We start from the raw sequence: 144179 nt of genomic DNA, 5'->3' as shown, positions 1-144179 counted from the left end.
TGCTCAATGATATGTTTGCAGGGGCGTATGATAAGTTACTCAAGGCATTGGATTCTTCCGATTGACGAATTGAGTAGGGTCGTGCGGGACCTTAAAAACCAGCGCTAATTGGGAAGCAACCCAATTTTCTTTTTGTTTTTTTTTTTTTGCTACTTCCTATGTTTTTCGTTATTTAAATAATAATGCTAATGTGTGTTCTAGTGATGACATCTTTTGCTAGGTACATACATAGCTAAGTTTCTTGGCTACGTCGAGTACCCAATTACAACTACCAATTATGATGGAGGTGTCATACCTTTGACGCTCCATTCGCTTACCCACCCCTTTGTGAGTTGTGTCTCTCCCTTATTTATGTTTAAGTTTCCTCTTTGACCACATTGAGGATAATGTGATGTTTAGCTTGGGGGAGGATGATTGTCATCATTACTTTTTGCATGTTAGTTGTGTTTTAGTTTAGTTTTTATTGTTTTGTAGGTGTTGTATGGTTTGTACCATTCATTAGGAGTGGGAGTTTACATACAACGAAAACAACGTAATGCTTTCTTAGTTTTTTTTAGTTGTTTTGATAGTGCATACTTGTGTTTATTTTTTTCATATTTTTGACTTCGAACCGTGTGCGGATTTGGTTTGACTCTCTTGAGCTTCTTTTGATCTCAGTTATAATTCTAAAATTCAGTCGGTTTCCGCTATACATTGCTAACTGCTTGACATTGGGTGAATCAATTGAATGGTTTGTGGAAAGATTGGTTGTCCCATATCAAGTATAGCTAGCCAATTCTCTTGTTAGGTCACCTTACTCTGTGTTTGTGTGATTGATGCAATTTGTTATTTCAATGACTTTGGCTTGAGATTTATTAGTAATTTGACTATGATTCACGCATGCCGCATATGATAAAGCCATGTTCTTTAGGTAGCCTTCAGATGATATTTAGATACATTTGTTCCCATTTTGCTCACCCATGTTGTTGCCTTGCCCATTCATTGATATATAGCTACATTACAAGCCACTTTAGCCCCATTGGTTACTATTCCCAAGTCTAGCTAGCTTGGGGAGCTTATTGATGTGGTGTCGTTGTTTGTCATTGTCAAGCTTCATTTTATACGGAACATTTATGGGGGAATGATTATTGAAGAAAAAAAAATGTATTTATAGTTGAGAAGTGTTACTTGAAGATTTTAAAAAAAAAAAAAAAAAAAAAAAAAAAAAAAAAAAAAAAAGCTTGTTTATATGTACTTCATTGAAAAAGCCGAAGAATTGAAAGAAAAAGGCTAGGAAAAAGGAAAAAAAAGAAAGAAAAAGATTATCCATGATGATATATAGTTGATTTCAATCTTGGTTCTATATAATGTTTTAGAGAAAGTTGGTGATGTCCATTGGAGAATGAATTTTAGATCATTATTTGTTCGTGTTTATGTTATTGCTCCCCAAGTTGGCTTTTTCGCTCACATTTTCCTAAATGTTATCCTACCCCTTTACCTTAGTCCCATTACAAGCTTATAAAGTCCTTTTGATCGGCATGTGTGTTTTGTGATTGAGTGAACATTAATTATTCCTATCGTCAAGTTACCCTTTGTTGCATCAAATATTTATATACTACAAGGTGTGCGGCGACGACTAGCTTGATTGGGAAATCGTTTGTGGCTAAGTTTGGTTTCAATTGTGGATCATGATGTTGAGTGGTTCTATTTGTATCCGAGCTAAATTTTGGTCTTAATAACTTTGGTTTGATTGTTTGCTCAAGAGTTGGATTGGTCTTATCTGGTTCCCTGGAAGTCCTATTTGTCATGTTTCTCCGTCTTGAGTCTAGTATTGCTTGGGGACAAGCAATGTTTAGCTTGGGGGAATTTGATGAATCACATTTATATAGAGTTTATCGGCACATTTATGCTAGTTTTATAATTGTTTTTTGAGTCTTTTGTCTCTTTTTAGGTCGCAATTGCATAAGTTGTCCATTTATGCTCTATTACGCTTCCTTTGTGTTTTCTTAATGTTTCAGGTTGTTTCTATAACTATTTGGACGCTTTCGGAGTGGTTTTGGAGGAATCGGACAATAAAAGGATAAAAAGTCTCTCAATCGAGGTCGCTCAATGAAAGATATGTGTTTGTGGAATCTTAGTTGAGATTTATATGAATGAGTAATGAATATAACATCCACAAGGGTCGTTATGCACTTTACGGAAATGAATTTGAGTTAGAAACGAAGAAAAACGAAAGTTTGCAAAGTATCAAAAAAGACCTTTGCTCACTATTTTGATCATATCTTGAGTTCTTAAGATCGGATTGAAGCGATTCAAGTTGCGTTGAAAACTAGACTTAAAGATATTTCCAATGATAGGTCACACGTTCCAATAAGCCTTCTAGAACAGAAGTTATGGCTGTTTTAATCCGTACTATGTACCCTGCGATCAAACCCCGAGCCCACACGAACTTCCCACCGCTACTGCCAGGCCGCAGGGCTGACCTGCGCCAACGGGTTCCGACGAGCAGCCCACGAGGCATCATTGATGCTCGTCTTTCACTTGTCCCTCGTTTCCGTCGATCTTATTCGTGCCACGTCACCTTTTATCATCCAATAATAATTCAACTTATGTATTTATTATTTTCTTATTACTTTTCTTTAATTATTTTTTAGATTAGTTTTAGGATGTTATAAATATTCCAAGGGATAATTATTTTCCCTGATGCCTTTTACATCTTTTATTTTTTTTTACGTTCTTTTTAGTTTTCTCTCTTGAACCCTAGTTTCTCATGGCATCTCCATGGATTCTTCCATGGGTGATTCTTGGGTTTAATATTTTGATTCATTGAGGTATTTTATTTCTATTTTCTTGCTTTTTATTATGATTTATTCCTTAGATCTAGTCTTATTTATTTATTTCATGATAGATTAGTTTTATTTCTAGGGTTTGGGAATCCATGTTTATATTATGAATCTTGATTGATAATTTTAATATTTTGATTGTTCATATCTCTAATTGATAGTGTTTTTATTGATAATCTTGCAACCTGATCAATTGTTTGATTAATTCATGTTAATAAGAGTTTGAATCGAAAGATCTTACTTTTAGAGGCTTCCCTACAATTAGCAATTCTGATTATGTTAGCGACCGAACTACATATGTTGAATTGAGAGCGTTAAGACCCGACCGTAGGCTTAGCAATTGCTCTAGATAATTGATTGACTGAATTATTATTGGTATTTGATAGATTCAGAACTATAAACATGGTGAACCATGACCCTAGGTCTTTTTATTAATTGTTTTATTCCCATTTCAATTTAGACTATCTTTCGATCTCGAATTTCGTTACCTAGTTTAGTTTTACCAAATTCTTAGAGGTTAGATTAAATAGCCACCTCTCAGTGGATTCGACCCTACTTACCCTACTATATTGTTAGTTGGTTTATAAGGATTTTATTTTTGACAGGTGTACGACAACCTATCATGCACTGATATCGCGAGAAACCACTGAAACCTTCAAGTGAGTTATAAATTTTTGATTCATTTACCTTTGCAAATATATGTCCTGCTGTTGTTTTCTTTATAAGTCCTGTTGCTGTTATGGTGTTTATATATTTACCTTTGCAAATATATGTCCTGCTGTGATTCATTTTCCATAGTGCAACGGACTAACTAGCGTAGATCACACAAAAATAGGCAAGGTTGAGTATTTGATTAATAAGCTTATAGCTTGCGAATGATAATATGGCTTTAGGCCATAACTCTCCTAGTGTTTGCATACAATTTTCTGAATAATCTCTCCAATGATAGACCAATACTACTTATACTAACAATGCAAGCATCAAAATGGCAATCAAGCCTTAATTACTACTTTAGTCTATTACAAACAAATGGTAAAAGCATCTTGTCCCCTGTGCTTTCAAACGGATTTTGTGCCTCTCAACTGATATCTTAACATAATATTTGTGGTTCAAAAAGTCCAACAAAACAAGGAGATGAAAACAATAATTATAACAATAATAATGATAATAGTAGTGGTAATACTACAAAAAAAAATTTTCTTATATTATCTATATATGTTGTATCAATTTGGCTTAAAATCCAAGCCATTAAATTAGCATGTAGTTGCTTTCATTGTAATTGCCTTTATTTGCTTAATTAATAAGAAGTTTTAGCTGACACCTTTTTGACTTAAAGCTTTTGTACATTCTGCTTTGAAATGTCACTTGATTCTTGATGAGTCTATTTTATATATATTTTATTCCCCGTCCCACGGTCATATTTGTGCTTATTTGAGCTCTACGGAGCTATTTTTATTACTAATATACGTTTTCTAGTGTTTTTGTAGAGTTGGTATTATTTTGTAGGAATTTGGAGAATTATGACGATTCCCGAGCTTATTAAGCCACTACGAAAATATTAGAGTCGGATCGTATTTTATGACCGTATATTTTAAGCCCAAGGCCGAGTTAGAGAAATTTATTTCGGTGATTAAGGGCTCGATACGTCCAAGATTTTACAAGTTATTATTACTATGGACCAACCAAGGAAAGAAATTGGGTCAAATAACTAAATAGCTCAAACGTACAAATCCAAGCTTGCAAGAAAGTTACTGGGCTTCAATCTCTGAGCTTCAACGCGGGTCCAATCAAGCGGATCAAAGCAAACTCGGGCCGCAGATCTTGTTATTTGAGATTTCGTAATTGGGTAGGAAAGCAAAAGTCGGTGGACTTGATTTGCTTCTAGGAGGAGTTTGAGTTGGAGTAGATGTTTGATTCCTCAAAAATTATCCTTTGACTTTTCTTATATACTAGGGAATCCTACGCGCGCGATGCGCGCGATACAGCTAGCCATCGTAGGGGAGTTATAAATTCGAACCTCAAAGTTTACGTACTTTGAGCTATTGTTGAATTATACTTGTCTTAGGTCGATCAATAAGAGATTATATCTTAATTTATTTAATTGTGGAAACATGTTTTGTGTTATGATTATTTATTTTGAAAATGATCATATATATTATAACTCGCCAATGTACGTATTACTATATAAAAAGGCAATCAAAGATATGACATCATTCTATAACTACAATAGGAGTGTTATGGAGAGGACAAAACCCTCATTGAACACCCTGGCACAAAGGCTATATGAATTAGTATATTTCCTTGCAATTAGATAGTCTTTGGACCATATAATGGAGGAGATAGCATTTATGAGCTACGAGTATTTAACTGATGATGTATGAGTACATCTTAATTCTTTCCTATAATCATAAACTATAAGCTTTTCCTAGGATAAAAATCGAGACAATGACACAGTAACTAAAGCAAAATACATCTTCAAACAACCTTTTAATCAAAAGCATAAGACTATAGTACCTCATATGTAAGACATAACTGCTACATTCCGTAGAAGACTCAATAAATGAGTTGCTTTGCTTGACTCCCCTATAAACACAACTAAAAGAGATTACATCAAAAGTATTACTCTTATGTGTTTTGTTTTTGGTTTATCATTTTAACGATATCCAAGCAATTACACTTTACATTCCACCACTACGAAGGTACCATTATTGCATTCATCCGTCAACTCCACCAATCTTGAGCTGTCCCCAACTCTAACCGAATACGAGCGTCTCCAAATAGTATGCTTATTCACCTCTTCGTATAACATAAACAAATAGATTGCACAAACTTTACATTTCCTTTATTACATATATAAAAAAAAAAAAAAAACAACCAGCAAGGTCATCATCCTTATAGAATTATCACGGCGGTGGGTGGTGATCGGGGGAATAAAAACTGACATGTTAGCAGTATTTTCCAGCAACTAGAAAAGGAGTTTGTGAGAAATGGGGATTTTGGCCTTTTCGATGGAATGATAAGAAGGAAGATAAACAAAAGAAATATAGGACAAAAATATGAAAGGTTAAATACTTAAATGCATCATATTAATTTTAGTTGGTGGGTTATATGTCAATTAACTTTTTTAAGGGTATAATAGTCTTGACACTATTCATAAGAGTATTTTCCCACTTTTTATAAGGTAGGGAATAAGGGAGGTAGTAGTACGTGGGGGGGCAAGTTTTAGAGGGGAGATTAATTAGTTTTAGTTTCCTTTTCATTAGTTTAAGATTAGTTTTAGTTAGTTTTCTTTTCTTTTTCTCTCTCTAACTTTTCTCTCTCTCCCTTAATTAAACTCTTAGTATTATTTTCTCTCTTTTTCTCTCTCTACAACTCTTGGTTTAATCTCAGTTATTTATTTTATTTCTTCTATGATGTCTTGTTTAATTGCTTTGTTTAGTTTATATATATTTAATTATGCGTGAGTAGTTTTCTTTCTAGGGTTTATGGGGATCCATAAATAATATGAAGGGGTAATTTATTATTGTTGATTGTCAATGCTAGATTAATTTCCTATTGATTGATTTAATACTATGCAATTAGATTAGCGCTGGTTTAATTGTATGAGTTACGCAATATTGATTCGAGATTCGAGAGATGAGAATTAATATTAAAGCCTAGTTTCAATAGGCAGATTAATTTATAAATGGTTAGGTCGAGATTTGAGAGATGAGATTTAATACCGGTAAATTAACTCTGTGATTGTAATACGTAGCGAAAGCCCTTTATGATCTGATTAATTGATGCATTGATGATTGATTATTATGTTTTATCCTGGAATATTGTTTATTAGTGAACCTATGCCCTAGGCTTTTATTATTATTTGATTTCTTCCTGATTATTTCTTCTTACTCATATTCTTTGTAGCATAGACTTTAAATCACAAAAATATTGGTTACTTAGATAATTTAGATTATAATAATTAATTAGGAGTAGAAAGACTTGTTTCCCTGTGGATTCGACCCTACTTCCCTATCTGCATAAGTTAGAGGACTTAGGTAATTACTTTTGATTAGGTGATACGACTTTAGCCTGTCAATTCTCATATACAAGAAGTGATGGTAGAAAGCTCCACAAATAATTTGTTAACTTGACCATGCCGTTTGATTTATATATTAGTTCAGATCAATAATATATCAAATCTGTTGGGAATATATCGTTTGACATACTCCTTGCTATCTTAGAATAAGTATTTCTAAATTATAAACAAACTACTCATCAATGTGAATATGATAACTTGGTCTATTAAAAACTAGAGAGAATCCAATCTAATTTCAAAAAGGACGATATCTCAAATAAATCCAAACAAGAAAAAAAAAACCTTAAAGTCGCTCGTGAATTTTATATACATACATTATTTTTTTTTTTGAAACCAATATACATACATTATTGTTGTATCCATCTTTATCTTTTTGTTCATATGAGGTTACCAAGTAAGAAGGTTAAGGTATGTCATGCAATAAAAGTCATTGAAGAATCTACCAAAAAAAGGGCAAGGTTAAGTAAATAAAGTCATTGTCTCTTGCATCTGGTGCTGGTAAGTTGTTGTTGTTGGTATGTTGCTGCCTCGCTCTTCTGTCTTCTGCTGTACACCATAGTCACGGGTGATGGCTGAGGAGGCATTGCACATAGTGATTCAATTACCTGGCTATTTACATGTATTTGCTAATATCATTCATAAATCATATTTGGTTTATATGGATTTGCTTTATGTATTACATATGTTTGGTGATATATGTTACTTATGTGTAATGTTTAATTTGATATGTGAGGTGGGTGTTTTCAACCTGGTTAGATGCAGTTGGGGGAACTCCTCCCATGGCTATTCTGACAGATCAAGACCCAGCCATGCGAAAAGCGTTGAAGGTTGTTATGCCGCAAACTAGGCATAGATGGTGTGTTTGGCACATCACTAACAAATTTGGTTCCAAGTTAGGGAAGTTTAAGGGGTATTTAGATTTCAAAGAGGTGCTCAAAAATATCATTCATGATAGTTTGAGTATGGAAGAATTTGAGTTGAGGTGGAAGGAGTTTATTGCCACCTATAACTTGGAGAATAACTTGTGGCTTGCTGTTTTGTATTCAGAGCGGGAAATGTGGATACCAGCGGCCATGAAGCACATGTTTTGGGCTGGCTTACAAGTGAGAAGGACGAAGCTTGTGTCCTACGTGACTTTGCTGAAAAATATGTGAGGGCCATGGAGCATCGGAGGGAGGCAGAGAGGTTGGCAGATGGTAATTCGGCTTTGTATCTTCGGGGACTAATAACATATTTCAAGATTGAAGAGACGTACAGGAATGTGTACACAGATGCAAAATTCATGGAGGTGCAACGAGAGTATAAGAGAATGATGTATTGTAATTCTAGTAGCTTGCAACATCTTGGTGATGGCTGCTACGAGCACCTAATTAAAGACAGAATATATGTTTGGAATGAATTTGAAAAAAAAAAGAAAAGCCTGTGGCAAGGTGGCGAGTTTACCGGGTTTTGTACAATGCTATTAGTGAGGAAGTGGAATGTGAATGCAAGATGTTCGAATGTAGTGGGATTCTTTGCAGGCACTGCATCAATGCTCTAGAAATACAGCAAGTGCCTAACGTCCCCCAGAAGTACATCTTGGATAGGTGGCGTAAAGATATATACCGCAAGCATACTAGAGTCAAAGTTGCATACCATGACATATTTAAGACTGCGGATGTAGTTCGTTTTGACAAGATGAACTTTGTATTTGAGGCCATTTCATATCTTGCAAGTGAGAAGGACGAAGCTTTTGCCGTGGTCATTGCAGGCTTACAAGAATTAGAGCTGAAGATTAAGGAGATTGTGAAACCTGCACTTCCCTTGAGCAGTGTTGGGGAAGCCTTGACAGATAAAACACCCCAGAGCAGAGACATGGCAATTGTATGCCCTACTGCCTTCGCCACTCCTTCTTCTGTTGGTAGGAGCGTCATAGGGGGTTATGGTGGTGCGGGAAATGATGGCCTTGATCTTACGATTGCGGATGAATCACAGCAAACTGGTCTTGGAGGTGGCATTAAGGATCCCCCTTCAAATAGGGGTCCTGGTTGTGTTAGAGCTTCAAGGTTTATGACCACTTTTGAAGAAGTGTGTAGACAAAAGGAGGCCAGGAGGAAATACTATGAAGAAAAGCAACGTCGAAAAGATAGAGCTAAGAAAAAGGAACAAGTTGAAAGTGTACAGTTGACTGTAGAAGTTGTTGCAAGACAGATAGACTTCGATCACAGCTTGGGACAACAACAGGTATGAGTGCTGGACTATTGAATCACTTCAAAACTTCTGTTATGAATAAGTATGACCTTAGATTTGATGCTTTTTTGTATTTTTAGTTTAGTGAAGTCACGGTTGGGAATCAATTGCACCAACAAGCTATAGGAGAAATTGGAGTATCGGGTACGGCTAATGGTGAGTGCCAACAAGATCTGGATGCTATGTATGCGGATGATGAGCTCATCCAGCGTAATGGGGTTCATTGGGGTTGACTGTCCTAGTAAGATGAACTGGGCAATTCGATTGCTGTAGTAGTATTTTAATACTTACATACTTTTGAATTATTATTTGGACTTTGGATTTGTTGTAGTAGTACTGTAGTATGATGAAGAGATTTTAGTTAAATAGTTTGTCTAATTAGTATTTGGGCTTTTGGATTGGGCTGTAGTAGTAGTATTCCCATATGAACTTGTTTTATTAACCTATTGTCTATTTTGAACATTGAATTGTGTCTTAGTTTAGGGTCTATTATATAATGTGGTTAAATCTATATTTTGAGTTTTCATTATATTTTTGGGCCTTCCGGCATTTGGCCCCTTTGATTTAGGTTACTTCTAATTAGTTCTAGTTACTTCTTGTAATTCTTTTTATTATTTATTATTAGCCGACTACAAATAGCGCTCGCGATTTGTCTCTCACATCATAAGTACCACACCCTTAATTTCCGCTTTTACTATATGAATTTGCCATATCACTTGCATTTGAGCTTTTGTGTTTGGGTATATAGTAATTATCAATTCTGATGATGTGGCAAGGGGTGAGGAAATGGCTGAGCCTGCTGGTGTTTGCCTAATGAGAGCACGTGATATCTACTCATCCATTTCAAATTATGTGGAAATGACCGCAATGTTGTTCTTTAAATACTATAATGAGTCCAACAGTAGCTCACTCTATGAAGTCAGACCCTTACTTGGGCCCATGACAACATGGCCCACTTCCCTAATATATGTTCTAAAGCTTAACATCTCTACCCTGCAATCTTCCATCACCCAGCACCTTTATAAACCATTCCCATATTTGAAGCCCATGAGTTTTCACTTCCTAAAATCGGTTCTGGCTAAAAGATTTGGGCTTGAGGTTAACTCTTTTATTGTTAAGCCAAATTCACATGCCATATATTTTAACCCACATTATACCCTCCAACTCCCAATTCCATCTATTCAAACAATTGTTGACCTGATCCCATACACACCAAGCTACACTTTTTTTTTCCCCAACTTGCACACTGATTGTTCCCATGCATACCCCATTCATCTCACCCAAAACTCAATTACTTAGGGGGGCACTATTGTAATCAATCAACCTAAGGAGGGGTAGTATAGGTATTCTAGTAATATTAGCTCACTAGGTTAATAGTCCTTAGTATATCTAGAGAGGGAAGGGAAGGAAATATACATTGTAATTTACAATCTTTTTTATAATCACATTGTAAATCTAATTTGATTTTCGTAAAAATATACATTTAACTTAGGCTAAGATAAATATATTTGTTTGCTTGGTTTAAATCACAATATAACCTTATTATTAGATACTCATCAAACAATGTAATAAATATTAGACTAATGTTGTATATTAGATACACTTTGGTTATTAACTATATTTACTATACAACAATTTTATTTTTTTTAAAAAAAACTAATTCTTTGACCACAATTAGACTCTTTACAAGAACCAAACGACCAATAAGACTCTTTACAAGAGTCAAACTTATTCATATACATACATATGTATTCATAATTTGTTTTAAACATAATTTAACAATATTAAATATAATTCACACAACTTAAAACATAATTTAAATTAAACATAATTATGTCCACAAAATACGGATATTGTTGACATACAAATTGTTCAACAACACATACGAGCCGATTAAAAGATTACAACCCAAATTAATAATTGTTCATAACATTAAAATAAAAACATTGTTCATACGAACTACTAAATTAAACATGACGACATAATCAGCATTTCATAGCTTAGCCCCTCGTAACCCGAGCTCTACTCTGCCTCCTCATCCGTTCCAGCCGAGCCTTTAGCAGCATTTCCCGACGTCGCAGCCCCACCATCATCCTTCACCTGTAGTATTCACATAAGGGTTGGTGTAGGGAATAAATTTCAAGCCTTAATCCCACTAGCTTGAACCCCACTGTGATCATACACTAAAGTACGGTGGCGTCCAAAAGGGAAGAAGATAGAGCAAAAGAGTCGCCAACAAGTTTTTTAGGAACTTGTAAACCGTTCACGAGGTGAAGGTTACACCCCTTAACGATCCAAGAGATCGTCAACTCCATAAGGTCTAGAACCAAATAAGGGTTCGGGGATGAAGGTACAAATCCAACCTAAAAGAGATTGAACCTGCCCTAATAATAGGCCTCTACTTTATTCTGATCGTATTCATGTGCGCTTTCTGATTAACATAAAATCAATAGGATTAACCCTAAACCTGTTTAATCTATGTTGGTTGAATATTAATGCACAAATAAACTATTATTGGCGATCACTTGAATTATAATCACAATTAACCTAACAAGATTATTAATTATCTTATTAAGCATGATTACAAGTACAAATTCCCTTTAAACATGCAATAAAGGTGATCAAGAAACAATAATCATAATCATCATAAAATAATCATAAATCATAATAATCATAAATTATAACAATTATAATCATAATCAAAACAATTATAATCATAATCAAAGATCATGTTAAAGCATAATAATAGCAAGATCCTAGGCATGATACTAACGAGATTAATAACAAACCCTAGCATGTCACTAAGCAATGAAAATCAAATCTTTAACCCTAACATGATACTAACAATCAGGAATATTAGGAAGAATAAAAGACATCATAGCAATCATATTTAATATTAAAAATAACCTAGACATGATACTAGGAATATCATAATAACAATGTAAACATGATTTCTACATCATAATATCAATCAAATCAATTAAAGTACTTACTTTGATGTCTCGTACCTCTTTCTAATAACAAAATACACACGTTAGTAACTTCAAGGAAAATAATAATCAAACAATTAAATTAAATAATTGAAAGAGAGATTTGGGACCAAACCCTCAGAAATTAAAACCTTTCGTCTAGGGCGAAGGCAACTTCGAATATGGCTAGGTGTTTCTAAGTCTTGCGAATGCGGAATTTTGTATGAGAAAAACCAAGTTTTGAAGAAGATGAATGAGAGAGAGATGAATGAGAGAATACTAATGAATGATTGTTGAAGAAAACTTGTGAATGAGGAGAATTGGTGAATGAAAGATGTAGATGATCCCTGAAAATGGGGTTTTTAATATGATATTTATAGAGAAAATCAGCCAAAAAAGATAAAATAACAAAACAGAGTCTGACGCTCAGGAAACAGAGCTGGCGCCAACCCTGGCTAGCTGGCACCAGGCACCAGCCTTAGCACCAGGCCTGGTTCCAGGCGCCAAGGCCTGGGGTTGGACGTCAAGCTCGATTTTAACGCGTTTTAGAAAATCCGATAAGCTTACCGTACTGGAGGATAAAATAATATAATTTCTTCGAAAATGTTATTTGATTTTAATTAAAACTCTGAAAAGTCAACAAAGTCAACTTATCAATGCTAATTGAATTAGGAACGAAAAGAACTTTCTAGAAGAATCTAGAAGACTAAAACCATTCCTAATTGCATTAGGAATGATAAATCATATTAGGCCCTCCCCTAGATCATTGGGCTGCATATAAAGCTCAAACTGGACCCAGTTTAGTAAATTGGCCATAACTTCCTCAATATTCATCGGAATTGGGCTTATAATATATCATTGGAAAGGTCTTTGCAAGCCCCATCCAACTACACCATTATTGGACCCATATCATGTACCAACCAAACTGGATTGGCTGTTTTCTTAAAATAAAGTTTTCAAAAACAGAAAGAAGAGAAAAGAAATAAAAACTTTCCGCAACACTAAACCTTCCACACTTTCGCTTCATTCGATTATGATTCGACGTGAAAGGTACTCATCACTGGGTTTGGTTTTGGGGAGACACAAATGGGTGTCTACAAAAGCCCCCACTTTGACTGAGTTTGGAGAAACGCAAGTTTCAAAAACAAAAGTCAAAGTAGCGATAGGGACGGAGAATGATTCAGAACGTTCTGCGATCCTAAACCACTCTTGTAACGCCGATACCTGCAAAACTATCGTTAGTTAAATAGATAAGAGAGTTAAGAAACGCGTATCTTGCACCGTCGAGCACACGTCTCTGAAAGTAACCGATTGTTTTGATGACCTTCTGCAAGCTAGAGAATGCCGTCTCGCTTGAAAACTGCTACCCCCGTAACTGCTTCCAAATTAGAAGATTGATTCGCCTGAAACTATCATCTCCGTAATGATAATATTCCACATCCTAGGGAACATCATCGAAGATTATTTCTCTCAAAACAATCCCCATCCGTATTGATAATATTCCACATCCTAGGGAATACCATCGAAGATTATTTCTCTTGAAACAATCTCCATCCGCATTGATAATATTCCACATCCTAGGGAATACCATCGAAGATTGCTTCTCTTGAAACAATCCTCAGATGTTTGTGACAACTCTCCATAATCCAGGGAACGCCACCTTGCTGTTTCGATGTTCACTCGTCTTTGAACAAAGATTTTCTTTTTAATATGTTCACACGTCTCTGAAAGAAGAGCTTGATAATAGGATGCCCACGCGTCTCTGAGAAAAAGAGCTTATAGGAAATGTCCACGCGTCTCTGAACAAAAGAGCTTGAAAAGGATTGTCCACGCGTCTCTGAATAAAAGAGCTTGATTGATATGCCCACGCGTCTCTGGACAATAGAGCTTGAATGAAATGTCCACGCGTCTCTGAACAAAAGAGCTTTGATGATATGGTGATATGCCCACGCGTCTCTGGACAATAGAGCTTGACTGAAATGTCCACGCGTCTCTGAACAAAAGAGCTTCGGTACTTGAACGTTTGTTGCGATAATACTCTGAAAAAATTTCCGAAGACCAACGTTTGTCAATCTCTAAAGCTCGCCTGAACTTTATTCCGCTAAAACCAGTATGTCGGTGTCTCCGTGATTAGGCGCTTTAAGCTAAGTGAGACGATCTTTCATCAGGTCGATCACTTATTGCGATTGTAATCAAACTGACTACTTAATCATGTCAAATTGCTTATAGGGGCTAACTGGCGTACCAAGGAACCCAAAATTGTTGTATGAGGTCAAAATCACCTTTCTGAGAGGCTTCGAGCTCTGTCGCTGCTGAAATATCTCTGGCGCCAAGAATTGGAGTAGGGTCCTCCCTATTCTGCTGCACCTGTATTTATTTTTTACTATAGAACTTTGCCAATCTCTTTAGCCATCTTAGGGTTGACCTAAGACTTAAAATTATCTTAGGGTTGACCTAAGGTTTAATGTTGCTTGACTCATCGACTTGACACGACTCAAGGTATAAACTTGATTCGATATGTTTGACTCGAGGTTGACTCGACTCGAAGTGTAATGACACATGTGTTAGACTCAAATCAAAGTGATATGACATGACATGACTCAATGTGTACATGACTCGCGTGTGCATTGTAATGTGATCGTGCGACTCGAAAAATGCAAAAAAGCAAAAAATTTCCGTCAATTTTGTGGAGGGTACCGACTTTCTCCCGAAAAGGAAAGACGCGAAAAAGAAAATCAAAAGTTTGAAGATGCATGTTGAATGAGCTTAGTCAAATGTCATTTGATACTATCTCTCAAGGTTCAAGGATTAATCCATCCTAGGCTATCTCAATGGTTGACTCCATGATGAAAGTATTTGGGTAACTTAGGCACGGAGCACTTCATACTTCATGATGCAATGACAATTATGAGTGATTTTGACGAAGCATGCTTCAGCGTTAAGATTTCATGACAAACAGTTCCTAAGGGAAATATATTTGGTCATGTATGCGTGATGTGTGTGATAGTGACACTAAAGTTAGGCCGCAAGAGCTAAGTGTGTGAAAAGATATTATTTATTAAAAGAGTCAAATGGTGGTGACTCTTAAGCTAGGTAAGCTAATGATGTAGGGATCAAGCCCCAAGTCTAGCTCTAAATGGATAGGTATGAGCATTGGAGATCCCTTGATATGATCATGGTGTAAGTGTGTGAATGTGAATATGAATGCATTTTTATTACGGCCGCACCTCGATGTGAGGTTGCCTACGTATCTGTTAGGAATCAGGCCGAACGTAGCTCTAGCCGAACCTCGCACAAGTGTGTGTATACCTCAAAAAGGTCTTTTAAGGGTTGTAACGTGGTTAGGCTAAAGGTTGAAGAAGAAGGGGATAAAGGCTCAAGACCCTAGATAAGCCCCCAAGGTGTGCAACCTTGATTTTGAATATTTGTATTTTTATGCTTGAGGTTTTCTAATCTTTTTTTAGATCTTTCTTTTGTTTTAGCATTTATTTCATTTTTATAAGTGTGGGCAATCCCGATCATGCGGTCTATCACTCACTTGGCATTCATGTGTTTCAGGCACGGTACCGAGCACTCGATAAGAGACGCAATTTGAGACGTGTTCTTATCGAAGATATTTTCATATCAAAGACATTGGAACACTTGCCCTTTTTACACTTTTATTTATTTTTTGCTATTTTTGCTATTTTAATCTTTTGAATTACTCAAGCTCTTTTTTAGAATTTGCACACCATCCCATCCCAAGGATAGATAGATGTGGGTTGAAAAAAGAAAGGTATATCGTTAGACGAAGCTCAAAGTGGTTTATGAAGAAAGGATTGTAAATTTGAAAGGTGAAAGGAGATATGATGTGGCTACAAGGGGTGCCTCAAATCATTGGTATACCTTGAGCTTAATTCAACATGATTTTTTTTTTTTTTTTTTTTTTTTTGCAATAAAATGAAATGATCATTTGCAAGGAAATAAGTGCTCATTTTATTAAAAGAAAATATATAATGATCCTACAAAAATAAATCTAAAGATAATAAAAAAAGGTGCCTATGCTAAACTTATTGGGGAAGGGATAAAATAAAAAAAAGAAATAGAAAAAAGAGGTCGTGAAATCTTGTCGTTGAAGCTTGTCTCTTGTCTTGTGTTGTTTCCTTTATCATCACTCGTTCTTCTTGTAAACTGGAGGTATGGGAAGCTTGTTATTATCAATCAAATGTTGGATATCCTCCTTTAGCTTCCAACAGCTCTCAGTAGCATGACCCCTACCTTGGTGGTACTTGCAGTGTTCGTTTGGATTCCAACTAGGCAATCTTTTCTTAAGTGGGGGATCTTGAATAGGTCCAATGGGAGTAATGATTCCCTTGGCATGGGGTCGATCGAAAGCATCATCGTAGCTAACTCCAATAGGGGTAAATTCCATTTTTGGTTGCTTTCGATTACCCATGGCTAGGATCTCACTAAGGTCGAAAGTACCAACACTATTACTAGAGTAGGTGTTTTCGGAAGAAGAAGGATAGTTGTTCTTCTTCCCTTTATAGCCACTGTTACCATTGTTATTAATCTTGGTCTTCTTGTCGCGTGGAGGAACATGAAGGAGATTTGAATCAATGAAGTCTTGAACACGATCCTTGAGGACGAGACACTTTTCAGTAGTGTGACCGCGACCTTTATGGTATCGATAAAAAAAGAATTTGGATCCCAATTGGGAAAACGTTTTTCAGATGGAGGGTCTTGACTGGGACCAATGAAGTGAATATGACCTTGATCATGTAGACAGTCAAAAGCTTCATTATAAGTTGTTCCTATTGGTGTGTATTCTTCAATGGTCCGTTTTGCCTGTGGCTTAGGAGCATTGAGTTCTTCATTAAACGCTTGGCGAGAATTTTGTTCAATGGCCATCACCCGATTTGCTAATACTTCTACCACATTCAAGAGCATGGCAATGACATCTTGCAGTTTTCGAATGTCCTCTTTTAGACTTGACGAGTCTTCCTTGGTATTATCTAAGAAAAGACTTTCATCCTCCTCAATTATGGCCACTTCATCGAGAGAGGTCATATAAGCTGTCTCGATCACGGGCTCTCCTACAGGTGTGATAAGAAGTGATGGATAAAAGGATGCTTGGTCATCTTCGATGGCTAGAATCTCGGAAGTTTCATTATCATCGATCAGATCTTAAATGGCTTCTTTGAGTTTCCAACACTCCTCGGTGTCGTGACCCTTTCCTTGGTGATATTTGCAATGCTTATTAGGATCCCACTTAGGTGGCCTGGCTTCTGGAACCGGATCTTTGATGGGCCCTATGGGCATGACTAGTCCTTTGTGATGTAGCTTCTCGAAATCCGTTTCATAACTTATACCAAGTGGAGTGAACACCCTTTTTGATCTTTGGATTCGTGGTTTAGAGGTGTTTGTAGCATGTACCTCATTAGAGGAAGAAGAAGGATGGTCGCTCTTCTTTCCTCTCGCACTATTATCTTTCAGAAGGTCATCTTCAATGTCAATGCCTATATTATAGACAGCTTTGAAAGTATTCAAGTTGTGTTGGTACTTTAAGTACTTTGAATACTTCCCTTGGAGATTCTTGATAAACATCCTCACAGATTCTTTTTCGGTAGGAGCCTTGACCATATTAGCAGAAGTTTCCCTCCATTTATTGAAGAAAGAAGTGAACCCTTCGTTTTCCTTTTGTTTTAACATCTCAAGTTGTCTGTGGTCTGTCTCGTCTTGGATGTTGCACTTATATCTATCTATGAAAGCGTTTGTTATCGACTCCCAAGAAGAGGTTTTTTCTTTCTCGAGAGAAAAGAACCATTGTTGACAAACGGTTTCGAGAGATAGTGGGAACAGAGAGGGGAAAACCTTCTTATCGATACCCTTAATGCTCATTATTGTTTCAAAAGCTCTTAGATGGAAGTAAGGGTTATCTGTTGCCTTGAATTTAGGGATGTCAGTGGCGTTGAACTTGTGCTGAAGAAGTTCTTTGTCCAGCGAGACCCCTTGCGAACTCATGTCCTGAAATTTATAGTCACTAGATAGCTTGCTTAGACTCTCTTGCATGAGGTTCATTTGTTGTTGCTTCACGGGGTCATCGACCCTAAGTGCGAGAAGTTTCAGTGTCTCAGTCACAGTAGCCAGTTGGTTCTTAAGATCATTGACTTCTTCTTGAGTTGCCATTATCTTCTTAGCCTTCCTCTTTTGACGAATCGGTTTATCAAAAAGCGAGACTTGAATAAAGAGGTTGTCCTTGATTAATCGCCCTTCTCTCCTCGACCAAGTACTGTGGGAAAGGAATTTGGGGATACTTATTGTTAATTATTTGACTCAAACTTTATTCAACATGCAATGGATGGAGGAAGTGAAGAAAAATTGGAATAAAATGTGAAAGAAGATTTAGATTGAGGGATATGAAGAATTAGGAATAGAATGAACCCCCCAACTCAAATGACGGAAAAGACCAACTCATGCATGAACCTAAGACATGGCCATGGTGATGTATACTCAAAGTGTGTTCTAAGACTAGTGAGTGTATGTGACATGTTAAGACTCGTGTCATGACCATGTGGCTAGACTATGTGACCAAGACTCGATTAATGACTTGACAAGGTGTTATTGACAGTGCAAATTAACCGAATTAATTAGCAAACTGGTTAATTAGACCCTAGGTGATGACTCGACCAATAATCCGAACTATCGGCCAAGCGACAGAACTAGCGTCACACTGTGGAGCTTGGCGCCAGACAACATAGTTGTCGTCAGGCGCTACACTCCATAGTGTGGCGCTACAGCTCAGACCTTGGCGCCAATATTGGAGCTTCGGTCCGGGACTGTTTTCGGTGTTATTAGTCAAGTGGGGTATGCCTAAAGTCGTACTAGGTCAATTCCGATTAAAATATTAGACTTCATCGATTCAAATTAATTAATTAATTAATTAGGCAAAGTTCTTTAAGCCATTAATTTATTTAGTCTCAACACAAGTCAAAAAACGGTTAAGAGAAACATAGAATATATATGCACAACAAATAATGCACAATTTGTCAAGTAGGCACGATATGATGCAATGCGTTCGCAACCTAACCATGGCTCTAGTTATTTAAAGTTCAGGATATGGTTTAGTCAAAGAGGGTCCATGGTTAATTGTCCAGATGCACCGCGCGAAAGCCTAACCGTGAAGGGTTGGCGCAAGTGGATGGGACACCGCAAACTTTAGATAAAACTCGCTTCCATGGTTTGGTGAATTCAACATCTCGGATGTACCCTTTGTTGCACGGAGCGTTTAATCGGGTAGATGGAGCATGAATTCCCAGAGGGTTATGTCCATATGTAGAACACATATGGGTTTCAGAAAAGTGAGAAAAAATTCAATCAGGAAGTAGGATCAGCAAACAATACGAAAAACTGGTCGAAATTAGAACGCATATTTCTGGCTCGGTATTGGGGGAAATTGGCGCCAGCAAACAGAGACTGGCGCCAACTTTTAACTGTAGCGCCTGGCGCCAATACTGGCGTCTGGCGCTACGGCTAAAAGTGTGGCGCCAAGCTCTGGCCCCTAATGCTACTTCCCACATGCCTCAGCAGCTTTCTGTGCTCGATAAAACCTTCCAGTTTCGCGCGGTGTTATTTCAGTCCTAGTTGTGAAAGACATTCCTCAAATTTCCTACGTGTAAAAATCCTATGTTTTTTACTCATTACGGATGGTCCTTCCAATGAGATCCTTTTTATGCATATGACAATAATGTTAATCAAAATTACGCGCATGAAATACTTAGAACTTTTCGAGTCTCATCCGCTCATTCTAAATCATTGCCGAAACAAATTTAGGAATTAAAATAGAAATCCTCCCCAGTGGAGTCGCCAAAAAACTGTAGGGAATAAATTTCAAGCCTTAATCCCACTAGCTTGAACCCCACTGTGATCATACACTAAAGTACGGTGGCGTCCAAAACGGAAGAAGATAGAGCAAAAGAGTCGCCAACAAGTTTTTTAGGAACTTGTAAACTGTTCACGAGGTAAAGGTTACACCCCTTAACGATCCAAGAGATCGTCAACTCCATAAGGTCTAGAACCAAATAAGGGTTCGGGGATGAAGGTACAAATCCAACCTAAAAGAGATTGAACCTGCCCTAATAATAGGCCTCTACTTTATTCTGATCGTATTCATGTGCGCTTTCTGATTAACATAAAATCAATAGGATTAACCCTAAACCTGTTTAATCTATGTTGGTTGAATATTAATGCACAAATAAACTATTTTTGGCGATCACTTGAATTATAATCACAATTAACCTAACAAGATTATTAATTATCTTATTAAGCATGATTACAAGTACAAATTCCCTTTAAACATGCAATAAAGGTGATCAAGCAATAAAGAATAAATATCAAGCAACAATAATCATAATCATCATAAAATAATCATAAATCATAATAATCATAAATTATAACAATTATAATCATAATCAAAACAATTATAATCATAATCAAAGATCATGTTAAAGCATAATAATAGCAAGATCCTAGGCATGATACTAACGAGATTAATAACAAACCCTAACATGTCACTAAGCAATGAAAATCAAATCTTTAACCCTGACATGATACTAACAATCAGGAATATTAGGAAGAATAAAAGACATCATAGCAATCATATTTAATATTAAAAATAACCTAGACATGATACTAGGAATATCATAATAACAATGTAAACATGATTTCTACATCATAATATCAATCAAATCAATTAAAGTACTTACTTTGATGTCTCGTACCTCTTTCTAATAACAAAATACACACGTTAGTAACTTCAAGGAAAATAATAATCAAACAATTAAATTAAATAATTGAAAGAGAGATTTGGGACCAAACCCTCAGAAATTAAAACCTTTCACGTCTAGGGCGAAGGCAACTTCGATTATGGCTAGGTGTTTCTAAGTCTTGCGAATGCGGAATTTTGTATGAGAAAAACCAAGTTTTGAAGAAGATGAATGAAAGAGAGATGAATGAGAGAATACTAATGAATGATTGTTGAAGAAAACTTGTGAATGAGGAGAATTGGTGAATGAAAGATGTAGATGATCCCTGAAAACGGAGTTTTTAATACGATATTTATAGAGAAAATCAGCCAAAAAAGATAAAATAACAAAATAGAGTATGACGCTCAGGAAACAGAGCTGGCGCCAACCCTGGCTAGCTGGCGCCAGGCACCAGCCTTAGCGTCAGGCCTGGTTCCAGGCGCCAAGGCCTGGGGTTGGACGCCAAGCTCGATTTCAACGTGTTTTCGAAAATCCGATAAGTTTACCGTACTGGAGGATAAAATAATATAATTTCTTCGAAAATGCTATATGATTTTAATTAAAACTCTGAAATGTCAACAAAGTCAACTTATCAATGCTAATTGAATTAGGAAAGAAAAGAACCTTCTAGAAGAATCTAGAAGACTAAAACCATTCTTAATTGCATTAGGAATGATAAATCATATTAGGCCCTCCCCTAGATCATTGGGCCGCATATAAAGCTCAAACTGGACCCAGTTTAGTAAATTGGCCATAACTTCCTCAATATTCATCGGAATTAGGCTTATAATTTATCATTGGAAAGGTCTTTGCAAGCCCCATCCAACTACACCATTATTGGACCCATGTCATGGACCAACCAAACTGGATTGGCTGTTTTCTTAAAATAAAGTTTTCAAAAACAGAAAGAAGAGAAAAGAAATAAAAACTTTCCGCAACACTAAACCTTCCACACTTTCGCTTCATTCGATTATGATTCGACGTGAAAGGTACTCATCACTGGGTTTGGTTTTGGGGAGACACAAATGGGTGTCTACAGTTGGCATTACAATTCATGAATGCAATTGCACCTAATATATAAAATTAATTAACTAAATGAAATGGCTCACACTTACCTTGACCGAACCCACAGCAAGCACCTCACAATTTCCCCCACAATTGAACATTGTCTCACAGTCGACCAAATTTGCATCCCACAGAACAACGATACCCGATGCTAGCCCTCCTCCTGGGAGACACGCCTCTTCAAAATTGCAATTCATGAATTTTTTGAAGAGACGCTTCCAATTCTTCATGGTTGCTCGTGTCTTAAGGAGTATTATCACTCCGGGTTCGTGTTTCTCAACTAATGCTTGGAAATTTTTCATGAAAGATGGTCTAGGCACATCCCTAACATTCCATACGACTATTGGAGTTCCTATGGGCAGAGAGGGACAAGCTTTTTCAATTGTTGGTGTTAACCTCGTACCATAAAATCTAGACGCAGGGGCCTCATCAACAAGGTGGTTAGTGACAATGGCAAAGTCAACAGTGGTAAACATTCCTTGGACATGGTAAACAACAAGTGCATCACTACCAAAACCTATTTTTAACTCAGTGGGATTCGGTTTTCTCAGGCGAAAAATAGGACATTTCAAATTCACAACAGGTAAAGGGTCAACAATCTTTTTCAGTATGGGTGGAACAACCTTAGACACAGTCTCCATTTCAGAATAATCAAAAGACTGAAGCTTTGAATTAAAAGTGGAGGGATCTGAGATAATACCTACATGTCATAATAGTTGGGAAGGTGAGCCGGACGCATGGTTCCATCCTCCTTGATCATCTGGAGGCCATGGTAACAATCAGGTCACGATTTCAAAGGATCCCTTATCAAAGCCCTTACGTCGTCATCATCGAGATAATGGATATCGTACGGCTCCTTCTTAACAATTCCGTACAGAACATTGTTGAAATCCATTTCACTCTTTCTCGTGGTGTTGGGTTCTAGAAAGTATATCTCAGTTTGAGCATCAAGGGGAGTGCATCCCATAGGGTATTTGGGTTTGGAGAGAGAGTAGCGAGAAGCCATTGCCTTGGGATGTTGGTGTTTGTGTGAATTTGCTTTTGATTGATTTCTGTAATTCATTTACCAAAAAGGGATGACATTATTTATAGTAAAGGTAAATAAAATATTAAATAAATAAACCGTGTAATGTTCACAAAATTTTACTAAGATTTCCCTAAGCCACTTCGGAACCAAAAATGACAGTAAAAAACAATATATTGAGAATATAAGTAACCAAAGAAAGTGTATTTATTAAAAATATCCGACTATGACAATTATTTACAACCTTTATCAAATGACAACATAAAGACAAATAATGACAGTATATAAAATGCATACGACCATCTATATTACATCAATTAAATACAACTGATATCTTAACATAATACTTATCCACTATCATATCATAAATTTAATTTATATTGTCATTTAATACAATAATTGTATCAACCAAAATGTCTTATTGAATTTCATCTGCAAAAATACAAATTCACTAAGGGCCTGTTTACAACTGAACTGAACTGAACTGAACTGAACTGATTAGAGCTGAACTAAATTGAGCTGAACTGAACTGAACTGATTAGAGTTGAACTACATTTAATGGTATTTTGAATGAATTATTAATCAAAAAAACATATTTGTTACTCGATCAATGCACAGTTGCGGCTTAAATGGATTGATATACTATGGTTTAAAATAAACTTCATACAACGAATTGGTCCGTTGGTAGGTTATTTAAGTATAACATTAAGGCGACTATAGTGCGACAATTTAACTTACATGTATTAGATTAGTGGTTAAGTTCCAAATTCAGTTATATAACCGAGCTATAAGCAACTAAACATAATTTATTTTTTAATACCTAATATATAACCTATAAGCAACTAAACATACTGCATTTTTATTATCATATCCAATTGTATGCCAATTATTTGATTTATATTGTCATTCCTATGTTACAACTGTCACTTAAACCTAATTAATCATACTTAATATTATATACCTATTAGTGACAATATAGTTATAATAATTGACAATATAATTATAATAATTGACATATATGTTATCTTTATACATACCACTGTTGAACTTATCTATCAATTCAATAATTTATGTTGTCAATTATAGATATGTAATGGTCAACCACAATATGGTAAAAGTGTCAATTTTGTCAAAATCCGTGTGCATGTACTAATCTATATTTAGTGAGCATTTAAATAATGTCTTTTCTTAATTAAAGGTCATATTTTTTGGTTTGTAAAAATTCTAACATGTTTTGACACAAATTGGTGAAGTGTACGAAGTAATTTAAATTACAATTGCTGAAAAGAACAAAGGTATTTAAAATATAAATGAAGTAATTTAAATTGCGATAATTTATTTAGTGTTGTAGAATGTATCTATTGCGAACCCAATTGTTATAATTCAGTTAAAGTCTCATACATACGTCAACACATACATGTTAGTCCCTTAAGATAAAGGACTCTCTCCCTACTTTCTTCCCGGTTACAATTAAAAATACAAGAATTAAGTCTTAGGTACTTAATGATACTACGACACTCCTGTAGCATATTCGAGCCTAAGAACTCCATGGTTATGATTAAACTAATACTTTATTTTAAGATGAGTGTCTCAATAATTTTTTAGGTGAATAGATTCAAAAACATATTTGTTTGATCATTTGTTATTACTTCCGTGGCCTATGTTGCCCTAAAATTAATATCCTTGCAATTTGATGCTAAAATTCCATCAGACGAAATTTAGATAAATTATACAATTTATAAAGCATATGTTGTTGTCATTTGTTTATAGTAAATTGTCAATCAAACAATTTTGTGACTTGTCATGTCAATGAATATTGCAAATCCAATTTAGATTACATTACCGTAACCGAGAATCTTGACCAATTATAATGATAACTTGTTGAATCTAATTTCAGTGGTTGTACCATGCTGTTGAATGACACAAAATGATTCGAAATGGATGCTTTTCAGTTGGTGAAGTGACAAGTCACTGATAACTGTTACGAATTTTTTAATGTATATAATTTTAAAGTCATCTAATAATAAAAATGTTGTCATTTTAAATGTATTTAAAATCACATTATATAGTACAGCATATTGTATGGATATGTAATTGGTCTAAACTAGTGCGCCCAAATACAGTTAATCCTTTCGATATTGAGGCCAACATAAATTAATTTTGATGTGCTTGTGATTTCGTCCTTAAAAATAATTTCATAAATAATTTGTTCGTAATATGTATTTGATTTTCCACCAAAAACACATTACACGGTGCATTTCTTAATTTAAAATTGTAATGTATTTCACAAAGAGTATAATAATCAATGGTCACCCAAATTAATAGTTGTGAAAATTTTGAAATATCTTAAGGCCATTCACATTTAGTTGAAAATTATTCAATAAAATCTTCCGTTGAAGGTTTTTCAAAATTTCGAAATTTTATCAAAATTTTTGGCAAAAAAAAAAAATTGAATTTTGGCTAAAAGTGAATAGTAAAAATCAAATATCTTGCCTACTTCTATCTCTATAGTTAGTCAGAATTGAACATATTAGTCAACGACGGTACAGGAATCTAATATTATAAATATGAGCAATAAGGGTGTAGTTGATGGAAAGTAAAGGTCATGTTTGTACAGCAATATTAAAATGACAATAAAAGAATATAAAAGGACTATTATCAAAGAATCTGTTGAAATTATAAAAAAAAAAAAAAAAAAAAAAAAAAAAAAAAAAAAAAAACCTTATGATCCCATATGTTTGAAGTGATTTATCACTGACGAAATCTTGGCATGGGGTGGAATGACAAAAATAATCTAATAAATGACAAAAATAATCTAATTCCTGAAGTTAATGAACAATTAACAACATATTATAATCTTATACAAATATAATTATTTCTGAAAAACATAGTTTAATATCTGATACAGATATTATTATTTCTGATATAAAATCAGATTTATTACAAACATAATCTGAATATTAAAAAACTTATACATTGGTTCCATTTCCTGCTTCATTAGGAAGCCTTTCAGTACCATCAGCATTAAAAATTCTAATGAAAATGGAATAATGATCATGGTAAACATCAAGTTTGTCTCCAGGAACTATGTTGTTCGTAGCTACAAAGTTTTCCCATTCAAGATCAATCAACATACCACCACGACCTGTATCTTCCGGTACGCTTATGACTCTTACTTCCCAAAACTATCTTCTCTGCCCTTATTCCCAGTAAAGACTCTAACAAAATTCTTGAATTTAAGAAGAAAAAACTTCCATTCTGCAGGAAGTGACTGAAATAAAAAAAAAAAAAAAAAAAAAAAAAAAAAAAAAAAAAACAATATTGATATCATGGTATATTTACTAAAACAAAAAACAAATTTATAAATTTTAAACTTAATGTAATATACTTACCATACTAAGGCGATCAATTGGTTTGAAAACAATTGTACACTTTTCCTTAACTGCGTAGAAATCAGCCATTATCTTCAATATTGATTAGATGAAGAAAATTATAAGTTATTGTTACAATCCTGCACCTTTTATAGAAACAATAGAAGTTTCTATAATATAAATCTTTTTATAGAAAAAACTTGATTTAGAACAGCCTTTAAATAGAAAAGAGTTATGTACGAACAGCAATAATTGATCTGTAATTTTTAAAAAAAAAATTATTAGCTAAGTCAAATTTGAATGACTTTTTAATGATGAAATTTTATGCAATCATCGTGTTACCATATTCATTTGCTTAGGTGAATCATTATACCATATGACGAAATTATAAGCTCACGAAAGTGTTAAAAATGACAGTAAAATAATCATCAAGGACTTTTTTCAGGGAATCTTTTGAAACTATAAACCCTATTGTAGCATCTGTTTGATTTGAGTTGTCACTAGAATTTTATGGATTTGTTTTATGGTTAATTTTTGTCTATAAAATGGGGAATGTAAATCAACCAAGTGCAATCAATTACAAGTCATTATCTGGTTCATTATCTAGTTTGCCTAAAGACTTCCAAAATGGTTGATGTAAGTACATTTTCTAACCACTTATATTTAATATATTTGTGATACATTTATTTGCTAATGATTATGAAATGAACCAAGTAACATCATTGTGCTTTTTTCTTTTACTAATTATTAAGGTGTATGAAAGCTTGCCAAATTTCAGCATTTTGTGTGAAGAAGACACTGACCGAGTGGTAATTACAATCCTATTGACATATAGACTTATTCATTTCTTGTAAAAAATTGTTTTAGTAATATGCATTATTATTAATTTTATTAATTTGTAATATTACTTATCATATTTAGTAATATGCATTATTATTAATTTTATCAATTTGTATTATTACTTATGATGCATATGATTCCGTCTATATTTAGAGGAGTAATGTCTGACATTAATGGCAATGCTCGTGTGTATAGAGGCCTAGACACTTCGCAACATTGTGATGTGTTTGTAACTGAAGTGGAAGAAAATGACAATATGGTAACCTACATTGAAAATGGATGGAATGCATTCGTAACTGACAACGATATCCACTTCGATGATGAATTAGTCATTTACTATGGTTTTTTTGGTAAGTTTTATTGCCGTGTTATAAGGGGTGGAGTCGATATCACAGTCGTTGAGGAGAACATGAACAATGAGAATGACCACGGAGATAACGTTGTTGTTGTTGATGCTAATTATTTAATTGAATTGGAGACTCGCAAACAACGAACCAAGCAAAGACTTGCTAGGATGATCTTTCATTCTAGGAAGGTTGCCTTTGGTGTAACATTAACATCTACCTACATTCAGCAAGGCAATCTGGTAAATACTTGTCATTTATTAACTTGTTACAATTTACTTGCTAATATTTGAAAATTAAATCATTGTTCACTTATTACATTGATTTTTTTTTAAGAATGTGCCGGTATAATTTGCTCGAGAAAATTTTGTCGGCCTAGCCGAAACCAACCGCGTTACTTTGACTTACAAAAGTAAGCGTTGGGACGCCGAGCTACATATTGTGAAAGGAGATACAAGAGGAGAACTGAAGATCGTGCTAGCCACTATTAAAAGGATTCGTCCTATGATGAGGCAAATGAAATTAAAACCATGGCATGGAATTTTTTGGCTTATGATCTCAACACCCCTGACTTGTTCGAAGTTCAATTTGTTAAGGATGGTTGATGTTGCTATCATAACGTTAAATTATTGTGTCATTTACTAAATTTATTATGTCAGTTATTTAAGTCTTAATGTCGTTATTTGGTTATGTACCGCAGCAACCTAATTGAGTATGTTCTCAATCACAACCACAATAACTTATTATGTCAGTTATGTTAACATTTATGTCAGAGTGTGAATTAATTACTGTAGGTGGGTTTTCGTTATGTACTGTGTCGACCCAATTCTAGTAGGATATCGAATTTGGGTCTTTTAATGACTTATTATTGTCATTTCGAAATGTATTTTGTGTCATCAATGAACATGTTTGCTATTAATCGCAGCGTTGTGTAAATTTTATCCTCATCCTCGTATACACAATCTTGTTTTTTGCTATTGAAATAAATATAACTTCACTTTGAAGTAATCATATTTTGCTTTGTTTATTGTTAAAAAAGGCCATTACACCATAATTTTTATTTGTCAAATAAAATATAATTGCCTGACAACTTATTACTTTTATCTAGAAACGCGTCATATTTTTGTAAAGGAGAAGCTTTTGAAAATACTTAACTCGGCTATGTAAATATTCCCGCTTGTTTAGTAATTGCAAAAAGTATGTATGTCATTTAGTAGAAAATAATTGTCAATTCCAGAAGTTTGTATGTCATATTTGAAAATGTCGTTGGCGGGAGTAAATTGAATGAAAATTTTGAATATTAAATTGAAGCAATTCGGATTATAAATCAAATTTTGTTAGCGCGCAATTTTGGATTCCTTTCCCGCTGTTTTAGTTGACTAGTATATAACTTCAATCTTCAATCTCTTCATTCTCTAACTTGCAACTGTAATACCACAATCACTCACAATGGCCAACCCACTCAACGAATGCACTTATCAATTTTTCTCCCCACCTTCTACAAAGCCTATTTCCGAAATCGATGTCTCCGTACTTTGTGATAGCATCAAAGAAGTAGCACCGGTGCATCTACAAGCTGATTTGGGAGTCCGTACGTTAAGGGCTAGGAACAGAATGAGAATGTTCAACCATCAACTAGCCATATCTAGGGCTGGTAACAACGTCGCATATATCCAATTTCACCTGGAGTACCCATTTCTTAGACCCTTTACTAAAAGAAATCCCCTTAAATTTCGGAAAGAGGCATATTGCATGTTATATTATATGCTTGATCTTTATAATGTTTGCTTTTCTTTTCAATTATCCACGTTGCTGAACTATGTTTACAAATGCACTTACTACGAGCACACTTTTAGGCATATATCGGCGTTCATGAATATGTTCATGGAACTAGATGAGTGGGAGGTGGTTTTAAATGAGCTGCAGCGGGAACATGGTGATGATGCGTGGGCTTTGGTGTCACTCAGAAGGGAGTTCTCTACCCTTCACTTAGAAGATTTAAAAGATTTAAAACAAGGGGAAGGAGAAGAGGTTAATGTGAATTCAGATGAGAAAAGAAAGCCGAAGGGGATTATTAAATGGCTAGAATTCGGAGATGTTGATTTTTGTAATTTGTTCAGTGTTAATGAGGTGAAATATAAGCAATTCGTGGTCATGATGTGCAACTTGAACGGGGTTGAACCCACGGTGGCTAGTGGAATAGTGAGCAACCTCCCGTAAGATAGGAGCCAAGCCCCCTCTGCCTACATTGAGAACATCGAAGATGCCTACGAAAACTATGGCTTTAAGCTTGATTCCCGCGTCCGGGGTAGTTCCGACTCGGGTCGTGAATCGGATGAGTACCACAATTCTGAAACAGATGATGAATGGTAGATAGTAGATGGGGAACATGACATGGGGAACAACTTCTACAACAATCAAATCATATCAAAGTCACATTAACCTTTAATAACCTTTAGATATTAAAAGCATGTGTGTAAGAGAGTATTATTATCTTCTATAGTAAATGTTTTGGAATTTAGATTACAAGACGTATTAAATATTGGAATTGCGTAATTTATAATCCGTATTATAAAATCAAATTATATAGTAAGATATGAGTTAGTATAATAGGTCAAAGTTTAGTTTTTTTCTCTACACCCTATGTCTCTCGAATTTGCAACCTTTAATAAAATTTTACGTTGTTGAATTTAAGCCAATTATTGGTTTGGACGGTGTTAAGTTGTTTTTTTTTTAAATGTACTCATTTTTTTTTATAAGTACTGATTCGACAAGACTTATAACCATACATTTGTAGTAATTAAAACATTGTAAATAAAAAACAAGAGGCAAGTGTCTGAGCAATAAATATACTACCTACAATGTGTACAATGCATTTATATTAAAAAAAAATTAACTACATCAACTCCAATTTAGCACTTACCCAATTAATAGTAGTATAAATAGGAATAGATGATCCCACAAAACCCACCAAACCGTGCTAACTCCTGCACGTAGTACCATAATTCTACACTTAGTGCTCCCAAATTTTTCATAAAGCCCACCCACCTTCATCACAAGTAATCACTAACTCCTTCACGTAGTGTTCCCTCCATGGATGATCCCATGGATGATCCATCTGACGACGAGTCGGAGGAGTCACTTGATCTCACAGACGAGCTAGACGATTGCGTAGTTATAACTGGGAAGCCGCTTACCACCAAAGTTAATTTTTTAGTAAAAGGAGGGGATGTTTGACAATGGGCAACCAGTTGAGATGAGTGTTGACAACCGTTTACATACGGTTTTCTATGAGTACGCAGCTAGGGTGGGGCTTCGTCCTAAGGATTTGCGATTATGGTGGAGAGGTCAACTACTAGCACCGGAAGACACTCCATTTCAAGTAGGAATGTACATGTCTGAGGTCATTCTTGCTTATGACAAGGTACTCGACAATTTCTTAGAGTTTTAGTTTCTTTTATATTAAGTAATTTTATAAAAAGTAAATTTCAAATTGTAAGAATTATAGTGATAAGGAAGATGTAACTTATAGCTACAACTAAGTTGAGTAAGTAAGGCTTATTCATAAATCAACTTTATCCAATATTAATGGTTTTCTAGTTTAAAATCATATTACCATAAAGAATAAATAAGAAGCAAAGGTAGGAGTAAGAAATACCAAACAGAATTGTAACAGATATTTAGATAGCTTACTAATAATTCAGTGCTTTTAGTTGGTTTGTGGGCCTTTATGCATGTTAGCAACAAGTTTTAGTTTTTTAGTCCAAAAAAGCAGAATGTCTTTGAAAAACCATATGTTGAAACAATGACTCTTATATAGGTTAACTCCTTTGTCATTTGGCAGGATGGGAAAGGAGTTGCAATTGATCCACCATCACAGGAACCAATAAGCAACAAAATCGTGATCACGATTTGCACTGTCGCATCCGGACGTGAGTCAATCCGCTTCAAAATAAAAAATAAAAAAAACAGCTAGTGTGAAGGAACTTTACATGAAATGGGGACTGAGTCACAACGTCGATGAGCAGCGTGTCCGACTATGGGTCAATGGGGAGGACTTAAATGATGAAAAGAACTTGGAAGAGGAAAAGGTCATAGACGGGGCTACGGTTTGGGCTCACATTGAACCTCGAGGTTTTAAAAGGAGAGACAACATCAGGTTTAATGAAGCTTACTACAGATGAGGACAAGGAGAAGCTTGCTATAGCCATATTTCAACTTAATAGTCTACTTAATAGTATAGTTAAGTAACTCCTACAGACCTTAGAGTTAAGTAAGACAACATCAGGTTTTAATGTTAAAAGAAGTTTTTGATAAGACATGGTGGTAGAACCAAGTCTTTTTGGATCTGTACCTACCCGGGTCTTAGTAATTGTTTTGGCTATCAATCTAGAAGAATCTTAGTAGCATTTACCGGGTAGTATCTAATTATGTAATGTATAAACTCATATCAAGTATCGGATCCCCTTAGTACTATATATTCAGACTTATTATTATATATTCAGCCATATTCATGTCATCACAGTAGAATTTAGGGCATTATGATGGAAAATCATAATATGATACTTCAAGGGAGAGAATTTAGAGCAGGAGTTTTGTGTTTCAATATTTGTTGGCAAGAGTTTTGTGTTTGCAGTAAGCAGCCAATGATTAAAGGTTAGAGGATGTGCAAAAAGGTGGAGATTTGTTACAGGAATGGCAGGACAAAAAATAATTGCCATTAGTACTCAAAAGCTGAATCCGGTAAAGCATTTTTTGACAATTGACTAGCTGGACAAGTAAATTTGTGCACCAACAAGGAGCACTGAGTTCAAAGGAACAAATACCAACTTTCACTAATATTACTACTTGCATAAAGTATGTCTAGAAAGATGTTAAGATTTACTTCCTAATGTATCTATTAAGCATATCATTGCATTTCGTTGGGTTAAATAAAATGTAAGGTCTAAAGGAAATATCCCAACTTTTTAGTTGAGCCAACAAATATTATGGCCATATACATAGCCCAAAAAACAAAGTACCAACACAAGCCAGCTCGATGGGGCTACCAAAAATAATGGTCTTACTATAATGGCTATACAGTGCAAAAATTAAATTAACTAACTGCCAAAAAAACCCAACATTAGTTCAAGGACTTCGGTTCTTGCTTCGTTGAATTCTGACAGGAGGTCTTCAACAATCAGCCATGACCTCTCTGTCATCAGATCCTCAACCTAACAAATCAACAAACTCATTAGATTTCATTGCTAAATAAGTAAGAATCACAAGACGAGCGTTAATTGGTAAATAACTTACAGGAGGCATTTGCGTCATTATTTTATGGGCGTTGCGTTTGATTGCAATAATCATGTGTACTCCGCAGCTGTGGCGGTGTAACAAGTCCACCAAAACAAAAGAAAAGCAAGAATCAGAATAGGACCTAATAAAAAACTAGAAAATGTATCGAATGCTAGTGCACGGAGAGCAACTCACATATCGCCTTGCTGAGCCATTTCAAGGGAGGTCCTAGCCCAGTTAGCAATGGTTCCGGTTGGCCATGAAGGATCCATGCTCTGAAAAGCTACATCCATGGCAATGGCCTGCAATAATAAGTTGTACTATAAACAAGGATTCTTTATATCAATTAAGGTTTGCCTGTCAAAGAGTGAGAGAAAAAGCAGATACCGGCTGAGATACTTCTACACTCCTACTTTCAGCTGCCCTCTTGGTTTCAATAAAATCTATGACAACAATTTCCTCCCTATTCATTGAAAATGCCACGCACCACCAATGGCCATCACGGACTATCGGGACAAAAATCTGGTCATGTATGTATAATAAGTAAACCAATACCATCAACCAAATCTAAATAATCAAAATAATCAACTATCACAAACTAAGGCATGATAGCTTATTTATACATAATTCAAATTGGAAGAGAAAAAAAAGACTTACCACATTAACTCTATTAGGAACCGTCTGTCTTAGTTGTTTGCGGTACGATTTCACTAGCTTTTGGATCGCATCCAGCCGTCCATTACAGGTCAGCACCATAATCTAAAACAAAGCAATAAATGAGAATATATAGAATGTGGTTAATATAACCAAATCTACAAAAATCTTTAAACTTACTCCGAAGGTGGGATCAAGCATGAAACGCCTACTCTTACCAACGAATTGCATCTCCCAAACCCTCTCATAAATTTTAGCTGCGACCCTAACATATTGCATTACATAATAAAGTGAAACGGAGGAGCTTTCGTGAGTAAGTGACATATGAAGGACTTAGATGGACATAAAAACAAACATTGATATACCTGACTAGAAATCTGCCCCACACAACTAGCCACCAAACCACATACACTCACGGGTGCAATATCCCCATCATATTTCAATAATGCAATATCATTCCTAAAATAAGAAAACAAAAAAATTTAAAACAAGACAAGTATCAACTATTTCTGGACCGATACACTACAAAAAAAAAATAGATAATAAGTAAAAGAACCGACTATAAAATGAAGACTCGCTCCAAATTCCTAACGCGAATGATCCATGACAAACTGGACCAATGGTTCTCGAAACCGACGAATATACTTCGGTCGCCAGTGCTTGACATAATCAACAGGCAAGGTTGGAGGCCCACCAGCCTTCCTCTGCCTCCTACTACGCTCGTTTTTCCTCCTTAGCATCTCCATCTGCATAGCAGCCCTCTGATTTATCGGGGTAACCGGGTCTTCTTCAGATTCATAAGTGACCTCGCGCACCTCCGACTCAGCTTCACTCATTTGTTGCGCACCACCAATTCCTGACCTTGAGCCATTCTCTGAACAACTGTTCCCACAATTATGATCATGTGTATCCACCTCAAACACCCTTCCAGAATCACCAATCCCTTCACCATTCTGTGCACCAAAGTCAACATTTTTACCCCCAACCACTGTCTGATTATTACCCTCAACCCCTGCAGCATTATGCCCATTCTGCCAGGAAGAATCATTACTCTTCCCCTCAACATTCACTGCACCATTATGTCCCTGCACCAGAATGGCCCCATTTGCATTGTCAGTCTGTCTGTCAACAGCATTGTCATTGATAGCTTTCTTACCCACCCCATTTTCAACTCCAACCATCAACACAACAGGGTCAATCTCACCTGCATTGTCTGCGTTGTTACCAATACCTGCTTTCCCCACATTCCCCAGATTTTTATCCAACACAAAGCTATCATCAGAACCATTCCCATCACCAAATTTATCATTTGCATCTGCAAACTCATTAAAGCTACCATCATCATTGGCAAAGGAGTACTTGCTACCCCTGAACCGACCGTCTGAAGCATCAATGTTCAATGGTTGTTCAAGTAGCACATATGTGTCAAGGTTCAATGGTTGATCAAGTACCACATTAAATGGTATTCGGGTAACAGTCCAATCCAAATCATCTACATCTTGATGACTTGAGTTTACCTCCTCACTACGGTTGTCGTCCTAATTCGTACTATCCAACAAACCATTTTGAGGATGACCCTCAACACCATGCAATTCCTTGGAAGTAGGAGCTTCATTTGGATTTGCTTCATCAAGATCATCTTCAATCTCCTGCTCCTCTTGCACTTGTGGAGCTACTTGAGGACCTGTACATTACAAATGTACCCAACACCATACATGAATATTTGGTTCCATGAATATGTAATTAATGAATATAACTAGATAATGAATATATACATACCTTCCTGTTCTTCATCCTTGTCCTCATCAATCTCATGCAGCTGCACTACCGTTTTCTTCCGACCGAAAGGTCGATCCGATGTTGTCGTTCTTCTCCTCTTAACATTTTTAGTCAACATTTCCAGATCAATATCATCTACATCCACATGTCCTTGTTGTACTTCACCAACCTTACTATTCAAAACATTCCTCAGAGCATCAAGCACCTAACCAGAACCAAAACCACACAAAACAATAACAAAAAATAGGTCAAATTAATCAAGAGTAAGAGGTTCATTTACATATACTTTCAAGAATTTTAAAAAAAAAATAGGCGAAATTAATCAAATACTTTCAATCAAGAGTACAAACTCAAGCAGTTTCTGCATTTTCAATGGTCTTTAGTTTGGAAATTCGGCAAGTCTAAGGTTCATTTTGATCAAGCAAGGGCACTGCCCTATAGGAAGAGTTTCATTTACATATCAATATCTTAAAATTCTACTCTTGCTATGAAAAAGTTAACAGACTCTAGGTATAACCATATAAGCCTTGCACAAATCATATAAGCCTTGCACAAATCACTAATCTATGTGACATAATTAAACATTTAGCCCTGGTTTTCCAGCAAAGTGTGTACAAACACTTTTTAAGAATCAGTTTTCAATGTGCCATAAGATTATATGAAGTCCTTATATCAAATTTCAATCGGAATATAAATATAATTGAGAAGTGTTCCCTTGATATGAATGTAAACTCTAAATGTACTTCAAGGGAAATGAAATTCCCACACACAAAAACAAATGGACTGAGCAAACCTACCCCGGGGAAAAAATAGAGACCTATATCATTAGGGAGGAGAGGGAAGGGGGGAAGAAATGCGACTCCTTTATTTGGACAAAAGAGGAAAAGGTAGGAACGGGAATCATCATTCCCTTCAATATCCTTCAATCCCATAAAAACATCTGCAATTTCCCAAAATAATACCCAAAATTTGGGATTAATCTCAAATTACTTATCTACTAGCCATAATTCTCTCATCATTTCTTCATCACTTTCCTCAATTGCATTTCCCTCTCTAATCCCTCAATTTTGAAACCCTAATTTAAATCGATGGGGATATATATTGTGAAATTTGAGGGTAATAATGGCTGAATTAGGGAAACAACAGTAGAGTCTGATCTGTCTGATTATGAGAAGATTCAGTTTACCAGTATTTCCTTTCCAAATTTGAAAATATTTTATTCTTAATCAATCAATGCAAATTTCCCTTCTATTTCCCTCCCCTCCATTTCCCTCACCCTCACCCTCACCCTCACCCTCTAAAATTGTTATTTAGCCTATAGACAATATCATCCCTTTCCCTTCTTTCTTTTCCCGCCCTTCCCTTACATTCAAACAAGGTGCAATACAAAGTATGTCTAACGATGCAAAAAGGCCAAGCCAAACTTACATGTGAAGATAAAATATAAAATACACATAAAATGCATAATTGTAAACCAATACCTGATATAACTTAATTGGAGTCAGAAAAAGCATAAACTCAGGCAAGTAGTTGACATGTAAAATATTCCAAAACATTAAGAGCCACACAAGGCAATGTAATCTACCCTCAATGCGGGAAAACTATCAACTACTGATGGCCCCTTAATTTACCTTATTTTTTCTCCACTTATTACTTTAAGTAGACTTACTCATCTCATTACTATAAGCCTTTTGGATCAATATGACTAAAGCTCAAACTACCAATTGAGTAATTAGATCCAATGCCTCCAGAAAATCTAATTAAGCAAAACAGATCAACAGAACAAGAACTTGAACCAATAGAAGCAAACATATCCTGCTCCACAGGATCTGTAAACTGACTCCGAAGGTGGGATCAAGCATGAAACGCTAACCCCATATCTACAAACAATCAATCCAAATGTAAAAGTGCTCAAATAACTACAAACACACTTACATCTACACATTCCTTTGAATTGTTCCCAACACATGGCAGGATATCATCTGCTTTGATGGGATGTGGGCGCCCATAGCTAACTGCCAAACACTAAACAAAAAATCATAATAATCAGCTTCCAGATCCAGATTTTAATAAGTCCGACTAAACTCGTGCTTTTAAAACGCTTACCCCACGAGCTCCGAAATCCCCTGAATCAAACTCATCGTCTGCTATTGCCTTGTTCATCTCCTGTCTCGACCATATATACTTTCATCCTTGGGAATTCGCCCCACTTCAAAGGAACCCGATCAAGGCGATCAAGATAAAAGATCTACATTTACAAAATACAATCAAACCAGATTCCTCATAAGCAATAATTCCCTAACCAATCAGCCATAAAAGTCACTGCAATTTTTAAGAAACTTATAGCCAAGAAAAGAGTACATCCCCCACTGCTCGTTGCACTCGCATTATCATAAAATCTTTTACTAAACTGCCCTAGTGCTTTCATAAGCTGATCTAGGACAAACTCACACCAGTTATACTCAGATGCATTGTCCGCAACACAAACACCATGAAGGAATGACTTCTTCAAACGATGGCATGTCGATGAGCACAACACATTCAGAGCATACATTAGGAACACCTTCTTTAACTCACTTTCCTCAGCCAAAGGACCCTCCAGATACTCAATCAAAGTCTTCCTAGTAATACCTCTCGTACCGCATGGATGTACAGTGTTATATGTATCATACAATCTATCCTCCACCTCTTTGTCCACTACCTTATCTGGAACAGCGCGTGGACCATATGGTAGACCCAGTACCCAACACACTTGAACTGGGTCCAACGGTAAAAGTTTACCATCCACAGTCATCAAACATCTACGACTCACATCAACTCTAGTACACAACCAGAATGCCAACGTCCGTGGAAGTCCCTTACCAACACAATAAAACAAACCACCAAACCCCATTTCCTTAACTAACCGAATCTTGTTCTCGTCAAACTTCCCTAACACCCTTCCCATTGTCTCCACAGGACAATTCACATTCATTTCCTATAAGGATACAAGGAACAATTACCCTTAAACATTAATAAGTTTATTAACTATGGCACAAAAATAGCACTCAAAGAGGTTAAGTATCCATAGCATTAAGGTTATACCTTCTTATGCCTCCTGAAAGAAGCAATAACAGTTCCTGACTCCTTCACCCTGCCTCCAACTGTTTTGGAATTATCCTGCAAAATAAAAAAAGGTAAGAATTAAAGCAATCACTCAAATAATTATATAAACTAATATTACATAAGCTAAGAGCGATACACCACTCACTATACTCCAATTAACAAATGGCAACAAACCAAAATTATTCTAAAAAATGGCAACAAACCACTCACCACATACACCTGTGGATCAATTTTACGTTTCCTAGCCTTTGCTTTGCGTTCAGCCTTTTTCACCTACAATACCCAAACTTACCACAATGGCCCATTATCACAAAATAACCTTTAATAAAACAAATATCATAGTACATTTCATTACCTCTTCCTCACTATTGTAGCATTGGCTAACATCTCTACTACTAACGGCAGTATATGATTCGTATACACTTTCAGAATCAGCAGCATAAGGAGAGTCTGATTTAGACAAAGATTGAGACTCTCCAGAAAAAGAATCACCGGACTCATCATAAAATCTTTCAACGGGTGTTTTGCTTCTTTTACGATCTCCTTTCCATTTACCACCGCATCCTTTATCATTCCGTCCTTACTCCCTTTTTCACAGATTTACCTAAACAACAACAAATTACACAACAATCACCACCACATACATCATCCTTTATTGAAGTACAAAACAAATCAATCAGATCATCCTTTATTCAAGGAATAAACTATCTCAAGGGAATAAACTCAAATGGAACAAGTATGCATTGCCACAGCACATAAAATTCAATAAAATGAAGAATATATTATCACAGTAACATTGCAATCAACACACACTTCAGAAACAGGAGCAATCAGTAATAATGGATTTCCCACTAATATACACAATAAGCACATTGTGTGTTTCAACTTCAAGGGTTAGACTAGTTCAATAAAACTATTTTATGAAGAATATATCAGAGTAACATTGCAATCAAGATACACTACAGAAACTGCAATCAGTAATTCAATAATTCCCAAAATTTCACAATCACACCTTCTTAAATCCAAGTGCCACCAATTTGCTAAAATCTTTTGGCAACAATTTCAAATTTATGCAATCATATATATCTAATGTCTGCAAATTATGTAGTCCATTAATAGAATCAGAGAGTATCACCAAATAATAATTGAAAGACAAGTCAAGGTACCTTACATGCAGTAGCTTACCAATTGAAAATCAGGCAACCTATTTATTCCTATTGACTTCAAACACAACACCCTTACACATCAAACTATCCATGTGTGTATCCACACCAGTTATACCAGAATATATACCAAAATTCACATGTAATTCCCACTAATATATACCAAACTAAACTTCATGGAAAACTCACATGTACACTAGCTCAAGAATAAAACTCCAATGCCACATGCATGCATTGACAAACCACAAATTCATAGCAATATTGCATTCAGAACATCCCATTCGCACTTATCTATACCGAAATTCTTGGATAACTCTAACAATTCGCTATCAAAATCAAAATCAATCACATAAAAGCCAAATTATTAGGGTTAATTTCACAGTACAAGCTTAATTTACCACAATCATGTCGCAAAACTCCTAACCTAAACCCTAAATTAAGAAATCGATAATTCACTCACCTCTGCTCTTCATTGGAAAGTGCAAGTCTTTCTCGCTGCAAAATCGGGCAAAAATTGGGCAAAATTCGAGGAGAACACACAACTCAAACGAAGCTTCAATGTGATGAACACAAAGCGGGAAGAACAGAAGAACACCAAACTTGAAACGGGCTGAGAAGATTCGAACGGGTAGCTCAACAAATTATATCTGTATTTACATACGTAGAAAGTATCTGCATACTTTATCTTAAATTTTATACGGTAGTGAATTACCAATATTGCCCCCGTGCTTGGACAAAGAGGCATAGCACCGTGCTGGGGCTGAGACTTGCTCGACTATATACTCGTATGTTTGAATCACAACAGTTTTAGGGTTTGATTGATTCCCATTGAGAATTCAAGATGGACCCGATCTTCCCCTCCTCTCCCTCGGAGTCGGCGCGGGCGTCGGTGTGGGCGTCGGCGTCGGCGTCGGCATCGGAGTCGGCATCGGAGTCGGAGTCAAAGTCGGAGTCAAAGTCTAAGTCGGATTTAAAGTCGGTGTCGGCGTCCGTTACCGCTGCTTTCCAGGCAATGCAAAAATTTAAAACAGTGCCTACAGGATTTGGCGGAGCTAAGCAGTACTCTTCTCAAATTCCAAGTAAAAGGTATGGACTGCATACTACTACACGACTTATAATTGCATTAGTTTTTAAATTCGTTTCTTGATGAATTTTGGATTGATTGTTGACCTAGTTTAACAAAAGGAAAAAATTAGGTTTAATTTGTCCTTTATTTTCACCAGAGAAAGTCTGACTTAGTACTTTTGGCATTTGTGTTGGTCATAACTGGTCGTTGTTTTATATGGATGATCTACACGCATCAAGGAGTTTGCAATTGCATTTTGAAGGCGAAAGTGCTAATACAGTATTCACTAATCAAAGGTTGAAAGATCAAGGGGTTCTATTGAGAGTAGTTTTGAGAGATGATTCTGGGAGCATTGTAGAAGTAACTGCTTTAATAAGGATTGTTGCTCTTCATGGTCATTTTCCAGTAGATGATATTGATGTCTTCACCAGAGAGGATTTCCTGAATAATGTGCTCTGTGAGAGGGATGGCAAAAGGCCCCTTATAGCCGGAGAAAGTGTGATTACTCTTAAAAAAGGAGTTTCAGATATTGTTAACATTCAGTTCACTGATAATTCAAGTTGGGTCTGGTCTAAAAAATTCAGATTGGGGGCTCAAGTTACGAGCTATTTTCCTTCTAGACTGACTATAAGAGAAGCGGTTAGTGAAGCTTTTGTGGTAAAAGATTATCGAGGGTGTAAGTGTTCTTACCTGGCTTGTTATTGCTCTTAGCCATTATCGCCAATCTAATATGATCAAAGAAAAGAAGTTAAAGATGTATAACATGATGTAGTAACAGAACTTTATGCTTTTGTGCTATTATATCCTCCTTAAGTTTGGTTGATGTGTATTTTGTTTCTTCAGCTTATGTGAAAAAGGCTATTCCATCTTTGAATGATGAAGTATATCACCTGCCCTGGATTTCTCGAGAGGGGGAAATTCACAACAGGCTGAAAACGATGAACATATTTTCAGTGAAAGATCTATTACAACTCTATGTTGCAGATGCAGACTCACTGAAGAAAGTCAGGATTGTCTTTCTTTTTTGTCATTGACATGATCCCTTGTTATATACAGTGATGATCTCCTCCTTGTTTTTTAGCTTCACACCCCTTAATTCTTTGTTCCTGTAATGCAGAATCTTGGGGTTTCAGACACGAAATTTAAAACCATTGTTGAAAGTGTTGCACCACTGTATTCAAACAGTAAGGAACTTGGGCGCTCTACTATTTCTTATGAGGTATGCCAGCTATTAGCCTTATTTTTTCTAGATGAATTGGTATGTATACATCTCTCTCATAAGTTATTTATGGTAGTCATTTTGTTACTTTTTTGTTCACAAGGATGTTAGTAGGGCTATTTCACTGGTCCAAGCCCAAATCGATCCAACTTAACTAGACTAGACCGAGGACTAAAATGTTTTTTTAAAAAAAAAAAGAAAAAGATGTGGACTAAAATTTTAATTCAATATCCGGAGTTCAGACTGGTTATGTTAGGACTCAGACTGTAACACTAAAACTGGTCTAAAACTTGTACTTGATTGGCTTAATTAATCCCAAATCTGTACTTGAACCAATCCAAAGCCCGTATTGGACTGGAGTTTTTTTTTCCTAAAATTTTACAAATTAAAGATTAAGAAAACTTATCGTTCAATGTCTTTTTTGATATTTTTTTAACATTTTTAATCTCCTTTTACATCTAGTTCATCTGTTTGGTACTCTTTTAGTACTTATGGCATACGTAAGCTTACTTAGCTACTCTACTTGGTTTTTCAAGAATCAAATACTATGTTAAGATATATCTCTTCTAATCCATTTGATGCAAGTATTGTTTTACTTTTACATTTACTACCTCCGTTACATATTATTTGCAACGATTTGACATAAAGTAGAGAGGGAAAATGTCTAATCGTTGCAAATAATATGTAACGAAGGTAGTATTTTGATGTTATTAATTGTTTTGAGCATGACCATGATGGAATAATTCATGGAATGTGGAATCAGTGTCCATAATAATGCAATGTTTTGAGGATTTGATAGTAAATTTTGTCATTAATGGCTGTTTTTATTTTTGAAAATAAATCTTTTAGAAGCCTAAAGTTAATATTTCACTGCTTAATTTTGTCTTAGACGTTAAAAGAAGCTTATTATTACCAACAAACCCCGTGTTGAATTTAATGATTGCATTGTTGGTACAAACTTGGGCAACCAATAAAGAAGTCGATTGGTGCGATTGGTGCCTTGCCTTCTAATAAATGTTGGTATTGGTACTTAGTTGGGTGTTAGCTTAGGACTACTTTCATACCAAAGACAATAAAGTTGGGCTTATAGGTTGTTCATGGGTCTTGTTAAATACTTTACTTTAAGGAGAATATTATACTTGGCAAACGGACAAATCAGTTGAAATAATTTTATTATCAATAATAAGAAAGTGTTAAGTTGTTATGTTTTGTCAATTTTCTTTTCAAATCACATCCTCAAATACTGTGTCGACAGCTGTTAAAGTATTTAGGATTTGAACATGTAGAATTGTAAAAAAATGTTTTACTAACTAAAGGTTATTATTTGAATAATGTTGTTTATTAAAGATAATTATTGACAATTTCAGAACTAATATTGCGTATTTTTCATTCTTTTTTTAGCATCCAGAAGGCTCATCCAAAGATTTTGAAGTTTCTTCAAATATGCTCGTTGATGTTACAACGCCAAATCCTGGTATGCGCTTGGAAACAACTCTTAAAAAATTGCTACTTCCTCCGTTAAATACTAATTGCAACAAAAGGGTATAATTTTTGAGATATAAAATATTCCTTTGTTGCGATTAATATTTGATAGAGGAAGTATTTCTTTTGCCCTTATACAATAGGTTGCATTTCTAGTTTAGATTATCTCAAAATAGTAGATTGCTTTCTAAATTTAGTGAGTTCAAATTTGAACTTATTTATAATATCCTCCGGATAAAGGCAATTTAAATTATAGACCCTCTACCATTCTAATGATGTTCCACCCTCAGGTTTTTATAACAATAAAAACAAAAATAAAAAAATTACTCTCTTTGTTTCCTAGTGTTAGTCCTGTTTAAAATCTCTTGACTATTAAAATTTAGAGGGAATCTTCTAAATTTCTCTCTCTACATAATACTCTCTCCGCTTTTTTTTATATGCATCACTTTGACAATTGCACTATTCACATACCATGGTTGACTTAATTTTTTCACCTCTAAAAATAAATAAATGTTATTGTATAATATATCATTAGATTTGTCATAATGTCTAGTTTCATAATATAATTTTGTTACAATTTTTACTAATGTACAATTAAAGATACTAATGGTCAAAGAAACGTCTTGGCAAATGTGCCGGTCAAACTGATGCATAAAAAAAAAACAGAGGGAGTAACAAAGAGTCATAAAGAATCTAGTTTTAATTGTCTTCATGAGTATATTATTAATATCTAATTTTTAAAATTTTTGCTAGTGTGAGATAAAGATATTTGCGATCAAAGATTTGCATCGATATACGTAAATGAGACTAGCATTATGAAGCGGAGAGAGTAATTAATATCAACTATATTTGTGAAAACGTAAGTGACTGTGATATTGGTGATGGAAAAAAAAAATCAATTCTCATTCCATTTTTTAAAGAAGCTGATGAAAGTAGAACCGATTGCTTAAGTCTAAATTGCGATTTCACACGCATGCATAATATCATTATTCGATACTTACTTTGAACTATTCTATTCAACCAATTTCAAAGAACACACATTACAATCTAAAAAACATAACCAACAAAATAAACCTATAAAAAACATGTTATTATAAAATAATATATTTAATTGACCGTGTTCTTCACTAAATATGTTCCAAATACACTACAAAGTTTTAAACTATTAAACAAATTACTGAATTAGTTTAAAGAGAAAGAGAAAAAAAGGATGAGTGAAATGAATTAATATTTATTAGCAAAAGTATAGCTTAATTATTTTATATTTGAGAGGATATAACCTAAAGTAATGGAATAAAAATCTATGTAATTTCTAATTTAAAATCTAATGTAATCTGAATTACGTAATCAATATAAGAGATTTTTCTATGAATTCCAAAGTATACATTGAATATTATTGATCATGTCATTTTGATAGAGGTACACCATGAAGAAGGCAGGTTAGGGTCTATAATCTACAAATTTATTAACCAACTCATGCACCATACCACCAGTACCTAGCAAAGCACAACCGGTTGTAAAATTAAATGAGCAAAATTTGTACCATGAGTGAGTGATATAAAAATATAGTTTTGCTCATTTTTATTTCAATAGGCTATTTTGTTTGTAAAGTGAAAAACTTTATTTGAGTTGAATTTTTGGAATTGTTATTGTTGTCGGGCCAATATAAAAGCTTAATTTTATGAATTTATGATTCGTAAGTTAAAATAGTAATTTAAAAAGAATTAGGACAAATTTGCTTGTAATTGGCAAGTGATCAAAAGAATGTGCTCATCCAACAAAATAGCAAAAATATTGCCTCATTTTACAAATTAACCATAAGTATCATTTTAAGAAGAGAAAAATGCATAAATTTGTATATCAAATAGCTCATTAGTTATTGAATCTAATATAATATCCAAATTGCTATTTGACGACAAACAACTACTCACAACGACAATGTTAATAACCTAATCCCTATTTTGAATTGTTATTACTTCATTACCCATACTCATGAATGCACCATCTTCAACCCCCAAAATCTGACCACCTCACACCACACACCTCGATTGCCATTGTCCATGCTTGCTACCACCATCATCGTGGCCACCATCAACACTACCACAATCGTATACCACCGCCAAAATTGTCTATGATGTCTGGGTGTTTGTTAGATACGTCCAATACCATGGCGTAGGTGTCTTTGATAGACGCTTCCGCGCAAAAAATTAAAATTAAAAAACTTACAGCGGTAGTAGTAAGGGTTTACCCCGATAGCCCCTTCATATGTTGAGGCATGGTGACGGTGACTTTTGAATGATGGTGGTGGCGGCGGTTTTCCTTGACGAGGCATGGTTGTGGTGGCAGGACGTGGGTGGATTTGTGGTGGGTAGTTGAGGCCGGGCGACAATTGGTTGGGCGTGGAGACAGCTAGGCAGCAGAGGGGGGGGTGAATGAATTAAGGGAAAGGGGTAGGATGGTCATTTATAATGTTGTCATGAGTATATACATGTCACCAAATAGTAACACCCTAAAATATTGAAGATTAAAAACATGGATTAAGAAACAAAAACCTTAAAAAAAAAAAAGTACATAAAAATAAATCAAAGTTTAAACCTATAATGAAATATCTTCATTATGCAAAATTGGTAAATGAAGTTTGTAGTGAAGAGAAAGAGGTAGTGAGTGTTATATATATATAAAGTGAGAATATGAATCTTATTAATTTAGAGAGAGAGAGAGTGAGAGAGAGAGAGAGAGAGAGAGAGAGATAAAATATTATATGTATTGACTTATAAATTGAAAGAGGGGGGAGAAAAAATGTCTTGTTATTATAAATGTTCAAAAAATAATTAATGATGAAGTACTTAGTTTGTAAATGAGCAAAGCACAAAAAAAAAAAATTCCTTATGAAAGTGAGGGAAAAAAAAAACCTTATTTCATGCAAATGATTTAAAAATATATTTGGTCATTTTGAGCAAAAATTTGTGCAAATGAGTGAAGATGATTTTATTGCCTAGAGCATATGATGATGGCCCATGAGGCATGGTGGCGGTGACTTTTGTCCATTTTTTTTTTATTGACTCATTTATTTGGTAAGTTTTGTAATGTATAATTTCTATATTTCCCTTAAGCAACTTTAAATTAAAGAAAAACCCCCACTTTTATTCTATATTTCTATATGCATATAAAATCCTTCTCATGTGACCATACAACCAAACTACATCTCATGTAATACATCAAGCCAAGCCTGATCTTGAGCACTCCATTTGTCATTTCTCTAGCATGTTTTTTTTCTTTATTATTATTTTTTTTATTAATCCTTTTGCATTAATTTTCCTTGCCCAAATAGCCAAATTCCAGTAGCATTATTCCTAGCTTTCCAAATCTGGTACATCGGGCAAACTAGATACAATCATACAAATAGCCATTCTCCTCTTAACCGCGGATCTAGCAAGTATGGATGGAGTCATTGCTGCCAACCCTAACTCCAATCCAATTGCGGATTTCAACATAACAGAATCTAAAGTAAGGACATTGGAAGAAAAAATGTGAAAAATATTCTCTAACCCACTTCCACAGAACAAGCAGCAATCTTTAGATGCCAAATTTCAGGAGTCTATCCTTTGCTTTCAGCTTCTCTAGAGCAGTAAGCCAAGCAATAAAGGACTGTTTTGGAGTGTTATATCTGTTCCACACCCATGTACACCAAGGAGCTTTAACTTGTTGCCTCTAAAGCCATTTATACCCTTCAGAATCAACATATCATCCTTGATCCTGCAAATATTCTTCGAATCCCATCTTGCTCTCTTTGGTGGGTGATAATTCCACCAATTTTCATCCTTGATGTAAATATTGTGGACCCAAGTCAAATTTGCCTTCATGGCCCCTTGCCAAACTAATTTGTCCTGTGCAGCTTTGCTCCATCTGTTCCAATCTTAAACACTTAAGCCACCATGAGGCTTGGACTTAGGCTACAGGGACATTTGTCTGAGTTATTCATCAGCTTTCCTGGAGATAGGCCCTGCATAGTTGAATCATCTTATCCTTAACAGATTTGGAATCAAGAAAATTTGTGCCCTGGTAAGTGTGGAGGCCATAAGCACTGCGTTGATTAGAACAGTTCTTGTAGAAAGTGCTTGGTAGTCCAACAAGTGATCTTGCCAATAACTTTATAAACCAGAATATCACAACCCTTGACAGAGATTATTCTAGTATTCAAAGGAATACTTGGATATCTAAATGGAAAAACACCCTTCACATTCCCAGTGTGCTCCATATTATCCTGCTGAATATAGTTTGGCATGCTACAAAATATTTTGCAAATCAAATTTGTGTCCATTTTTTTTTTGGCACATTTAGCTTAAAAAAATGCACAGAGTACAAACAAAAAAGAAGGGAGTATAATATTCTACATTTTTAGCTTTTAAGGTGAAAATATGCAAAATCCTCTCTTTAGTGAATAACATGTAATACATGGGACAAAAAGTGCTTATATGAAGGCTTGAATTTGGTACTAAGTTATAGTATTACATTATAAGTCTTACTATCCCAACTTATGCATTTAATGTGTTTTCTTACTCAACAAAAGTATTGCTTAATTGTACTCCCCCGCCACATAACTAGAAGCCTATTGTCCATTTTTCACGGGAATTAAGGAAGTTGGAGATTCCTTAAAACACATGATTGGAAAGTACAAATTTGCATGTGGGGTTATAGAGAGATAGAGGGAAAGAAAATGTAGTTGGTAATTATTGAAGAGATGGAGAGAGAAAGTTTTGGAAAATGATGTCAAAAGTATTAAAAAAAATAAAAGCAAAATGATAACAACTCATAAAAAGAGTGGATTATTGTTAAAAAGTACATTCTTTGAATAGAAATAGGCATGTAGTTTTGGTTCCCTCAAAATGAAATACAGGCTTCTAGTTATGTGATTGAGGGAGTACTAATTTTTCTCACTACATAATGACTATAGTACAAGTTAATTACTAATAAACTAACTTTGCAGCTTTAATTTTGAAAGCTTTGTAATTTTTATATTTATTTTTCTTTATCTTTATGGTGAAATATAATAGGTAAGTGTTTTTTTAATAGTTCTTTTGCTTAACTTTTTTGGATCATATCATGAATGAAGATAAACGTGATTCCCCAAATTTAATCAAACAAAAATACTATATAACAAACTTACAAAAAAAAAAAAAGAACAAGAAAAAGTTTCACTAGTTAAGTCAGCTTGAAATTTTTTTTCAAAAAAAAAAATAAATAAAGAACTTTTAAAAAAATTATCCAAAATTTAAGAAGGAAAAGTTAAACTCACTTAATTAGCTAAACTAGTGCATTTTATGCAATGTAACAATCTGAGGTTTTGCTGGGCCATACACTAGTTTGCCATAGTTAAGTGTAATTTTTTTATAGAAAGAGCAAAGCAGATAGGCTTCATATACATTCATTTTAAATAACATGTCAACCTCTTATCTATTGTATTCCATCTTATATTGTGAAGTGAACATATTCCAAAAGTTAAACATTACTCTGTTCTTTATTGTAGATGCAAGGGTAGAAGATAGCATGTTCAGATGGAATGTTTTGTTATTGGTTCTACGTGCAATATCAAAGATGAAAATCATGGTCCAAGAAAGCTATGAAATAATGATGCTTTATTCTCTACTGTTTGGTGATAATTATGAGTTTGAAAGAGAAAAATTGATTCAACTGTGGATGGCAGCAGGGTTTTTAAAGAAGGAGCCTTTAGAGGATATCGGTGATCGCATTTTCAAAATTTTCTTGGACAAATGTTATATCCTACCAATAAGAATTAAAAATTCAAGACAAACTATTTTGTTTAAATTGAATTTTGAATTGGTAGTTGGTATAATTGCTAGGTCTAAAGCAATTAAAGGCTTTGAAATGAGACTAAAGGAAGATAATGTTATTGCTAATCAACTTGCTGATTTCTGGCATATTTCTGTGCGGTCTAGCAGCATTAACCAAGCAACTTTTGAATCACTGCAGAAGATTGACATGTTGAGAACACTTTTATTTCTCAACAACTCCCTTCTAACAACTCTGGCATCAGATTTCTTTTCAACTTTTAAGTTTCTTACAGCTTTGGATCTGAGTGGTAGTTGTTTAACAGAGGTGCCAAGTTCTATTCAGGATGTCACGGAATTGCGTTTTTTAGATCTTTCATGGACACGGATCTCTAGGTTGCCCCAATCTTTAGTGTATCTGCAAAAATTACAAACATTGAGGCTAAAAGGGTGCATGGATCTTTTTGAGCTACCTGAAAGAATGAATAAGTTTATCAACATTCGACATCTGGATTTTGATGTTCTTGGCCAATTAATGTCGATGCCGATAGGGATAGGGTATCTTACTGAGCTTCGAACTTTATCAGCATTCATTGTTGATGGAGAGGTCATAAATGGAAAGAAATTTTGCAATATTAAAGAGTTAAAGCATATGAATAATCTGTCTGGAAAATTTTGCATTTCGGGATTGGAACATGTGAGTTCACATGATGTAGAAGAAGCAGCTTTGACCGATAAAAAACACCTGAAGCATCTGGAACTAAGATGGAGTGATGCCATTGCTTTTCTTGATAAGGATGATCATGTTAGAGTTCTTGAAGGTTTGAAGCCAAATTCAAGTCTAGAAGAATTGAATATTGTATGTTTTCCAGGAGAAATACTCTCAAATTGGATCGAAGATTCTCGGTATCAAAACTTGGTTAGTGTTTCCTTATATAAATGTGAAGATTGCTTGAACTTCCCCCTTTTGGGCCGACTTCCTAAGCTCAAGAATCTTGAAATAGTTGAAATGAATGCTGTTGAAAAAATTGATCACCAATTTTGTGGTGATGGCTTAGGTTGTGTAGCATTCCCTCTATTGGAAAATTTGTCAATTGATGGCATGTATAGAGTGGAATCAATAACAAATTGGGACTTTGCTTGCCTTGTTAAACTCAGCATAAATCGATGTCCACGTCTTGCAACACTCTCTTTGTTTCTTAGATGTCAATCTCTTAAGGTTATGGAAATAACAGAGTGTCCACTGCTCAAATATTTGCCAGAAGAAATGTTGGCCTCCCCACTAGAGAGTCTTGTTATAGATAATTGTCCTCTGCTCAGAGAGACTTATTCAAAAGGTGGGGAAGATTCTAACAAGATAAAGCATGTGATAAGTGTGTGGATTGAATCAGATGGGAGTCAATCAAGCAATGGCCATTCCACTGATGATGATAGTTCTACAGAAGGTAAGAATTGTCAATTCTCTATGCTAAACTGTCCAATAATTTGAGTCATGAGTATTAGAATAAATCATTACACTTGTGATCTGGACTATTTGCAGGTATACATTAAGATGATAAATTGGAAGAAGATACTGAACTTTAGTCAATTTGGTATGGCATGGCTACTATGTAGGTTAAGAAAAATTCCATCACAGGCTATCATATCTAGGTAAACTTTGATTTCTAATTGTCCATTTCAGTAATTTCAATCTCATTGTGCTATTGTAGAAGTGATTTCTTATTACCTTTCTCTCTTTCCCTTTTAAAGTTGCAAAGGTATATATCATGGGACGGTATTTATCATGCCTTGATTCATTCGAAATTCAACTACTTTTTTTCCATTATATTTTTATTAACCTGTCCATTTCTTTTTGTTTTGATATTTTTATAGATTTCGATGTGAATGGAATCTTATACTCCCTCTATAAATATATACAGTACGAGCTCTTTCTCTTAAATTAAGTCACATATTTGACCACCCATTTTCCCTCTATGTTTTCAGTTGCGTAACATCCAGGGACACGGGGAATATTAGGAAATTTTTTTAAATAGAGTACGACCTTGTATTGCCCAGCCTTTCCCTTTTTTTTTTAAAATATGTTAACCAGCATGATGATTTTGCTGATGCTGTACAGATTGGCTGGCAGCAGCCCTCTCAATGTAATTTGTTGCTGGGATATCTGGTATAGGCAGAAATCTTTGAAGGCCTGCCCTGAAAACAATAAACACTCAATGCTTTCAAGGTACGTACGTCTGGGAAAATTGAGCTTGTTAGACTTGGTCTTAAGGCAGTACAACAACTTTTATAATAGAGGGAAAACAACTTATTGGTGGTCTGAAGAAGTGGAGCAAGATTGAGGAGCAGATCTGGCACCAAAAGGCCAGGGCTGATGGATTGCTTTGAATGATCCGATGTGTTGATAAAAAGTGATGTCTGTTCAGGTGCCATACTTAAGCTCTTATTAAAGAGGAAAAAACTTATGTCCAACTTTGTATATATGATTCATGCATAGGAATTATGCCTAGAAGGGCTGGGATTGGATGTATGAGATGCGGATAATAAATCAGTAAGTCCAACATTGGGGCTCATCAGGTTTTTGAGATGTCGGTGGCTGCCGTGGTTTATATGCTTTGGGAGCAAAGAAATGCGATAAAATTTTGTGCTGAGCAACATCCTGCTTCCAATAAAAAACTGTAATTTCATATTTGTTTGTATTCCAAATGATTTTTTTTTAACCCTCTACGAATTGATTATAACCCTCGCCAATATGATGTAATTTTTTTTAAAATATGAATATAAACGGATATGATGAATTTAAATATGAATATGTATATGTTAACAAACTTAGATTCCTATTATGGACAATTGGGTGTATTTGTTTATTAGGAGTACCTCTCATGATTAGGAGTACCTCTCATGAGGAGGGCCTCTTAATGGTGTTTTTTTTTTTTTTTTTTTTTTTTTTTTTTGCAAAAGTAATTCTTTGTATGTGGAGTATTCAAAATAAAATTATTTTCATTCTGCTACCTTTTTATTACTCCGTATAATTCTTCACTATTTGATTTAATATTATGATTTACCTAGTTCTTTTGCCATAATTTTATTTTCTACAAAAGTATTGGGTCACAAGGGTTGAAAACGAAATGAGGGACAAATTATATTAAGATAATGTGTTATGATAATTAATTATGTCAATATCAAATTGCGATCTTATTCTAAATAGGGAGTAGTACACAATATTACTAGGTCAATATCTATTAACTATTACTCCCTCCGTTTTTTTTATATACATCACTTTGACAATTAGGCTATTCACATACCATGGTTGACTTAATTTTTTCACCTTTTAAAAATAAATAAATATTATTATATAAAAGTAGTGTCTTGGCAAATGTGCCGGTCAAAGTTATGCATATAAAAAAAACAGAGGGAGTACTAAAACAAATATTGCTGACATCATCTCTTCTCAAAACTGTATACATGTTGCTTTCTTATGAAATTTTTTCCCGCCTAAAACTATTGATGATGTCATTTTTTGTGATGTTTTTTTTTTAAATTTTTATTTATTTATTTATTTGTGGTACTTTGTAAACAAGCTAAGTAAACTCTTTCAACAACTTTAATCTAGAAAATCGGAATATAATAAATTGAATAGCAACAATACTACTTTTTTTTATATATAAAGATCTATCATTCCTTTTCCTCAACTCCTTAACACTAATTTTCAGACGTCTAGAAATTTCTTGAAATACTAAAACTGTATTTCTTTCAAGAAATCTCCTTCCAATGAATTAATGGAAAAATTAAAATGGTTCATTGTATATACGAATTCTACACTATAATATTTTTTTTTGTTAAAATTGTGTATTGCACGGGATTAATCTAGTTGTGTACTATTTCCTCTATTTTTTTTTTTAAAAAAAAAACTAGAGTTGGAGTTGTGCGGAATTTAGGACATTTAATAAAGTAAGATGTTAGTGGGGTAAATAAAGTTATTTTTATTGAAAAGTAAGTGGTGCGAGAGGGGAATGGGGACCATTGGAGGGTTGAGAAATGATAAAGTAAGAGACAGTGGGGATATATTTACTACTCCCTCCGGATCGACCCTATGAGCAATTTTCATTGGTATTAACAAAGTTAAATAAGAAATAATAAAAGTGCATTGGATACGTAAGTTTATATGGAGTTTGTAAAAAAAATAGAGGGATAAAGTATAAATGTCTAAAATTTTACATGAGGAATCTAGTTTTTCACAAATATTGTTATTAATTGGAGGGTATTTTAATGCAAATAGCCCGGGATGATCATTTTGGGACTAAGTTTTGGCCATAAGGGTCGAACTTTTGGGGACGGAGGGAATATATATATTAAAAGGCGTTCATTTAAAGGAACGATGTCACGTGACACTCTTCAAAGTATGTGCAACATGTCACGTTTAGGCTAGATATGAACCTGTAACTTCTAACACATAAAGGTGGTACATTTACCATCTCAATCAACTTTTATTAATATTTTAAGGTTTACATAACATTAAATTTTATATATTTATTTAATTTATTAAGTAAATTAGAGGTTATATAATTTATTTTCTTTTCAAATAAATACATACTTCATCCGTTTCTTAATAGTTGTAACACTTCCCTAAAATGAAAATGTCATAATAGTTGCAACACACTATAAAAGGAAGGTGAATATTGTACTTTATCTTTATTTAAAGCACATGACCCACTTAATTATACTCCTAATAACCTTTTAACCCCATTTTAAGTGTATTATATCATGTGAGGTCCACTTTTATTAAATACCGTGATAAAGTTTGTGTTGCAACTATAAAAAAACGGAGAAAATATGAATTATGAAGTAAATACATAAAATACATATGTAGTAAAAAACATGCTAATTGCTAAGGCAACATCCGAACAACTTGCTAACTATACAAATTGTCGAATATAATTACAATTTAAAGAAGAACAAATTAGTAACCCGGGGTATCACTTGGGCCACACACTAGTTAGAATGGAAAATGATATGGGAGTTGGAAATCAATGTGGAACAAATTTGGGGGAGGGAAAAAAATCGATTCTAGGATCTTTTGAAGTAAAAATAAAAATAAAATGGACAAGTCTTGTATGTGGCTAGCTACATGGTGTGGCCACATTGGTTTATAAGAGTAATCTTTATTTATATGTATGAGTAACTTTATTTTTTTTACAAGTGAAATCAAGTAATTTAGAAATAAGTAACCCTATTTGTTCATTCGAATAACCCCGATTCTTTTGTTTTTAAAATGAAAGATTAATTCCATTCATTAAAGAGAGTAAACCCATCTTCTCATTTAAGTAATCTATATATGTTAAGGTAACCCCATTAGCTTATCACCGTAACCCCCTATTACTTAATTAATTGTCTTGTATGTGATTTTTGTAAAGTTGCCACACCATGTGGCTAACCACATATAAGACTTTGTGAAGATGAAAATAAAAATCGAGAGAGAATTTCTAACCATTTCGGCTATTCCTCGTTCATCTCAAATAAGTCTTTTTTTTATGGTATAAAAGTCATAGTCCGTATGATATTGATCTTATTTTTATAAAAACAATAAATTCTCACTCCTAATGCCAACCTCCATTATCCTAAATTCCACTCCCACCTAACAAAATTGTGAGGCAGCAGAAAGTCAAGTCAATTCTCATTCATTTATTCCACTCCGTTGAAGAATGTGAGTAGAACTAAACTCAGAAAGATCCGAGGAAGTCCCAAATCGTTCTTATTTCTCAATCAGCCTTCCCTTCACCAGTTCACCAGCTCGGATAGGTCGTGAATCTCTTCAGTTAGGTATGTATTACCTCTGCAAATCCCCAATTTGTTGAATTTAAATTTATTTTTTTCCTTTTTATGGGATATATTAGCTAAGCTATAGAAGTAGATAAATTGTTTCTATTACTAGTATTAATTTTGTAATTGAAAATATTCATGCTATTTAATATACAAGTAAAAGAAAAACTCCATACCCAATGGAATGAAATCAGGACTAAGAGCGTTCTCACTAGTGAGCAAAAAAAATTCTCCTCATTCTCTCTCTACCCACTTTCTCTCTCTTCCCAACTAAATTTGCTCATGAGCATTTTTAGTGAGCAAAATCTATCCCATTAGTGAGCAAAAAAAAAAAATGCTCATCAATCTCTCTCCTACTTTTTCACATACCCCACCAATATCTCTCTCTCTTACACATCACCCTATTAATATTTATTATGTTTTGGTTAAATTAATATTTATGGGTACTAATTACAATTATACTTTTATTTAATTTAATACAATTATTAAATTTTCATTCAAAATATTGAAATTTAATCGCTAATTAATTATAAATGTAATACAACATAAAATTTAATTAGCGTACGAATACATTTAATACTACAAACCAATAACGAACCTAGATTTTAAACGTACGATTAATACTCTATTAAATTGTAATCTTACGACAAATTTATTTTTTTTACTCATTAATAGAGCCATATTTTTGCCAAATGTGTTCCACTAAATCCGCTTTTAATTGAACATGAGTGTCTCTGTCACGTAGTGACATTCTTCTGTGGACGTACGTGTCGAAATCAACGTTTGGCGGTCGGCCAACATTGAATTCAAAAGGCTCGTTATTGTTAACTGTAGCACTTGTAGTGGGTCTTGTAATTTGCGGGCGATCTTGTTCATAGTACCTTCTTAAAACTTCGGCCCGAGCATAGTTGTGTCGTTCATCTTCGACAATCATGTTGTGCATAATGATACAAGCTTTCATTATGTCACACAATATGTCTTCGTTAAATGCAAGGGAGGGTTGTCGTAGAACGGCAAACCGAGCCTGTAAAACCCCAAAAGCCCGTTCAACGTCCTTCCGAGCTGCAGCTTGTTTATCAGCAAATAATATTTCCTTTTGAAGTTGTGGAAGTGTTATACCTTGAATAAAAGTAGCCCATTTTGGGTAAATGCCATCTGCTAAGTAATAGCCCAAGTTGTACTCATGGTCGTTCACGGTGAAATGAATTGGAGGTGCCCGACCATGAAGAACATCATCAAAGACCGGAGATCGGTAAAGGACATTAAGATCATTACAAGATCCCGGGATCCCAAAGAATGCATGCCAAATCCATAAATCTTGATCTGCAACGGCCTCTAGAATGAGGGTTGCATTTTTATTACGGCCTGCGTATTGCGCTTTCCAAGCCATAGGACAATTCTTCCACTCCCAATGCATGCAGTCAATGCTACCTATCATACCGGGAAAACCTCGCATTTCATTTTGATGCAAGATTCTCCTTAAATCTTCGTCGGTGGGACTTCTGAGATATTCAGCTTCAAAATGTGTAATAACCCCTTGACAAAAATGTTGCAAAGCCAATCTGGAGGTAGTTTCGCCAATGCGCAGATACTCATCCACCGCATCTGGACAGGTACCATACGCCAACATTCTAATCGCAGCGGTGCATTTCTGCAACGGTGATAACCCAAGCCTTCCAGCTGCATTCCTACGTTGCTGGAAGAATTGATCCCCCTCGACCACCTTGTTCATAATCCTACAAAACAAAGGTCGTTGCATTCGAAATCTACGCCGGAATTGTTTGTCGCAATAAACTGGATTACTTGCAAAGTAATCATTAAATAATTGAACATGCCCCTTTTCCCTATCTCTTCTATCTGTATCCCCTCTACGCTCTGGAACACATTCAACATTGGATACGGGTTGGGGTTGTGTTTGGTTGTTATACAACAAAGTTGGTAGATGGGCTGTGACAAACTCGTCAACTAAATGATCAAATTCAACGTATTGATCAGAATCAGACGAGCTGGAGGTTGAGCTAATGGAAAACATTGTGTTTGCTGGTTCCTTGGGTGTTTGGATATTTTTGAGGAGTTGGATTATATTTGCGTAAGATGGTATCACTATCATTTATATGCATGAAAACTCAATGACAAGTCCAAAAGATTCATGACAATTCCATGAGTGATGAAACATGATTGACAATTCAATGAGTGATGAAACATGATTGACAATTCAATGACACTTAAGATAGTAAGACAGAAAAGAATGTTGACTATTCAAAATACATTTATACAACTGACATGAAATACATATGACTACTCAATGTCTAATAAGACAAGGGACATGAATACAACTCATAAAAATTGAACAAAATAAAGATATACTAATTAAAGATAAAATAATTAAACAAATCTAAATTCGGAATACAACTACTTAAAAATAAACTAATTGAAATTGAACAACATAAAGATAAGCTAATAAAAGATAAACTAATTAAACAAATCTAACCAAATAATACAACTAATTAAAAATAAACTACTTAAGGAAATACAGTCAATTTCTACCGTAGACTAGTTGAAGTAACTCGTCCTTGTGGGCCTCTTCGGAGTGAGCGGTGTTGTCCTTGCTAAAAGTGATTGAAGCATATCAAAATTCATCTTCTTCTCTGCTAAATCAACTTGTTTTTGCTTCCTCTTTTCCTTTTCTCTATCAAGTTCCAACTGTTGTTGTCGTAAATTCGCCTCCCTTTCTCTAACCTCAGTACACGCTTTTATCTGCTCACTAATGCTCAATATTACACTTTCGGAAGCAACTGCTTTGCCCTTACGCTTAGCCTTCGTTTTTTTGACACCGTCTGGTCGTGGTAATCCTCCGGACATAAATCCATCAGTACGGATTTCATTCTCACTCTCCGCCCTAGACCTTTTCCCACTTCCACTGCTATCTTCCTCATCATCGGCACCGCAACCCTTTCTTTCCTCCTTTGACAGACCCCATCTTAGTTTAGTCCTCCACTTCGGATCTTTATTAACCATTTCCACTCCATGTGGAAATGCAAAATTATGTTGTGGATTAGAGGAGATATAAAACAACTTGGAAGCGTGTTTAATTCGATCGGCTTCGTTGTAACCACTTCCGCTTTCAGGGAGTTTGCCCGCCTCCTCATAGCAATTAGTCCACTGTAGCAAATCAGCTGCCATTCTTCTCCAATGTGTCTCCAAACTCTTCAAAGGTCTTGGCGGGAGAATATGCGGTTTCTCAGCTTGTAGTTTACAGTAAGCTGCATGAACTTTTCGCCATAGTTCGGATGCCTTTTGGCTCGTACCACGAAGCGCATCATCACTTAGTTCTAGGTAGAACCCAATTAGAGCTTCATCCTCAGCAACCGACCAAATGCGACTCGCTTTGGCAAGTGGTTGATTGGTCGGAATCCTTGGAGGTGGTGGAGGGTACTATGGTGTCTCCGGAACAACTTCTTCTTGGCTGAGATCGTACTCAGAGTTGCTCCCTTCGGTAACGGGAGGAGTTTGTTGCTCAAAAAAAGTGTTTTCATTGTTGGGAATCTGAGGAGGTGTTGGTTGATGAACGGAATTTTGAGAAGAAGGGTTGCCTAATCTTCCTAGGAATAATTGAAAATTTGGACTACTAATGAAATCATCACCTAAATCAGAAAAATGTTGAGCAAGTTGATTGTAATTAGGGTTGTTTGGATCCATTATATTGTATAATAAACAACAATATATACTTAAGAGGCACACCTAAATTAAAATGGAATAACGTTAATAACGTTTTAAATAATTTCTAGTGCTACAAAAAGTAATTAAATAAATTTTTTTTTTTTTTGTTGAGAAAAAAAGTAGTTATACTAAAAAATAAACAGTAATATTAGAAAATGAAAATTGAATCTAACTAAACTTGGGAGTGAAAATAATAAAGAGTTTTTTGGATTTTTTAAACAAAAAAAAATATTGCTACTTAAAATATCATTAATAACGTTTTGAAAAAAATTAAAGTACTAAAAACTGTAATTAAATATAATAAACCAAAAAAAAAAAATAACCTTTCTCAACTTTATATTAGAAATTATAACATAAATATCACTAGAAATGTGATTAAGTGTAATATTTGGTGTTTTTGTGATTTTTGAAATTATACCAAAATATGTCAAAATGGATCTCTATTTGTAGAGAAAAAAAAAATATAACCGTTGGTGAATTTTTTTTTTTTTTTTTTTAATAATTATAAAACGGCCAAATTACCGTTTTGATTTAATTACCGTTGCTAAACGGTTGAATTTTTTGATTGGAGGAACAGGCTGACAGGGACGCGTGTCAGCTTCCTATTGGCTGGACTGACGCGCCCTGTCAGCCGATAAATGTTATTTTTTTTTTGCTTTGCTGCCTTCAAAACGACGCGTTTTGGGGGATAGTTGTTCAGACCAAACCCCAAAACTCGTCGTTTTGAGGGTGTGAAAAGTAAAAAAAAAAGGACGTTTAATGCTTGCTGTGGGCCCCACGCTATCACTGTTCACTATCAGTTTTGCTCATAGGATGAGCAAATTTCAATATGCTCATGAGCATATTTTGATTTGCTCATTGGTGGGGAAGCAAATAATGCAATTTTGCTCATGAATTTTGCTCATGAGCAAAATTCTCCTCACTAATGGGAATGCTCTAAGGCCCTGTTTAGTTCGCCTTATATTTGCTTATCTGAACTGGTCTGATGTGCTCTGGTCTGGTCTTCTGATTTGAATGTCAGATTTGACCAAACTTTGACCTTAAATATACGATAATCTATACGGAAAAAATATATCAAGTGGGGTCTTGTTAGATTCGCAATATTGTGTATTTTATTAATATGTGATTTTCAGAATTTTTTTAATTACGAATTAAAGATATTTAGCGATAGAAAACTGCACAAAAAAATGATGATCTCATCTGAACTTATTTTTTATGATCTTAACTTTTTTTTTTTTTTTTTTTTTTTGAAATAAGTAAAAATAAGGTGAACTAAACAAGACCTAAATGTTACTTCTCCATTTCTCAAAGATTGCTTCTACTAGCTTAGTTCTTTTACTACCCAAGAAAAATAGATACTTTGTTTTGTACTTTTGTAGCTGATTTGAATGCGTAAATGGTGGGTAGAAATTAGAAACTGGAAAATGAAATAGAATTGTACAAGAAGTATTGTGATAGAGTATAAAATATATTACTGGTCTCAAGACTCTCAACCATTAGCTTAAGCTTTTGATTGAGATGGTCCTATAACATTGTATTAAGGGCCAACATGTTACATGTTACAAAGGTCACGGGTTTAGTATAAAACATATTCCTAGAACTTTACCATCAGCTTAACTTAAGAGGGTCCTTTTACAATTGTGACAAGCTTTTAAGAGATGAAGGCAGTTTTACCCGATTTCCCAACATTTGCCATTTTATTGTAACTATAAATCACAAAAATTAGTCAAATTAGGCTGGGTAAACAGTGTCAAATATGTTTTTTTTGTTTCCAATCTTTACTTGAAGATAAATGATACTATAAGAGAAGGGTCTTCAATCTTCTTTGTTCTAATCTCTATATTGGTTCTTGGCCAAGCCGCTTAATTGTTGTTGGTTACTTTCCTAATCCAAATTCGATCATTGCTCTGATCATTGATATTTCATTGAAAGTTCAATTATTATTTTTTCATCTTTCTATATAGCTTGAAGATTTTACATGACTGGTAAGATTTATAAATCATTCTACAACATCCCTTGTAGTGTATGCAAGCTTTTAAGGATTTTACAAAACTCCAAACAGCAAACTGTTTACCAATATTAATGTTTCCTTAATTGCTATTTTCAGGAAGACTTTGAGGCAAAAGGAAATCTTATCTAATAATGGGTGATTTAATTCTTTCTGCCTTTGCGTCAGAGGTATTTAAGAAATTATGGGATCCGGTTTTTAATGTCGTTGGTGATGAGGTCCAAAAGGTGAAAGACATGGATGTGGCATTGAGAAAGCTAGAAGTATGTACAGAAGAAGCCCTAGACCTGCTGCATAAAGTAGACTCTAGCCATAGACAAGAAGCTGACAAATTGGCTTACTATTGTCATGAAGCCGATGATCTTATTGAAGAGATTGAGCATGAGATTAGGAAGCTGAAACCATTATTATCATCCAGCCGCTCATTATGTCATATTATGATATCATCAAAAAACTGGACCAAGCCTCATAAAATAAATGAGTTGAAGAAGAAAATGGCTGGAATAATAGATAATTTGAGGGAACATGTGTACTCAAACCAACAAATTCAACCGCCTTCGAATTCTGTTAGTAACTCCAACAAACATCTCCAATTAATAGGGAGGGAACCAGACGTCCAAGTCATAATTGAAGAGTTAATCCAGTGGGAGAAATATGGTTCTAATGGAGTTTCTATTGTAGGCATGAGAGGAATTGGAAAGACAGCACTTGCCGATTACATCCTCAATCACAAGGATGTACAAGCCAAGTTCCCTCTTATTTTACGAGCTTCCATGTCTGGTAACAATTTCTGTGAGGAAGACATGATTTCTAGGCTTGTTGTGGTCTATTCTCAAGAGAGGCTCAATTCTAGGAAGTGGGTCAAGCTCGAAAACTATGAGATTCTTCTCCTGAACCGTGATAAGTGGTTAATTATGTTGGACAATCTTGGAGAAGTTCCCTCAACTGTTTGGCGTGACTTTCAAACTTCTTATCTAACAACTGGGAGAAAGCTTCTCATCACCACCCTCAGTCCTAGAGTTGGAAGAATGGCTCGAACTACTGTCCATTATTTAAAGCCCTTGTCAGAGACACATTGTCAAGACCTGATCCGTCATGAGTTTATGCTTTCTCGCAACTCTTTCGTATCTTGGCCTTCTATGAGCAGTGACTTGGCTAGTAAATGTTACGGTTTGCCATTAATTGCCCAATTCTTGGTTTGGTCATTGCCGGGCATTGGGGAGGAGATTCAAAGGTTCCTTCATGAAGACTTGTGGAGTTGGCCAGGATTTGTAAAAGAAATTCTACCGATTTTAAAATCAAGCTTCATGGGTCTTGAATCAAAACTAAGGTGGTGTTTTTTTTTTCTCTCCTTGTTCCCCCACGACTATGCTTTTTGCAGGGAGGATTTGATTCATTTATGGATTGGTGAACGACTAGTTCTACCTCATGCTTTGAGATTTGAGAATAACGGGCAGACAATTTTCAACGAATTACTGGAAAGATCTATCATTCAACCACAAGCTATTGACAGCCATGGTTTGATGAGGTATGAAATCCATAAATTTTCTCATGACTTTGCCCATATTCCTGGTTCTAAAACATTTGTCCGCATGGATGCTGAATGCCCTTCTAGTCCTTATCAGCGGTATAAGTACACATGTCATTTGTCCTTGTCTTGCAATAAGCAACTACAGTGTTGGGATGAAGTAGGGGAGCAACTGAGGCGCTTAAGAACATTGCTTTTGTTACCTGATCACCAACAAAGTGGGCAAATAAGCAATCTTCCTGATGATTTTTTCAAGAAAGTGTCGAAACTTAGAGTACTAGCCTTAAACAAAACCAACATCACTGAACTTCCAAGATCTATATATAAGTTGAAGCACCTTCGCTTTCTAGACATTTCAGACACAAATATAAAAAAATTACCTGAGAAGTTTGCTAACCTATCCACCCTACAAATTCTTAAGCTAAAAGTTGGCCCTGAAATTCCAAAATTACCCATGAACTTCAGCATGTTAACTAACCTTTCGTTTGTTGATTGGAATGGATGTCATATACAAAAAATGGAAGCTATGCTACGCAATATTGGGAACCTTGTCAACCTCCAGACTCTTCCCTTATTCATTGTAGGTAGCAAGAAGGGATATCGTATTTCAGAGCTGAAGAGTATGAATTATATCCAAGGATCAATCAAGATAATTAATCTGCAAAATGTCACTGATGAGGCAGAGGCTAGAGAAGCCATGTTATCTCATAAATCATTTATTCGAAGGCTGGAATTCATATGGACAAAAAAACCCTCAAATGCAGAAGCAGTTCTCTCAGGCCTTCAACCTCATAACCAATTGAATGAATTGAAGTTAGTAGGTTACAGTGCTCCCTCATTTCCGCAATGGCTTTCTAATAGTGTCACCAAGCTTCATAAACTCGAGTTAGTGCAATGTCAATTTTGCTGCAACATACCTGCAGTTGGACAACTTCCATATCTTAAGACCCTTCATCTTGAAAAATTTAATTCTTTAGTAAATTTGAGCCCGAGTTTCTGTGGAGCACCAATAAATGGTTTTGGCTGTTTTCGCTCACTTGAATCACTGGTATTGCATGACATGGTGGAGCTTCAAGAATTGGAAGGATTGGAAGCCAATATACCTTGCCTTCACGAGCTTAAGGTCATAAACTGCCCGAAGTTAAAGAGCTTGCCTTCCCTTTACCATCTTATTTCACTTGTTGATTTAGAATTCAAGGGATGCAATTCTTTGAACTCGATACCAGAGTTGCCAACATCATTAAAGACATTGACTGTTAGAGATTGTGATTTGGTGAAAAGCAGATGTCTAGATGGAGGTGAAGATTGGTCAATGATTAAAAATATTTTGGACGTATTAGTTGATGGTGTTAAAATCCCTACATTGGCTTGTGAACATATTCCTTCTCCAAACGCGGAAAGTCATAACACATATCTCCAGGTATGGACTGAACTTTTCATAGATTAATGAATAAAATGTGCAAAACTGTTTCTGATTTTGTTTAGAATTGTGTAAGGTCATCTCACTATAACAAGCATTTACATTTGGTTTGGCTTAAGAGAATTAAATTTTCAACTTCTTTTGTATGAACATATATAAATCTATCTTCACAGTAACAATTAAAACTTATTTTCATTGTTGCAATTCTTGCAAAGTTATTTGTGAGAATTCAGTTTCAACATAGAAATATATATTAGTTTGAAATTATATGTTTTTGTTATTTTGTTTGAACTATCTTGTCAAAAAAAAAAAAAAAATAAATAAATAAATAAATAAATAAAACATATAGCCTTTCTTTTGGTGTGTTAATAGTGCATTTGAAAGGAGGGGGTGGGGGGGGGGGGTTGTGGTAAAGAATGAGTAGTGTGTAGACCTAGTAATTCTGACCCAACTTGTGACCCGAAAACGACTCCAAATTGACCCAACATGAAGGTGGAGTTGACTTGATTTCGACCCGACCCAATTTGAACCCGAATTACTTAGACTTGAACAAATAAGATCCGAAATGACCCGAGCTAAAATTACTTTGTACTGATACGTAGAGTTCATTATTGTTATAATTAGTCAATAAAAAATAGTCTAAACTATTGTTTTGTTAACTTATACTTTGTATGAGTTGATTAATTATAATTAGTCAATAATAATCCAAGTCTAAACTATTGTGTGAGTTCAGAGTTTTGCTTTTGTTGTTACCAAAAGAATTGTTTTACCATAAGTTATTTTTTGCTTTAATAACTTTTCTTCCTATGCACCTTTCTCTCATTTATAAATGTGGAACAAAATCTATTACAATATTGTAAAATTTCATTATTGATTTAAATATAAATTTTACAATTTGTAAATCCATAAGTCAATAAATCCAAAATAAGTAGTTTTATTTTAGTTTCAGTGAGCAAAAATAGTTTAAGCTCCCTCCGTTTTCTTTTGTTTGTCTCATTGGAATCCTAAGAGATTTTAATGAAACTGAAATATAGTAATTTATTGGTTTTTCTATACTTAAAAACAAAATCATGTAGGATCTTATTGTTTCCAAATAGATATTAGATAGGATCATAGGACAAACATTTAAAGATAGAAAAGTAGCTTAAGTTGAAAAAAACAACTTTGAATCAATTAATACTAATCAAAGAGAACATGTCTTATCTCTATATTATTTAACAATTTTGGAATAGGAGATATGAATTGATAAGTTTTTACCAAAATGTTCCAGGGTTTCCAACACATTGTTCAAGGTGTTAAGTCAATAATTATTAACCAGCTGTTTTAAGGAACTACATCAATTTCAGGTGCTCCTTGCATTGCCTTATGACTTCTGGTAATCTTCTAAAATAGACTTCTTCATTTCTTAATATTTGTCTATAGCTCTTACTATCTCCTTCTCTTATTATGGGTGACAAAAGAATATTATATGTGTTATGTGCAATGGAAATTATGGAAGGGTATTATTTGTGAGACACGAGTGTTCCTTTGTTGCACATAATAAAAAACGGAGGTAGTACTTTGCACAATTATGTTGAAAATTGAATTTGTTTTTCTCTTTACCGTTGAAAATGATTTATACCATGTAGTACAATCTACACAAAAGCTTTAAAAGACCAAGAAGGGATTGGTGTAGTTGGTTTTGAATTCCTCTTGAAATGTTAGGGTCATAAGGTCGAATCCTCCTAATAGATTGGGGTGAGAATACCTTGCCCTTCCCTCTCAAAAGCATACTAAGAAAATGTGAGGGCTAGGGTTCATATGCTCATTTAGCTTAAGGTGTTTTCAATTACGTTAATTAACTTTCTGGCCTCCCAAAATACTTCCCTTGTTGGAATTAAGCTGCATAGCCCGTTTCTAGGCATGTCTCCTCTTGAAAACCTGGCAAGTAAAAGGACATCACAAACTAAAAGACAATGCATTCTAAAACAAAGGTCTATGTCTTCAATATTAAAGTATTAGAAATAGGAGGAAGAAGCCTTATTTCTAAAAACGAGAAACAGTGGGTAAGAAGGTTTGTTATACAAATTGGGTTTTATGGTTTCGTTGATGAAACTAGAATTCAAGGTGAACTCTAATGTTGCCAACAAGTAGTGATCGAAAAAAAGAATGTTGTTGGTAAAGGTGAAGTTTGGGTGAGAGTTTTCTCAGGTTCGTATCTATGTGTTTGGTATCGTTGGACATCCTTCTTGGTAAGAAGGTCTTTATCCTCTTTTTTTTTACAGCTGAGAAAAAGGGATGATCAATCCCCAGATAACATGCAACTACTATTACTAACACAATGAAAACTTAAGAGAAGATTTCTAATGCTGCTAAGGTCCTTTCTTGCATTTAGAGCTCCTGTAAGATATCCCTGCAACCAATTAGCAAGCCTGATATCCGGAGCATGGACTTCTTAGAGCCACAGGTGCAGCTTCAGCACTTCATTAACTCCCCTGAGAGTTGTAGAAATCATACAAGGCACTCTATCTGTTGTCTGCAAAGGTCCCTCCCCCTGTGTAATAATACCATCAGAAGTTTTAAGCGCCCAACGCCATTGAGGTTTGTTCCTGCTTCTCGCTTTCCTTATCCCTAGAATAGTTGGCCTGCACTCACCGCTCCCTGCAATTAGACTGACAAGCTTGCTCTGTCTATGCGCCTCCCTGTTAATATACCTTGCTTCAAAGCCTGGTGGGCAGACTTGATCTGAACCTGCATCATCTGCACACATCTCAGTGTTGCTAATGTTTCTATTCGCATTTACCTTGTATTCCATTCTCTTAATCGTTGTCCATGCATTCTGCTTAGTCTTCTTGAAAATCAGACTGTTCCTGGCCTCCCAAATACTCTCTAAACCAGCCAAAAACAAAGAGTAACTCTCTTCCAAACCCCTTACATTGTCACATAAAACTCTCTGCCAGTTGTGAATCCAATTTGCAATTGGATTGTTGTCCTGGTGAGAAACATTGATTCCCAGACTGCAGCCCCTCCAGATGTGACTAGCTAAAGAGCAGACCCTAAATAGGTGTTCCAAAGTCTCTAAATGAGTGAGATCACTCTCCTCATCATTATAGCAAAGCAGGCAGTGGTGACTTGCACCAAGGCCCCTTCTTTTCCTTCCACTACCTACGGGTAATGCACCTTTGAAAATTTTCCAAAGCAAAACCTTCTGCTTCGGATTTCCAGTATATCTCCAAAATCTCTACCAGTTGATATTGTCTGAAGCACTTTGCTGATTCGTTGGTCCACCATGATGGTGATTTCCATCAAACAGAAACTTGTAACCACTTTGCACAGAGTAGTTACCTTTCCTATCTCCATTCCAAGTTATTAGGTCTTCAAACCCGACATCTATGGGAGTGATAGTGGTGAGCTTTTCAGCTGTGGCCTCATCAAAAATCGTTTTGCAGGCTTCAAGATTCCACTCACCATTATTCTTGATCAGGGAAGCAACTTTAGCATCCGTGAAAGCATTTTGGCCACTCCAAACAGGCGCCTACCCATGAATCCAAGGATGGTGAATTTTTGCACTGCACCCATCCCCTATAGACCACGAGCAGCGCTGCTTTAACACATGTAGACCCCATTTTATCCCCTTCCAGCCCCAAGAACCCATTTTATTATTACACCAGTTGCTATCAAACAAAGTTGTCTTCTCAATGCCATACTTAGCACAAAAGACCTTACTAATCAGGGAGTCAGTGTTCATAATGATGCGCTGACAGGATAACGTCGTATCACCTAATCAAAAGTAATTACCTAAGTCCTCTAACTAAAGTAGATAGAGAAGTAGGGTCGAATCCACAGGGAAACTGGTCTTTCTATTCCTAATTAATTAATTATAATCTAAATTATTAAAGTAACCAATGTTGTTATAATTAAAGTCTATACTACGAAGAATATGAGTAAGGGAATAATGCAGGTAGAAATCAAATAATAAAAGCCTAGGGCATAGGTTCACTAATAAACAATAAACAATAATCCAGGGTAAACCATAATAATCAATCATCAATGCATCAGTCAATCAGATCATAAAGGGCTTTCGCTACGTATTATAATCTCAGAGTTAATTTACCGGTATTAAATCTCATCTCTCGAATCCCGACTTAACCATTTATAAATTAATCCGTCTATTGAAACTAAACCTAAACATCAATTCTCATCTCTCGAATCTCGAATCAATATTGTTAAACTCATACAATTAAACCTGGCCAAATCTAATTGCATAGCATTAAAACAATCAATAGGAAATTAAATAAGCATTAACAATCAATAATCATAATTTACCCTTTCATATTATTTATTAGATCCCCATAAACCCTAGAAAGTAAACTACTCAGACATGATTAAAACTAAATAAATTAAAGCAATTAAACAAGTCATAAGGGATTGAAGGAATAAAAATACTAAAATTAATAAAGTAGAAATCGTACCGAATCGACGAAATTACAAAACAGAGTTAAGAGCAAGAGTAAAAGTTTAGAGAGAGAAAATCTAAGTAGAGAGAGAATAATAGTAAGAGTATGTAAAAAGAAAAGATCCTAAACTTGCTTAATAAAATTACATTTATACTAAGCAAGAAATTCTACGCTAAGACAAACTAATCAGGAGCCTAATTAGCCATCAGAAACTCGCGCCCGGTTAGGCCCGCCTTTTTTCTCGAAACCCCTTCTCGCGCCCGGTCGGGCGCGTCCACCGGGCGCTGCTGCCTCTTCTTCTTGACTCGCCCCGCCCGGCCGGGCGCGCCTTCGGGCGAGGCTGCCTGGCTCCGGGCAACCTCACTTGGGCACCAAAATGGACTTCGATTGGGCCCCGAATCTTCGGCCCAATCGGATTTCCTCTTTGGGTCTTTGAAACTTGGTCCAAATGCCTCGGAATTTCCAATACCGAGCCCTTAATCACCGGTTTGATTACTCTATCCGGCCTTGGGCTACAACAAGTGGTCGTGCTCCTCCAATGCTCGTAGTCGCTCCTCGAAAATCCGGGAAAATGCTCCTAAAGTGCAATTTCCTACAAAACTCAACCAAAACTACGAAAACACTAGAAAACACCAATTAGTAATAAAAGTGGCTCGAAAGAGCCAAAAACACTACTAATTATGACCAAGGGACGGGGGTAAATCACTATATAAAATAGGCATATCATGCGCCAACCCTGTTTTGCATGTAAAGCTTGGTTAAAAAATCTAGCATCGAGATTGCCAAGTCCCCCTTCCATCTTTACAGTTGTTAGATGTTTCCAACTCTTCCAATACACCCCTTTACAATCCTTATTTCCCAGCCACCAAAACTTGGAAATGATGCTATTTATTTTCTTCAGAATTCCCACAGGGCATGACAGATAGGACATAGGTCCCAAGGCTGGAAAGCACTGACTTTATAAGAGTAAGCCTCCCCGCATGAGACAGAAAGAGGGAATTCCAAGCATTTAGCCTATCCTTCACTCTGTCCACCATAAAACTAAAGATTTCTTTTTTTTTTTTTTTGTAGTACCAAAATCAGCTGGAATGCCCAAGTAAATTCCAAACTTACTGCTCCTACTTATGCCCAGTAGATCACTAAACTGGTTAAGATCATCCTCTTTTGAGTTTGGACTAGCAAGAAGCACTGACTTGCTGTGGTTGATAATCTGACCTGAAGCCTTGCAGTAAGTATTAAGAACGTTTTTTAGCGCTGCCACATTGCTTTCTTTTCCATGCTAAAAAAAAGCCGAGTCATCTGCAAAAAAATAGATGGCTAATCTTGGGTTCTCTTTGGGCCACAATTAGTCCTACAATATTTCCTTTTCTTTCTTCACCCCTAATTAACCCCGAAATACCTTCCATACACAAGATAAACAAACAAGGTGATGACGGATCACCTTGTCTAAGGCTACACCTTGGCACAAAAGGCTTTTAAGTGCAGCCAATTATGATTACCGAGAAAGAGACTTTGGTAACCCAAATTTGCACAGAACTCTTTCTAGGAAGTCCCATTTGATACGATCATACGCCTTACTCATATCCATCTTGATAGCTAACTTACCCCTTACACCCTTCTTTGTCTTCCTGATATTTTCTAGAAGTTCATGTGCAAGCAATATGTTATCCGAAATAGCTCTGCCAGGGATGAAGGCGTTTTGAAAGTGACTAACTAAGTCGTTTATCACCTTCCTAAGCCTATTTGTGATACACTTGGAAATAATTTTATAAATGACATTGCACAGCCCAATTGGGCGTAATTTATCCATGGATTCAGGGTTATCACACTTTGGAATAAGGGAAATATTTGTGAAATTTAACTCTCGAAGGATGTTACCTGAAGTTAAAGCTGATTGAATAGCTTCTATTACATCGTCTTGAATCCAAGTCTTGAATCCAATTCCAGTTTTTTCTGATAAAAGCCCGCCGGTACCCCGTCGGGTGGTGCTTTCCATGGCTTCATTGCAAACAGGGCATTCTTGATTTCCCTTCTCGTGTAAGGCTTAGATAGCATGTCTTTCTGGTCTTCTGAAAGTGAAGCTGTAATGCCCCTGATACCTTGATCAATCTCATCTATTGTATTCATAGATGGTAATTGATCATCACTTCCATAAATTTTCTGGAAATAAGACATAACTTTCTTTATCCTCTTGATCCATATAGTTAAAGTTCTTTATTTTGGGCTTGAATTGTGGTTTTTTTCTTACTTTCCTATAGAGTAAGAACCACTTCTTCTTTCAAATTTTTCTCAAGATTAACTATCTGTACTTGTATAGCATTTTGGATTGAGCGATGAAGTCTTATATTTAGTCATTTTCGAAAAAGTAAATTCTTCGTAGTCCTGTGTTCTCCCATGTGGGTTTATTTGAGGTTGCTTCCTTTGGACAAACTGTTAGCGATTAAAAGTGGGGTGTAGTTTATAATTTTCAGGTGAGGTGTGGATATGCTCAATCCTTTGTGTTATTTTATGTTTGAATCGTATTTCTGTTGGTATGGACATTACGAGTTGAAGTTATGGTTTTGTTTTGAGTTTCAGTTTTGACTGAATTTCGGGTTGTTGGTATTGGTGTTTAGGAGTTGAAGTTATAGTTTTGTTCTGGGTTTCAGTTTGGCTGAATTTCAGGAAAAAATTGTTAGGGAGGTTAGAGGGTCTTCGAAGGGTGAAATTTGAGGTGCAATGCAACTCTTTTATCATGTTATGTATGATAGTTCAAAATGGATTTTAAGTTACCTGCTTACTTTTGATTTCACAAATTGAAAGGTTAGTATTGTTCTAACTTTATTTAGTTTTGGTTTTAGCTTGTGGAAATTTTTGGGTTCATAGCATGCCAAATAGGCAAATAAGAGAGTTTTGATTGTTTCTTCTTCTTCTTTTTTTTTTTTTTTTTTTGTTGTCGAATAAATCAAGTATGAGGTAAGAAAAGAATCATTTAAATCTTACATTTTTCATGAAAATAAATCACTTAAATCTAGCTTCCTTTTTTTGTTTGAGGTGGATAAGGATATTGTTATCTTAGATTTTATAGAGCTAATAAAGCAATGAATGTGAGAAAATAAATAATTAAAAAAAATTTTAGTGAGTTTGAATGGGGACCATGGAGGGAGTATTGATTGTTTCATACATGTATTATGTATAGGTACTATTAGTATAGCAAATTAGCAATCTTGTAAATTATGTTTTTAATTTTAATTAAGTGCATTTTTGGTTTTCCCTTTGAGTATTTTTTTAAATTCAAATGATATACTCCGTAAAAAGTTTTAAATTTTAGAAACTAATGTTATTTAACAATATTTTATTTTAGATTTATATAGGAAGTTGAGAAGTTGGACAAATTTTCACTTCCCCTCCCCTGGACTTGCATAATAAAGTAAGATCTAACAAATACTTTTCTTTCGTTACAGGTGCAATTGGTGACGCCTTGATCTTGGATTAGATGGTTACCAGCTCTATATGAGTGTATGATTGTATTTGGGATGTAATTCCAATTGAACAATTAGTTGTACTGTAGTACAGGCAGTCATCAACATAAACTATAGAGTGTATTTTATGCTATAAATATGATCATTACTCACTCTTCAAATAATCATAACTTGAATTTAGGGTTCGATTCCACCCCGCCCCAATCCAAGGTAAAAAAATCCGCTTCGAATTCGAGAAAAAAGTAATCTGAGTTCGACTCCGTTAAAATAATCCGACTCCGTGTTGGAGGAGGGTCGGAGTCGGGTCCTACAAAAAATCCGAGAAAAAAAATCCGACTCCGACAAATGTCCGACTCTTATGAATTATGCGACTCTAACTCCAATAGATTGTGGATTTTGGTGTGGGTCATGGTAGCATGGGTGTTGGTTGTAAAGGCCCAAATAGCCCAATTTTTCAAAGTATATTGAATAACGGAAAAAAAAAAAAAAAATCGAAGTCAGGTTGGATCGAAGTCGTAGGTTGGATATTAAAGTCAGAGTCGAAGTTGGATTTAGCCTCCGACTTCATGTAGGGTCAAAGTCGAATTTAGCATAATCCGCACCTAGTCTAACCCGTTACCTTGAATTATAATTCCTCTCGTATTACAATCCTATTGTCTGTGGAGCCCTTTAAATCAAAATTCATGTTCATAATAACCCTTATAATTTAAATATAATCATTGACCCCCTCTCTTACATAAATTAATATTCTTACAAAATTTGTCCAAAACAATTACTGCGTACACATCAAATTCTTACACAGCAAAGACCCATTTCAAATTTTCAACAAATTTGAATACACCAAGCAAAGCTCGTTGTAGTTAACTATGGATCGCTTACAACCACCGTCTAATATAAAAACATACACATCAAAAATACTCTTGAGGTTGAGGACTTAGTTCCTGCTTTTTAACCTCGTATGTCAAGTACATTTCCCTACCTAACAGAGCACTTTAATCATTGGATGATACAACATAATCATCTAAAAGACATGTTGCCCCTTGTATATGCGTTATTGAGCACCAGACTCACTCGTACAAATCTTAGTCCCACTTAGTATATATCCACCAAATGCACTCATCTGCATATGAGGATGAGTTCTTGATGGAAGTACCTGCATCATGTCGACAATTGATTTCATTAAGTCCTGCTGATACATTCATTAAGATTCCGAAAGTAATTACATACGGAATACAATATTTCCTCTAAAGAGAGTGTCATCCAATCCTTTCATTCTATTTTTTTGACGTGATCTAATTACATGTTTCAATCTAGAAAAAGAAACTAATTCAAAAAAGTATTGTAACCTGATATTCTCGGAGCCAAGGTTCCGAAATTTGCAATCCAATTGCTAGTTTCTCACTTTGTAAATTGTGCATGCATTCTGCAAGTGGCTGAATATAGAAATGAAACGTGAATTTTTTTTTTTTTTTTTTTTTTTTTTTTTTTTTTTTTCCATGCGACAATGTTCCATGCAAGTGCAAAGCTTTACTAAATACGTAGTTTAAATTTGCAAATAATTGAATTGACAAAAGGAGAAAAGCTATCTACAGGATAATATTGCAATCTAAATCATGTACAAAACTTCTTGTATGAGCAAATGATTCACTATCTTTGAACATGCTTTAACAACGAGAGCTGTTCTAAATTTCTGATATCATATTCAACAAGTGCAATGGATATCACATCACACTCATGAAAAAGTACACAAATTTACCTCGACTTAAAGAGACTAAGAAAAAGACATTCCGATAGCCAAGCTTATTGTCATGATACATGAAAACTTTGCAAGAAGAAACTAGAGAGTTTCGAGATTCAAATAAGACCTTCAAGATAATACAAGTCACATGATAATTTCTCATTATAATAGGACCCAATGCTCCAGAAACAAAGCTTTTAGATTTAATTCATTTAAATATCAAAACCTGTTTCCTTTACAAACAAGGCTTTGGTGCCTTCAGTGTATACACTTTTAAGCAGCTCTTAAGTCTCCACGTGTTAAGGTCATAGCTGACTATCAACGTTGACCACATTAGGGATGTAAGATATGTTTTACAGATGCAACAATTCTTCCAGTTTCATGGAATACTTGAAAAAAATCTTTATTATGACATAATTAGAAGCATTTACACCAGATAGTATGTTACTTCGTATTTGTATTGCCTTATTTGTCCGGGCAACTCACTGACTAGATCCGCTTTGGACGTCTCAATTGAAACTCTATAAGATATTGCGGTTCTCTTTTCTATTAATTGTTAACCGTGGCTGAAACTTTTTTCAACTTTTTGAAGTGCATAAACCCTTAGCAAATTTTATGTCATATCAACCATTTTCATTCATCCACATATGTATGCATCTACAAGGGGATCAAATTCTTCCACATGCTTAAACCAGTGGCTCACAGATACTGACTGATAGTTTTTACCATATGAAACCCTTTTTAAAAAATATTATCTTTGCATCCCATCCTATTTCAGATATAGAATATGTATTGCAACTACTACAAGTATGAACATGAACTCTCCAAAAGAAAAAATGGGAAAGCAGGTCTCATCTCATCAATATGCATATATAGCGGAGTCATTAATGAACATGCAACAGTAAGAATATATGTGCAACATGAGACATAAGATTTAATTGCAGGAGACCTGGAGATATTGGTGATAAATTGCAAAAGAGGCTGAGTATGATAAATGAGGTAGTAGCTTTTGCAATATGCCCCATACATCCTGCTCAGGTGCTGCAATTATTAAGCTGCAAAGATCCATAAACAGATACGTAAATTCCTTATGTTTTAAATGACAAAATGATGACTAGGAGCAGTGTTAAAGTACCTAGAAAAACCCTTTTCTTTCCATGAATCAATAAGTTCTTCTGAAGCCACTTCTCCTGCTTTTATTGCTTTGCAAGTTGTGGGATCCCGTTTACCAGTTTTGTTGGAAGTGTCGACTGATGTCTTATTTTCCTCCAGGGAAACATCTTCTTCAATAACATCTAGTTGATTCCCTGAATCACTTGCCTGCAGATAAGGGTAATAGATTAGTAGGAATATATGCAGCTGGAAATAATGCTCTTGGCTTCTGAGCAGAAAAACTACCATGTTCTCGTTTTGTACGTGGCTTCCATTTTGACCGGGGCATAGATCATTGAGATAACAACGAACAATTCTGAATGTACATGGAATTTAATAAGGTTCATAGTACTTGAAATGTCGGCATTAATATTAATTCTCAGTCACCCAGCAGAAGTACAACAAATATTTTGATAAAGAAATAGCAGGTGTCAAACCAATTGCAATTTATCATCAAAAAATGTAAGAACTTTTACCGTTTGCAGGTGTCATTATTGAAATTGAAGATCCTAACTATTTCCAAGGAATGTGGTGTGACACCCAAATGCATGTTGCAAACATACCCAGTACCTGGTCAAAAAGATACACTTTAAGTAACAGCCAACTTACATGATAAGAAACACATATTTTCTTTCCATTACAAATCCTTCTCCATAGTATAGATGTCGATTATATATTTCAAGTGACATTTTCTCATTGTGTGCTATTAATGGAGCCAAGAGGACAACAAATCTACAATAACATCTCCAGATAATCTTCACAGCAAGATGATTTATAAAGGGTTCTTGGGTAGATAAAAGGGATATGAACTAAAATTTGAAAATAGCACCAAACAATTCACTCCTTATATCCCTTCATGATCCATACAAACTCCTTTTTTGATTGACAGGAAATAAATATATTAAAAAAAAAAAAAAAAAAAAAAAGCCTTCACGCTTCTACCTTCTACAGTTTGTCAAGTGAACTTTTCCTTCTCTCTTCATCAAATCAACCCTTATGTCTATAACAAGACACTTTCTCTTAACTTTATCTGTTCACTAAGCACTACCAAAATATTTATTTACATTTAATAGCTATCCTACCAAACTCGTATGTGAAAATCATTTCACAAAGGATTACGAGCTCTGTAATCTAGCACAAAGCAAGGATTAATTTACTCAGAACATAATTTTTTCCACAAAAGATTAAGAAGATGAAACAAAAAAGTCAAAAAGCCCCACTCTTTAAGCCCAAGGATCAAATTTTCAATTCATGATCCAAACTTCTATTTCTTTTTCTTTTTCTTTTTTTTTTTTCTTCTTTTTTTTTTTTTTTTTTTTTTTTGGTAATGTGTAGGCTTTATAAAGCAAAAACAAACCCTAATAAACATTTAAGGCCACTTGAAATTCTTCTTTATTCACAAATAGATTAACTAAGACGATCCATAAAACCATCAAAATAATCATACTAAAATTGAATCATTACCAAGTATAAATGGAGATGCTCTAATCCAATTTAAGCTCATGTATTAACTGATGCTCATGCATCAGTTTAGAAATGGTTCGCAGGCAATCACTTAGTTATTGGGATAGGTGGTTTACTAAAACCAAAGAAAATGGGAGCTTTTATGTGCAACTAATAGACAAATGAGAGCCTCTAGTGCTATGCTTTCAATAAAAAGATTCCCTTTCTCAACAAGCTATAAGTTAATGTACACATGTTCTCTCTCAGTCCCATACAGCAAGAGTTTTTTTTTTTTTTATCCCTATGAACCAACAAGCAAAAGGTTTACTGCAACCAGGAAATACTGTCCGAGTTGTATTTATATAGTTTAGTGGTAAATTTAACCATTAAAATCCATTCATATGCATACATAAAGGCTAAGCAAATACGCAAGATACACACATCCTCTCACACCGTAAGCATCTGGTACAACTTTTCTGGCAAATCATGGAATTTTATTAAACTATAGCAGCGATGCTTAGCTTTCATTCTACAAGGTAACACAAAGGCTACAGAGTCAATCTATTCTAAGAAAGTCTAGATAACACCTTATTACTTTATCCAAACTGATGTGTTAGTATCTTATGCTATCTTCTTGTAGACTGAACTCTCTATGGGCTACACTGCCCTAGCAATACTAAGGCCATAAAAAGTCAATGTATACTTGGAAACCAGAAATATGTTTTGAACTTTTGCGCAAGTGGATGAAAGATTGCAAAACAAAGAATTCTAGTTAAGCATCTCCCCAGAGAAGAGATAATTTCAACTTTACAAGAAACAAGGGTGACTAAGCAATCTGCATGAAGGAGCCATCCTGCCTAGAAAAGGGGAGATAGGTACAACATCATCCCACCATTTCCAAACTCTAATCACCCTGATAATCACAGGAGAGCTAGAAGGGAAAGAAAAAAAAGATGTCCTCAAGATGATGAACCATTCATCTAAAGACTTAAGAAAGGACGAATGATACTTAATAATGAATTGCATGGCTCCCAGCACACAGAAGCCTCAAAACAAGAGGCTTCAAAAACCTGAGAGGATTTGGATGAGTACCAGTCATTGGCTCATTAAAATGGCATCTACTTCCATGCTCAAGGAAACAGGATAGGGACAAAACGTGACAAGGTGCAAAACAAAACATCCATAAAATACAGAAGAAATACAGAGTGGAACGCATTTTACAATCAGAGCAAGTACCTCCTAAACGTTCTGCCACAGCACCAGTAACAATCCCACCAACCATATCTACCGCCAAGACATCTGAGTGTGCAGTAACATTCGCCATTGAAAGTAGAAGAGCTAGAGAATCTGATCGTAAGCAACTGTAATTATGAGACAGGATGAGTTAATCTGAAAGATACCTCTTAACTCAAAAGACAAGATAACATAGAGGAGCCTGGATATTTAAAAATAAATAAATAAATAAATAAAATTAATAATAAAATACTTTAAGTGACAAGTTCTAAACTATAACAAGCAACAAGTCCGTTGCATTTTCTGCTCTACTGCTAATGTCTCCCCCAAGGCCACCATACTGTTAGCCATGCTATGCATATATTTTGCCCATTAGCTTGAAAATCCTTTATTGTCTTCCATGATTCAGTACTATGATTTCAAATAATATCCAACTCCAACACTGCCCAGATTTAAAATCATCAACAAAATAATGAACTATATTACAGTAAGGTTAATGCCAAGATAAGTACCAAACTAACAAGATGTTTTGAATTCTCATCTGAAGCATCAAAATAAAAATTTAAGTGGCGTAAGGTTGTTAAGATCGGGATCCTACCTTGGATTGATGTGGGGGGTAGGATCGAATCGATAGAATCGGATCTTAGGATCGTAAGATCCTACTTAATGACGAATAATATTATTTATTATGCTATAAATTGACTTAAAAACGTTTCTTTTAAGGGGTTTTAATGCTAAAAGACATTGGTTTGCTTAAGAAGAAAAGTTGATCTTCATTTAACTTTGTCTGTATGGTAGTAAGATTAATAACATAAAATTATGTGCAAATTAAATTTGCACATAATAAACTATGTGCAAATTTAATTTGTCAACAATGAGACCTTAACTTTGACAATTGCAAGTTGTCAATTGATAAAATCATATGTCTCGAATTCACTAATTTATTAGCGATAATTATTGTATACATTAACTTTAGGTGCATATAACCTAATGAGTAATAAAAAAATATGTCAAAATAAATTAAAGTCTTATATTATAGTGAAATGTTGGATCAGATCGTAGGATCGTAATAAAATTAGAGGATCGTGTTGCGATCCTACCACTCATAATTAATATCGGAGTGGGATCGTAAGATCCTACAAACTTTAAGATCCTACCAAAGCTCCGGATCGATCACACAATTTTGGATCGTAGAATCGTAGGATCGTAAGATCCGGATCGGGATTTTAACAACTATGGTGGCGTACGGATGTTTATTTTTATAAATCCAGTAATGTTTTTCAATTAGGCATAATTAGAAGTAACAGCTTCAGGGGCTTCCAAGAATATTCCTTATCTAAATACCTTATATTGATGCCAAAGGCACACCAATGTATAGGAAGAACTCAAAACCTAGCTCATAAAATATTTCTAGTACCTCCTTATTTTTCTTTAATTAACCCCAAGAAACTATAAATTCACCCCAAATGTGGCTGCATATCCTTAACATTTGCTTGCAATTAATGGTAATTCTCTATTATACTTTACAGCAACATTTTTGTGCATTACCACTTTAGTTCAACAATTAGTTCAAATAATGAATTAATGACCATATAATGACTAGCTCAGAAGTTGAAATGATGAAAGTGAAGCAAGTCTTCAAAAACCTCCTCATTCTAAGTTAGAGACAAGAGAATGGAAAAGATCAAAGATGAATGAATGAGTGAACTTAGTATATTCAATGGGGAACAAAGCTAGATAACTATAGTATACTAAGCTCCTCATCAATATTTTGTGTGCCCTTATCCATTTTACATTTAAAAATAAGAAAAATAGTATAAAAATCATCTGTAATCAATCAATCAATCAAAGCCTTAATCCCAAAAGTGGGGTCAGCTAACATGAACCAAATTTGATTATTCCTTGTAGTCATCAACATAAATCTTTCTCCTCCATCCCTTACGATCCAAGACATCATCCTCATGTAAATCCATGCACTTCATATCCTTCCTAACTCTTTCCAACCAAGTCATTTTTGGTCTCCCTCTCCCTCGTTTAATCCCTCCATGGTCCTACTCTTCCACTCTTCGCACCGGTGCACCCTCGGGTCTCCGTCTTACAAGTCCAAACCAACGCAGAAGATTTTCCCTTACTTTGTCTGCAATGCTTGCCACACCTACTTTCTTGCGAGTAACCTCATTTCTAATTCTATCCCTTAAAGTGTTTCCACACATCCACCTTAACATGCGCATTTCCGTAACCTCCATCTTCTTAATATGCTCTTTCTTAGAAACCCAACATTCTGTACCATAGAGCAACACTGGTCTTATGGCAGTCCTGTAGAATTTTCCCTTTAACTGTAAGGGAATGCTTCGGTCGCATAACACTCCCGTGGCCGCTCTCCATTTAAGCCACCCTGACTTAATCCTATGGTACAGAATTATGCTAAACTGAATTATGCTTCTTAACCCAGTTTTCTAAACAACTCTGTTTGGGTGATTCCTAGCTTTCTATCTGTAAGATGTTTTCCTAGCTTTTGTTAAAGTTTCCAAGGCTTTAGATTCCATTATTATGTTTACATCAATCCAGTGTTCCCCTGTGAAACAGTGTAAATTCAAAGCTCTATTGGGAGCAAAACTAGTGAAAATCCAAAAGCTTCCTATCAAGTGATGCCTCGCTTTAAGCATTTAATGCATATTAGTCGTTAAAACTTTACAGATATTGTGTCTTCACATATATTTTAACACTCAAACTTACTAGACGCTATCAAGCCCCAATCATACATACTCCATCACCAATAGATAGGAGTGCCCTCGAGACACCCGCTTGTGTTGCTTTGTTGCTCACAAGCCCTATTTCCACACAAAGTTTGCAACCTTCCCAACAAATAGGCAAGAGCACACATCACGATACGATGTCAAAGCACTTACACTTAAACATTAGCTAAATAAGTGACTTGGTTTCATAATAATTAAAAAGATAAAGTGATCTCGACTCCGCTTCAGCCACCCACAGTCCCACACCACATGATTGCCATATAAGCATTGAGACATGACAGTTGCTTCCTTATGCATAGCCAGTCCACAACCTCTAAAGGGATATCCAAGATTCCTTATGCATAGCCAACAACCTCCTCTAGAGGAATCCTGCCATGTCACAATGTAGAAATAGATAAACTCACTAGCAAGCAGCTCGACAAAGGATACAAAAATATGGCTTACTAACCAAATATCTTTTGAAACAAGTCCACTTTATTTATCCAGCTCGACAAATGATACAAAAATCCAAATGATACAAAAATCCAGGTAACTAACCAAACAGCTTCTAAAGCAAGTCAATAGTATTAATCCTATCCAATGCAAAAATCCACAAAAAGCCCTCACTTTAAGAAGAATGCTCACCTTCCCAATAGTTTGCTGCTGGAAAGCTAGAAACTAAGGGAGTTAAGTCAAACAACAAAGAGACGATTTGAAAGTAATACGCCTAAGCAATCTTTGTTAAGTCCGACGAGGTGTTGACCATCGCTGCTACCAAAGTTTCGAGTTAGGGTTTTTTTTCAAATAGTGGACTTTGATATTCAGGGTTTTCTTCCCAAATTGGGGATTTCCATTTATGATAGAAGTTAAGACAATCTATGCAATTAACTAAAGTACCTTGCCCAATAGCCTTGATTATTGTACTTCATAAGCCCACAGACATTTATTTTGAAAAGTTTGATTTTTTCCAAAAGTTCAAAAGAATATGAAGGCGTTCTGCTTTACGCCATGAAAAAAGCGGCAAGAGCAAGGTTTCTAGAATGTATTGCATCTGGGAAGGTGGATGCGCTATGGCTTGCGCCTTGGGCACGCTTTTTAAAACTATAATCTAGGAGTAAAAAAACATTGACTGCTTCTCAATATTCGGCCACAGAAAATTTTGACAATTGTAAGGGAAATAAATTTAATACATCATAATTCAGACCAAAGAAAGGATGCACAACACACAATTTGAGATGCACCATAAAAGATAGGATAGTTATACAGGTTTAACTGATAATGCTCCAGCAAGCACAAATATATAATTGTCAGATGACTTATTAGCACATAGTAAAGTATGAAGTAAAAAATAGCTCATAATAAAGCGAAAAGAAGGTAAAATAATGACATTACCCAATTCTAGCAGGATATTTCCTGAAGTATGCATCACATATGCTGAAAGCAGAGAACAAGGACAGAGTTAAAACTTGAATTGAAAGACCCAAAATTAACATCTCTGACAAATTGGAGTAGATCAAAGTAGCACAACTTTGATGCCTACCTTCGAACAAAAGGACGCCTAACAAGTACTTTGGGAGCATATTTTTTTTGCTTACGAAGCCTGTACTTCTCCTGTAATTGACAAATAATCAACACGCTAATCTTGGGAAACATTTTTCTATTATAACTTTGATATTCGTAAAAGAACCTGTGAGAAAGATGTCTTATTCTCAAAAGTTGTGCTATTGGCAATTAAAGCTTCTACAATCTGTTCACCTGTTGCACCTTGTCTGTACAAGATCAATGATTTTGCAGACATCATCAGCATAAACAAAACTTAAGAAGAATTGCTGCTAGCAACTAGAAACTATATTGGAAGTCTATAACATATAAAGGTAGCAATTAGCATATTAAAGTCAGTGCTGGAATAAACCAATAAGGGGCTGTTTGGTTAGGAGAAATCAAGAGAGTAAAAGGCTCTTATTTTTCTTATTAACTGATGACTTTTTGTATTTTGACATTTCCTTCTACTCCAAGTCTATTACCCTCCCCCCACAAAACCCTCAAACTCCTCAACACCATCACCCTATTTGACCATCACCCTTGACTAGCTACCAACAGCCACATCACCAACCCCACACCCACCTCATCACCAGCCATAATGAAAGTTCCGCCATCAACCACACTTGCATCTAACAACCAGCTACCAAAATCTAATCCCAATATCCTACACCATTAAAACTTGGCCACCTCACCGCATCACAACCACATCAGAGATTTATAAGCATTCCCACAACCACCAGCGCAATGTTTCAATGTGAAAAAGGGAAGATAATATAGAGAGAGAAGTTGGAGCATTTATGTTTGAATTAGACCACATAAACGTTCATCAATGGAGGTAAAGCTTAGAACTTGACATTTCTTCTCTCTCTATATTATCTTGCTCTCTTCAAACTTAGTGATTGTAGAGAGAAATTTCATCCTTTTTATTTGTTTATTTCCTATTTTTCCTCATAAACAAAAACCAAAAATATTATCTTTGAAGGTGAAAATATTTTCTAAAAATTGAAGCTTGATGATTAAATATCAGTGGTGGTGAATATGGAGGATGAAGATGAAAGTAATGGAGGTTGAAGAGGAATAAACATGGTTGCTTTTGCTGTTTAATAAACAAGTTATTGCCAATCTATCAAATACTTCCTCTTGTATGTGAATGATTGCTGACAGCTCACTCATGTTAAAACTTAAAAACACTCATATCCAGAAACCTTCTTAAAGACCAAATAAGAAAAAACACGAGGTTCTCTACTAAAATTAAATTGTCTCAGGTTAGAGAAAAGTGAAATTATTTAACCTTCGCATTTCATCTATGTCCTCTCCAGTAAGACTTTGCGCAGTGTTGTTATCAACTAGAGCTCTATTATCTCTCAATTCTTCACCTGTCACATTTTCTTCCTCTTGAACATTATTACCTGGAATGAGAAGAAGAAAAGAAACAAAAGATATTATCAAGTGCAAGATTAGCAGATACGACTCATACAAGCTCCAAACCGATAAAAGAAGCTCTTTGGTTGAATGCAAATCAAGCACACTAAATGACATCACTGAGGTCTAAGATCTCACAAGAACAACATTCAAATTCATTTAGCATAATCATTCATTTTCCGACAACAAGACCCAAATCCCAGTGTCATGAACTCACGGTACAGTCAAACAACCACGAAGACAACAATGAATTCAACAGTTTACATACAAACACAAGCCGCAATTAGAGTTACAAATATTTCACTATTTGATATTTTGATCAGAAAAGGCAATAAATATTTCACTAACAATCTTTCAAAGTCCTAAATTGACTAGAACTTCAAAAGCTATTAGTCACCATTATCCTAATTGAGGTTACAATGATGCTATACACCATGTAATTTTTGTTACAAATATACACACATCAGTTTCAGCACACAACTAAATAAAAAATTTTAAGACCATTCAAACAAATATATTAATGAAAAAACAACAGCATTAGAGCAAAGAAAAGACACCTCCTTCCTCTTCTGAAGGTACAACACGAGATAAATACGGCCCGTCTTTCCCATTATCGACACGAAACGACGAACCAAACGGGCAACCAACAATAGGCTGCAATGAAAAATTCTTCTTGCCAATCTTCAAAGTCCTGCAAAATAACAAAATCATTCAAATTCAATGCATCAAAGTAGAGAAATCGATTCAATGAATAACCATAAGACTTACGCAGCAGGAGAAAGGCGGGCGAAAACAAGGCGTTCACCATCATTAATATCAAGCAAAACACTGCAACCTTCCCATGTCAATCTTGAGGTTTGATTTGATTCTCCCATTATAATTAAATAAGCTTGATTATGCTGTGATTTTGACAATGATTATTTAATGGATGCAAAATTAGGGATTTGTGTTTCAAATATTACAAGAGAGATTATGAATTAGAAATGTATGATTGTGTAATGTTTGAGATATGGAGGCTAAACCTTTGTTGTGTACGGCAAGGAGAGAGGGAATGGTGCGGCGGGTGATGGTGGTGGTGGTGGTGGTGGGCGGCGACAATGGCTGTGGTGGGCGGCTGAGTGGTGAAATGGTGATGGCACGGCGAGGTAGAAGGGAAGGCGAAAGAGGGGCAGGTTGAGTGAGAAGAGAGTAGGAGATTGAGGTTTAACTGTTTTGGGGTTTTCAGAAATTTAAGGTTTATGGGTATATTTGGCAAAATTAGTTGTTGTACTTGAATGTTACTTAGGACTCTTAGGAGAACCTCAGAAGTTATAGAAATTGTTTTATATACCCGGGTATACGGTGTATGTAAGAGTATTTTTTGCTCATTTTGATGATTTTTACTCATTTTATCATCAAATGAGCAAACATATATCATTGGGTGTACCGTACACTCGGGTGTATATAACAATCTCTCAAGAAGTTATGAGTGGTTAACTTTACCTTATTTTTGCTCAATTAAAATTATTTTTAATTAACTTAAATTATTTTTAATAAATTTAAATGATTTTTAATAAACTTCTCATAAAAAAAATAAACTTAATATATTTTTACTCAATTAAAATTAACTTATTACACTAAAATAAATTTATTTCCTATTATATTTCTTCTTTAAAGTTCCCGATTTGTATTGAATTTGTAATTTCTTTTTCTAACTAAGGGTCTGTTCACTTTAGTTTAATTTCGATTCAGTTCAGTTCCTAATTTCTTTCTCTCAGTTTAGTTCAATTTAGCTCAATTTAATTCACTTCAGTTCTGTTCAGCTCTGCTCTGCTCTGATCAGTTCAGTTCAGTTCAGTTCTGATTAGTTCAGCAAATATGAAGAGGCCCTAATTTTATCTTTAGTGCATTGTCAAACCAAAATACCCAACAAGCCTTAGCTCCCCTTGAAAAGAGGTGATCCAGCCGCACCTTTCAGCATGGCTAGGATTTGACCCTCCTATTCCAGTCGAGGATAACAAGACATTCGATAGGGAGATTCTGAAATTGTGGAGTTTTCTACACGGTATTTAAATGAAATACAGTACTATTAAAGTTATGTTCTTTTCCCCTTAAAAATACTAAACTAAAATTAGATTTACTAAATTGAATTTAATTTGTTTTTCAGCTGGATTCGGGCTTAGCTTGGCCTAAAACAACCGACGATTGAGCAAGAGAGTCCGAATCAGCAATAGACCATTTGTTGAGGCGTCAGCAAGCAATTCAACACATTTTCTTCGATCTTTTTTTTTTTTTTTTTTTTTTTTTTTTGTGGTGATGTGAAGTTGTGAACCCCCTCGAGGGTGGCCGAAATAAACTAAATTGAAATTATTTTAAACTGAACTAAAATTATTTTACTAAATTTTATTTCAAAGGTGAAAAGAATTAGCAAATGAGTACTTTAAATGTTTTATTTTTGGCATTTTTTCCAAAAATATTGGTACTTATAGCTTCAACAAATTATTAGGTTTAAATTGTCTATGATTAAGGATTACTTCTTTTTTTTTTAATGCATCACTTGAGATTTTACACAATTCATTTGTTACCTTTGACTTAATTTTTTTAACTACTACGGAGTATAAAATTTGAGTGTGAGGGATAACTCACGTGGTTAGAGCTCCCCTCCCGATTTCAGGTGATACTGGATCGAAACTCATCACCCGCCCTTGTGGCTCTCTAAACAACAAAAAAAAACGGAGTATAAAATTTACAAACATATTAAGGTAATATATTGTTGTATTTATTACAATGTCTAAATTCATAAACAATTAATCTTGAAGAAAATATTTTTTTTTGAGCGAGCTTCGTAATTATGCGACACATTCTTTATTAACAACTTAACGCTAAATCGCCGCTAATAGGAATTTTAGACCCCAACCATAACAACAAGCTTCGATCATACACCAACCACACGAACCGCACTTCACTTCCTACAGTTCAACAAGTGGACAGCAACCGTAAACCACAACTTCACCACCAAAACACAAAAACGACCAACAATTCTGAAAAAAAAAAAGTTGCACTTGTACTCAACAACCTTGTTTTTTCTGTCATATACTTTTGTTTTGCCTAAAAATTTCTTCACCACATTACAAACTCGATCAAATGTCGTCTGCAACTGCAAATCCATCGCTCTCTTCTCCTGCAATTTCTCACTCCTCTTTCCCTTCCTATCACTCTCTTTCTCGCCGCCAATTTTCTCTCTCCTTTACACCATCGTTTTCATCGAAGAATTTCAGTGGAGGTCTCAAATTGGTCTCACTTTGTTGTCAATCTCCTAATTTTAATTCCACTTCTACTGTTTCTGCCATGTCCAATTCTTCGCCTTCGCCTTTGTCCGCCATTGATTTTCTTACATTGTGTCATCGCCTTAAGGTACTGGGTTCTTCGTTTTTTTTTTTTTGTTTTTTTTTTGGGGTGAAATTAGGTGTTCTAGATTATACTTAAGGTCCATTTGGTAGGTGGGAATGAATTTAATTATATTTTCGCAACGATTTTAGTGTGAAACTAGATATTTATTACCTCTACCAAATGTGCTATAAAGGGTGATGAAATGGGGAGTTATTTGATGGGGGTTTGGACAAGAGTTGATAGAATTTGACTGCAAATTACAAGTATTATTTATGTTTGTGTTGGTGTGTGTAATGTTGGGGCTTGGTGGACTATAATGTTGGTGTTGAGTGTTGAATATGATTGGTTTCAAAGACTAATTTAATTTGACATTTGGAAGAGGATTCTGTGATGCTTCATCTCAATGTGGGTGAATTTGATTTTCTGAGGCTTGGGCTGAAGTTGCTGTGGGTTTATGGAAGTGTTGCATGATCATCAAATGGGTTCTTTTTGTAGAATTTTGATCATATGTGTGTTTTATTGTGTTGGGTAGTGGACTACTGGATATGAGTTTCCCCATGCATTTGCTTTTCATTTTTTCAACTTACAAAAATACTTCTTGTTTGTGAATTTTGTGTCCTTACATCTGTATAAATGGGGACACCGCCCGGGAGGGGTGGGGGGAGGGGGAGGGGAGGAGGAGGTTGGATTGGGTTAGGATTTAGAGGTTGTTGCTATTTAACAATAAACAATGTAAGTGAAAGCTGAGGCTTTGTAGACATTGTGGTTGCAATGACTTATGCTTGCAAAGCGGGTTTTAAGATGTGTTGGTCGAGACTTGAGAGTGATTGCTAAATTGCTTAGAGCTAATAGGCATGAGCAGCATGACTATGATGAAGGTATCAGACTCTCAGAAAGAGCAATTGTGCAAATCATTGTCCAATATGTTTTAGCTTTAGTTGGAAGTTTCAATATGTTCATGTGTATATGGTGGGGAGTTGGATAGCACATCATCTTGCAAAACTTGCCTCCACTTATAGATAGGCTAGAGTTGGGTTGGAGCCGTAGTGGAATGCCCCTCGATTCTATGTCTTCTGTAATTCTGTGTTGCTGGACCAAATTTCAGTTAAGGGAAATGAAGCTGAGATTTGTCTTGTGAAAGAATAAAGGAAAATAATAAATTTATGGGGGGATGAGAATGCTAAAATCACTCAGCTTTACCCTCTTAAGATTTTATTTTTTGCCTTACCTCCTTTCATTACTTCCATCTTTCTCTAGGGTCTACTTTTCAGTTTTCATCTTATGCTTAACTCTTGCTTTAAGATATACTACAATGCCAAGCTCACCATTTTACTTAGAGGTTCTCTGCTACTCTCAACTCTAATCAAGATTTAGGTTACATTTTTTTTTAGTAATGACATGCATGACTAATGTGTTATTACTTTGGTTCTGTACGATGTATTTCATGTTATTAGACCAGCTTGAGTATAATAACTTTGTAATTTGAGAACTTTGTAACTGGACAAGATGGAGTATATCTTGTTTTTCATTCAACCGTTCTGTTATATATCTGCCTGTGAACTTATCTTGCCAGACCACAAAAAGGAAGGGATGGATTAATCATCGGATAAAGGGCCCTGAATCCATTGCTGATCATATGTATCGAATGGCGTTGATGGGTTTGATTGCTGGGGACATTCCGGGTGTGAACAGGGAGAGGTTGGATGTTAACCAATTATGCTTGTTTTGGACATATTGGTATTTCCTTTGCTGATGAGCTGTATTATATTCTTTTGACAATGCTTTGCGCAGATGTATCAAGATGGCAGTAGTTCATGATATTGCTGAAGGTATACTCTTTATATATATATATATATATCTTATAATCTCATGGTATTTTAAGTTGTTGGTATTCTTTGTGACAAAAATCAGCTTGCCTATATTGTTTATTTCTTCACTGCATTAGGACTCTTTGGCTTTTGTATAAGCCAAAATAGTGTAATTATCACATATTCATCTGTTACAAACTAGATATCAATTTGGGTTTTTGAAGTCTCTAGAATTTGACTACTTAGGAATAGTATCTACTTAATCCTTGTGGTGCCTTCTTAGGTGAAAGATAGTTTTTTAGTTTTATGCTAATATGCAGCATTGAAAGATTAATGTCAGGTTCATATTTGTTTATGCACCACTAATCCTATGTTATCCTATTATCTTGTTTGTGCTAGATTTTCAAATCACTGTGGATTATGAGTGAACATCGTTTGTATCTTCAAATTATTGCACTGTGTTGAGTTCTATTTTTCCTACATTGCTGATTTCTGACTCTTGTCATTATCCTCTTGATGACCTTGGAATACTACTAGCTATTGTTGGAGATATAACACCCTCTGATGGCATACCAAAAGAAGAAAAGAGCAGAATGGAGCAGGAAGCATTGAATGAAATGTGTGAAGTTCTTGGTGGTGGGATGAGAGGTTGGCAATAGCTGCCTTCTTTAATATTTTGCATACCTTTTTTGTAAGTATGGAATCTTGTTCATATTTTCTTGTGATTGCAGCTGACGAGATCAAAGAACTCTGGACTGAGTATGAAAATAATTCTTCTTTGGAAGCTAATCTGGTGAAGGATTTTGATAAAGTATGTTACTTCTAGCATATTCAGTATTTTATACGTTGTAACTTGAATGACACATATTCAACGTGATATGGATTCCTTTTAATGCCTTTGTGTTGTATGTATTATATATGCCTTTGCAATTTTAGCATTTTATGTGGACATTCTTGTTGACTTAGCTTTCACAGGGCTTTGAAAGACACATACAAAAGCCCAGGAAAAAAAATATGGTTGCTGGCATAATTTTTTTAGTTATAATAATCATGTACTGTATCTGCTTTTTATTAAATCAGAATTCTGGATTCCATTTACCTGTTTTCCAACTTATTGGTCTACCAATTTTCTAATAAGTTATGACTTCTATCCAGGTCGAAATGATTCTTCAGGCGTTAGAGTATGAAACTGGTAAGGCTTATACTTAAATGCTGAATAGTAAAAACTTGCTATTTTGACAATTAATTTCATGTATTAACTCTGTCACCACCCTTTATTCTCTACTACTCATTGTTAAATGCTCATTTTTACTTGGTTCGGTGGTGGCTAACTGGCTACTGGCCTGGCTCTTCTATTCTGGACAATGGCTCTTACACTACTTATAGTGTGGTATCACAATTGTCGTTCAGGTTGTAATTAAGCACTACTTTTTAAATTTTTAATAAATATGGTGTTAAGATTTTAACTTCTGGTGTTTTTCTAAACCTCTTCTGCATTTCAATCATAGCTTCATATTGTGCTCTCCTGGTTTTCATTTGAAATTGAATTGACAGGCATTCACACCTTGACTCATTTGCAAAAAGCTTTCAAGAGAGGCTATGCTGTTCGGTTATCTGTTGATATCTATGATCATGGATATCCTTCCCCTCACTGAAATTTGTCTCTTTCTTCCCTTGAACATTAAAGTATCTTTTTTGGAATTTATATGCAACATGTCTAAGTTCTAACTAAAAAATAAGTTTCTGTGACATCCCTCTTTCACAAATGAAAGTTAAGAGGCGAGTAATAAATGACACCTCCTTATTCCTTGCATGTAACAAGGGATTGAATTAAGGGGTTTATCTGATGATTTCAAGGGCACAGTGGGATTCAATTAGAGACTTATTGAATGAGTGTTGGGAAGGTGAAGATGTTGGTTGATTGGGGGATTTGATCAGAGGAAGAAAAAGAAGGGAGGTAAGGAAGGAATCATTACTCTAGACAGAGAAAGAGGATTAGTCTTCTGTGGAATGCTTATTACTTTCTCTAATGTATTCCAGCCATAATAAATACTCTCCTGTTATAACTTTCTTGATAGATTTTACTCCCTAGTTAAGAATCGTAAGGGATGGAGGAGGAAGATTTTGGTCCATGACTACACGGAATAATCAAATTTGGTTCATGTAGCCGACCCTACTTATGGGATTAACACTTTGTTTGGATAGGAAGAAATGGAAGGAAAAGAAGAGAAGAGAAATGGAGGGGGACAAAATCTCTTGTTTGGGTAAAAGATTGGGGGAAGGGAGGGGAAGGAGAGGGAGGGATCCATTTTCCCTCTCTCTTTAATAACCATAATCTCTCCAAAATTGGAGAGATTTGGAGGGAAAATGGAGCTCACCTCCCCCTCCCTTTCTTTTCCCTTCCCTTCCTCCATTTTCCCTCCCCTTCTTTTCCTTCCTTTTTTGCTATCCAAACAAAGCGTAAGGCTTTGATTGATTGATTTACTCCCTAGTTGACTCCCATCTTCTCTAGTGTGGCCTTCAATTAACTTAATTTAAGATAGAATCAACTTTATTTTTGACAAAAGAACAGGTGTTATTGATGTTTGTTGCACCCCTTCCCCCTTCCAATTGATACCATTCATATATCTTTAGTTCTGAACCAACATGTTCGTACTGGCTCACATCTCTTGAGACTTTAATAATGTTTTTCAGTCGTGTTGTCGTTCCTAGCAGGCATCACGTGTAGTGCCATGGGCATATTTACTGATGATTATGTTTTCTCTTGGCATCCCTCTTCGGCTCTTGGCAATTATGAATAATAAAGAACTATTTGATTTTATTTCAACCCACGTGACCATGCCCAGTCTTTCCTATGTGAGATTAATCACTACTAAGAAATGCTTTTGGATTAGATATTGTGGGATTTACGTGTCAGCATTCTATCATGTTTCTGCTTCCTCTCCTGTCATAGAATCAAGCATCCTTGACAGCATGTGCTGCCTGCCTGCAGTGAAGAATATGAAATGTTTGACTGTATACCAATGCATCTTGACACACTAAGCTGTAGGATTGGTGCTTGACCTACTTGTGGCTGCTAAATTACTTGGGCCGTAGCTTGGACAAAATGGATGTGGCTCCTGACGTGATGGTGCTGCATTGATCTTTTAAGAGACCTGTACATTATTGTAATTAAATTTGCTTTCTAATTTAGACAAGCACAAGCATATTTTAATAGTGTCAATGTTTGCTCATGGGAACACATTTAAATTTACCAATGAAGTAAGGGTTTGTATAATCCGGGGGCCAGGGTTTACATGGTTACTTGCATTGTGGTTTAATATCATGTTTTCGTACCTGTTTGATTTTTAGCACAAATATGGAGATTTTAATTTGGCTGCATTGAGGTCTGATGTTTGCTTTCTTATTTATTTGACAGAGCATGGGATGGTTCTTGACGAGTTCTTCTTGTCAACAGCTGGTGAGCTCGGCTTTCTGTCATGAAATGTTGTACTCTAACCTTTTGCTCCATAACCTCATATTGCTGATATCCAATGTTACTTTATACAATTTTCAGGAAAGTTTCAGACTGAATTAGGAAAAAGCTGGGCTGCTGAGGTTATATCTAGAAGGAAATCCACCTTGGCTAGTAAAGGAAAATAAGCAGCAAACTAACCGTAGTCTTGATCTTTACTGAAGGAGCTGATGGCTACTCAAAAACTGGAGTAGCTTCATCGTGATTGATCAGTCCAGCAAATTGATGGTTTTACACCGTTGCTCGTAATTTTGTATGCTGATTACATATAAGCAGGCATTTGTGGTACTTTTTTATGCAGATTGAGGCGTATAGGGGTTTAGCTCGTAGTTCACCCAGATTCTATAGTTTTTACTCCTAAGATCAGAAAATGTTTCCCGTGTTTCATGCTCGCTTAACGATTAGCATAATAAATCGACCTTTTTGCACCATGATTAACAATGATGATCGTGGCCAATTTTTGCTGATTTATTGTCTTGTATTGAAGTGTATAAAGTCTGTCTTCTTTAAGTCCCTTCCAGTCTTCCACAGTTGAACCACCCAAAGTAACTTTTTTTTCAGAGCTAATATATGGAAAAATAAGTGAAATTCTTAAGCTTTACCCCAAATGATGTGTGTTTTTTTTCGTGCATTCTCAAATTAATTCAATGTCAAGTGAAATGCTTATATGTAACCCTTAAGATTGTACTTTTTTTTTTTTTTGAAAGAAACAGGAGCGGGATTATATTAAATCAAGTTCCGTCAAAGTTGTGAGGCTTTGGGGAAAAGGTCCAAAACAAACAAACTCATCACAACCTCTAGTGTCCCATCTAGCAACTAAATGAGCTAGAGTATTCCCCGTCCATTTTACATGAGAACAATAAAAGAAATCAAAAGACAAAGACTTGGTAACAATATCATCTAGTATAAGGAAGAAGGGAGTACATGTGTCAAAGCATATAATAGATGCATAATATCTGCAACTCATGAGCATCTTGCAGCCTTTCACTAACTTTCTCCCTTTCAGGCTCAGCAAATAGGCTTATCAATTGCCCAGAATCTCTTACAACATCCATTGAAATTTTATCGAAATACATCTATAAAAATGCAAAAAGGGTGATTAGTGGTCCACATACTTACTACGGGGCACTTAAATTACATGCTTAACTGAACATTAACAAGAAATACAAGAGGGCCCAGGATATGAAACAAAGAATGGGCTTTGTAACATGTTACTAATGTTAACCACTAGGTCCAATTTTTTTTTTTTTTTTTTTTTTTTTTTTTTTTTTTTTTTGGTTGTTGGTGGTACATAATGTGGTGATCAGGGCTGCACTTGATAGGGAGAAAGTGTTCGATCTCTTGCAACAACAATTGAGAGGGGACTGAAATTTAACCATCTAAAATTGAGCCTCAAATCCAAATTAACCTAAATGATGAATCGGGTGAAACACCAAAAAAAAAAAAATATTAGTTAATTTATTTATCTGTAGTATCTATAGTATTATATAAAGAGAAAGGACATCTTGGTTGATAAATTTGACTTTTTCCAAAATGCCGTCAATCTATTATTTTCTTTTTAAAAAACTACCATCTTTTTTTAAATAAATGATAACCACCATCTTTATAAAATAAATAAATAAATAAATAAACACCATCCTTATTTTCTTTATTTCTTTTCTTTTTGAGGGTAGTCATATTTTGTACTGTTAGCTCCATGACTTTGGGTCTGTTCACATTTACTGAACTGAGCTGAACTGAACTGAAATGAATATTTTATGAGAGAAGGAAATTAGGAGTTGAATTGAACTGAACTGATTGGAGCTGAACTGAACTGAACTGAACCGAACTGATTGGAGCTGAACTGAAATTAAGCTGAAGTGAACACGCCCTTCATCAATCTTTTAACCCGCTATTTTTTATTTATTTATTTGCTAGAGTAAAGTACAAAAAGGAGAATCAAGCCGTTTCTTACACTGCACACACATTGTACGTGTGTCTCCTAGCTTGTCTATTTAGCTATAAAACGTATAGAAGATACTACTCCCTCCGTTTTTAAATACTTGCTCCATTTCTCTTGGACACGCATGTCAATGCTAATTTTTTTATTACTAATATCATTATCAATTAGTATAAATTCTAACAATTGAAAATTAATAATCTATTCATTGAGATGATTTCAACAAGTACCTACAAGACTATATTTTTTCTTATGTATAAATTACAAACATTAGTCAAAGTAGGAGAAATAAATAGTGCAAAAAATAGAAATTGAGCAAGTATTTAAAAATGAAGGGAGTACTTTAGGGTACCCATTTAATCATAAAATGAAAAGGGTTATTAATCCATTACAAAATGTTGACTTGGCACATCACCATTGAATTGGAAAAAAATTTCATTCCCGCGGTCCTGGCCATGCATGCAAATAACTTGGATATGAAGTATTGAAATTGAATATTTGACTAACATTTTTTTGTTTTTAAGTCACTTCAAATAATATGGCTTTATTTAGACCATAATAAAAGTGAAGTTTATGTTACTCAAAATTAAACTAAAACGACTTTCTTTATTTCATTCATTTAAATAGAGAACTAGCTTAGAATAGAATTGATTTATTAAGTGAAAACATAATCAAACAATCTCAGTGACTCGTATATTGTAATACATATTGTGATGAACTTATTATATCCCTTAATCAATGTTCTAATATATGTGATTATCCAAATCAAACAATTCAAGTTTCGGTTTGAATAGCAACAAGGCCAATAATATGATAAATGACATTCCCTTTAAAAGTTTACATGATTAGACGTTAATTGTCTCATAAAAATAAATTTAAAGACTTAAGTAAAACTAAAAGAACTTATAGAGATAAAGAGAGTACAGTACTCGAATTGCAAATTGAGCTTCGGTTAGTTTAATCATCACAAGAAACACAAAAATAAAGGAAAAGGGAAATAGGAAAGTGCAATGTAATCCTCATGCAAGCAAGTACTACACATAGAGTTATTTAAGTCGTGGACAAAACACATGCAAGTAATGCAAGATCCTCTCTCTACTTCCAAGGAGTTCACGTTGACTTGAAAAGTCTTACCTCAACCCCAACTAACGTTACATCTTAGAATAATACTACTAGTTGAAAGAATCAAATAATAATTTATTACAAATTATAAATATAGGTGTGAAACATTGACTCTAATTAGCTTTAAAGATGCCTGAAAAACAGGTTTTGTACGACTTTGTTAGTTGCTAGAATACAATATACTGTAGAGATTGATCGAACATTAATAATGCTTGTAATCAAGGTTGTAAGCTTTCGAGGTCATTTATACATACATGTCTCAGTAACTCGATCCGAGTTACTGTATAATTGCCTGAAAGATGTTCTAGATGGCACTAAAATAGATGTAATGCGTGTAAGTCACCCAACAAGAATGTCATACATGTATTGCAATTGGGGCTTGTGCACGTCATTCATCGACGTGTGCTACCCAAGCCATTATGTATGGTAGACTGATTGTATCATCGTAAGAGCTACTTTTATGTTAGAAACTTCGTTTCTTTGTTTCTACTAAAAGTTATTTCATTTTACTTTATAAATAAATGTATATGAAAAAATTAATATTTGTTTAATTCTTAGCTTTTTTATGTCAACTTTATGTTATATACACACACGCAATTCTCCTTATCAAGTACTACCCTATTCAAGTGCATCCCCAATAATAGTAATGATTATAAAGTATATATATACCACTCCTGGCCTGTATGATAGTAATATGTGATTATAAAAATATACTTCGTATGTAATAATACTAATGTAAAGAATATGTTCGGGTGTTCAAATCAAGTTTAATTTGATTCAATTGGTGTATTAAATTTTGACTTTATGAGACAATAAATTAGACTTTAAATTATAGAGGGATCTCGATATCCAAGTGTAAGAAATTTCAAGGGTATTTTGAAAATACGAGGATCAAAAGTAACCGAGCATGACTTTGGACATGATAAAATTGTTCACGGCTCTAATAACCTCTTAGGCTCTTAAGATGTCAATATATACGTAGTACAATGATGGAATAGGCTTTACTAGGGTAGGGGGCCAAAACTAAGCAAGTAACTGCTCAAGATTGCCGCAACTTTAGGAGTATCATAGAAATTAGAATAAACAAATAGTACTTGTCATTGTTGAGCGTAAACGCAAAGCATTTTGTGTAGCACTATGGTTTGATGAGTAGTAGGAGCATGCGTCGTTTACATGGCCTAGCTGTATCAAAATTGGTGCACCAAATTTGGGCCTAAACTATATATTATAATTTTTATACGTCTAATAAAGATGCACCAAAAAACGACATAATAAGGTGCGTAACCATTTGCTGAATATGATGTGTATAATATAGTATAATATAATAGTTTTATAGTCAACATATCTCATGATTGGGGTTCGTGGGTTTGTGTAATCAAAGTTAAAATTGGTAGAATTGTATGATTTTATTAATATGAAAATGTGAAAGATACTAACATGTGTTAGCCTGAGATCTTGCTACATTAGTGTGGGACAAAGATGTGTAGGTCCATTTTCTTGGTAGTGCTATTTAGAATGTGTCATCAACTCATTTTAGTATGTTTAGACTTTAGTATCTTCCACCGACATTGATCTTTAAGTGTGCGCCTCTTACATTTTTCTACGCTTTGGGTACTATACTATGGGCTCTTTTGTTGATCAATAAGTATTTTGTTGACTCTTGCTTAAAGATGGGAATAGGTCGTGCCTGCGGGAATAGGTCGTGCCTGCTTGAGTACATGCTATGACAGTGGCGAATCTTGGGCCAAAAAGTAAGAGGGATCAAGGTTTGATCTCTCAACCTTTTGCACAAAAATAATAATATTTAACCACTATGCCATAACATTTTAATTTTAATTGTTAGACATCACATTAATTATAAGCAACAACTCAAATATGCTCATGGCCTTAGGGGGGGGGGGGGAGGGCTTACTCGCCAAGATCCGCCCTTGTATGTAAGCAAGTTTTAGGGACAAGCGATCTGTGTCAAAAAAGAACCGTAAAGATATAATCATGTCGTAGCAGATTTATGTTGATCTCTTTTATGTTAAGACTCATGCACAACATGTTGTATTTAGGGGTGAACACCGGTCCAGAACCGAACCGAACCGGACCGGGACCGGATTGGACCTGGACCGGATCGGACCTGTTTTAAAGACCTGAAATGGACCTGTTTCAACCGGTCCAGGTCCGGTCCAGACCTGATAATTCAGGTCCGTTTCAGGTTTGGACCTGTTTTCTTTTCTTTCTTTATAAAGGCCTACTTTGGACCTGTTTTGAACTTGTTTTGGACCTGTTTTGAACTTGTTTTTGGACCTGTTTCATGACCTGTTTCAGCACCTGTTTTTGGACAAACTTTTGACCTTTTTTTTAGTACAAAACATAGTTATCTACTTATTATATACATCAAAACATAGTATAAACCATACTTAACAAGTTACATAAAGTCCAAAATTGATTCTTTCAAAAAAAAAAAAAAAGTCCAAAATTGATTATATTAGTATGCTTGATCCCTTATCTCCCTTCAATCACGCGCTTCAAACCAACGAGTCTACAAAAATGACTTCATTGTCTACATCACCACATTGCACATCTAAATCAAAACGAAAATAGATTATATTAGATTGTATTAATAACTAATAAGTAATAATAAAAAAAAAAATAAGTAAAAGTGCTAAATAACATAACTACCTTTCTCGATTTCCTCTAACTCTTTCAAAGTTTCCTCCACATCAATAATTGGCAATCCCTTTGCTCTTAACCAATCTTGTGAACATATAAGGGCTTGAACCATCTTAATACAAAGACAACATTACCAAAGTTAACAAGATAAAATGCATCATGTATTCACTAAGATTGAAAGGGCAGCCAGCAAAAAAGCTACAACAGAACCATTTTTAGCATAAAGAACACAATAATAAAACCAACAGAAACTGATCATATACTGCAGACCATATAATAATAAAACTGAGCATATAAAAAAAAAGATATGTTGCAGACCATATAATAACAGCAGCATATGTTCTGTATTCTGTAAATCAGTATTTTGTGATAAACTGATCATATACTGATAAACTGATATGCAGCCCCAAAGCCTGATTGCTCCCCAAAAGCTTCATCAGTTTCACAAAAGGAAGATTCTGACATAACAACTTATAGACAGAAGCTTATTAATGGCATGGACATATTAACGAGCACAACTTATAAACATAGACAGAAGCTTATTAAATTTTGCATTCAGTTAATAAGCTTCAACAGAAACAGAACAACCATAAAACCAATCTGACAAGAGTGACAACCATAAAACAGAACAACCATAGTCATCAACAAGGTAACAAAACAGAACCTGATAATAATAATAAAACAGATAACAAAACAGAATTTTACCTTAGGCGTTAGAGAGCTCCGAAATGGATCTAGAGTACGAACTCCCGTACTAAAAGCAGATTCAGAAGCCACTGTAGACAAGGGGACAACTAGAATATCGCGTGCCATGCACTTAAGAACTAGATATCGATGACCATTAATACCCCACCAAGTTAATGCATCTAGTTCTTCTTCCTCCGACCCTATACGTTCATGTAAAAACCTATCCAACTCGTTCATCACATACCCACTTGTCCCCTCTAATTTTTTTGCCACTTCTCTAAGGTTTTTCATGTAATCATCACCCCCTTCTATACCAAAGGCACTATCATCATCAACATCAAAATCAACATCAACATCTATTGGCATTGAATCTCCTTGTTGGCTACTTTGAGAAATAGAAGAAGTGTACATGTTTCTATATTCATCAAATAAAGTGTAAGTGAAATCCTTCACCTCACTGGCAAGCTTCGAACCCTTTTCTTTTCCATGAATATCAATTAGAGACAATTCAACAAGTATGAACTTGCAATGAGGGTCAAGAATAGAAGCAACATAAATAAGCTTGTTCATTTTATTCATATTCCCCCAATACTTATCAAACTTTTGTTTCATTGCAATAGCCATAGCTTGAAAGTTCAAATCCCCACTTTTCTCCCACTTATTCAACATATTATACATGGAAGCAATCTCACTCAAACCTCTATTACTTGTCACATAATGAGAGCCAGATATACGTTTAGTCAAAACATAGAACCCCTTCAAAAACAAAGTCAATCTTTGTACTTTTTTCCAATCTTCTTCTTCGGGAGGTCTTTCATTATCATTCAAATCCTCTCCATCGGGAAGAGATAACCCACTAAAAACACGCTGAAATTTCAAAGCCGTGTCCAACATTGTGAATGTAGAATTCCAACGAGTGGGGACATCAAAAGACAAGGAAGCTTTAGAATCTATATTTGCTTTTTGCACAAGATCTTTGAACCTAGATATTCTAGCAGGGGAATTCTTCACATGTTTCACGACATTTCTAACTCTATCAATGCACACACCGTGTTGTTTGATTCCATCCCACACAATTAGATTATTGATATGAGCCATGCATCTAACATGAAGATTTTTTCCATCATTAATACAACTTGTATTGGTTGAGCTTGAATTCCTTAAATCGGACTTGTTTCACCCCAATTTAAGTCCACCTCTACGTACTCTTGCTTCTATTATTGAGATTATAATTAGGTTAAGGTAGTGGTGAGTGGTGACAATAAAGTGTTACGGAGTATGATTTTTGGGATGATTATTTAGCAAACTTTCAAACTATGATTACGGGCCTGTTCTCATACGTTGAAATTCAGTCCAGTTTAGTTCAGGTCAGTTCAGCTCAGCTCAGTTCAGTTCAGTTCAGCTCCTAATTTCCTTCCATTCTCTTATAAAATATTCATTTCAGTTCAGTTCAGTTCAGCTCAGCTCAGTTCAGTTTAGTTCAGTTCAGCTCAGTTCAGTCAATGACAACAGGTCCTACATCGGTCTTCAAACGACTAAAGGGAAGGAAAGGAGAGATATGCCCTCTTCAAAAAAAAGTTGCAATAATAGTCATTCTCTAGGTAGTTTAGGTCAAGGAAATTCTTTACTAAAAGATAATTTCAGCAATATATTATAACTTTATAAGTCATATGTGTGTTACTTAAAAATCTTCCCACTTGCAATACGCTTAGTATTTTAATATGGAGTATACATGTATCACCAATAACAGTCATGGACAAAATTTTGAAAATTATATGTGGTATATAAATCACCGAGACTAACAAAATTTTTAAGTGATATGAAAAAACATGTTGAAATACATCTATATACATAGTATAAGATTCCATATTGTTATGTTTTTCTTCTTCTTCTTATAAATAGTATACAAATAATCAATACTAGTAACGTTTTTAAAATTTGACCACATAATAAACAGTCAAACGGAAGATAAAAACGATATAATATTTTAATTTTTCAAAGGATATTTAATATGTTCTAATCTTATATTTGCAAACATATATATTAATATATGTTCGCAAATATAATGGCCCTGTTTGGGAGAAAGCTGAAAGCTGAAAGCTGAAGCTGATTGAGTTAGCTGATTTTGACTAGCTGATTTTATTAACTGATTTGACTAACTTATTGTATTAACTGATTATATAAAAGTGTTTGGTAAATAGCTGATAGCTTAAAGGTGATTGAGTATGTGAAATGACCAATAAGCTAATTGTGGGGTAGGTAGTTTAGATAGGATTTTAAATTAAATGAGGTTATAAGTGTAATTTCACAATAATTAATGAATAAGCTAATTGAAAAAGCTCCTAAAATGAGCTTTTTCAAAAAGAGCTTATTTAGTGGAATAAGCTCTTTCAATAAGCTTAGTACCAAACACTTGTATTAGCTTGTTTGACTAGTCAATCAGCTAAAGTTAGTCAAATAAGCTAATATACCCCCAATAAGCTAACTACCAAACAGGGCCAATATATATGTTCGCAAATATAAGTTAAGTTTAGCGAAATTAAACTGAAAACGATAAATTATCTTGAGGCTTAAATACTCAAAATCATTCAATTACATGTCATGAATGATAACAAATACTCCGTAGATATTTCCACATGAGGCATCAACTAGCTTTTAGGAGTAAGATCGAATAAAATCATCAATTAGCCCATGCAACTTGATATTCGATGAGGCTAAAGGAATTCCATTGAGGTTGAACCATGCTCTTGTGGTCACTCCAATAATTGTACGAGTAAGACGATATTACATGATTAGTCTTTCCACATTATATCACAATGGAAACGTACGTCATTATTTAAAAAGTAATTATAATAATAACATTTTCATTTTACCTCATACCAAGTATTGTTTATCATAATGTATTCCGTAATTTAAAATGTAATGCACCTTTGCACACAATTTGAAAAAATAATCTAATTTTTTTTACTAAGTATTAAATTAGGGTGCTAACGCTCGAGGTAAGCACATCATAGTCAGTACTATATTAGATTAAAAGACAATTTGGTTTCAAAACAAGATTAAGAGACCATTTTCATTAATGAAGATAAAAGCATTATTTATAAGAGTTATCTTAAAAAAAATTTTTAAAATTAGGGATGATAGGTATCTTAATTGAATCCGTCAAACCATTAGATCAAGTAAGTTATATTTGAAAAAATAAAATTACTACATGCTTCAATTAAGAACAAGCTAAGCTAAGCATGCTTGATAGAGGCATTAGGCATATATACTTTCATAAACTAATATCGCAGTAATACTTCTCTCTTTTCTCTTTTCTCTCTTCTCTCTCCTCTCTTTAGGGTTTCAATTTTCTTGGTCGTTTAGGCCGGAAATAGTCTAATTTTCGGAAGAAATTAGACTATTTCCGACCCCTTTTCTTCAATTTAATTTGCTTTTTTGTTATTTGATTTGTTTTGCTTTGTTTTGTTCTCTCCGTTTGTGAGAGTCTGTCCCAATTTTTTTTTGGGTTTTTCCCAATTTTTTGGGATTTTGATTCTCATCTATGGATGAGAATTTTATTTTTAGGGTTTTAATAATAATTGAGAAGGTGATTTGGCCGGATTCATATGGGTTTAGGGTTCGTCATCAACTCTATGATCAAAACATCAGCGCAGATTGCGAAGGTCTCTACTTGGAAAGATGCAAAGACATCGAAAATCACTACTTGCGTCAAGTTTGAAGCGGTGGAGTGTGAGCTATACCCGATATGCAAAATAGTTATGATTTCGATTGTAAAAGTTATGTTATTTTCTCTAGATCTGTGGTTTACAAATCTTTATTATTGTTGTAGATGTCGTATGGCTATTTATTAATGATAATATTCTTCTTCTTGTAAAAAAAAAATAAAAAATAAAAAATAAAAATAAATACTTAGTAATAAATGAGGTTTATTTATTTTTGGATAATGAAATGGAAGTGACAAAGTAGAAAAGTATAACAAAATATTATAAAAATAATATTTACAATTCAACTTCTACATCTAATGATTGAATGGATTGTGCATGTCAATATAAAATTTAAATTACTAAAGAATAAAGATATCAAAGGGTTGGCGTAGAAGCTAAAACCATTAGAAAAATTCAATTTTCTTGTTACAAAAATCATATGGAATATATGATATTTACTAGTTATTTTCTATGAATCTAAAATATTTTTTGGTCAAACTCACCCCGAAATAAAAATAAGGTATGTCGGTGTCCCAAAAAAAAAAAAAACAATAATTATAATAGTTCAACAAAGACAAAAATCAAGTAGGCCAAGTTGGATAATCTTGACATATTCATAATGTGGTAGTCAACTACTGTATTATACTTCTACTTAGCAAAACGTACTAGCACAAACATGCAAATATGCAATTAAAACTAAATAAAACTCAGGAGAGATGACATAACTTCAAAAGGAGTAATAGAAACTGGCAAATTGCTTCAAAACTCGGGCATTCCCAATTACGGAGTACTCCGTCCAAAATACACTCACTCTCAAAGTCTCAAATTCTCAAATTTTTGCCACTAGGCATAAAACCTTTACCTCCCCTCTACTCCCAAATGCCTTGTCCATAGGTACTAGATTAAAAAAATCGTAAAGATTGAAATCTAGTCAAGATAGGTCTCCATATAATAATAATAATAATAATAACTACTGAAGCTTTTTGATAATTTCCATTTTTCTGACAAACTTTGCATTCCTCTAAATCATCCTTTATTTTATTTTTTTTGAAAATTACCCATAACCCAATTCAATAAATGACAATAAAATATATTTTTTTCCCCATAATTCTCATTACTTAATACAAGTATATTTACAGGTGTAAACAACAATCTTTGACAAATGCGTTTAATGCTTACACCATAAATAAAAGTTAGGATCTGTTCTCTTTAGCTTAACTTCAGTTTAGTTCAGTTCCTAATTTCCTTATCTCATAAACAATTCAGTTCAGTTCAGTTTAGTTTAGTTCGACTCACTTCAGTAAATCGAAACAGACCCTTAGTTAAACGACGTTTTTCTTTCATTAAAAATAATTTCAGTTGAATAAAAAAATCAGTAACTTTAGAGAAGAAAATACTGAGAAATCAATAAAAATAACTTCAATTCAACAAAAATAATTTCAGTTAGTCCATTAAAAAAATAATACTTCCTCTATATTTTTATACTTAGCTTGTAACACTTCTCTTTAATTTTCACGCTTGCTAATGCATTAATATCTTTAATTACCAATACGTAAAAATTATAAACATATGATATTAAAATAGTATAAGTCGAGACGAATTTAATAAGGTCTCACATGATTATAGTTTTGCTTAACTATAAATCATCAAAACTAGTCAAAGTGAAACATATAAATAGTGCAAAAGTCAAACTATTACAAGTCTACAAAAACGGAGGAAGTGTAAGTTAGGAAAAAGTTATTTAAGTTCAGTAAAATATTCCAATCAATTCAACAAAAATAAGGTGAAGTTACTCGTATAATCGATCAACAATCGCCTTCATAAAACCTTTCATCTAAAGCACTAGAAAAAATCGGCTTGAAATCCATTGATGCATAGTCATTAGGGTATGGTGGATACTTATGCAATCCTCTGTATACTTATGGTGATTATGTAATAACCTTATGTCTTCAATTCTCGCCTAACAAACAAAGAAAGAAATTAAACACAATAGAAAAGAGATGAGATATAAAAATACTAATGGAAGCCCCTATAAAGATTCACAACTAAGACCAGGAAGAAAAAGAGATGATACAGATGGAGAGAAAACAAAGAATAGTAGAAAATCTTCACACACACACACAACTACACAAGTGATGTAATAACCATTCAAGGAAGAAATCCTATAAGGAAACTAAAAGCCCTCTCAGAAAAGAAACCCTAGAGAACGACAAATTAAAGTTTGTTAATCTTCAAGACCACTAAATTTGAACTCGAACTAAGTTAATTTATTGAAAAGCTAATATGATGAACTTGTGAGACCCTAAATGGCCCAATTTGAAATTCATCCCACCTAATTTAATTATTATTCAACCCAAAATTAGCCCAAACACGAACTTATACACCACTTACCTACCTGGCTACCTCTAACATGATTTAGCACTATGAGAACTTGAACTTGATATAGATTGATCAACAACTTCTACATTCTTCTTCGTAATTGATAATGATCCAATTCAAACTTGATTATGCCTATAATAGTAACCTAACTTGAACGGAGCTGAACCTAACCTAAGCTCAAGAAGGACCTAGTTTGAAGTTTATATATAATATCCTACTCAAATTTGAATTACCAATCATAAATCTGACTCGATATAAATTCAATTCAAATTACAACCTAACTTGAACTAAACCTTATTGACATTTGAAAGGGTAAATGACTCGATTTAACTTGAATTGAACTTGAATTTATCCAAACATAAACCTCGAATTATGACCAAACCTACATCTGGCCAAAACTGATATATGTATCTGAATATTATTCTTAATTGACACTTATTATCTCTCGTCGTAAAGAAATCCCTACCCCCAAGCAATCTCATTTGGTAGGACTTCAAACCTCTAAATTCTAAGGTAAAGACAACATTTTGTTAATATGAGTAATTTTTATTGACTCATGCGACCCTGAAACAAAAACTAACAAAACCAAACATCTAAAATACGAGCATACTCTTCATTTTACGAATGATCTAACTTTACATCTAAGGTAAAGACAAACACATGATGTGATTATGATATCAACATTATTCAAATGGCATTTTTGTCCAAGTTTAATTTTTGATTAATTGAAAATCATTAGTAGTACTAATTATAAGTATTTTTTGTTATGAAGATTTATGAGTGTTCGTTTTTCATTTTTATAATGTCGTTGTCAGCTGAAATTTTTGCTTGAGTGGGCCCCACAATACCGTGTGTAAACACAGCCAATAGCCGCGCTTTCGAGAGAGAGAAGATCTAGAGAGAATGTTAACGGCAAAGTGACCAAGTCTTATACTTCCCCTTCTTTTTTGGTTTATTTTTGTAACTCTTTTAGAAAATCATTACTGTAATTGTTCACTTTCACGTTGATAGTTACCCAACAACAAAAGGTTAGCTTTTCATAAATTCTTTCGTTTTTTTCTTTTTTCTCATTCATTTACATTCAAAATTGTGATGCACAGTTGAGGTTTGAATTCAGATACTATTGGAATACTTGGAAGTTTCTGAATTAAATTAGTCATTTTCAGAGAATTATCAACTGGGTTTGCTTCAAAAGTCTGTTCTTGATCTGGGGTTTTCTCAATTTCATTCATAGACTCAAAGTTCATCTTAATTTTAAGTTTGTGATCTGGGTTTTGTGTGTAATTGATCTGGGTTTTGCTGGTTTTGTGCAATTTGATCTGGGTTTTGTCAGAATTTTAATGGGTATATCATAATTTCTGTGATTATCTTCAATCTGAGAATTATTTTGGAGGGAATTGGTAAATGTTTATCTTGTTCAGTTATTATAGCAATTGATACAAGTACCAGCTGTGCAAATTTGGTGGTTGAGAAATTTGTGTTGTTATTGTGTGAAATTAAGGGTTTTGTTGAGACTTGCGAAGTTGAAATTGCTGAATTTTGTTGATATAGAAGATTTATTGAACAATTTCTGAGTTACCTCAAATTTATCAAATTTAGGTTTGAAAATGATGTTTATGTAGATATGATTAGCTGTTAGATGGCGACAGTATCGCCATCTCCTGATTCTGCACCTTCTGGTGTACCACCAGTTTCATCTAACCCACCACCATCACCATTGCCTGTAACACCACCACCACAGCCTTCAACAACACCACCTCCTCTTGCACAACCCACTGCCAATCCACCGGATCCTTCGACGCCTTCACCTCCGTCTACGGTGCCAAATGCTTCACCCCCTAGCAATCTAGGAACTCCAGTTGTTACATCACCACCTGTAGAGTCACCTCCCCCACCTACTGCTAGTGCACCACCCCCTGCTACACCTGTATCCCCTCCTCCAGCTCCCTCCACTGCTTCCCCACCACCGGTCTCCAGTGTTTCACCACCTACACCAACAACTAATCCCCCAGTAAATGCACCTCCACCTGCAGTAGTTACACCTCCTTCGCCACCTGCCAACCCGCCTACTGGTTCACCTCCATCACCCCCATCATCTACCCCACCTACAAGTTCTCCCTCACCACCTACAACTTCTCCCCCAACAAGTTCTCCAACCCCACCAGCAGCAAACCCACCAAGTAATCCTCCCCCTCCACCGCCAACGTCAAACCCCCCTGACGGGTCTCCACCTCCACCAGCATCGAACCCACCAAAAACTTCACCTCCTCCAGAAGCACCAACTTCTCCTGTAAATCCAACACCACCATCATCACAGCCTCCTCGAAGCCCTCCTTCTCCACCTGCTGCATCTCCTCCAAAGAGTTCAACTCCACCCTCTGGAGATGCCCCACCTCCATCTGATCCTAACCCAGCTTCTCCACCATCTACAAAACCAGGTGCACCTCCTGGATTGCGACTTTCTCCGCCGCCCCCAGGCTTAGTCCCACCGACTTCTAGTTTACCGGGGAATAGACCAGGTTCTGGTTCAACTGAAACTGCAAATAATGCTCCCAGTAATGGGGGAATTGGTATGGGAGGAGCTGTTGCTATTGGTGTAGTAGTTGGCCTTCTAATGCTTGGACTCATTGGTTTGGTTGGTGTGTGGATCTTTAAGCGAAACAAAAAGTCTTCTGGACCTTATGATGGGCATGTCATTCCTGCCTCAATTGGCTCTTCTCCACGATCAGGTAATATTTTTGCTCCTTTGCTGTGGCTGAAGAATGTTGATTACTGATAACTGTTTTCACTTTTCTGTTAATCTGATTTCATTCCAGTTCTTATTTTCCGTTTGATCAATATACTTTTTTAAGAAACTTTTGGCTGAAACCCTTTCAATGTCTCTCTAATACATTATCTCATTATGTGTCATTTACTTTTTCCTGGTGAGAACTTTTAAGTTGTGAATATATGCGGAGTTAATGTTAAGAGAATGCTACTAATATAATTTTGAAAGAAGTAACTCATTGCGAAAACTTCTTGCTCTTTTGATTAAAGGGTCTTGATATAATATTTCATCCCAAGTTGTACCAACTACCTAGCGTCAACTAATGCCCCAAAAGAATGTACTTTTCTTTCAGCAAAGTTTTACAAATGATAAGGTACCCCTACCAACAAAGTTCTACTGTCTTATCTGGTAATCCTTTATGCAGTGTTGTCTATCAATATGATACTCTCTGAAGATAACTTAGTTAAAGAAATTCATCAATATGGTGTATGAAGGTTTGGAAGCTTGTGAACGTGTCTATATAATGTTGATAATTAAATAGCTTGTAAAACTGGGTGAATTGGTGTAAAATATCGTGGTAATATGACTCAAATGACTACTTTATTGGTTACAGATGGAAAACTGTTAGTGACGACAGAGTATCCAGGTTCAAATTTTGGAGGCTCTGGTAGTGAAACACCCACTGATTATGGTGGATATGGCCATTCAAGGTCCTGGTTTACTTATCAAGAGTTGTATGATGCTACCAGTGGATTTTCTGATGAGAAACTTCTAGGTGAAGGTGGGTTTGGTCGTGTATATAAAGGACTTCTATCAGATGGCAGAGTGATAGCTGTGAAGCAGCTTAAAGTTGGTGGTGGACAAGGGGAGCGTGAATTTAAAGCAGAAGTGGAAATAATTAGTCGCATACATCATAGGCATTTGGTTTCTCTTGTTGGGTACTGCATTTTAGAGAATAAAAGGCTGCTTGTTTATGAATATGTACCTAACAACACACTCCATTATCATCTTCATTGTAAAGGTTTGCTCCTTATAGCTCTGCTTTGTTTTTTTTGCACCTTGTTATAGTGCTTGTAGATTTTTTTAATGAATGCCCTTATCTTGGCAGGAGATGAAAGGCCAGTTTTGGACTGGGCAACACGCATTAAAATTGCCGTGGGCGCTGCTCGCGGTATTACGTATCTTCATGAAGATTGTGAGTGTTACTCTTTGCTTTACAATTCTACTATAAATGCGTACATATATGTCTCACAATTATCTACAAAAAACATTTACTGGTTAACTGAGAATGCATTTGTGTTTCTCAAGTGCTGCAACTTTCTGCAAAAGAAGAGGGAGTCATAACCCTGGGTATAATACATCCAGAGCATATATGCAGTAGATCTAATATTAAGACTGAGTCCAAATTTTGGACACTAGATTTCTCCTTTTCCCTTCTCAGCAGCTCATATATAATTTGTTATGGCTAGAATGTCTTAAAATATCAAAGCCATGTGCAGATTTTAGGCAATGTTGGAGTTCCTTCATGTCTACTAGTCATATGCTCATACCCAGTCTAATTTGAAAAATTATAAAAGAGGAGAATGTGTAGCTGAAGGATTCTAAAATTTAGCACGCAGCCGACGCAGGACAATTACACAAAAGTGTCCATGTAGATTCATCCCTAATCACCTTATAAATCACTCACCAGCAGGCGGTCAGGTCTCAACCTTAGCAGTATGCCTATACCTTATCTTTAGTGTCTGCTGGTGACAACTGCTAACATGCTTGGCTTTCACTAAACTTACTGCTAGCCAGAGTTAGGATATGAGGAGCGTGCCCTGGATGACTGGATGGTGCTTCTTCTTCTTCCTTTTTTTTTTTCATCGCTGCAATGTCATGTTAGATCACATTTATCCATTAGGTTGTATATTCCTGCATTATCACCATATATATTTTCATTACATGATCGTATATCTTTCTGTAAACCAATTTGCTTTATTGGTACTTAATGTTATATTAGTGTCATGACCCTCTGCTTAAGAGTCCATTAATTTTGTTCCATAGTTAAATGGAAGCATAGTCATAGTCTTGTAGAAATAAACTCTTAGACATATGTTGACCATTATCTATCCTTTCTCCATTGTCAACTTGATTTAGGCTTTTATATATTTTAAGACTGATACTTGACATGGTCCTTTACTTCTACTTGTTTTAGACAATCACTGATGGCTTCTTGTAATGTTCTTGCCCTAAATTTGTCTTCTTATACACTTCATTCTCTTTAATTTACTGTTTTTTTTTTTTTTTTTCGTGCCAGGTCATCCACGAATAATTCATAGAGATATTAAATCGACAAATATTCTATTAGATAATAACTATGAATCTCGGGTATGCAGTTTGCTCACAAGGCTTTTAGTCCTCAATTTCTTTCCTTTATATACCTTTTGGGTTAAGTGGTCTATTTATTTTTCAGGTTGCAGATTTTGGACTTGCAAAATTGGCAATGGATGCAGAGACACATGTTAGCACTCGCGTAATGGGAACATTTGGGTAGGTATTAGTTAGAATGGTTGCCTTTATAGGTATATCTACCAAGTGAATATCTAATTAGGTGATAACATGTTCTTTGCTTAACATACCTGGTTGGTGCTGTCTGATTTCAGATACATGGCTCCTGAATATGCTACATCTGGTAAGTTGACTGAGAAATCAGATGTGTATTCTTTCGGGGTCGTCCTTCTAGAGCTTATCACTGGTCGCAAGCCTGTGGACGAGACGCAACCTTTGGGAGATGAAAGTCTAGTTGAATGGGTATGTATCTTGCCATTAGTCAGATTAACCTTTCATTGTGTAGTCCTGGCAAGAAATGGGGCATTGTTTGATTTCTTTGTATCATAAGCTTGAGGGGGGGTGCGCTGGGGGGGGACATCTTTGTAGGGTTTGTATAAGAAAAAATAATCTTTTTGTTCTTTTATTCTCAGATAGTGTGAAACTGTGAAATATACATGACTGAACACAACTGAATTTACTTTTGCAAAAATAAAAATAAATGAAGAGGGTCTGCATGGATGGAAGAAAAATAGAAACAACCACCACCAAGTATGACTCCAGCTAGTGAAGGTTGTGGTGTATGCTGTCTTGTTCCTAACTATTTGAGATAGTGTTTGCATCTAAAAGACTTATAAGCCTTTTCAAAGAAGAGAACGTAGTATGGAAGAAGTATTAAGTATATCATCATATATTTTAGCATAGTTGTCAATTTGCAATAGATGGAAAAAGCAAATTACTGCCTGTCTTTTTAGTTGTTCTGCTCTTTCCTATTTGGGATGTCGTGAAATAGTTCCATTTCGCTATTTGGTGTAAATTTATGGCTTAAATTATACACATGCTCTCTTTGCTCCTTTCCCCTCTTATTTTTTCTGACCTCCAAAATTTTGCCTTAATATCACAGGGGCTAAACTGTAATAAATTATCCTTTTCCTCATTTGTTATCTTCTGGCTATATGAAATGTGATCATAAGTCATTAAATGTTTTGATAGTAGTGATTTGGCATGATTTTCATGCTTCCTATGACCCGGTTCTTCCCCAATTTGGTGTGGTAATTTATATTTGATAAACCATTCCAATTCCAAAGTAATATTTTAGTCATTCTGAATCAAATGATTTTGCCATTTCAGGCACGGCCTTTGCTTGTTCATGCACTTGAGACGGGAGAACTTGACGGTCTGGTAGATCAACGTCTTGAACAGAACTATATTGAGAGTGAGATGCTTAGAATGATTGAGGCTGCTGCAGCTTGTGTGAGGCATTCATCTGTAAAGAGACCAAGAATGGGACTGGTAATTGACATTAATTTTGTTTTTACTGCTATTAGCCTAGTATGGAGAGAGTAGAAGTAATACAGATGGTCACTCTCTTGTTCTACAGGTTCTCAGAGCTCTTAGCATGTCCGACTCTGGAGATCTGTCAAATGGGCTGAGGGTGGGTGAAAGTCAGCTCTATGATTCTGCTCAACAATCTGCTGAAATTAGATGGTTTCGGAGAATGGCATTTGGTGGTGGTAGTCAAGATAGTAGTGATTTTTTCAGTAATCCCAGCCAGAATTTTGGGTACTCAGGCCAGAGCAGGCAGAATGTTGATCGTTCAACTCCGCATGATCATAATCGAAATTCTCAGAATGTGGGCTTTCCTAACCAAAGTGGAAATAATGTTAACGTTTTGGCTGATCATCATTCAAGCCAACACAATCAGCATAATAGAAATCTGAGTGGAAATAATGTCAACTTTTCAGCCGAGCGTCATTCAAGCCAAATCAATCAGAGCAATAGGAATTCCAGTGGAAATAATCTCGACTTTTTGGCAGATCGTTATTCAAGCCAACACAATCAGGGTAACAGAAACCCAAGTGGAAATTATGGTTACTTTTCATCCGAGGGTCATTCAAGCCAACACAATCAGGGTAATAGGAATCCGAATTTTTATAGGGAAGACAGCGTGAACCGGATGACAAGCTTATAAGGGGTGAATTCATCTCAAGGCGGTTGAAATTCGATATGATTGTTGGAAGGCTAGGCTCCGCTATGGAACATGTAGCTATGCTCTTTGCTGCATATTTTGCACAGAAATTTTGCATTTTCTCCATCATTCTTTATCATTGTAAGTATTACAGGTACAAAGATTTTGTTTAGCAAAATTTTTTACACTTTGGATGAAGGTGCTCTTTTTTTTTTCATCCTACTCCCTATTTGGTCACAACTCCCTTTATCTAGAAATAATAGTCATGCACATAAGAAGTATGCTATATTAGGATTTTCGGAATAAGCTCACACTATCAATTTTGTGATTGATTTTACCCTTATACCTTCTTACTAAGATTGCGTTATAGGGAAGTACGAGAAGGGGTTTTTTGTGTATATAAGGTGTTGGGACAATGTAAGTTATGTAACTATTATTTGAACAGAGAGAGTATGTTGGTGCCGTTTCTGAAGTCTCTTGTTCGGTCTATATTTTGGTAATTGTACCTCTTGCTTAAGGATGCAATAAATTGTCGCGCAAGGTCAAGCCACCTTGATAATATATAGCACATGTATAAGTTCAGTAGCTCAGTAATTTGGCTAGCTTCATTCCATTTTTCTATAAATTAGATTAGAGGATAAGAAAATAAAGATATGTAGCAAGATTTTTGTCATGTGCTTGCATAAGTATCAGAAATCTATGGCTTGCAATCCTGTATAAGCTAAGCAAAAGATTTGATGCTGTAACATGAAGATCGCAGCATATGAAGGTTACTTAAAAGAGCAAAAATTTATGAATGAGCTTAGGTTTTACAATTAATACTCGAATTCAGGGGTGTAAAAAAGATTTATACCGAGGAGAGGTGAACTTATGGGTTAACCCAGATCAGCTCCATTCAACTCGTGAATCGCCTTTAACTTCAAATTATTATTAACTTTTTTTTTTTATGGTAAGGAGAAGGTCCATTTCAAAAGGGGGCATTTGGGAATGTAAGGAAAATCCCTCCTAGAATGTGTTTGGTGAGATTCAACTCCTGGCCTCACGCCTAGAAGTCGGAGAACTAGCCTACTACTATACTCTAGCCTCTTATCTCATCGCCTTTAACTCTAATAAATGACATATTTTGAACCTCAATTGAGCAGTGTATGACTTATACCATCCATGATGATCCATCAAGAGAATTGACCATCAACATCTTATAGTAATGGATGTTAAGAATAAATGGGTCAAAATAAGTTTATTTTTTTTTAACTTCTATCTGTTAGGAGAACTAAGACTAAAGTCTAAAGAAAATGTCTTATAAGGTAGGTTGTTTTTCAATTTGTCTAACATAAATCCGTTACAAAAACTAATACTTGTAAACTCAATATATAGGTATTTCCTGACAAATTTTCCTACCAAGTATCGTTCCTCGAGTATATTCACGCATAATTTATTTATTTATCTTAAAGGAAGGATGGGAAGAAGTTGGTTATACCTGGAAGACAAGCCATTGTCACATGTAGGCTACTGATAAAGAAAGTTACCTGGAAGTGGACCTCCTTAAGTAGACATGAAGGAACATCAAATTGACATCTCCTTTTGATTCTTCTTGTTTTTTTGTGTTTTGCCAACCTCATTTTAATTTCCATTTGCTAAGTTTTTTTGTCTCCAAACTCCAATTCTTTCGACAAATTATAAACCATATGTTTTGTCTATGAAATACTAACTTTAAAGTTATCCTTTTTTTCAAAAAAAAACTCTATTAAAGAGTGGTTTTATTATATTCTCCTTTAATTTGCTTGCTTCACCCTTGTTCACAATGCTCTCCTTACAAGAGAAAGGAACATACAACTCTACAAGCAACAACTTCTTGTTCTCTTCTTTTATAATAATAATCCCTTTTTCTTTCATGATCACAACATCTCCTTGCTCGATCCCTCGATAGCTAGCTAGCTATAGCGCGATTCCATGGAGGATTGTAACATGGTTATCTCTGATTGTATCATCATATCATGTTGTTGTCAATGCTTGCTTCTACAACTCCTAATCTTCGTGTTTATACAACTCCCTCGTCGTGTGGCTCGTAAGACTAAGGAGTATGCAAAAAGGAAGCTAAGGAAGAGGAGGAAGAAGAAACAAGGTGATCATCAAGAAATAATGGTAGATGATCATAAGCAAAAGGCGGTATATGGGGACGAGTTTGTAGGGTTAGATGATGATGATAAAAGTGGAAAGTCAATGTCTTTGAGAATTCTTGAATTAGAAAGTATGGCAATGAATGAGTTGCATAATTGGGGGAGTTGTAATGAAGAAGTTGATAAGGTGTTAGGGGAGTTGGCTTTAAAGGGAGAATTTGGATTTGGTAGTTTTTGGGGAAGAAATTCTGAAATTCAAACAAGAAAAAGTAGTAATTGTTATTGTAAATGTAATAGGAGATTGACAAAAGAAGATGAATTAGATTTTGGTAGTCACGTTGTAAAGTTTCATTTGATTGAAGTAATTGAATCTTTTGATTAACAACCTATAATTGTTATTTTTATGATTATTAATTATATTATTTCAAAAGTCGATTATTGTAATGAATGACTTGGTCATCAATTAATTATTGATGCATTAGGTTTGGACTTCCAACTATTTGAAAGTTATGGATATTTTAGTTTTAAAAAGTGTATATAGTTTTTAGATTTTTACTTAGTGTATTTTGTAATAGGAAAAATTGTCCGGAATAATCCCACCTTTAGGCCATCCGCTAAAAATAATCCCACCTTTAGATTATTTTAAAATAATCCCCCCCCCCCCCCAATCTGCTTAAAATGGTCCCAGATGACCAGTGACCGGTTGAAGAGGTAATTTTTTTTAATTTAATTTAATTTACACGTGTCACCATTTGATTTGTCCAAAATTAACAAAAACAATTAAAAAAAAGTAAAATTAAAAAAAAAAATCACCTTTCAGCACCACCATCCCCACCACTACCCAAAACCAAGAGCCCTTAACCACCGCCACTGATGCGCCAAACCACCGCCTCTGACGCACCAACTCGAAACCACCTCCACTGACGCGCTGACCGGAATCCCATCCCATCCCACCCCACCCCAAACCCCCTTTCGAAAAATCGAAAACCCACCATTCCACCAAAACCCACGGCAAATCGAAAACCCTAATTCGAGGTCGGAGGAGGGCAGCTGGGATCGGGATTGGGGTTGGGAAGGTCGGAGCGATTGGAAAAGGGACGGTGGACGGTGGACGGGGAGGGGGCTGGGATCGGGCCGAGAAAGGGATTTTCGAGGGTTAAGGGTTGCTGGGTGTTTCCGTTTTCGTGGGGGAGGGAGGGGATTGGTGGTTCAGGGATGGGGGAGGGGGAGTGGGGTCAGTTGCGCGCCGGACCGGCGGGGGGGGGGGGGGTAGGGGGCTGACTGGCCGGAGCCGCGTGGCGGGGACGACGGTGGCTTGAGTGGTGTGTGGTTTCGTGAGGGAGGGAGGGGTTAGAGGGTGGTTTCGTGAGGGAGTGGTTTGAGGGTGGTTCAGGGGATGGGTGGTAGGGCGGTCGGCGCGCAGGGGTGGCAGGAGCGGTGGTTTGGCTGGTGGTGGGTGGTTTGGGGTGGTTTCTAAACTAATTAATTGTTATTTTATTTTTTAATTTTTTAATTTTTTGGGGACTAATTGGGTGCTAACACGTGTCAAGTAACTTGCTATAACAAGTTAATTGACCGGTTGGGACCATTAAAAAAGATCGAGGGGTAAAGGTGGGATTATTTAAAAATAATCCAAAGGTGGGATTATTTTCAGCGGACGGGCAAAAGGTCGGATTATTGCGGGCAATTTTTCCTTTGTATTATAAAAGGTAGGATTTAGTGGATAAAGTTGTGTTTTCTTATTTATAATAAGAGGGGTTTGTACTTGGAATTGAAGGTGGGATAGCATAGATTGATTTAAGAAAGGCAAGCCTAATTCTTGTAAAGGATATTTTTCGCAATAGGTCTAAGATGCACACTTGTGCACCTATTTTAGATGCAACATCAACCCACAAGCCCAATTTCAAACGCGCCCTATTAAAAAATCCCCAAACCAAAATGAGCCCACCCAAAAACTGAACATATTTTTAAAAGGAAAAATTGATGGGAATAATCCCACCTTTTGAGCGTCGGAGATTAATAATCTCACCTTTGGGATATTTTTAAATAATCCCACCTTTGTTATCAATCCGCTGAAAATAGTCCCGGGTGACCAGTAACCGGTTGAAGAGGTAATTTTTTTTTTTTATTAAGTTAATTTTACACGTGTCATAATTTGATTCGTCCAAAATGAAAAAAATAATAAAAACAAAAGTAAAAAAAAAAAAAAAAAAAAAAAAAAACCAACACCACCTCAGCCACACCACAACCACCACCATCCCACCACCATCCAAACCCATAATCAGAACCACTACCCCACCACCCAGACCCAAAACCACCGCCACCACTAGCCACACCCGAAACCACCGTACTGCAATCCACCCCAGATAACCCAACCCCAATACCACCTTCAAAAAATAAAAAACCCACCAATCCCAAAACCACCTTCAATAATCGAAAACCCACCAATTCGACTGAATCGAAGCCGAGGAAAAGGGAGGGAAGCCGAGATTGGGACGGAGGAAAGGGACGGAACTCACTAGTGCCAGACCCTCCCCCTCCCCTGAACCACTACGCCGACGACAACCAACCCAACCCCAATGGTGGGATTTCGAAAAATCGAAACCCACCAGACCAGACTTAGAAGAAGAAGGCTGAATCGGGACGGGGAAGGGGCAAGGTGAAGAGGAGGGAGGTGTACGGTGGTTTGGCGCCCAGAATCCGACGGGGAAGGGGCGAGGTGAAGAGGAAGGAGGCGTGGTGGTGGTTTAAACGTGCCTGAGTTTCGTGGAATCGTGGGTGAGGGAGGGGGTTGGTGATTCAGGTGGTTCAGGGGAGGGGGAAGGTCTGGCGCTTCCACCAGCGCTGTCGCCGGCGTCGTGTCTGAGGGCTTGGTGGTCGGAGACGCTTTGCAGGGGATCGGAATCAGGGGCGGGGATAGTGGCTGGAATTGGTGGGTTTGGTTTTTAAATTATTAATTTTTTTTCCAAAAAAAAATCTATTTTTTTTTTCAAAAAAAAATTATTTTATTTTATTTTTATTTTTTTGACCAATCACAGACTGCCACGTGTCATGTAACTTGTTATAACAGGTTACATGACCGGTTGGGACTATTAGAAGTGGATTAGGTACAAAGGTGGGATTATTTAAAAATATCCCAAAGGTGGAATTATTAATCTCCGACGCTCAAAAGGTGGGATTATTCCCATCAATTTTTCCTTTTTAAAATACAGCCCACTTAACAATCACTTTCAACAACTACTATTTTTTAAATATATATTTTTTTAAAAAAAAAAGTGTTACTCTTAAGTTTAAATTTCTGAAATTTATTACTCCTCTCTTTGATTTTCTCTCTCTAACAATCAAACACAATTCACTCTTTCTCTTCAAAAACAACCATGAATATTTGAGATGAGATGAAAAATTAAACGGATTCTCCCCCAAAAGGCAATTTTATGTAAATTTCACTTAATTTTGTTTGAATATTGTTCGATACTCTATTGTTCGAAATCTTTTATTGGAATTGTCAAAAAAAATTAGTGAAATCAAACTGATACCTTATGTTCACATTTTAAAATGCATATGTTCATATTTTGAATACTTATGTTCACTTTCTGAAATGCATATGTTCATATTTTTTTATGCATATGTTCACTTTCTTAAATGCTTATGTTCACTTTCTTAAATGCTTATGTTCATATATTGAATCATTTTGTAAACTTTCAGAATTGCATATATTCACTTTCTAAATCCATATGTTCATATTTTTTTTATGTTTACGTTCACCTTCTAAAATGCTTAATGATGTTCATATGTATTAAAAAATGAACCAATGCATATGTTCATATTTTGAATGCGTATGTCCATTTTCTAAAAAGCATATGTTCATATTTTTAATACTTATAATGCATATATTTTATAATCATTTTTTTTTTCTTCAATTTTTTATGTTCATAATTAAATGCCTTATATTCATAATAATATTTTATATGTTTATAATGTAAATATTCATAGTAAATATTTGTTGTTCATGAAATATTCTCATTAAGTTTGTTTGTGCATATGTTCTGTTTCTTAAATGCATATGTTCATATTTTTTACGCATATGTTCAACTTTTAAATGCTTATATTCACTTTAAGGAAACCAATGCTTAAGTTCATTTATTGAATTGTTATGTAACTTTTTGAAATGCATATGTTCATATTTTTTATGCCTATGTTCACATTCTGAAAAGCTAATGTTCACATTTAAGGAAACCTGTGCATATGTTCACATTTTGCATGATTATGTTCATTGCTAAAAAAAATGCTGAAAATCAGATAAAATTCATACACAGCTGAAATTGATCGAAGCTAAAAAAATTCAATTCATATGAATTCAAAAAATCAGATAAACTTAATCAATTGGAATTAAGCACACATTCACCACATAATAAATTCAATTGAAAAATTGAATCAAAAAATTGAAACAAAAGAGAAAAAAAAAAAACAGAGGAGAGAGAAATTAAAGAAGGAAGGAGAAAAAAACAGAAGAAAAGAAAATCATAATGAAATTTTTGATCGAAAATTTTGATGAGAATTAGGAAAGAAAAGAAAAGAGAAGAGAGAGAATTGGTAAGAAGGAAACCAAAAATTGTTGATCGAAAAGAGGAGAAAAATTTGGGAAGAAGGAAATGTGTTTGCGCGAAGAACGTTGATAGAGTTCAGAAGAACAAGGTTGCGTTTTGCTGCGTTTCATTCAGTGAAACATGCGTTTTGGGTTGTTGCATCTACCTCTACATGCACAAGCATGCAGCTAAGTATATGCGTATTTTTCGTCATTTTATAAATATTGGGCCAAGACCTGGGCCAGGCCCAAACATATATATAATAAAAAAAATGGCTAAAATAACATTAAAAAAATACCAAAAAGAAGAAGAAAAAAAAACAATCATTTTGTAAATTCATTGCCTTAGCTTGGAGAAGTCATTAAGTGAAAACAGAAAATACTTTTTTTTTTAAAATAACAGAAAAAGTAATATTACTTTATTTATTAACTATTACTAAAACAAAACATGCTAACATTATTAAGGGACACCTGTCAATATTTTATTAAAAATTTTCCCGCTTAAACTATTTTTGACATCATCCTTTTTTTTTCCCTTCTATATTCCAAAACTAATTAAATACAGTACTTTTTTCAAAATTATTAATGAGATTATGATCACTTTTTTTTAATATAAAATTGACAACTACTTAAACAAATAATAACTACTTAATCCGTGCAACGCATGAGACTAAACTAGTTACAATTAGGGTTGTTCATCGGTCCAAGACCGGACCGGACCGACCCGGATTAGACCGAAGACCGAAAATTAGAATTTTCATAATCGAAGACCGGACCGGTTTAGTTAGGACCGAACCCGGACCGGACCGAAAGAATCGGTCCAAAACTCAGACCGGACCGCTGTAGACCGATTTAAGAATTTTTTTAAAAAGAATACTAAATTTTTAATAAAGTTAAGGAAAACACAAAAAAAGTATTGGAAAAACTATATTGTAACGTCATTTTTACGTCTTTTTTTGTATGTTTATTGCAAAAAACTTATAAAGTTAAAGTTTTCTAAGCTTATTAAGGATAATTTTAACCATTATTTAAGGTTTCACACATATTTTTAATAAAAAACTCGGTCCGGTCCAAAACCGATTTTTATAGGGTTTTGGACCGGACTGGACCGAAGACCGGAAAAATGAATTTCAAAACCCGAAGATCAGACCGATTAATTTGGTCTGGTCCGGTCCGGGGTGGTCCGGTCCATTTTTTTTGGTCCGGACCGATTTATGAACACCCCTAGTTACAATAACAATTTCACAATGAAAAAAATGATTATGTGAGGTAATTACCATTCAAGCCTCTTCTCCAAAAATAAAATATCAAATTCACTAAGCAAAATAAAAACATCCAAATTTCCATCAAATTACAGCAAAAAATTGGTAATAAAAACTCCTAAAAATTTGGCAAATGAACGACAACAATTTCAAGTTTAAAAAAACTATTTTACAATTCCTAAATTTACAAACCAAAATCACAATCAATTCTTTGACTCACATCCTCATGAAAGACCATAACATTATACATGCTCCACATTTCCCCCACTTGCTTCCCTTTGATCATTCAAACAATTAAACCCTCCAACCAATTTAGACCATTTCAACCCCAATTCAATTCAACCCCTCTTACACCCTTTAATTTCTTATCCAAAACTTCTTCAATCATAATTATATAACCAAAAACCAAATTGTTATGGCGAAAAAAATGAGCCATCGCCATAACAATTTGAGCAAATAAATAAAAAAAAAAGGAATTGTTAAACGTCGCCCTAAAAGCCTGAAACACAACCCGTGTTAAATCCCACAAAAAAAAAATGGATACCTTCAACCCCGAACAAATAAAACAACTAAAACACATATTTGAAAGATTCGACATGGACTCGGATGGGAGCATAACGCAGCTAGAACTAGCTGCGTTGTTACGCTCCCTAGGGGTGAAACACACGGGTGATCAAATATACGCGTTGTTAACATCTATGGACTCGAATGGTAATGGTTACATTGAATTCGACGAGTTAGCACATGCCTTATTACCTGAGCTAAACAACCATGATATAATGATCAACCAAGAACAGTTATTAGATGTTTTTCGGCTGTTTGACCGCGATGGGAACGGGTTCATCACGGCAGCCGAGTTAGCCGGATCAATGGCTAAGATGGGTCATCCTTTGACGTACAGAGAATTGGCTGAAATGATGAAGGAAGCTGATACAAATGGAGATGGTGTTATTAGTTTTAATGAGTTTGCTAGTATTATGGGTCGTTCTGCTGCTGATATGTTTGGCCTTAATATTACTTGTCCTGTTTCTTAGATGTTACAATCAATTTTACTACTATGATTTTGTAATGTTCAATGATATAAGTATATATAAACCATGTTTCATATTCTTGGATTGTTGTTAATTGTTGTTAATTATTGGAATGGTTTAATCTAAATTGTTGGGATTTACTTGGTTTAACATGTTTTTTTATGATTTGATTGAGGAATTCAGGTTTTTGTAAATTTGGTGAATGCAGGTTTCTTGTAAATTTGTAGTTAAACTTAATCATTTGTTTTATGTTTGTGAACCTTGTAGTTTATCCAAAGGGCTAGCGTATGCGTTACTTTTTCTGTAGTCATTGTCCTTGGATGTTCAATGATTGATTATTATTATCTTTCTCTAATTCCATTCCTCCGAATCATTGTATGCCTTAATCAAGAATTTGTGTCCTCGGAATTATTGTATGGTTTCGGACCAATACTACTAGTCTTTTTGTCATCCTCTTTTTCCTTAATTGGAATTATTGTATGGTTTCGGACCAATATTATGAGTGTTTTATCTCTTTAATGATCAATAGCCATGATCCGCAACACGTTAAACAATATATAGCCAGTTAGTTATATTAGCCACCTTAATTATCAAGGTCCAAGTGTTGATTTAATAACCCAATTAAATCTAGTATGTAAAGAATTATTTCTCTTTTTTAGTGTTCTTAGTGTAAGGCTGTAAGCTATAAGAAGATTATAAACCAATTATATTTTGTCTTCTTTGATTTAATCATGCTGTAAGTTCTTATCTGGTGTCTTTGATTTTGCTTAGTGATGAGTTTAACAATTACAAATTTACAATTAGACCCTAATATGATCATATTAATTCTATTTTCCCTGATTGTTCATATTAATTCTATTTTCGGATTAAATAAGTTTATGAAAATTAAGTTCAGATCACAGGTGTTAACGGTTAACCAAGTTCAATTTTTAACTAAATCAATTTCAAATGAATTCAGATATGTGAAAATCAATGAATAAAACGCACACTCAATTTATATCCTATGGAATTTTTCATCATGTGTTCCATAGGACTCCAACCAACCCATGGTTCAGAATCAGAAATATCTCTTGATTAACATTAAAAATTTTCCAATCATTATGGCCCATTCAAGGCCCCAAACAAAATGAATGGCTTTTTCCACATTGATGGATGATGTTTATGGCATCCATCTCCATTGTTGTCATGTGCTTGTATAGTTTAGGAGACTTGGCAAAGGGTATCTAATTGTTTGGTACCATAATTTATTCCTCTATAAATTTTAGGTAAATATATTTGGAGACTTATCAAACTTGTTTTCCTTTTTTTTTTCTTTCTTTCTTTTTTAAGGTAAAGGATTAAGGAGTAAGACCCTGACCGTATCTCAACCCTCACGGTTTTTTTGGTTCGGTATTTGCGGGTCAGACACTTTGAGAGTGAGGAGGATAGGTAAGGAATCCCCACTCCTAAGGTGTCACAAGTGGGGATTGAACCCCCAACCTCAAGGTTGAAAGGTGAAAATCTTACCACTAGACCAAACTTAGCTTGGTATCAAGCTTGTTTCCTTACCCGAATCATGTTGCAATATCAAATACTCCGTAATACTCGTAGTTTAGATCAAGAAGTAACTACATGTGCACAATGTGTAGTGCATGTACATCTCGAGTCTTTACGAGTTTTTGACTAGCACAAATCGATCCCACAGGGACTATCGAATGAACATCAATGAGCTATGATGATGCTAAGCTAACTCGTAACTTTTGATGGACTTTCAAATGATATTGTAAGTTGCTTAACACTTAACAGTCATCTATGACAAGAAGCCTTTATAAATATGTAGTAGAATAAAACATCTTTTTTTCCTCTATATATAAGAACACTGGATTTCTGTACAAAGTTCTACACAATTATGAGCTATAACCAAAGAATATTAGCAGTTGCTGATGGAAAGATAACGCGAGAATGTACATATTCTAGCCTCTTAATTCTGCCCTATCTGACACATATGATACAGGTTGAGTATACTTTTTCTGTACAAATCATCTTCAAAGTGATAACGACGACAAAATTCAGGCCGAAAAATTGACCTTAGTCCCCTCCAAGTTCTGAGGAGTTCTCTCAATGACTTTTTTTTCTCTAATGATCCTATACAAATGTCATCAGCTTTTACTTTTCCGTCTATCCTTCTTTCTGGCTGCTGCACGGGCAGTATAGCCCACAGTTTGTGGCCGTATTGATCTTTGCCTGACCATATGGCAGTACTCGGGGTCTTCGGTTTGACCCTCGAGTCTTAGCCATTGGATCATTTGATGGTACATGGGCACAAACCTCATCTGTATAGCGGAGTAAGTAAAATAGGGGAGTAAAGCTGAGATCACCACAAAAAATGTCAGGAGCCAAAATTTGGGTGCTGGAGCAAGTGACTCGACGAAAACCTGGTATCCTGTAGTTGAAAAGTTGGGATTCATTGAGCCATAAATCAAGAGGAAGATATACCAAAGAGCAATTGAACCCCAGATGACTATATGTTGTATTAGTGTAAAGTAGCAAATGAAAAGCGCCATTTGACAGTTGACCACCCAGACAGCACATGTGTACATAGTTGCTCCAAAGATTTGAAAGTCTACAGGCCTCCCGTCGTTACTGTAAGCCTGATTGTACATGGCTTCCTTGCAGAAGAAGAAGATGATTATACCACTGATCATTCCATTTACCATCCAGCTGAGAATACGCAACCAACTGAAGAGGACATTTTGAACACCTTCTTGATATAGTAAAGAGAACTGCCACAGGAACATTCATAGAGAAAAGTGTGAGATGAATAGAGCATTCATGATTTTTGTAGTTATCCCTCTATCCTTAAATAACGCAAAGTACTAATAAGATAGATTTTATTCAGGTTCATTGTTAAGATTTGCATTTTAAAAAAAAAAAAAAGAAATAAAAGCACTACTACAATTTTGTAATGATAAAATCTTTAAATTAATGGTGAGATTAGAACAATAAATCTACCTTGAGACAGAAACGTGCAGAAACATCTTGGTCAAAGACTCCCAAAGCAATTGCAGGAAGCGATGTGAAGAATACATTGAATGTTGACAAAAACCAGTCATTATATGCTGGTTGGCCAGAGAATGATGCATATGCCTCAAACAAGAAAACTGTGACTCCAAAAGTTACGTTTTTGTAGAAGAAATAACAGATCTGCCGAGGAAAAAAAATGTGTCAACAAATTATCACTTGAAATTACCAAAATGATGTTGAAATCAAACTAATTTAAATGGAACTCTAGTTTCTAGTAGACAATACCATTGAGGTTATTCTTCTATAACACCAATGACCATGGACAAGCAACAAACGCTCCAAAAATCGAAATTGTGCAATAGCAATATCACTGGACATTACAGCCTGGCAAGAAAGAAAGGGTAAGACATCATGCAAGAAAAGACTAAATGAGTGTTTCAAGGGGGAACACTAAAACAAAAAGACAAATCAGACAATTCCCAAGGCATGCTGTGTATATACCTGCATTCCTTCAACACCACTGATCCCAATTCCTATGTCAGCTTCTTGAAGCATTCCCACATCATTAGCTCCATCACCAATGGCCAATGTTGTTCTATTCGTACCATTTTTCACGAGTCTTGTGACCTGTGAATATCCATCATGATTCAGAAAACATGACAAGGGAACATGGAAATAAGAAAAAAATTTGGAACCATGAGAAATTAGTAATGTAAACTCACCAATGCCTTCTGCTTGGGTGATGAGCGACAGCAAATAACTGAGGCACAGCCAATAGCAAGCTCTAGAAATAAATTCTTCATATCATCCTCTAGAGCATATGCAAGAGATTTCCCATCAATAATCAAAGCATAGGCCTCAGAAGTTGAGCCAGATGCATCAAGTTGAGTTTTAGCAGTAGTAATTTGCTTGAGCACGGTTTCTCTTGATGCCTACAATGTTTGAATCATCACATTAGATATTACAGTGTGAAAATAATACTTTCCAGCATGTAATTGCAAGAAGGCGGGGAAGCACAAGATTATAGGAGGCCATGTGATGAGGAGCTATATAATTGGCAATATATCCCTTAAAGTAATAGCTAACAGTGACAGTGTGGCAGTTGTGACACTAATTCTTTTGTAACAAAGACAGGTAGCATTGCTACAAAGACTAAAGAATTCCTTCGGAGAGTTACTTTCTGGCATCAGCATAATCAATCTAGGCCTATCTGAGAAATTACTCCCATTAGAAGAATGTTCCTGATCTATTAATCTGAGTGCATTGCAAATACCAAAGAAGCAGCAGTAAACTGGACAGCGAAATAATTACTTTCTGGGCCATAAGAGTTTTTTAAAGGCCACGTATGTCTAAAAGGTCAGGATGGTGGTTGTTTAGATGGTTTGCAGAACTTCTTGTTTTATTTCATTGTGCATTAGTACTAAGATATTTAGCAACTCACCTTAGTGATGGCATCCTTGTCGCCCAACTTCTCCAATGTTTTGATTTCTGGGGTCTCTACACTAATTAGTATTTGCTTCATTCCCTGTCTCAGCAAGCTACAAGCAAACCTGAAGTTTCCATAGGCTAAAGTTAGAAATGGACTAGGATTTAAAGCGAGTTTGGATTGCAGTAGGACCAAAAACTATACCCGATATTAATAGCTGTCTCCATCTTATCCCCAGTCAAGACCCATATCTTTATTCCTGCTTGGGCAAGTTTGTCAATGCATTCTGGAACCTATACACAGATTACATGCAAAGATTAGATAAGTTTGATATCACTTTAACAATGGTTTATTTTTCTGAGCATAATTTCCCTATAAAAGAACAAGCAAAGATCCAAATCCTACCCCACGCTGAAGTTTATCCTCAACAGCAGTTGCACCAAGAAGAATCAAATCTTTTTCAATTGACTCAGCCACTTGCTCAACTAGTGATTCCTGATCTGCACTAACAGCATTCCTGGCAGCGTTAAAGTTTTCATTGAACTCTCTGTACTCTTCATCATCTATTTCCCGGTAGGCAAGTATTAAAGTCCTCAGTCCTGCATCAGCATATTCATTTACATGGTCTCTGGTCTGCTCCTCAAAGTGGCTGCCATGCCTGGCTAGTCGTGGAAACATAACACTGCAAAGGATGAAAAGGAAATTATTAAACACCCGCCAGAAAAAATATATATTATAATAGTTGTTACGAATAAAGAAAATATTGTCATAGTAAAATTAGAGTACAATTTATACACATGGAAAAGAGGAAAAAGGGCTGAGTAAGAAAAGGTGGTTTAAACAAACCTGTCAGCACCCTTGCAGAGTAGAATTTTTTTCCCTTCCTCAGTTTCGACAATCACTGACATTCTTTTTCTAGTGCTATTGAACTCCAAGATACTTAGGACTTTGAACTCCCTGCATAACGGCAATACATGTTTAGAAAGAAAGGACATAGTATAAACATTGGTTTGAATTGCACTGTCCACAAAATGTCAAAGACTACATAACTAAAACTGCTGTTTTTTCAAAAAAACTGCTGTTTTCAAACATCGGAATATGAGGAGCTTGTACACTATGCAAAATTAGCACGCATAATGGTGAATATCTTAGTCTCTATATGCTTACTTCAGTTTTAACTTTTAAGCATCTTGAGGATGAAACTTAAAATCTTGAAGTTGTTACAGGAACAATGAAATTAGGTAAATTAAAAACCATATATTCAATTTTCTAAGCTGGACAAAAGTCATACAGAATATATTTTGACTTTTGCAAAGGATTAATATATATATGCAATAACATAATCAAAAGAGATTAATGTAATTGTTATTTACTAACCTGTCAATTATCTCTCCAGTAACAGGATCCAACTCATTCAATGAAACATTGGTCTGAGTCCTTTTGTGGAACTCAAAACCAAGTTCTCTAGCCGCAATAACAAAAGCTGCCTCATCGGGTGATTCTGCTTCATAGGAAACTTTGCCAGTTTCTTCATCTACTTCTGGAATCACTGTATGGCAAACAGCCAGTAGTTGAAAGAACATCTGAATAACATGTGAATTTGGCTCGTTTACCCAGTTGCCATTCATAACCCTTTCGTCCTTGAAATTGAACCCTTTAACACCAGAATTTGCCTCAGCGAATTCCTCCTCAATTTCATCATGATCATTAACAATAGACTGTAAACCATTCATCAATCCATTGGGTAAAGGTGAACCTTTTCTTTTGGCCATAGCCCTCTCAACCTCTGTAATACCACGACCATAAGCTGTCCCTGCAATTGAACACTTAATGAACTCCATAGAATTGCATGTCAAAGTGCCTGTCTTATCAGAAAGTATTGTATCAACTTGGCCAAGCTCTTCATTTAAGTTTGAGGTACGGGCATGAGCTGGCTTGTCAGTTTCTTCGTGATACATTAGAATATCTTGGTTGATAAAACGACTCTGGAGAACTTTCACTATCTCTATAGACACATACAAGGAGATAGGGATCAAGTAACTGTACAACATAAGGCCGGTGAGGAAGTGTAAAAACGCTGAGAGTGGAGCCCTATTGGCATCGAAGTAAATTGTTGGGTGAGCATTCGGTCTAAGGTACCACCTCTTTACTACACCATCTTTCAGGTCATCATTGGTAGTAACACCAAACACAACAGATCCAACAAAAGACATCAAAAATAACATGAAGAATAGGAAGTATATAATCTTATCCATTTTCCTCTCAACCCTGCTTCGCTTAGAGGGTGGGTCAGTGGCATTCTGCATAACCTTGGTGTCATGACCAGTAAACACCACAACTCCATAAATATAATCTGTATTCCGAAGTTTCGAGTCTCTCAGGAGAAGTTGTTGGGGGCTGAGTGGAAATTGTTGCTCCTCATAATCCATAGTTCCAACAAAAGTATACAAATTGGCATTAGGGTCTTCACATCTAACAGTAGCTTTAAATTCCTTGAAACTGGAGTCCTCATGCAAAGATGTAGTAACTTCAAGAGCTTGTTTCAATTTCAAGTTTGTCTCCCCGTCGAGATTCATGGTTTCGACATAACAGACTGCATCTTCATAACTAGATGAAAGCAGAAGGATATCAGCTGGAAAGAACCCATCTTTCTCAACTTTCACCACATCCCCAACTTTAAGATAACTCGATTCCGACTCCTTAAACTCCCCATCTCCAAAATGCACTTGTACTTTTCTCTTATTCACCTCCACATCCTGAATAAATTATTAAATCAATATATCATACACTGGTTGACAATTCAACATCCAGCTATTAAGCTCAATAATTTTAAAAATTCAATTAGCATCCAATGCACCCCACCCTGTAACAGTCAGAAACTCAGAACTTGTTCAATCAACAACTAAATTCCAAAAATCGATCGAATTTAAAGACAAACATAATCATCAAAACATACTTTTGAACTTAATCACATGCCATTTACAGCCACATAAAGTTAGGTTGGATTATTAAATTTTCAACAATGCAAGCCACATTTAGCAAACAAAAATCTCACCAAACAATAATTACTTCTACAGTTCTACATTCAATAACATAAACTCAAACAATGATCATAAACAAATTAAACCACCATTTTTAGCTAAATTAGAGATAGAAATAGGATCAAATACCTGCTGATTTCGCCGCCAATCCTCGATGGCCTCCTTCAACATACTGACACCAATAACAAACACCAATGGTGCAATAGCACTAACAGCTGAATAAGGTGCAAGAGGAGTAAAAGCCAAGATTCCAGTTACCAGGAAAAAGAAATTGGCAACTCTCCTAAATTGCTCAAACAAAGATTTGGGTATAAAAGTTGCAAGTGTATACTTTGTTGTTCTAACATAATTATCTGGGTAATCTCTAATTGAAGACTCAAAACTATTTGGCTCATTACAATATACAACCCTTGAAAAACCAGGACCTCCAATTTGTGAAATATCATCTCCTTGAAAAGATGCTTTTCCACAATGAAAAGAATAGATCTTGCTAAAATTCAACCTCCTCCTTCTTCTTCCATGAACCATTTTTATTGACTAAAAATGGTTCAAATCTTGTAAGAAAGGTGGGATCTTTGGCAATAATTTTCACTCAATCTTGTAAAAAGATGAGTTCTTTTCGGGTTTTTTGGGCTTTTTCTTCCAACTTCAACAAGAACACCACCCAAAGTGTAAATTTTGGGAGAGTACCCAAGAAATTAATTAAATGCAACTAACTACCAAATTGTATGAACAAAACCCAATAAATACCTGACCCCAGAAAAAGCTCTAAACCCCAGTAAAAAAATAATTTGACAAAATTATTTCTTCCTTCCAACAGCAACTTGAAAATGAAAATAGTGTTATGATTCTCAATAACCCGACCCAAAAACTCGTACGTCGCACGGGCTTAATCTAGTATACTCCCTTCACTTGTGTAGACAATAAATTAATCCAGTGGTTGCACCAAGCAGTAAAAAAATATATGAAAAAATTTTTCCAGCTGTATTGTAGAAATACACAACTATTAACAAACCTCAAACACACAAGAAAATCTCACAAGATATTGAGTAATCTCTGCAAAAGTGCAATAATACCCAGAAAGATAATTAATCACCTTATATAAAGATATTAAGAATATGAAAAAATAAAATAAATTTATGATGAAGAAGATGAAGAGAAAATTAGTTGCACATTCAGCAAAATAAATATAAGGTGATAAAATAGGGAGAAAATTATTTATGTTGAATTTTCAGGGCATTTTAAGATTTTTTTTTTTCTTCGACCAAAGAAGGCAGCTTTGAATGAAGACTTGAATCATCTCTCTCTTTCGTTTGACTTTCCACCCTTTTGTAATCTAACACGCATTTGCCCAATTTTTTTGATCTATAATTTAAAACCCATTTAAATTAAAATTAAAAATAACCCAGAAAATGAAAATGTAATAATAAAAATTCAAGATTTTCAACTACCATCAACAACCCCACAAAGGAAATTTAAGACCTTTATATAAAATAAAATAAAATAGAATATTCTAAAAGGGAATAGTATAGTATAATCGTATATTATATAGTTTTTTTTATAGAATATATAAATTCAACAAAAGGGGATGATTGAAGATGACTGCAATTGATTTGATTTGGGAATCGCGGGAAAATTAAACCCAAATAAATAAAAATAAAATAAAAATTCTAGACTGGGTTAAAAAAGAAGAAGAAGATGAAGATGAGAAATTATTAATTTGTTGGTTTCAGGGGTTTTTTCTGTGAATCTTCTTCTTGTGATTTGTGTGACTGACTTTTTTGTTTCTGTTGTTTCGCTGAATCTTAGAGGAAAAGACATGTGAAGAACTCTTTACTGAGATTAATAATTAAAATTGATAGATGTACTCTTGTGGTAAAATTAATTTTCTATCTTTTTTACTTTATTTAGTGGAGTGATGAGAATAAATTTACAAAAACAAATAAATTACAAAATAAATAATATAAAAGTTGAATTGATGTGTCATGTGTGTGATTTGTTGTGTTGTGTCTTTGATTCAGTTTTGCATTATTAGGGATATTTTTAGCTCCCTAATTCACTATTGAGGTAATTAATTTTTTGTACATTTTAGGGTGCCGGGATGAAAAGAAAAATAAAAAATCGTGTTGTCTAATTAGTTGGTATAATTAGCTAGTTAATTAATACAAATTGCTAGAGCTAATAGTTGATTTTTAGCCGAGGTGAATAGGTATAACCTAAGGGAACTTGATAATGTAATAATGAGCTGATGTTGATCCACCATGACAACACGATTGTATAGTATGATATGAATAGGAAACGATATAGGCGTGTTGGTGTTAAAATTCTTAAATGTTAATTTAAAAGAGGTAACTTGAGTGTAGATATATTATAAATTGATCAAATTAGTGTTAAAATTTTCAATTTGAAAGTGACATCGCATATAACATTAACTTAGAAGTTATTATCTTTATCTTAGTTCGTTGAATTTATCTTAGTTCATTGAATTAAAATTGATTTTATATTCATCGAATCCTTGCTGATCTTGTTGTAAAAACTTTTTTTTTTATCTAATTAATTTGTTTGTAGGGTAAAAGGTATGTTGTCTTTTTTTTTTTTTTTTTATTACTGAACAAAATTGGATTTTGTAAGACTAATGTAAGGAAATAGACCTACAAAAACCAACGACATTAAAATCGTTTGAGATATAACACAGTTACACAACTTTATTTATTTCTATCTTTTATTCGTTCCTAACAGATAATATTTGCAATTAGGAAACTAGATGGGTTTTAGGTATGTAATTATTCTAGGGTTATTTAGAATTTGGGAGCAAGAAGTAAAACATCCTAATTGATGTGGGTTTCTACTTTCTAGGTTAGGCTACAAAAGAGGGTTGAGGCTTACTATAGAATTATGATGGTTTGTTAAGGATGAAAAATTATCAAGAGGGCTAAAATAATTATATTTGATAGGACAAAGAAATTTCCTCATAAGCATGGTATTTTATTTTATTTTTCAATTATCGTATTTTGCTATTTTGTTCTATATTGTGTCTGAGGATGAGCTCGCAAACCATTCCATATGCAAGTATTTCATAATAACTAATAACTTTTTTTTTTTTACGGGTAATTACTAATTAATAACTTCATACACTTAATTTTTTTTTAAAATTGGAATCTTCACAATTTTTTTTATTTTTTTAGTGTTTATAAAGCCACGAGATGAGTGATGAGAATCAATTCCAGGATCACCTAGAATCGGGAGGGGGAACTCTAAACCACCTTAGCTATTCCTCATATCTGCATAGCTAAACTTTATACTTATCAAAATAGTGAAATACTTATTTTGAGTGTCTATTTAAAGTAAAGCAGAAGCTAGGTTTTTATGGAGCTACACTTCATATAATTCAATTTTTATTAAACAAACCAAGTTGAGAATTGAATTACTCGTTCTTAATTAGACTAGATTTAAAAAATAAAAAAATAAAAAAAAATAAAAAAATAAAAAAATCGAATAAAGCGGATCAATTCAAATGTCAATCATGTAAACAACTTACAACTAGCCACCACATTGTGCCATTGACTTCTTGCATTGTATCTTAAATTTCAAGTTTAAATAGTAAACCCACATTTATTTATAGTAAAAAGTTACAAGCTCATCAATATTTTACTCATTACTAAAAACTAAAAAATAGAGCAAATGTAAAAATGTTAAATTGACTGGAAACCTGTTGAGGTGGTACTAAATTAGTGAATAAAATGACAAGTCGTTGAACTAATTTTAATAAAAAAAAAAAAAAAAAAAGTGAGTAATTAATAAAAGAACAAGAGTAACGCCGTCATGGAGGGCATAATAAGGGAAGAGGTGAGTAATTAGTGCAACCGGTGAGATCGGTCAAATGTCTTTGGTGTCTTACGTAATCCCATGCGTTTCTAAGGAGGCTTATATAAGCTCATTATTAATTATAAAACTCCCTTTATTTTAATCTAATAAACTTTTAGACGTAATTTAGTCGCTTCACTCAACTATATATTTAAGAATTCATCCGTACAATATTATTTTTAATTAGTAGAAAATATCTACATGTTTGAGTTTGAACCAAAGAATTTTAAGGTATTAAGAATGTGAGATTGTGATCGAGATTCTTTGATTGTTTTGTGGGCTTTGTAATTGTTTGACAATAAGAGATGGATGATTAGCGGTTTGAATTAGCTGTTAGCTGATTGTATTATCGAACTAGCTAGTTTGTTGTATTGATTGTGCTGTGTAAAAGTGTTTTGGTAAATGTTTATTAGATTTTAGACTTTTTACACTAATTGAGTGAAATGATCACCTACAAAATGTTTCAATAATACAAAGTTTATTTGAAGGAGAAGTTTGGGAAATCCCAATACATGGTATGTACTAAATTTGGGTTGGAATAGTCATTTCGCTAATACATTAAAAAGAAAAAAAAAAAAAAAAAAAACCCTTTCTACAAACCAAATTGTACTACGTATAAGATAGATTTTTACGTACGTTTAAGTTTCTCTTTTCATAAGAGGTTTGGACTAGTCAAACCTCTCTTTTTGACCCAAATTATCTCCATAAAAAATTTAAGAATCCATACTTTCTTAAAAGTTTATATTTATAAGTCAAAAATTAAAAAAAAAAAATTACAAAATAGATATTTTAAATTTTGATCTAATAATAATAATTATTATTATTATTATTATTATTATTATTATTATTATTATAAAAATTTCAAAAAAACCTACAAAGTCAATCAATTTACAAAAAAATTGGTGGGGAGCCGAGATACAATCTGGGCCCCCACCCCTCTACCTATAGCGAACCCGATCCTGTTGAAGATTATTATTATTATAAAAAAAAATTACAAAATAGATATTTTAAATTTTGATCTTATTATTATTATTATTATTATAATTATTATTATTATTATTATTATTATTATTATTATTATTATTATTATTATTATTATTATTATTATTATTATTATTATTATTATTATTATTATTATTATTATTATTATATCTAAAAAACATATAAAGTTATACCACCTATAGAAAATTAGTGAGAAACTGAGATAAAATCTGGGCCCCCACTCCTCTATTATTATTAATATTATTATTATTATTGGATATGCCTTTTCAAATAAAATTATACTAGAAGAAGCTCGTGCAATGCACGATTTATTTGTATTTTTAAAATAATTAAACATTTTTTGTATTTATATGATAAATTTTGTTATTTTATTCATTGTATGTGCTATATTATTTAATATTTTTATTTTAAAATAAATTATGAATTTCCTCTTATTCGTTATATATTTTTAAAAAATCCTAATTGCAAAAGATAATATATTATATTTAATTAATTTATACTTTAAAATCACATTCGCCAAAGATTTGAATTATTTAAATCTAATATAAATTTACAAATCTCTTATTGGATTGGATATCATTAAAATTTATAATTCTACATGGCGTGTCAAGAATATTTTATCCTCTAAAAACTCGAAAAAAACTCTCCTAAATGATCAATAATTAAGTTAGTTGGTATAAAATAACATACACGAAGTAATCATATATATATATATATATATATATATATATATATATATATATATATATATATATATATATATATATATATATATATATATATATATATATATATATATATATATATATATATATATATATATATATATATATATATATATATATATATATATATATTTTGATCGTTAAAAAAAAAAAAAAAAAAAAAAAAAAAAAAACAAGGTAGTCGTAGGGGAACCTGTGGCTGGAGGACTTTTCTTCCAGAGCTGCGGAAGTAACGACGGGCTGACTTTCGTCTCTGTTTGACCAGTCAGAAAAAAAAATACTACCTCCGTTAAATGTTTTCTGCAACTTTTACTATTTTAGTCCGCTAAACATTATGTGCAACAAAAAAATTTATTTCCTCTTTTAGTAAAAAAATACTAGTCAAATGTCAATTTTACCCTCATTTAAAAAATTAAAACACAATTTACTAACTATAATAAGATTTAATTAATCACTAATTTCTCACCCAATTTTTACCCCAACCAACCCAATCTAATTTATCAACTCTTCATCTTCAACTCAAGAACCCCAAAACCACTTTCATCTTCATCTTCATCTTCATCTTCCCCCTCTCTCTCCTCCTTCCATATCATTATCTCTCTTTTTCTTTCTCTCTCTTCAACTTTCAAGAAATTGAATTAGTGGTGGGTTTGTTGAATTGTTGGTGATGATTTCGTAGTGGGTTTCCGTCGGATCTATGGGGGCTTTTATAAGAATGGTGGTGGTTGTTTCGTGGGGCTTATGGTGGTTTTTTGGGGGGGTTTGTGGGGGTTTCGTGGTTTCGTGGGGGTTTTCGTGGGGGGTTTCGTGAGAATGGTGGTGGTGGTTTTCGTCGGATCTATGGGTTGGTAGTGGTTTCGTGGGGCTGGTGGTGGTTTATGGGGTTTTGTGAGAATGGTGGTGGTTTGTGGTGGTGGAATTCGTCGGATCTAAAATGGTGGGGGTTTTGTGGTGGTATCGTGGGGTGGTAGTAGTGGTGGTGAAGCCGCGTTGAAGGCGGCGGTGGTGTTGGTGAAGGCGGTGTCGCGGTGGTGGTGTTGGACTGTTGGCCGGTCTTGGTGGTGGCAGTGGGTGGTGGTGGCTGGTCTTGGGGTGGTAGTGAGTGGTTGATTTAATATCCAAATATTCTCTCTCCACCTTAATTACATACCCCTAATATACATTAATCATCATTATCAAATTTTGCATCGTGAACCGCAAACCCTCCCAAAGTTGTAGAAAACATTTAACGGAGGTAGTAAAAAATAAAGCTTAGGGTTTGTTCACATTTACTGAATTGAGCTAAACTGAGTTGAATTCAACTTATTGGAGCTAAACTGAACTGAACTGAGTTGAGCTGAGATGAAATGAATATTTTATGAGAGAAGAACTAATTGAAGCTGAACTGAACTGATTGGAGCTGAACTGATTGAAGCTCAATTGTATTGAAGTTAAGATGAAGTGAACAGACCCTAACTTGATTGATACATTCTTAAAATAGCAAAGTAGGCTTTAATATGTTCTTCTATTTCAAGCATCCTAAAATGTTGTGCCCCTACATTTTCAACTTTTTCATATAAATTACCTATAGTTTAATTTTCAATTTAAGGGCTCATGTAAATCATCGTGTGGAATATTGTTAGATTTGTGGTGATTTGTATTATCATAATATAAAATTTTAAAACAATAAAATAAATTTTTTATTATAAAACTGGAGATATTATTGATCAAAGTTATTCATTGAAAGCCGTCAAAACACAAATGAGTAGAAATAAAAAAGAATGGAGGGAACATTTAAAATAAGGTACAAAAGCACCAAATGTTTAAGCAAATTACACACTCTCTTCATTACCATTAACTTCCTTCCAAAAAAAAAAAAAAAAAAAAAAAAAAAGATACAGACATGAGACATCACGTACTATATTTTGGGATGACAAAAGTAGTATGTATTTTTTTTTATTGAGTCATAAAAAGTAGTGATGTAGGTGAGATTTTTAAGTCAAATGAATATATAGTGATATAAATACAGCAAATTTTTAGTGCTACAGGTCACACCGTGTGACATACAGGGATTACTCGAGTTAATTGGTCAGGATTTACTATAGGGGTTTACTCAGACAAGGGTTATTTAAGGGGTTCGGTTAGGAGTTACTCGAGTTATCCAGTTAGGGGTTATTTAATAAGTTTGGTTAGAGGTTACTCAAGTAATTCGGTCAGGGGTTACTTAACTTGAGGGGTTACTCAGACAGTACAGGAGTTACTTGTGGGACTCGATCAGAGGTAACTCGAGGGGTTACTCGGTTAAGAAATTACTTGATCAGGAGTAACTCAAATAACCCCTGACCGAGTAACTTCAGTAACCCCTGACCGAGTAAGTCGAGTAATCCCTGTCTCACGGTACAACAAGCCGTATACAAAAAAATGAACATATAAATATTGTCACAATTAGGATTTTATTTTTTATTTTTTTTAACAATATTTTTTCAAATACATTGTCGGTATTCCGGCATTCCCTATAATAATTACGAAATTGGTACAACATTCTGAAACAAGAAACTATATTCCGATTATATATTGAAATATTTCCTTGGTGCACCTACTACAAAAACGATACTCCGTATTAGAAAAGATGGGTATGTATGATAATATACATATAAAAAGAATAAAAATAGCATCAGAATCTAATCATCATAGATAAAAGATTTAAAGAAAACCAAAAAAAAAAAAAAAAATTAAAAAAAAAATACATAATGAATTAATGATAGAGTGTTAGAGTTGTCCATCTGTCTGGGATATTGTAATCTAAAATTAATTTAATAGGTTATCTACGGTCATAAAATTGCTACTCCTAATATTTTACTCAATCATCTAATAGAGTGATTAGATTAATTGCGATTTTATGTGACTCTTCTAGAAGAATCATTCTTGGATTTGTCTATAGGGATTAAAAATTTGTATACATTGATTTCTTTATAATTTAGGATGTGTTCTTTCACCTGATTTTCACTAATCTGAACTTATTTTAAATTAAATGAATTTATTTGAACTTAACCGAATTTGTACGAATTTATCTTAATTTAATTGAATTTTTCTTAACTTATTCAAACTTAATTTAGTTATAATTTGATGAGCTTGAGTAACCCTTTATCTAAACTTATTTTTCCTGAACTAAACTTATTTAAACTTTAATTGAACATTTTAACTTAATTGAAATTATATCAACTTATAATATTTGAAATAAGTGAAATAAGGGCCTGTTTCACATTTACTTAACTGGAATGATTGAAACTGAACTGAATTGATTGGAGTTGAACTGAACTAAACTAAACTGAGCTGAAATGAATATTTTATGAGAGAGGGGAATTAGGAGCTGAACTGAACTGAACTGAATTAATTGGAGCTGAACTGAACTGAACTGAAGTGATTGGAGCTGAGCTGAACTGAACTGAAATTAAGTAAATGTGAACAAGCCCTAAGGTGAACAAAATATGTCCTTATTCATCAAGTTAACTCGGAATTAGAATTAGGACCATATAATTAAAGCTAAGATTTATTGTGTATGACATATGTGTGTGTGTGTGGAACTTCTACAATATTAATCTTGAGCATGTTTTTTTCCCTGCTTTTCTTTCTTATTCTTATATAATCAATATACAATATATTATTTTTACTAGGCAATTACCACGTACGGTACTCGCGCGCATAGCCAGTCATGTTCAGGGAGCTCTTTTAGCTCGGCCTTAAACCACAAATTTAGTTGTTGACAATTAATGAATATGTAAACAACATTCTTTGCGTCATAAATGTCCACTCATCATTTTATAAGTGGCCTCTTTCGATAAACATGTTTCTTTATATTGCTAATATATTGATAATAGGATGGTGAAGGCAATGAGTAGAGCATTGTGTATACGCCTTTATCATCACATTTGCAACTGATTTATAATTAATAATAATAATAAAAAAATGGAGTATTTGTATGAGTATAAAATGCTTATCAATATAAACCTTCAAATGATTGATTTTACATTATTAGTAATCAAACACATTAATGATTAAAATGATGCATTGACGAATGACATGTAATAAGTCGCAAACCAAATCGATAGCGGTTACCAAACACACAAGTACGCAAAGAAAGAGGTCTGGGTGTTTAATTTCCAGCTTAGGCAAATCAAAGAGTAGGTTATCCCTACCATTGATGGGGCTTTAACACAAATATTGTACATATAATGGTACAACCTGATTAGATACAAATCATATACGTGTCACGTAAAATGTTGTTGTTGGCCTAATAATTTCAACAATTCATGTTCTAGAATCCTTTGACCAATCATTATATCCCACATCACATGCTTCATACTTTCACATGCTTTCTCTTTCCCTATTCATCTTCAACACTTTTTACTATTCTCCTTTTATTTTATTTATCTTTATTTATTTTTATCAACGTTACGTACTAAATTTCTTTTTACCTCCTTTGTTTTTTCTGAAGTCAATTAATTGGTTTCACAAAACGTGATTCATGGGGTGGGTAATAAAGTAATGCGAGAAATTAACTATTGCATGCATGCAAAGCTCTTTATGTAAGTGTTACGGTCTTATGGAGTACTCGTATTACTTATTGGAGTAATTTAGAAACCGTTAAATAAATAAATGGTACTCATATTAAATATTTAAATAGAATTGATGAACAATTATTTCCAAAGGCAAAGGGATCTTATAGTATTACATGGAATAATGGCAATTTTCTGGCACGCGGTTAGAAAAAAGGTCAATTTTTTTTACTCAAATGCAAAGGGATTTTTTTACACAAGTTTAATCACAGACATGAACTTGTCTACGACATAATTAAATTCACATCGATTTGGACTATAATTATACTCAGTAATATCAATTAAACTTATTAAATAAATCATAAAACGTTGACATAGTTCACGTTATAAATTTAAGTGTCTTATATAAATATATATGTTTTGCACCAAAAAAAATAACTATATGATACTGAGTTTAATAATGAATTAATGACCAAGATAAAAAAAATAACTATATGATACTAAGTTTAATAATAAATTAATGACCAAGATAATATCAATCTAACTATAAAGACATGTTCATGTTAATGATTGCAATTGAGTTATAATTCATATCTATGATGGGTGTAATTATACCCCAAAAAAAGAAAAAAGAAAAAAGAAAAAAAACCTTAAAACTTGCCATTGATGACATGTGAATGTTTGATACACAAATCCTAAGGTTATGTATAAAAAGTTAAAGTATAAGACAATAAATGAAATAAAAACATTAATTATATCAATCGATGCATGATTTTATCATATTTTCTAGCTAAATTAATACAATTAATTAAGTAATTTAATAGACCTCTTTCGCCAAAAAATAATAAATAAAAACAATAGACCTTCACAATATAATCTTGATGCAACGTGTGGTATGTATATATGGATCATCCTTACATGAACTAACGTCATTATATTATTAGATTGGAAGATGATACCCATGAATCAAACCAATAAGCTTCAAATATTACTCATACTATTTTTTTTTTTTTTTTTTTTTGAAACCACTCATACTAGATTTTATGATTCAAAAGAGATTTAATATACCATGTTATTAAATTTTGAAATTGAAATATTGGACACTTTAGTTTGGTTTTTATAATAACATCATTGTAGTTGTAACCGAATTTAAAAATTGTATTTGATTTGATAATCATATACTCCGTATATTGATTCGGGTGACCTATTTTTGGATCAAATACTGAATAAGGTTTTCGAAAAGCCCTAAATCCCTAATACGTATATCAGACCATCGACATTATTGAACGTGCATCGGCAAATGGCAATACACAAAGCTATCGAGTTATCCATACAAAAGGTGAAAAGGAGTAGCACAATTATCCTACTATAAAATGTGTGCCAAACAACAGTGATAAATAAAGGTCCCTATGAAATTGCTTTTGCTTTAAATAATTTTTTTTAAAAAAATCTAAATTTAGCTATTTTTTTTTATTACTAATTCTAGATTAAAATAATTATTCTTGTCTTTTATTACATATTATTGTTTATGAGAAAGGGATAGCTCAAATCGTTAAAACTCCCCTCTAGATTACAGGTGATCTCAGGATCAATCTTTAATATCACCCGCCTTTGTGACTCTCTAAACACTAAAAAAGACATATTATTTGATCTGTATTGTTTATCACTTTAACATTGTATGATTTTGACTCTGATTTTTGAGCTATTGCAAAAGTAAAGAATATTATATAGTCGTTACTCCGTACATAGTAAGAACAACTTTGAAAAATTAAAATTAAGGAATCTAGAATAATTTTACCCGTGCATGCGTGACGACGCAAGCATACATTTTAAGTTTCCCCAACTTTCCCGGTAATGAGATATTGAGATCCAAATTGGACCAATTCACACGTTGTTTGTGCCTCAAGTTTTCTACTTTTTCTAGATTATTCTTTTTTTCTTTTGTTAAAAAGATTTGATCATTAATTAGTACACTAGCATTAGTATTATTAATTAAATAATGTGTTATAATTAAGGTTGATGAAATTGACCTGTAATAAGATAATTGAAGGTTCCGATCATGGTCAATATAGTCTAATATTTGATTATATAGTTTGTCTAGTTGTCAAAATGTCAACTAGTTCCTGCTGGCTGCTGCAAATAATGTTTAACGATATCATACTTTGCCTTGAATTTTTATCTTGACCAATGACCATCTTTGCTAAGTCATATTAGCTCTGAAATTAATTAATGTAATTTCTCATAAATTATAATATAATAATTATAGTAGAATAAATAAAAGTCTATGCTCTAAAAAAGAATTTTTCTACACATGCCCAACTTATATATAGATTAGTCCGTAATGCGAAGTACAAGGAATTTTGCTAGCATGTCAAAGCCTCTAGAAGAAACACAATTATTCAAAGGTCATGGTACATATATTGAAAAATAATTAGAAATATAAAATGTTTTGTTTATAATTCCACTCTAATAATTTGCTACGCGGTATAACTCAAATATAATTAAGCAAATTTAATTATAATGTTACCATATGTCCAAAGTAGTAATAAAGCTTCATTTCTAAACATATGTTTTACTTCAACGGTTTTCATGCATTTTGAAATATGGTACAAACAAAGCTAAGCGAGCTAGCAGGTGGGCTGACCATTGTGCTGGCTCATGTCACAAATTTTAATAATTATTATTATGAATAACTCATGGCCCATTGGCGTGTCGTGTATCGACGAGCTTATGACAGACTCGTGTCATGTCAAAATTTCTTGATACCTTAAATGGATTATAGTCATGAAAAATGTTGTTATACCTTTGGTTCTCTTGTGCCATGATTTAAGGTTTTACATCTTTGTGGCATGATTTATGTAATTTTTAAATTTTAGGTTCTTCATATGGCGGCTACTAGGAATTTACTCGGGGAGCAGAGCAAAGCAGAGCAGATTTCAGCAGAGCAACTCTAAATTTCTGCTTTGCTCTGCTCTGCTCAAATTAAATCTGCTCTACTCTGCTAAAAAAAAATCTGCTCTATTTTCAAATAATAATTAATAATAACAATATTAATAATTAGTATTCAATAATAATAATAATAATTAATATTGTATTAATGATACTAATTTATTATTCTGAATAATTACAATAATTATTAATATTAAAAATAATTTTAATAATTATTAATATTAATAATAATTAGTATTTATTAATCATAATAATAATTAATGATAATAATTATTAATAATAAAATTTAATAATTCAAACTGTTAAGAATTAATATTTAATAATATTATTAATTAATAATTTCTAATAATTATAACAATTCTTTCAAAATAAATAAATAATAATAATAACAATTAATAACAATTTCTTTTATAAATATTTGATATTAGAATCACAATGTTTAGAAACATTTTATGTGGTATTGATGTATGGTTAGTTCATTGAGTTGAATTATTTTTCAAATCTTTCCATACAATTTAGAAAAATTAAAAAAAAAGAGGTTGTTTTCAAGTAGTACTTTGTATATCATTATTTTTTTTAGTGTTTAAAATATATGATTAACACAAATTTATAAGTAAAATCATTATTACTCATTAAATCATTTTATTTTAAAATTTTTGTGAAATAAATATAAGTAAACCATTGTCTTTTTTCTTTCTACTATTAACTTATGTTAAATATGGTACACATATATTTATGTTTTCACTCACCTAAATCAATGGTATATGCACTTAATAATAATAACAATAACAATAATAATGATAATGATAATGATAATAATAATAATAATGATAATGATAATGATAATAATAATAACAATAATTATAGTATTAATAATAATATTGAAATCTGCTATGCTCGGCTCTGCTGAAATTTAATCTGCTCTGTTTTGCTGACCCCTGCTCTGCCCAGAAGCTCAAAAGAACTGGGCCTTAGTGTGTTTAGTTTTTTATTTTCTTAATTTATTGCCTTCACAACCTTTATACTCATTGATCAATACTTCACTTAATTAATCAAATACAACATCACCTATATCTCAACTAAATGAAGAAAATGAGACATGTGAATGGCATGAATTTGCATTACATGGGTAGTGAACTAGTGACTAGTGTGTAATGACAATAGGTTTTTCAATTCTTACAAATTTACTTAAAACTTCAATATCGTTATGAAATCTTCCTTATGAAAGACGATGATTGTTGAAGTTTGCAACTTAAATAAATTTCATTACAATGATTTATTAAGAGATAATGATAATGAATTAATGATGATATGAATGCCATATATATTGCCATGTAGCGCCACTGGTACAAATCGTCCTTTTGCGGACCCTTAATTGTGATATTATAAATTATACACTTGATTAGTCGACAATGATGTTTTGTACTCCGTACTATGTAATGATATTTACCCTTTTTAAAAAAAATAATTTGAATTTTGGCTTTATTTAAAGAAGTTGAGTAAACAGAAGGAAAACGTGATTAGACAAAATAGTAAAGAAAAAACACCACCACTAAATATTTGATTTGTGCAACGTTATTGAGCCAATTGGGTGGAGGTGATTTGGGTCTTTAGGTTGTCCACTTCTAGCAATAAAATCACTTAACCTTAATCTTGATATAATGTTATGTCATTACTCATAATGTATAACTTCCAATTTCACAAGATAGAAAAAAAAAACATTTTAAAATCAAACGTTGGCTCTCACCATCCTTTACATTGCCAAAACATAAGATCACATCACCTGTTAAAGGATCAACTCAACCAAAAATTTAAGCTGATGCGTGAAGTCCATGATTGGTTTATATACTCCTTCACACCCCCTCATATGAGAGCCCTATTGGACTTGAAATGTGGATATAGCATGAGATCCACCATACCCAGCGTTTAATATTTATTTCACTTTGAAAGGAGGAGTGGATGAAATTCAAATCCGACCTTTGTGTCACGCTAACTCTGATACCATGTTAGAGGACTAACTAAACTAAAAGTTTAAACTGATGGTTGACGCCCATGATAGGTTTATATACTCTATCATCACCATCATTTAATTAATTAGCTTGAAAGTAACAAATTTAATTTTAACATCAAGACCGAAAACAATTGTTAAATATCACGTCAGTTCATTTCAGGTTCAATCAGTTCAGTTCACTTCATTTCCTAATTTCCTTCTCTCATAAAATATTCATTTTATCTCTATTCAGTTCAGTTCAGTTCAGTTCAGTTCAGTTCCAATCAGTTTAGTTCAATAAATGTGAACAGACCCTTTATTAATAAAGAGATTATAATGCTTGTATAATGCAAAAATTCTCATAAACAAGGACCTTAACCAAAGATTACTCCTTTCTTGTTGTTTACCTAAATTTACTTTTTGGATCACCGCCTCATATTTTAAATGTCAATAGGGAGCTCATATCTTTACTTCCAATAAAAATTACATTACGTTACGTTCGATCTCACTAATAATATTCTTCGATCTCTCACATCTATTATGAATATAACTTGAGAGAGCATATATATATAATTAATTAAGGACTAAGGAAGTGCAATGATATGATTGCTCTAATAGAAAAAGGCAATAATTTTACAACAAGGAAATGAGGTGACATCATAAAATGAGTATGTGCAAAAAGCATAGGTTTCAATCACGTCTTTTGTGTATGCATATTTCAGCATGCTAACAACCTCCACTACTCACTATTTTAAAAAAGTAAATAATGCATACAGTATTATTGATACGCCTAACGCCATGCATCACAAATTTCAATCTAGCTTTACATACCTTGTTTAGCCCCAACCATGATTTTGATATGTTTCCACAAGTGTATGTTAAAAGATATTGCACCAAAAAGAGATACGATTATACGATACCTAATTCATTTCTAAAGCAATCGGGCTATCATATGTAAACATCATATACTACATCCGTTTCATATTATTTATAACGATTTGATATGAAGTAGAAAGAAAAAATGTCTAATCGTTACAAATAATATGAAATTGATCAGTATAACTAATTAGACATAATTATAATATCTTTTTCGCTAGTGATAATTATAACATCCTTGTATGTTAATCAGACATAATTATTTGAGTGTGCTCTTATTTGGTATCCTAAGAGACATATAAAAATCAAACGACATTATTCACCGTGTCTCATGCACGTACTGCATGTCATAACTTTATTTCGTTCAATTTATTTTGTTTGAACTTACTCTAATTGAATTTATATGAAATTATATGTGCGGATAGAAATATGTTTTGAGATGGAGATAATACTCGAAAATGATCCTATGTGATCATATCGATCATAAAGATTCCAAGATCATTTGCAATTCATATTGAATTGAATTTCAACAATAGGAAGACCATGGAAATTAAATGTTTTTGATGAAATCCAAGTGAATATTATTGTACTTAACAGTTAACACACTC

At 34.4% G+C, this 144179-nt stretch overlaps 6 protein-coding genes and 1 pseudogene across 10 annotated transcripts; 5 read left to right on the top strand and 2 right to left on the bottom strand.

Annotated features, from left to right (window-relative positions):
- The first annotated feature begins 40327 nt into the window (after positions 1 to 40327).
- LOC145558325 (uncharacterized) lies at positions 40328 to 51884 on the top strand. 2 transcript variants are annotated; one of them, XM_081619545.1, is made up of 9 exons: positions 40328 to 40589; positions 40809 to 41245; positions 41413 to 41573; positions 41687 to 41788; positions 43190 to 43262; positions 48798 to 50504; positions 50600 to 50709; positions 51043 to 51093; positions 51176 to 51884. In XM_081619545.1, the coding sequence occupies exons 1-7, from the start codon at positions 40345 to 40347 to the stop codon at positions 50608 to 50610; spliced, it is 2736 nt and encodes a 911-aa protein (XP_081475671.1). In that variant the 5' UTR covers positions 40328 to 40344; the 3' UTR covers positions 50611 to 50709; positions 51043 to 51093; positions 51176 to 51884. The 2 variants fall into 2 exon arrangements, with proteins under 2 accessions (XP_081475671.1, XP_081475663.1); XM_081619537.1 differs by lacking the exon at positions 51043 to 51093.
- Positions 51885 to 54673: 2789 nt separating this feature from the next.
- On the top strand, positions 54674 to 71642 carry LOC145610086 (putative disease resistance RPP13-like protein 1). Of its 2 annotated transcripts, none has more exons than XR_014106226.1 (4): positions 54674 to 54876; positions 60704 to 63255; positions 63417 to 63552; positions 64823 to 64927. XR_014106226.1 is itself a non-coding variant. In XM_081665385.1 (4 exons), exons 2-3 carry the CDS (start codon positions 60739 to 60741, stop codon positions 64877 to 64879), a joined length of 2871 nt encoding a protein of 956 aa, XP_081521511.1. In that variant the 5' UTR covers positions 54674 to 54876; positions 60704 to 60738; the 3' UTR covers positions 64880 to 64927; positions 71432 to 71642. The 2 variants fall into 2 exon arrangements, 1 of the variants encoding a protein (XP_081521511.1); XM_081665385.1 differs by adding an exon at positions 71432 to 71642 and having other exon boundaries at positions 60704 to 63552.
- A 512-nt stretch (positions 71643 to 72154) lies between these two features.
- Positions 72155 to 83941, bottom strand: LOC145609993 (uncharacterized). Its single transcript, XM_081665272.1, has 13 exons — positions 83483 to 83941; positions 83272 to 83405; positions 82584 to 82701; positions 81438 to 81519; positions 81291 to 81361; positions 81143 to 81184; positions 77019 to 77143; positions 74816 to 74909; positions 74586 to 74655; positions 74323 to 74507; positions 74137 to 74242; positions 72796 to 72882; positions 72155 to 72602 (listed from the first exon to the last, which is right to left on the bottom strand). Exons 1-13 carry the CDS (start codon positions 83587 to 83589, stop codon positions 72501 to 72503), a joined length of 1323 nt encoding a protein of 440 aa, XP_081521398.1. The 5' UTR covers positions 83590 to 83941; the 3' UTR covers positions 72155 to 72500.
- A 1754-nt stretch (positions 83942 to 85695) lies between these two features.
- On the top strand, positions 85696 to 91872 carry LOC145558312 (uncharacterized). Of its 2 annotated transcripts, XM_081619518.1 has the most exons (9): positions 85696 to 86107; positions 87657 to 87781; positions 87875 to 87912; positions 88429 to 88539; positions 88623 to 88702; positions 89047 to 89083; positions 89278 to 89301; positions 91310 to 91351; positions 91448 to 91872. In XM_081619518.1, the coding sequence occupies exons 1-9, from the start codon at positions 85838 to 85840 to the stop codon at positions 91531 to 91533; spliced, it is 813 nt and encodes a 270-aa protein (XP_081475644.1). In that variant the 5' UTR covers positions 85696 to 85837; the 3' UTR covers positions 91534 to 91872. The 2 variants fall into 2 exon arrangements, with proteins under 2 accessions (XP_081475644.1, XP_081475651.1); XM_081619525.1 differs by lacking the exon at positions 89278 to 89301 and having other exon boundaries at positions 85702 to 86107.
- A 12853-nt stretch (positions 91873 to 104725) lies between these two features.
- Positions 104726 to 111637, top strand: LOC145558300 (proline-rich receptor-like protein kinase PERK10). 2 transcript variants are annotated; one of them, XM_081619510.1, is made up of 9 exons: positions 104726 to 104928; positions 105500 to 106629; positions 107281 to 107688; positions 107776 to 107862; positions 108967 to 109037; positions 109123 to 109199; positions 109313 to 109460; positions 110328 to 110489; positions 110578 to 111637. In XM_081619510.1, exons 2-9 carry the CDS (start codon positions 105540 to 105542, stop codon positions 111166 to 111168), a joined length of 2634 nt encoding a protein of 877 aa, XP_081475636.1. In that variant the 5' UTR covers positions 104726 to 104928; positions 105500 to 105539; the 3' UTR covers positions 111169 to 111637. The 2 variants fall into 2 exon arrangements, with proteins under 2 accessions (XP_081475636.1, XP_081475627.1); XM_081619501.1 differs by having other exon boundaries at positions 104727 to 106629.
- Positions 111638 to 119398: 7761 nt separating this feature from the next.
- On the top strand, positions 119399 to 120238 carry LOC145609834 (putative calcium-binding protein CML15 pseudogene; annotated as a pseudogene).
- Positions 120239 to 121974: 1736 nt separating this feature from the next.
- On the bottom strand, positions 121975 to 129300 carry LOC145558294 (putative phospholipid-transporting ATPase 9). The gene is made up of 11 exons (XM_081619492.1): positions 127760 to 129300; positions 125967 to 127345; positions 125436 to 125546; positions 124995 to 125271; positions 124794 to 124882; positions 124605 to 124713; positions 123886 to 124095; positions 123665 to 123790; positions 123449 to 123547; positions 123152 to 123343; positions 121975 to 122922 (listed from the first exon to the last, which is right to left on the bottom strand). Exons 1-11 carry the CDS (start codon positions 128156 to 128158, stop codon positions 122299 to 122301), a joined length of 3615 nt encoding a protein of 1204 aa, XP_081475618.1. The 5' UTR covers positions 128159 to 129300; the 3' UTR covers positions 121975 to 122298.
- Positions 129301 to 144179: the final 14879 nt, after the last annotated feature.

The sequence above is a fragment of the Chenopodium album genome, chromosome 1, assembly GCF_948465745.1.
Source record: "Chenopodium album chromosome 1, dcCheAlbu1.1, whole genome shotgun sequence".
In the NCBI taxonomy this organism is placed as follows: domain Eukaryota; kingdom Viridiplantae; phylum Streptophyta; class Magnoliopsida; order Caryophyllales; family Amaranthaceae; genus Chenopodium; species Chenopodium album.
This window is presented reverse-complemented; position numbering and strand designations above follow the sequence as displayed.

Excerpts from the sequence above, each read along its gene's own strand:
- LOC145609993 (XM_081665272.1), bottom strand. The coding sequence starts at position 83,589 with ATGGGAGAATCAAATCAAACCTCAAGATTGACATGGGAAGGTTGCAGT. Across the intron at positions 74,656-74,815 it reads AATAATGACACCTGCAAACG|AATTGTTCGTTGTTATCTCA; the intron begins GTAAAAGTTCTT and ends ATGTACATTCAG. Across the intron at positions 72,603-72,795 it reads CTTGGCTCCGAGAATATCAG|GTACTTCCATCAAGAACTCA; the intron begins GTTACAATACTT and ends GACATGATGCAG.
- LOC145558325 (XM_081619537.1), top strand. The coding sequence starts at position 40,345 with ATGGACCCGATCTTCCCCTCCTCTCCCTCGGAGTCGGCGCGGGCGTCG. Across the intron at positions 41,246-41,412 it reads GGTAAAAGATTATCGAGGGT|CTTATGTGAAAAAGGCTATT; the intron begins GTAAGTGTTCTT and ends TTGTTTCTTCAG. Across the intron at positions 41,574-41,686 it reads ATGCAGACTCACTGAAGAAA|AATCTTGGGGTTTCAGACAC; the intron begins GTCAGGATTGTC and ends CCTGTAATGCAG.
- LOC145610086 (XM_081665385.1), top strand. The coding sequence starts at position 60,739 with ATGGGTGATTTAATTCTTTCTGCCTTTGCGTCAGAGGTATTTAAGAAA. Across the intron at positions 63,553-64,822 it reads GTCATAACACATATCTCCAG|GGTTTCCAACACATTGTTCA; the intron begins GTATGGACTGAA and ends AAAATGTTCCAG.
- LOC145558312 (XM_081619518.1), top strand. The coding sequence starts at position 85,838 with ATGTCGTCTGCAACTGCAAATCCATCGCTCTCTTCTCCTGCAATTTCT. Across the intron at positions 89,084-89,277 it reads GGCGTTAGAGTATGAAACTG|TGTGGTATCACAATTGTCGT; the intron begins GTAAGGCTTATA and ends CACTACTTATAG. Across the intron at positions 89,302-91,309 it reads GTATCACAATTGTCGTTCAG|AGCATGGGATGGTTCTTGAC; the intron begins GTTGTAATTAAG and ends TTTATTTGACAG.
- LOC145558294 (XM_081619492.1), bottom strand. The coding sequence starts at position 128,158 with ATGGTTCATGGAAGAAGAAGGAGGAGGTTGAATTTTAGCAAGATCTAT. Across the intron at positions 125,272-125,435 it reads CTCTGCAAGGGTGCTGACAG|TGTTATGTTTCCACGACTAG; the intron begins GTTTGTTTAAAC and ends CATCCTTTGCAG. Across the intron at positions 124,714-124,793 it reads GAGACAGCTATTAATATCGG|GTTTGCTTGTAGCTTGCTGA; the intron begins GTATAGTTTTTG and ends TGGAAACTTCAG.
- LOC145558300 (XM_081619510.1), top strand. The coding sequence starts at position 105,540 with ATGGCGACAGTATCGCCATCTCCTGATTCTGCACCTTCTGGTGTACCA. Across the intron at positions 106,630-107,280 it reads TGGCTCTTCTCCACGATCAG|ATGGAAAACTGTTAGTGACG; the intron begins GTAATATTTTTG and ends TATTGGTTACAG. Across the intron at positions 107,863-108,966 it reads TACGTATCTTCATGAAGATT|GTCATCCACGAATAATTCAT; the intron begins GTGAGTGTTACT and ends TTTTCGTGCCAG.